General features: G+C 42.8%; 5 protein-coding genes and 2 non-coding genes across 8 annotated transcripts in view; 4 read left to right on the forward strand and 3 right to left on the reverse strand.

Annotated features, from left to right (window-relative positions):
- Positions 1–18,240: 18,240 nt before the first annotated feature.
- On the forward strand, positions 18,241–24,895 carry ufm1 (ubiquitin-fold modifier 1). Its single transcript, XM_068744681.1, has 6 exons — positions 18,241–18,287; positions 18,401–18,457; positions 19,265–19,322; positions 20,531–20,570; positions 22,134–22,166; positions 24,205–24,895. Coding segments are annotated over exons 1-6 (264 nt in total). The 5' UTR covers positions 18,241–18,285; the 3' UTR covers positions 24,279–24,895.
- Positions 24,896–32,394: 7,499 nt separating this feature from the next.
- LOC137900236 (FRAS1-related extracellular matrix protein 2-like) lies at positions 32,395–82,136 on the forward strand. Its single transcript, XM_068744297.1, has 24 exons — positions 32,395–37,366; positions 39,665–39,754; positions 49,578–49,724; positions 57,112–57,342; positions 60,558–60,683; positions 61,010–61,261; positions 68,951–69,100; positions 69,188–69,397; positions 70,253–70,450; positions 70,853–71,017; positions 71,160–71,342; positions 72,258–72,388; positions 72,710–72,868; positions 73,323–73,626; positions 74,496–74,627; positions 75,015–75,346; positions 79,138–79,330; positions 79,438–79,563; positions 79,643–79,767; positions 79,875–80,009; positions 80,130–80,256; positions 80,778–80,965; positions 81,072–81,218; positions 81,609–82,136. Exons 1-24 carry the CDS (start codon positions 32,395–32,397, stop codon positions 82,134–82,136), a joined length of 9,351 nt encoding a protein of 3,116 aa, XP_068600398.1.
- Positions 82,137–84,269: 2,133 nt separating this feature from the next.
- Positions 84,270–89,155, forward strand: trim47 (tripartite motif containing 47). Its single transcript, XM_068743996.1, has 8 exons — positions 84,270–84,452; positions 84,742–84,953; positions 85,578–85,623; positions 85,803–85,898; positions 86,135–86,359; positions 86,570–86,592; positions 86,786–86,907; positions 87,162–89,155. Exons 1-8 carry the CDS (start codon positions 84,270–84,272, stop codon positions 87,689–87,691), a joined length of 1,437 nt encoding a protein of 478 aa, XP_068600097.1. The 3' UTR covers positions 87,692–89,155.
- A 763-nt stretch (positions 89,156–89,918) lies between these two features.
- trim3b (tripartite motif containing 3b) lies at positions 89,919–101,853 on the reverse strand. Of its 2 annotated transcripts, XM_068745029.1 has the most exons (17): positions 101,647–101,853; positions 99,188–99,363; positions 97,585–97,714; positions 97,025–97,135; positions 96,746–96,897; positions 96,283–96,463; positions 95,958–96,059; positions 95,761–95,859; positions 95,373–95,525; positions 94,567–94,945; positions 94,296–94,399; positions 94,008–94,175; positions 93,681–93,849; positions 92,220–92,261; positions 91,488–91,558; positions 91,229–91,369; positions 89,919–91,014 (listed from the first exon to the last, which is right to left on the reverse strand). In XM_068745029.1, the coding sequence occupies exons 2-17, from the start codon at positions 99,331–99,333 to the stop codon at positions 90,862–90,864; spliced, it is 2,301 nt and encodes a 766-aa protein (XP_068601130.1). In that variant the 5' UTR covers positions 99,334–99,363; positions 101,647–101,853; the 3' UTR covers positions 89,919–90,861. The 2 variants fall into 2 exon arrangements, with proteins under 2 accessions (XP_068601130.1, XP_068601131.1); XM_068745030.1 differs by lacking the exon at positions 92,220–92,261.
- Positions 101,854–109,148: 7,295 nt separating this feature from the next.
- Positions 109,149–109,220, forward strand: trnaw-cca (transfer RNA tryptophan (anticodon CCA)). The gene has a single exon. It is a non-coding gene; the product is annotated as a tRNA-Trp (tRNA).
- A 1,844-nt stretch (positions 109,221–111,064) lies between these two features.
- On the reverse strand, positions 111,065–111,136 carry trnaw-cca (transfer RNA tryptophan (anticodon CCA)). The gene has a single exon. It is a non-coding gene; the product is annotated as a tRNA-Trp (tRNA).
- Positions 111,137–120,964: 9,828 nt separating this feature from the next.
- The window catches only part of arfip2b (ADP-ribosylation factor interacting protein 2b), a 7,686-nt gene continuing 1,294 nt past the window's right edge, over positions 120,965–127,356 (reverse strand). The window contains exons 2-9 of the mRNA XM_068744521.1: positions 126,213–126,269; positions 124,679–124,787; positions 124,285–124,341; positions 122,473–122,588; positions 122,159–122,380; positions 121,900–122,057; positions 121,199–121,373; positions 120,965–121,120 (exon numbers count right to left, since the gene is read on the reverse strand). Of these exons, the coding sequence (XP_068600622.1) occupies positions 120,965–121,120; positions 121,199–121,373; positions 121,900–122,057; positions 122,159–122,380; positions 122,473–122,588; positions 124,285–124,341; positions 124,679–124,787; positions 126,213–126,269 (1,050 nt within the window). The remainder of the gene's footprint in view (positions 121,121–121,198; positions 121,374–121,899; positions 122,058–122,158; positions 122,381–122,472; positions 122,589–124,284; positions 124,342–124,678; positions 124,788–126,212; positions 126,270–127,356) is intronic.

Consider the following 127,356-nt stretch of genomic DNA (forward strand, 5'->3'; position numbering starts at 1 on the left):
GTATGTTCTCAGCTAAGGTGCGCTTAGTTCATTCCATAACAAATCCTTTCCCTTTGGTAAATTACCGGTAATGTGTGAGACGCCGTGCCCCAAAGGAGCTGGTGGAGAGCCAGATGTTGGCGCCTTTCTGAACTCTCCATCACGGGGGGGGGAGCAGATGAGGAAGTTCAAGGTCTTTTTTTGATGATATCCTGGAGGCATCCAGACACAGAAACAGAAATGACAGCGTGAGGGTGTTGACATGGTTGATGTGAGTGTGAGACAGAAGAGGGATTCAAGTAAAATAAAATACTCTGTGTGATTCTTTATCTCCACATACATGCAATATTTAGAACAACAGTTATACAAGTACTTTCACGTGGGGATTTTGACTGATGTGCTGTCTTAACAGCCGCGCTTTTGCAACTTCTCACCCTCCGCCGACTAACACTGGAATGACTTATTTTTGTAACTGCACTTTCCCCACCTTCCTTGCCAACTCAGATTTTAAGACAAGATATTGATTTACGATCCCACCCTGAACACCAGTGCATCAATGTACTCCGTAAAATAGAGGAACGAGATGGAAAAACATCATTGTTACATACCCAAGAAACCGAATGGTAATTGGAATGCATTGCAAGCACACCGTGCATCCATTTTTAAATGGATTAAATGAATTAATGTTGCTAAAGAAGGCTTGTTCTCAAATAAATTGCAAGCATCAAAAGATTTTTCCAGGTAATCCTTCCTGTGCATTTGCACGATCACCTCCCCCTCCTTGCTTATTTGAAGTCTGCTTGTCTGCCTAGTTTGTTGGTTTGGTCATGTCAAGTCTGCATGTGTTGTGTTTCTAGCTGCTTTATGTTTTTGCTGCAAAAACAGAAGGTATCAAAGATGAAGGAAACAGCAGCAACTACAAAATTGGAGGGACCGAGCCTCCTTTGAAATCTTGGTGGGGGTGGGGGTGTAATTAATGCTGCTTACGCCTCAGCTTTTGTCATGTGTTGGACTGGATTATGCAAACATTCACAAAATTGTGGCACAGTTACAACCACATTGAATGAATAAAATTGCCTATTACAGCAGATGTTGCGTGACATATATGTTTTTGGAGCACAGATTCTAAATGAAGGCAATTTGGAGTATTAACAGTATAAATCCGTCATGGAGCCCAGACACGGGGGGAGGGTTACTGATGGCTTTTCTGAGACCGATGAGGCTCATGAAATGACAAAGTGAGTAAAATGGTGAAGAGGGGTTAGCGATGGTGGGAGAAAATCATTTTTCATGGACTGCAGCAAGATGATAGTCTAACAGCGTCGGTGTGTCCCGCGTGCTACAGAATAGACGTGAGCGGCTGATGAGAGAAGACTCGAGTTCAGATGAACGCTGCAACGCACTTCTGCTGCACATGGTCATGAAAAGGTTTGATCAAGAAGAAAAAAGACTGCCCTAGTTGCAGATGTACATACATTACTGTAAATTCTGGTCCATCTGATATCACTTTCCAGATTTTTCATGCAGGGAGGTGATTGGGGGGGGGGGGGGGATATAATAATAACGGCATATTCAGAGTGGCCTCCTTACTTGAAAGATATTTTAATGAAAGTGGAATCCTTTTCAACAGCGCTACCTAATGCGCACATCGCTGTTTGAGTCATGTGAAAATGGAAATATACTAAATGGAATTACAACCTTACAAACACGGTCACAGCGACTGCTGTGTTCATCACAGTTCACATTTGCCACATCTTCAATAAGATGAAATGTTAAGAAACATGAATAGAAAGAGTATTTTAATGTCTTTTGGGCTTCGCCTGCTTATGTGACCCTTTGGTCACGGGCCCCGCGTTCCATATTTTGAAAAGAAAAGCAATTATCTACTCCATCTCTTCCAGATGAAATGTTTTTCAGCCTGTTTCCTTTTAGTCATGCTTTTCCCTGTTCAAAAGATTGAATATTAGCTACATTCTGTCAGAGCCACTGTTGTGTCAGCCATACTAAGATCACCAAGAAGAGGCTGGCATTTAATTCAATGGAGCTTACCCACTCAAGTTCAAATCAATGCAGATCTCGACATTTGAGTCAAGGTAAGAGTCCTTGAAAGAACATCACTGCTTGGATATTATTCCTTCTCTGTTCCTGCCTCCTTTGCACACAAGCATTATTTGCATATTGTCTTGATTTGAATATAACCTTTATCATTTCGATGAGAACACCTGAGGAATAAAAGATTGAAGAAGTGATTTGTAAGAAACCAATGTGTTAAAGGTCAGGTTGGACATGTCTGTCCATCTGTTGTTCCTTTCTTGTCAACAGACTTGAGCTAAATCCACACAGATGTCTTTGAAACTTGCCAGGAGGAAGGCTCAAGATCCAGAAGCCTGCTCTTGTGTTAGTTTGAGATTTATAATTGAAAGTAATATCTTTATTAGCATCTAATCTATTAATGGTAGCTTTATGCACTAGTTTTAAGCAAGAGTATATAAAAACCATTTCCTTTTCTATTCTTGCGATTCCTCTGGTCCTTTAGCAGAAAATTGATTTCCACAGGATTAGGATTCATAAATATTCTCGTTTCCTCTTTTGCTCCATGCGCTTGGAAATTATGGCCACAATTAAATATAATTGCAATTCTCGCTCAAAGAATGGAGATGTCCGTTTGCCGCGATGCTTTGTAGGAACACTGATAGACATGTTGGCAATACTAAACTACAGTTCATTAAATCAAGAAAGAGCATCTATGCAGCAAAGTAAGAGTCTGTGGTGAGATATTTTATTTGTTATCATTTGTCATCATCATCATCATCATCAACAACAACAATAATTGTCATTGTCAGCTTTAGCTTTAAGAAGACATGTCACAGGAATTGTCTGGCCAAAAATAATAGCCTTCTGAGAGAATGTGAAAAACACATCACTATCAAAGCCTTGTCATCTAATCAAATAGACTGTCTCTATGCTGCAATGCTTCACTGATTCTGCACCTTTGATTATTCAACATTTGAACCAGTTGGGCAGTTATAGTCACCACATGTGAAGAATCTGCTGTGCCGTATTTACACATTACAATAAATCAAAAGCAGAAATGGGTCTTCAATGAGGACTAATGATGCATTCGTTATTACATGTGTTGGAAAACAGCATCAAAAAACACAATACACAAAAAATGTGTGTAAATATAGTAGCTCATTAGGACTGCCTGCTAAACATATGTATCAATATGAACAAAGGGTAAGGGAGAGAAGATACAGCTGAGGAGGAGGTGTGCATATCCACATACGATATAAAGACAAAAAGAGCACTTGGGGGAATTTAAATAAATGTGAGAATCATTAAATGAGAGAACACCTTTAGTCTACACATGGACATAACTGACCTGCACAACGAAGCTAAAAATATGTAAAGAAAATCCAATCAAAATAAGTTATCTTCTCTATAGACAGACATTTACCTCCTGAGTTAGGGAGGGCCGGTCACTGCCAAACTGGCAACAGCCGGAGCCGTCCACATTGAGCGTCATATAGAAGATGTACAGTCTAATTTTTGTCATAGGATGGGTATAATAATAATCTGCAATAATAACCTGCAATGATCTGAACAAGTAAAACAAATTAAATGGTACTGCTAGTTATTTTTATGCATCGCTGCCAGGTATGATTTCACCTCTGACGCTCGCTGACTGAACACATCTAGCAGATTTAGCTTCAGCTGCGTGCATTGTCTCGTCTCTGCACATGCAGCTCTTCAGAATTCCCATCTCCCGGATCTGCAGAAACAGCAGCGGCCGCTTCTTCTCGCTGCAGCTGTGGATTCAGCTCCTCTTTTCATTCCATTCTCTCACAGCTCAGCATGACTTTTTCCATCATGTGATTTTGTTTTTAACGCTCTCTTACAGATCAAACTTGAAAAGCAGCAAAACGCGCCCCAAAAATGTCCTTGAATACAAGTATTGTGGTTGTTTTGTATGCGTTTCCTCCAAATGCTCTGGCTTACCCTCTTTCTAACAGATCAATATTTGAAATGTGAGGCTAAAGGATGCATCTAACCAAGCAGATACAATGCTGTGTAATGCCTTAGCACTTCTTTTAAATAGGTCCATGGGAGCAATAAAGTCCAACTGCATTCAGATTACAGGGGCTGGCACTGTAGAATTGCAGTGCAATGGTCAAAGCTTTGGTTTCATGAGTTATTGATAAGTTTCACAGAGAACAAGCAAAATATAATGCAACAAAACCATTTTTGTGGGGCAGAAATATATTGATCTGCAGTCTACTGGTTGGCTGGTTACGTAAGCGCATATGGGGAGAAAAAGATAACTTAATTATAAATCAAGGAAGAGAACAGAGCATAGAAGATAGTCACGCGTTAAAGTCCTAAAATATGAACAGATGCCACACCTCCATGCTAATAATTCAGTCTTTCTGATTTCTATTTTTGTCACATGGAGACTCATAAAATATTTAACAATATCACACCTGCACACTGTGGTATGGTGATTTTTAAAAATTAAAGGAGTTCATCATGTAATTAACTTCTTTGCCAGCCATTCTCATGAGGACGGTCCCTCCTGGCTCAAGGTTGAGCGTCAAAAATATTAGCATGCTCTGCTGGTCATCCTGATTTCCTATTTAAACAACATGTTCTGCTGCCGCCTGTGTTTATTAAAATAACCACATAACTGATTTACTTTTCATCTCGCTTGTTTTCTCCTGTGTAATTAGGGTGCTGCAGATGGGTGAGGCACAATGTTCTAAAAGTGTAATCTAGCACCTTGGGAGGAGAGTGCTTTACAAAGATTCTCAGAGGACACCATTACCATGGAAATGACCAGTCTCCGACAATAACAGAAATGATCAGAGCACTGTCACTATGATTATAGGTGGATATGCACGATCACCATAATTTATTCATCACTTGTTTCCTTTTAAACGGTCTCTGTATTTATGAACAATGATTCAAAGAAAATATATAAATTAGGCATGTTTTATTTCTGAAGGATAAATCACAATGCGCTTTAATAGTGAATACAAGAAGAAGAAATATGAACATAAAGCCCTATCATTTTATCAGATAGCTGGTTGTGTTCGTACAACATTAACATTGTGCCTAGGGGGGGGGGGGGGGGGGGTGGGCGCCTCTTATTCATTATTGATGAGAAAGTAAACTGAGAGCAGTAACATCATAAAATAATCTCTATCTATCTATCAGAAAGGATGTATATTTATCTTTAAAAGGTAATGACCAACCATTCCTCCAGATAGAAACTGATTGGATGTGATAAATGGGACAAACCATTTTTAGATTATTAAACAACTCAAATGGAACATTCTTGTTCGTCATCCGTCATATTACTGCAACCGGCTGCACTGTTCTTGCTATCTCAGCTGATTTAAGGTGCTTTATAATGCTCTTTGTGCTCAATGGACCATACGCAACCATTTTTAAATGTAATGGCATTCAACAGATGAAGTGATGCATGAATACATAACATACATAAGCATAATGGATGTCAGACATAAAATGTTGAACAATATCAGAGTAATAGTCTTGTGCTCATAGAGGAAGTAATGTTTATACAGGCATAGAGCACACATCGTCTGTCTTATTCATGATAAAGAAAGGAATCTACAGACCATTGTCTGCTGAAAGTTGGAGATAAAGAGAAAAGCAATCAGCTGAGGGAGACTGAAATTAAGTTATTCGTTATGTTATCCTCTGTTTTAATTAAAATCACCACATTAAACAAAGTAATAACTTGAGGCCGCTATAAACAGAAAATAAAAGGTTTGGACTCTCATTGCAGACAGGAAAGGATGCTTTGCACCTCATATGAAAGGAGCCGCCCGAAGGTCATATGTAAACTGACAGAAGGCGGTTACAGAAACTGATTGATGTCTTCAACCAACTACAGTATATTTCTGTTATTTTAGTCGTATGTTGCAGAGGTTTAAACGACAGTCAAATCAGCTGGTGTACTGTCTACCAACAGTAAGGCCCACCCACGTTGCACGATGCATGTTTTTAATTGTTGACTCAATAAATTAGTGTCACGGTTACAGCAGCTCTGCTCTATTTTGTGTTTGTCTATGTATACTTTAATGGATTTTGCTAACCTACTTTTGGCGTTATGATTGGGGTGAAATAGTAAATTATTAAAACAAATGTTTCACTTTTTCAGTCTGTTTTTTCTGCAACACCAGGATTCAGGATTCATCCTCCTAGCAAATCCTACTTTAAGCCCTCGATAAATGTTTCTTTCTTTTCAAAATAACAGGTGGTAATCTTAGCTACCCTGAAGTGAACTGTTTATTACAATGCCCAAATGGAAGTGAGGTCAGAATAAATGCCTATGAGGCTTTTAATTCTGCAGCTTTAATAGGGAAAGAGAACTCCTGAGAACTTTAGATAGCGATAAAGACAGAGGCAATCTGGGAAGAGCGGCGTTAGTTGGAAACACATAAAAGAAAACAAAAGGCTTTCTTGTTGCCAACACAGACCCAGAGAAATGCTTGTGCATGTATGTCTAATTTAACATGGGGGGGGGGAAGACCGAGCGCTCACAGCTCCATTAAAGCTGAAGCCATTACGATTGAAGGGACTGAATGCAACGACACAGGGAAGCAGTTCTGAAGGCTGAGAGTGAGAGTATTTTCACTGTTTTTAATCTAAAAACTAAATGAAGAAAATGAAAAGCCCTTCAGTTAAGAATGTTTCCACCATTATATTTGAAATTACAAATTGAGTGGAAGGATCAAAGTATCTGATTATCTGATTCAAGCAAAAATGGCACCTTTGTTTTCTTCTCTCTTGAGGATTTTAATCCACCATGATTATGACCAGGGACTGTAACGTCCCTTTTTGAATGAATGCAATCAATCAATAAGGAAAATATATTCAATGATCAAACCTTATTATTTCCCAGAATGAGAATACCCCATTTGCTACTTCTTGGGAGTAGCAGCGGGTAGCGCTGTTGCCTCACAGGTTCCAGGTTAAATTTTTGTCTGTGTGGCAACATGTCCGGGGTGTACCCCGCCTCTCCCCCCAAGTCAGCTGGGAGGTTTGTTTTGTTTTCGTGTGGATGCAATTTTTTTCAAAACGCAGGGGGAAAGATATTCGGTTTAAAAAACAGCTATGTGTGTACAATGGCCTTAGTCACTCTGTGGCAAATGATATAGAAACATTAGCTGGCTCTTTTACAGTATCTAACTGTCAAAGCCATGCTTTAAATTGGCTTTTAAATTCAGCGTGCAAGCCTGCAGAGACACGCCATGACTCTAGTGTACTTTGTAGTCAGGCCAGTGCAGCAGAACAAGCTTTGGTTTTAATGGCGGTAAATATTACATTCAATCAATAAGAAGGATGTGTGCGAGAACATTCATCTTCATGGATCATGGAAAAAAATACAAGAAATAAAACTGCAGAGATGCAACTGATTAGATTTTAATATTATATAATATTTGGGCTAATGAAAATATTTATTAACAATAATTAATGCTCACTTTGTTCTCATACAGTAAAATGTTATTATGGTCATTGGATTTATAACTCAGCTAATGGAGGATATGGTGAAGTACGCATGATTTAGATACACCAATTTATTTATTGTTCTACCAGACTTTTATTACTGTCATTTAATTGGCTGAACTTGTGTCTTTTTGACCTTTCCCCATTTAACAGCAAGAAGTGCAGCCAATTCAGGGAACCATTTATCCAGGGATTCACGTCAGAGTGCCATCCATCATATTGCCCGATTAAATTAATCGTTGTTTTTACTTCCACCAACATCTAGCCAATGTTGGAACTCTCTTATTTATCATCCCCAGACTCCGAGGCCAGAGGGCTTTGTCAAAGCTGTCATAATTTCCTTCAAGTATTTCCTATTTGAATTCTATGTCATGAATCTGAAGTGCAGGATGACTTTCATTACAACAAGAATCAATAATGTGTGAATTGAATCAAGATTAGCATATTTGAAGCATGCTTTGGAATATTTGGAACTTTCCAGATTTTTCCTTGACCCTGCATCAGTAATATGAGGGGGGGGAGTCTAGCACTATTTGAACTCATTCCTGTTATCAAAGGCTACCTGTTCCAATGGTGCTAACCTCACCCAACCAGACAATAGAATTTAGTGCTTGGGTCACTGACATCCATCCAATACCCAATGAGTATCCCATAATGGATTGGATTGAGCCTAACTATAATTATTAATCAGAGATCTTTTCCTGTTAGAGAATGTGGCTGAATGTTTACAAATTACACTTAATAGAATGAGAAAGGAAATGCAGAATGAGAACCACACCGCAGTAAGCTTTTAAACGTGGTTCTTGTGGAAGGCTAAATGAGGGTATAAGTTACTCGCTGCACACATTTGATCTCCCCTCCTGTGCTTTTCCTAACATCATTAGGGCATTGCAGATGTATGACTGTGTGTAACTTGAGCCCAACCTCTTGGAAAACATCCCCTTTTGGGATGAAGAATAAAACCCTCCTGAGGAAGTAATGCTATGAATTAGATCTTTTGACTCAGCAGCACTAAGGCATGCTGCTCAAGACATCGGGGAGCCAATGCTGCCATTATGTTATGTGAAAGACCATTAGCATGTTGTGTGCTTTTGTGTTCTTGTGTGTTTGTGACAGTGAGTTGGTCGTGAGACATTAAACATCTCTTCACGGCCACACCGAGCTGCTATATTGTCTTTTCTCAGGAGTGGATGCAGTACAGCAGAAACCTTTGACAATATAGGAGATAAGACATTATGCATTTGAAGTATAACATTCGATATTTTTGCATTATCCTCACGGCTGCAGGTGCTTTTGAGAATGTACATCAAGTTCAACATACCCGGGGGGGGGGGGGGGGGGTTCCCTACAAAGAGGACAAACTCAGCATGAATGGGTGTGCTCCGATTCCATTCTGATCAGTTCCTTTTTACCAAGAAATAATTGATTGACAGTGAATGAATGAATGAATGAATATATTTATTAGATAGAATGTTAGAGTACAAGTACAGTCACACAGTATCATGTATTACAGTACATGTACAGTGGCAGTGTGAATCATAAACATAAGGTGTAATCCTTGGCTGACGGTTTTTATTGCTACACCTACACCTCTGTGTGTGCTAAATGTGACAACCCTACTTGAGACAAACATAAGAAAAATACTCCAGGTTGTGTTTGTAATTATGGAAGTACCGGTACTAAACATATCAGATTCCAGAAGGCGAAGTAGATAAATGCAGCAAGAAATATTATTTTAAACGGCGCCCACGCATTTGTAATGACATGTAAACATACCCAACAAAAATGTGAATGGAAATCAATGATTTTTGTTCACACTTTTCATGTCTGGAAGTAAAAGATCTCGCCCGTCTATATGCATTCCCCTCAGATTTTGTTTGCAGCTGTCAGAGAGCGTTTGCTCCTGATCAGGATAATCTAAGATGAACAACGCAAATATGTGCAAAGGGACTGTTACAATAAAGGGTTTCTGTAAATTGTGCACATTTTATGATCAGAATTTGGGGACATTAGTCTTTAATGGGCATTCAAATCCCAGATCTTTTACTTTAAGTGGAAAAGGGAAGCACAAACAAGATGTTGTGTTTACATTGTGTTTAATGTCTTCAACCAGAACTAATGCATTTAATTGCATGAATTTATGAAAAATGACTGTGCCTTGAGATGACATCAGCTCCAACTGTGACATCACACTGATAAAAATGACCTTTGATAAAGTGTTTTTATTAAACGTCAGCTGTCATCGCTGTAGAAGACTGATGCTTCTGGATGTTTTGCTTAAGAGAGGAAAAGAGTTTTTGAAATTACCCAAGTGAACAAATATTCAGCTGCTGACATTTCAGAGCAAATGCCAGGCACCCAGCAATCCATCATATTAGGAGTGCGACTCCAAATGGCCTTACAAAATCATTGTTCTGTCTGAAGGTGAGTTCATGTTGATTACCTAATGGGGAAAATTCTGCCAACAGCTGCACATTATTCATCTTAGAGAAATGGCTGGATTTTTCTGTTTTGCAAAAAAATATATATAATTATTTTTCTCCTGACGTGAGCAGGTGTTTCATTTTGAAGACAATCATTGAGCAGATGTGAGCTTTATTAATTCCGTCTATCTGAGGGGGGGAATTAAGCATTATCAGGTTCCCTTCTGCTGTCTGCCACCATTTGACCAAATCAAGGAGCCATTATGTCATTCCTTTAAGATTTTTCTCCTTCATTCCTGTTCACGACAAAATGGTTGTAATCTTGTTAAATGCAGTCAACCTCCGTTCCACATAAGTGTACTATATATAGCACATTTGGTCAAACTCTCAAGTGGTAGCTGTCAGAGATGCTAGCATTTGCAGATCCGTGCCGGTTGTAATTATCACACCACCATCTGGTCTGCTTATAGCCTTGCCCAGTTAGAATTCAAAGCGTGCACTCTATTACCAACAGGCATTTATCTAGATTATAGATGATTGGTTGTTGGCATGTGACTGATCAATTTCATTATCATCTCTGCCGAGGAAGGTTAAAACACTGCTTATCAGATAAAATGCCAACAAGTCAAACAAACTGTAACGCCATCTTAGGGAATAAGACTGTGTAAAATCTTATTTGAAATTATACCTTTTCACACCCTGCATTATGCAACCTAGACAGAAATACTGTCTTCTTGACCCTGTACCTATTAGCTTCTTTAAAAAAATGTTTATTAAGCTTTAAGTGGATGACATAGTGTTCTCTTTAGCCAGACGGGTATCTCTTATGGTTCGTGTGCAGCAGGTGTGATCCATCGCCATATGCAGACTTCAGGCAGTATTCCTGAAGAATCTTAACCCATTCCTCGTGAACAAAGGCCTCTGCTTCTCTAATAATCCTTGGTTTACTTGACATTGCCACTTTTTTTTGTATCCCACGAAATCCATTTTTAGTTTGAATGCATAAAAATAAACAAATTTCTCTCCATACATTTTGTCCAACCTCATGAGTTCTGATATAGACAGTCGTTCTGCAGACATGGTTTATAGTGAGCATTAATTTGGCTATCAGAAAGCTAATAAAAGGAAGTAGAAGCTTGTGATTGTCCATTATGTTTGTACCATCGGAGCTTTTGTGTGTTGGAAAAGCAAAAGGAGCTGAATTGAAGCACTCTGACAATATGAACAATACAAGTACGAACCCCCAGGGCAACTGGAATATTTAGGCTTTTTTAAATTGTCACAGCATGTGTGTGTGTGTGTTCCTCCTTAAATAATCCAGACACATTTAAATGGAATTATATATTTATTTAACGATCATTTGGATTAAATCCAATTTAAATAGATAAAGTAACAACAAAATGGAAATCATAACTATTTATTTAAATTATATATGCCAGTGGGATAGGAAAGTAAACTGTGTCTCCCAGCATTGTACGACACCACAGCGCTGAATTAGCTGAAGACGAGTTGAAGACAAGCTGATGATCAAAAAGGAGACAAGGAGGCAGTTGGACAGACAGAATAAATGTAAGAGACCTGACAGCTGAAATGGAGTCCCAGTATAAACAGCTCATTTATTTAATGGTTGATAAAGATAATAACCAAATCAAATAATTGTTTAACAAGTCAGCCTACCTTCATATTTATTAAGCAAAATAAGAATAGCTGTTTGTATTGAGGACACATTATTGTACTAATTGGCTGTAGACTTTTTAACTATGATGAACCAGCCAGGGGGAACCACAGGGCCCAGGTTCGGAGAATTGATTCATAATAATTAGTAGAGACGCATTTCCTTAGATTCTATGAGCTCTATTTGTGCATCACTGGAGTGAAACAGAGGATTTTGACACTTCTGTGGCAGTGGTGGGATTAGAAGGGATGTATTTTAGGTGCGTGTAGGATTTGCATCACGACCAGCAAATTGCCTATTTTCAAGAGGGAAGATCTGCCACAGAAGCTTTTTTCCCAAAGGGAAACCGATGCCCTCGTGTCAGATGAACAGAAAAAAAAAATACATCAGGCTGAAACATGGCATCTAAAACAAAAACTAATTTAAGGAGAAATAGGATAATTCATTTGCTTACAGAGTTACTCTGCTCCTGGGAGAACCGTTGCCAGCAGTCCGAAACGTTTCGTTTATCTTGGAACCAAAACAGATGCAGTGGCTGCGCCGCAACCGGAATAGCACCTCAGCCCTACGTCTCATTACAACTGCAGGGCGCCTTCATTATTGACACTTCATGCAATATTTAGAACATGAATCAAAACAGTAGTTGATGTTCATTCACACTGTCACATCTGGAGAGAGTGGATCATTTATAAATCTACTTGATGCTATGATGCACACAAGCAGCATCATATAGTGATCAGCATCAAGAGCTGGTGAGCTACATAAATGCTGTAGCCATAAAATGACACAGGGCTTCGCTGCTTTAATGTCAAGCTTTCATCAGTAGAAGAGAAAGAGGAAATTGTAGGCTGTCAGGCTGCCAAAAGAAATCCTACCACACCTTTGGGGGTATTTCTGCATTAGTCTGTGCTGTTGTGTGTGACACAGACGCATCCTGAGTCATAGACATCCATCGCTTCAGTATAACCCCTGCAGCTGCCCAGCCCACTCATCCATTACGCCTCCGATTGCTGAATCTGTGCTGATGCTGCGGTGCCAAAACCAGCCGCCTGATCTTCAGCAGCCTCGCATCCTGTGAACCGCTAACCGCATCGCTGTCATTCCAACGTAGTGTCAGCACAAATGTCTTATCATTGTATCACACCTTGATGCACGCACGGGGGCTCATAAAAACAGAAGCATCTACTATAGGAGTTATATATTATTCCGTTGTTATATTAGTGAGAAATAGAATTACTTTATCCAACAGTAATGATAAAATCCATTCAATTTTGTGGAGTCTGATCTGAAACGGTCTCAGTTTAACTAACAGTGTATTCGATGCGCTCTTCAGGCTACAGTGCTGCAGGCTTGACCCGGCCTCTCATCATCCACCCTCTACTTCAGCTGCAACAAAGGGGAGCTGCCGTTCATATCTGACTAATTGCCTTTCAACATTTCCCATAGAAATATTTGAACTGTCATTTGCATTGCCGAGGATGTCACCCCAATCACGCTATCTCTGACGGGGCTCTGATCCAAGTGTTCCTCGCCTGCGAAATCTGTATCTCTGCCTCGCTTCACAATGATTGATGTCAAGAGAGTTGACGACAACCTTTGAAGTGCCTCCCCTTCTCTAAAAATGTGGTTCATGGTTGTCCCCCAAGAGCAATTTCTATTAATATGTCAAACATAATAAATGTTGTAAATTGCCTCAGTTGCTTTGATGCAAAAACACTTCAGTTAACCCACATGACGATGCAGCACATACTGAAACAGAGGACAACGGCAAACAATACTCAATAATCAAAACATAATAGGCTGCATACATTTCATATGCATTCGGTATTCAATAACTATATGCATTCAAGTGTGACTGTGGAATGAGGCTGCAGCAGCTGAACAGCCAAGAGTAGCAGGCGGTCAACTGACTGGCATGCATGAAATTAATTACAAGCATATAACAGCAATGTAAAAGCGATTTCTCAAGATAATGAGTTTGAGGCATTTGGTTATGTGCCGTGTGGTTGTGAGTGAGAGATTTGAGTGTGTCAGACAGGAAATTGACCTTCTGTAATAACTGGCAAGTCTTAATTTCGCAGAGGATGGAGAGAAATCAGACAGATAATGATAAACACATAAAATGCCATTACCATCCACAAAACCAATAAAACTGATCAGAGGACATCTGACAGTGAGAAGATGGCAAATACAGAATCTCTTTGATAACATCTGTACAAACATTTTACTCCTTGCTGTGAATCTAGATCCAACAATACATGTTTTATAGTATTATGCCTGCACTTCCTGTTGAGATGAAACAATGTTTTCACCCATGTATGGTTTTACATTTATCATTCAGTTTGTCAACAGGTACAGGATTACCTAAAACCTATGCAAAAAACATAACAGTTGTTTGGAGGATAAGACTTAGGGCGGAATAGACCACATTAAAGTTTGTTACGAATCCATGTTTTGTTTTGTTTTAATAGGAAATATGGTTTGCTTGATCGATCTACTTTCACCTCCAGTGGCGGGGACTGCCCCGCCCTTTGATCATGATTGTAAGCTTAGTCATGTAATTAAAAGCTAGATTTTGTAACGCTTATTTGACAGTCTGTGCTGTGTTTACTGTGGCCAGTAAAGCATGTGAAAGTTGTTGTTGTTGTTTCAAATATATATGTACAGTATTTCTTTTTGATTAGACTGAATTTAGAACAGTTCATTGCAGCATAGCAAATGATAACTGTGGGCTACTATTGATTTCAGAAAGGCTAACAATTCTCAAATGAATGTGAGCCAGTGAGTCGTGTAGGGGACAAAAATGCATCGGTGGCGCAAAAATTGTAGCTCCCATTGATTTTCTTTTTTTAAACATAAAGTCAAATAGTTGTCTGCGTAGGTGAAACCCTCCAATCCTGTTGGTTCATGGATTCCTTTCAAACCCCAGTGAATAAACTGGAAACTTTGGTTTCAGAATACTTCTTCCTCTCTTCCTCCTCTTTTGGCTTGTCCCGTCAGGGGTCGCCACAGCAAATCAATCTTGCAAGATTGCATGCTTAATTCTGGCAAGGTTGCCATTCCTCCGCAACCCTCTGCATTTATCCGGGCTTGGGACCGGCTCAAGGGAGACCCGACCCGTCCTACCTCTGAGGCTGCATTTGCTTTCAGAATACTATAATATCTTCTTCAGTTTGTCAACGATGCCAACCATGTGCTCCCCAGCCTCATCGTGATCGACTGCTTTTTGATAGAAACTCTGATTTTGTATCTCTAAATATAGTCGCTCTCAAGAAGTGTGTGTGTGTGACTGCAGAATAAATTCTCTAATTAGGGTTTTGGGTCTTTGGTGGTATAGCCAGCGCTGCTCATGGTTACACAGACACAACTGAACAAATTGTCTAGTTCTGGTGGGGTTTTTATAGTTTAAAAGGTTGGTAATGATCAATTTGTGAGTGTCTTCTGCTTCTTGGAACCAAATAGATCCATCTGTCACATATAATTGTCGTATCTGTATTGATTCAGACATGGTTGAGGCTTCTGCTTGCCCTTTGGAAAAGAAGAGGAAGAAGACACCAGCAAAGCCATCTTAATTCCATTATGAGTTTACTGCAATGGGAGGCTGCTCCAATTGTTAGCAGCATATTCGATTCCGATCACAGAAAGGACGAGAGTGACAGAAAAGATGGCAAATGACAAATTGAATGCAGAATCATGAAGATGAAGAGAGACGGGAGAGAGCTGCTAAATGTCGGTGCATTGGTGATGAAACTTATACAACATAAAAGACATGTCAAAGCTGGAGGAGGAGGACAGGAGTAAGATGTGAAGACCGAGAGAAATCAAGTAGAATCCAGACATAAATCCCTTTTTAAAAATTGTATTTTACACATGTAAAATATAAACTACGGCCTTATTCTATTAAAAGAAATGGAATAATCAGTATGTGGATATTAACGTCACATGAAAGACTTTGTATGACAGCAATCATATGTGAAACAGTGCATTTGTAATTGGTATTTTTTACAATTTTGAACAATGTATATTATATTATATAAAAGTTAACACTTTTTTCCATAAAATAATGTGCTGTAGTGAAGCTGAAATAAGGGATGCTGCTAATTACCTCTCTAAGGTATGACTGGTTGCTAGCACCGTCCACACAAACAAACACATGCCACGAAACCTACCTTCCACTCTCTTCTCTTTTCTCTCTTCTCCAACAAAATCATGATTTCTGTAGTGCTGCTCGGTCATTTGATTGTTCTTCGTCTGTCTTCCTGTTACGTTTATGCATTTTAACAGTATTGATCCACGTGAATAAAGCGGACATTTGTCTGCTTGAGGCTATTGCCCTTTAATGTGCCTCTAACTTGACGTCCCATTGACAAAGTGTTTAGCCATCTGCTTCCTGACCATCAGACTGTCCATTGGCCTGAGATTATAGACATAGTGTGCATGCGAAGCAGGGTTCGTGCTGATGAGATTCATTACTTGGCTCCATAAATCACCAGGATAATGTCTTATCTCCTGCAGTATTAACAGGAGGATTAGGTCACTTTATAGATAGCATTACTATTAATAAGAGACTGTGGAGCAGTGCGGTATACTGAGTTCACACAGGCTCCCCTGAGTAGCATGTTAGCACATTTTGGAAAAGCAGCTTTGGTTATTTTCTCATCACGCCCTCACCTTGTTCACACAGTCTCCTCTGCTGAAATTGTATTTCATCTCATTATTCTGAGGATTATGCAAAATAAGTCAACATTAGAAGAGTTACACAGTGGTTGTCTCTCGAGGCCTCTAAGCAATCGGTTTCACAGGTGATCATAATAACCAAGCCAAGCATGGTTACCTCTCATATGAGTGGACATTATTCAGAAATGGTCTCTCGCTCATTATCGGTACTAACATCAGACTACAATGTACATATCGATCAAGATATTTCAGTAAAGCTGCGAGAGAACAGCGCAATCCACTGCGCCACCGTGCCACCCACACATAGGTCAAACTACTCAAAAGGATTAATTGGAGTATTTGTAGCAAAATAATTCTCTATATGTAAAGACAGAGTTTGTTTGTGAATCAGTAGGATAATTGAATTATATACCACACACTATTTATTTGGCTTTGGGTTTTTTGTTTTTTACTTGGTCACCTTGATGTCAAAGCAATTATTTCTGTTGATCCAATGAAAATAATTAACATCTTTTAACAATAAAGATTTCTGTCAGCAAAACCAAGATGAGAAAAACCTGTTATATTCACACAGGTGTATGTTTCACATGCACATCTTTTTTTTTTTGCATGTCTGTGCGTGTGCTTGTGTGCATTAGCATCAGTATTAGCATTAATTCTTGTTCTTATGCAGGTAATTGTTATTTTTCCTTCCCTTAGGACCTGCTTTTGTTATGTTAAAAGGTCTCGCTCTTTCAATTGTGGCTGCTCAGTATACTGAATGCATTCATTGTATTTTGCATTTTTTAATGCACTGCCAGACCTCCTCCAAGAAGATACTGGAGACCTGTAATGTTTTTTTTTTCCTGCTTCAAAGAAAATATTTCCTCTACATTGGACTACAATGATGTATTCAGACAGTTTTTTTAAAAATCTGTTTTTGCATATGGAAGCTTATCATGGTTATGCAAGTCTCTTTATGATCAAGGAGAGTGAGATGAGACAAGAAACTTCAATCTGACTACTTAATTAAAATGTTCTGCTGTGTCCTGAATATATTGAATTCAGGCAGCATTTTCATGCCAACTTAACATAAAATAAAAATATTCAAGGGGTCTTGTCTGCTTTTTATTTATTTTCCATGTCAGACCTAGTACCTTACCTTAATTTACAGAGGCGTTTTGGTATATGACACATCCCTTTTGATGCTACGTTTAAAGGCTGTCATCATTTGTTCTTTTTCCTACCCCATTAAATCTTCCGATTTATTTGTGTTTCTTTTGGAGGTCAACCACTGATATCAATGTCTCACTTTATTTCTTTCTCTCATCATATTTATTTAATAACGTAATGTCCAACTTTTACGTGTGTAACAAATTAATCAAAACTGAGTCTAGGAGTTACTTCATCTGATATCTGATTCCAGTGAAGAAAAGCACTAGCAGAAGGTTGACATTTTTCTATTTTTTTTTACTTTCAAACATAATGGAGTTGCAGATAGGGTGTATTTAAAAGACGATGGTATTTTGTATAAAACCATAACCTTATGATGTGGTTTGGCTTTTTGTTTAGCTTTGTTTGTTTAAGCATTGCCATTATTTTCTGTTTACATGCATACTCAGCATACCGTGCGTGCGTGTATGTGCTCAGCAATATTACCATGACGTTTCAAACATGCATGATACTGTTACGTTGACCAACTAATTAAAATATGCGCCCAAAAAAATGTCATGATATGTGCGTCTCTTTTTGTCATTTACGGTATTTGTTAGCCGTCTGATATGAATGCCTGTGCTTTTTTTATTTTATTTTTTTAGCATAAATGTTTATTTTTATCATGAAAATTATTTGTAGCGCAAAGGTCGTAATTTTACAAAAACGATGAAAAATTTGCGAAAACATAAAATATTGACCAACAAAAAAAGAAAAATCGAGCTGAAGGAATGACGTGTACGTAGGGGTCCTTCGAACTTCCGGGTGTGAGTAAACAGACAGAAGACGAAGCATCGTCGAAGTAAAATGTAAGATTATTGCCCTGTCCAGCGTTATTTCTCTGAATATATCCCAGAATATATCCCCCGTTCATCTGAAAACACCGAGACGCTGATAACGACGACTTTGTTCCCTTCATTAGGTCTAAAGTAACGTTTAAAATCACTCTGACGTCGGACCCCCGGCTGCCATTCAAAGTGTAAGTATAATAATGACAGCTCAGCAATACCTTTAACAGCATTCACATTTTTATTCAGTATTTTACATCACGGCTAATGTTGTAAATCGATCAGTGGAAGTCACGTCACGTTGTCTTTGAGCACAATCATCTGGTTTTTATGTAGCCTATATCTGATATTTTATCATTGGATGATAAAAAAAAAAAAAAAGAGAGAGAGATCAAAATAGTTCATATATTTTAGCTTCCTTCAGATAATTCTCTAACGAGTGGGTTTGAGTCCCGCCTCCAAAAATTATGCAATTTAGATTCATTGATTACTCTAAATTGTCCGTAGTGTATGTGTGTGTGAGAGAGAGAGAGAGAGAGAGATGAGACAATCAGCTCATCTACAAGTGGATGGATGGATGTTTCAAGTTTCCACGTCACTCTTGGCTTTTATACTAACTTGTTATAACGACACAAAATTGTGATCTCATAGCAATTATTTATCTCTGAAAAGCATTTTTCTTTCAGTATTTTTAATTAAAAACTGTCAAACTCTGGAGGGCTTGAATTAATCAATGTATTTAAACAATTCGATTAAGTCATTTTATTTTGAAGAGCACGAAAAGAGCTTGAATACGTATATTTGTATAGTCATTTTGTAAAATATCACTAAAAATAAAATGCGGCTCATCGTTTAAACCCAGAACAATCTCTGCCCTTATGAATCAACCCCGATGTCAGTTAGGCAATAGACAATATTTGTGTGGCTTTCCTGCTTTAATTGTAAAAAAGTAAATTGTGGTGAATGAACTAGGCTGGCTTTAACGGTGTCTGTTACAGACTAAGTGTCCCAGAGAGCACACCATTCACAGCAGTTTTGAAGTTTGCAGCTGAAGAGGTAAGCTAATGCTGCTCTACAAAGTATGTGTTCACCAGTGGGGAATGAGATTTAAGAACAAATTAAATTAAAATCCCTGTTCACCTGAATGCTTGTAATTTGATCAATGCAACAGTTTATGTAAAGCTATATGTGTCACGCAAACATAACTGTATGCCACATCCTCTGTTCTTAAGTTTTACGTCTCTCCCCCCCCCCCCCCCCCCCCCCACCCCATGTATTTAAATGTATATCAGTACTATGACTTTCCTCGTCCGAAAGGAAGACTGGAGCTGCTGATTTGAAATAGCTAGCTGACTCAGTGTTTCTCATTTATTAAAAGAGGGCGAAGTTTGAAATGGCAAAGAATTTCTCTGAGGATACTTGTATTTTCAAAACAGCTCACATCTGAAACGGATTTTTACAATCAAAAGTGACCAGTTAGTGTCAGTTTTCATCGACAGTCAAGCAGCGGCGGCATTTTTGTCTGCATGTGGATGTTGTGCTGCTTGGGGGGAAATCGCAACATCAGAATCAAAATCAGTGCAAGGGTGGAATTCGGATTTATACTCTATCACACTCCTATATAAACATTTACCGGCCCAATTTTATGCTACGTGAAACAAAGATCACTCAGTCGTGATCTAAAGTGGATTTCATGCTACCTGCGGCTGTAGCCTCGCTTTGCTAACCTTATCTCTCCGCTGGCAGACGCCCCCCCCCCCTCACTACAAATCTGTGCAAGTCCCCATCCTCCTGAGTTGAACCCTGAAGTAGGACACATATTGTGACCATACTGAGTGATTTTCTTACACAAATTCAAGCGTGGCTATCTTTCCCTCAGGCTCTCTCTCTAACGGCTAGTGTGAGTCTATGTGTGTGTTTGTGTAAACTCAGGCAGAATGTGCGTGAAACACGCAAACTATTGTGTGTCTGTCACCCGTGAAACTCACCAGACAAAAGATGAGAAAACAAAATGTCTTCTTTCTTTTTGTTTCTGAGGATTCATGACTGAGTGGATCTCTGAGTGGATGAATCTTTCTTTCTTGCTGACTTATTTATTCTCAGGCCGAGTGGCGTTGCGTTGCAAATGATCCCTGGTTATTTACAAAATAGCCTAGAATTATTTTGATTGTAATTTCCGATGTTAGAACGTTAACCTGTTTTTTGATTTCACAAAAATGGGATTTGGGAATGATCGTCTGTCTCTGCTTCATTTTCTTTGACAGTTCAAAGTACCGCCAGCAACCAGCGCAATTATAACAAACGGTGAGTCTGGCAGAAAGTACTGTATTTTCATGAATGATCCTTCCTTTTAGCCACCTGAGCTAACTGCATGTCAAAAGGGCAGGTTTACCAGTCAGGAAGAGCGATCACGCTTTAGAGAGTCTTATACCTGTCATGTGTTTTGACAGGAATGCTAAAAAAAACTATTTCAAACCCTCTACAAAGAGCTGCTCGAAGCGAAACTGATGAATGGAATACTGTCAAGTCTGATAATGAGACATTTTAATGATCAATGAAAGCTCTACCAGCAAACCTGCAAGTTACTGTCCTCTTCCTTTTTACGGTGCACGTTTGTACGACATTACAACTGAAACCCAAAGGGATCTACATTTAATGATACTGTATACTAATACACAATGTGAAAGCTCCAATTTATATATATTCAATTCAATTTTATTTCTATAGCACCAGATCATAACAGAAAGTTATATATGTATAAGTTAAAGATATATATATATATATTACAAAATTTAGATAAGAAATGAGGTGAAGAAAAATGAGTAATTTTTAATTAATCCCTCTTTTGTTAGATAGAGATTTGAAAACTATAAATGTCCTTTATGTCCCCATAGACGTCCAGACTGCAGTTGACTTAAGGGTTTTAATGGTTTAAATTCCGGTAATGCAGTCTCACAGACAGAGATAGGAGATATGATGTGGAAGTGGAAAACTGTTTGTTTCACGTTAAACTTCCGGAGGGTAAATCGGTTTTCCTAATCAGCCCGACCAATTCTGCCTCTTTATCGGCTGCCAGCAGGTGTTGCACAAACACCGATGCGACTTATCTCAGCCCCCGGGTTCGGCAGAAAATGGGTGTAAAATCGACACAAAGTTTTATTTTCACGTAACAGATAAGAATGTTATCTAATTTGAGCCAGTATGGAACAGAAAGGTTATTAGTGGTTATTGTTGCTTCAGACTGCAGTTGAACAGCGATTATTTGACAAGCGGCACAATTTAAGCTTAACATTACGGGTTCATTAGGACGAGCTGCACGTCTGGAATAGCCTGTAATATTTACCATTGTCATGCTGAACACTTGTAACCGCAGTTACCAGAACCACTAGAACAAATTAGCTTGTGTCTGAGAGAGTCTTGGATCAGTCCTTGTTTCCTGACAATTAAACTGTTCATTCCCTCACAACGGCCGATGATGCTTCTGTTTACTTCTGCTCTGCACTGACGGGGGTTGGGGAATTAAGAGGACGTTCACAAGCAGTGTGCCTAATGCGTTTCCCAACCTACTGCCAGGAATCACAACAAGAGGACATTTACAGGGCTCTGAGGGTATCCGAGGGACATACGAGTGTCGTTCTTATAGCACTCAGGTGGAAAACGTGGCAGCCAGGTTAAACCGTTTTAGTTTTATTAGTGCAGAATTTGACACCAAGCTTATTTCCCAAAGCCTGCTAAGTTCACATTTGTTGCCTCGTGCAACTCGAGCTAGTAATGTCGTAATCGTCTCTTTGATTTCTGAGGCATGCGTTATGCACGGCGATCTTTTTGATTCACAATCTTAACGCTGCTTCTTTGCTGTCCTTGCAGATGGAATAGGAATCAACCCCGCCCAGACAGCAGGTCAGTCTCTTCGGTCTTTTATAGATCATCTCTGAAGAGCTTCTCTTTTCATTTTTTATTTATTTTTTTATATTCTCACACCTTCACAAATGCTGCTTTTGATTGGGTAACGTGTCTTTCCTTCCATTCAAATTCTTGCTAGATGCCTGACAACAAACCTCAGAACTTCTTTTGAAGGACTTTGCCACTTGTCAGTATGCTTTCATCAAAGCTCTAATAACTTCAGGCATTAATACAGAATGTAAATAAATCATGTTTCATATTGCACTTTGATAACGCTGATGGCATCACGTTTATTATGAGATTTATTCAAAATCATCCCCTAAAATAGTGGCTTCTATGGATGGTTCCACGAAGAAGGCAGCAAATTGTCTGCTTGTTTGCGGGACTGCAGGCAACGCGGCTTCGGGTTCAAACAGTCACGTTAACTTTAGATTTGATGATGGAAAAATCTGATGAATGCAGAGGAACTAAGATGAAACGCACCAGGAGGGTTTTCAGCCAGCGCCTACTGCAGAGTGACTTCAGCCATTCCTGTCCCGGAATCAAAGATGACCTCTCAAAATCCAGGTCGTGCTAACTTTGGACATGTTGGAACATTTAGCAGCAATTCTATTGGTGTTTAACATCAATCCTTTTCATCTCGACCCTCAAAGGTCGCTGTATCAGTGTTAAATCTTTCCGAGACTGAAATAGACGGCTTGGTGTTCCCTGCTGTTTCGGTGTGGATGTAGAATACAAAGCAAACAATACGATTGGTCCCTGAGACGTTTGTCGCTGTTGTCTGATCCCTCTATCGGAGACAATCCAGGACAGTTATCCGTCCAGATCCCTGTGTTGGAATAGAATTTGGACATACCCGTACAGAAATGGTTTTAACCGACTCCTGAATACAGATGCAGCATCCTGAAAGGCGTGCCTTTAATGTTGCACTAAACGTAAAAAAAAAAAGATGTCTGACTGGAGGCAAACTGGAAGCACAGAGCCGTTGAGTCGGAATTCACTTGACTCTAGATTCCTACATTACTGCTGATCCACTTTTTCTCTGTGTCAGCCCCACTCATGTTTCCCTGAGGTCCGTCCTTTAGAATATGCAGCCCACCTCTCCTTATGCAAATCCTCATCCTGAACAAAGCCCAGTAGCAGAGGACTCGGCTCTCGGCGTAGAGAAGGACGAGGCGATGTCTACTTTGACCCAAGGCAAGATTAGCCTTTTTTTGGGGGGGGGGGGGGGTTCGACAGCAGCCTTTTTTTTTATTTTTTTAATCTGCGTAACGTTTTGTGCTGTGTGCTTCTAAGAATAGCCTCAGTTCAGACACCTCTGTCGAAGTGCCTCTTCTCCCCCCACTGCAGCAACTCTGCTCACAGAGCCGGAGTATTACATGCTGGAAGTTGATGTGATGTCATTTTTTACAATCTCCTTTTCTTCACGCGTCTTTTCCAAGGCCAATATCAAACTCTGCAGTGCACTCACACCGATGATCGAGGGAGGAGTCGTACAGATTTGTGTGAGAGTGATTGCTGGCTCAATGAACAAATAATTGAACGGATTTGCCATCATGATAAATAATTCAACTGAGCGTTCCGTCTGTCCGCGCTAAAATCCACCCGTTCTTCAAAAACATGTTGCTGCAGATGCACAAACGGGTGGAAAATTAGCTTTTAGAATTAAATCTAATTAGATTTTTTTTAAAAAATCAAATCCTTCAGTAATGAGAGAATTGAAAAGCGGTGGTCCCTCGACTTCTGTGCTGAATTCTATTCTTTTCTTCGCATTACGGGCGATGCTTATAGCTTGTAGTTATATTCACAAAATTAAGCAGATTTTGTTAAATTTAGGATTTATTTATTTTTCTTTTACATTGAGGATTTCACTGCTCTTTTAAGACATCAGAGGGACAGTCCAGGTTTCAGTCCAAAGCTGCTGATTTGACAAGTTGTTTGCAGCATTTCAGCTTCACAGAGGCAAAGCCGCTCATCAGAGAAAAGGCAGATCTTGAACTGTGAGCTTTCCTTTAATGTTCTTCTGTTTTTGCAGGCAATGTGTTTCTGAAACACGGCTCAGAGCTCCGCATCATTCCCAGAGACCGGGTGGGAGGACAAGGAGACTGATGCTGCTTTTTGTCGGCGACGGCGGAAGCATATATTACCTGAGACCCAGAAACACCTCTGTGTTTATCATATTTATACTGGCTATGACTATGTGTATGTATGTATGTATGTGTATGTGAGTGTGGGTGACACACATACACTACCTATATATATATATATACTATATATGTATATTTAAAATTGATGACAACGTACACACAAACCCAAACGCTCCCTGCTCCTCCATTCCCAGGCTTTTTTCCATCCGAGTGTGGTTGCATCAAACGACAGGAACGACATGGAGACTGAACAGAGTAAATAATGTACACAAACGCAGCAAGCTGCATCCTGGGAAACATTTCAGCTCAATTTAACAAGCTGAGTCAACAGCTTTTGTATCTTTGTACACAACAATAAACTATCAGTATGGCTAACAGCACATGCCAATTTTGGATGCTTACGTTTGCCTTCATTAGCGTTGTGAATATGATCGGGGGGAAACATTATATTTTTTATGTGTATGTTCGAAAAGCCTTTCAGGAGCATTCTTTATGATGTGTCAGCATGCAGCCTAATTGTCTCTGTTCACATTTGAAATTCCTGTATCAAGCGCCAGGTAAATAAACTTGCATCATGGATTTGTACTGAGCGTGTCATTGGCCGGCTCCCTCCATACATGCACACGTATAGAGCGTTTTGACTAACATGCAGGGACGTGGATCTTTGCTGCCCTCTGTCAGGTTTATACTCGCCCTTTCGCCTTGTTTCTGAATTCCAAGCCACACACTATGGCTTTTGCGCAGTACAAGGAGATAACATTGAGTATTGTGACTTGTTGCACTGCCAGCTTTGTGTAAAGTGTGTGTGTGCATAAAGCTGTGATTAAAATGCAGAGCTCTGCAGGGGTCCCATCAGTCATTACAGAGGTAGCTGAAATCAAGCGCTTAATTTCAGTTTTCTGAGGGATCTCTGGATAGAAATTATCTTCATTTTCAGGCTGCAGTTTATTCTCACCTAAATAAACTCAATTATGACAAATAGATTGATCAGTTGTTTCTTCTTAACTGTACTTTATTTTTTCCTCTGGCTGTGAAAGTGTCTCTAATTTCTAATCACAGCCACACGAATGCAATTTTGAAGGTCTGAATAATTTGCTTCTGAATGGGTTCCCTTCCTCTCTAAAACTAAACATGAAAGAAAGCGATCCATTGCGTCTCCCCGTCCATCAGAGTCAGATGATGGAGGCTGAAATTGATTTTCTCATTAATTTGAATCAAAGTTGCTCCTGAGTATATTAAGCTGAAAAGGGAAAAGACTTCAGTAAATTGGGTTTTTTACTGCAGCACATTTGACAATAATATGAATTGATAGCCCTGGTCAAAGTGTTCATTCTTAAACTGAAATCTTTTTTTTTTCTTATCAAAAAGTGAATATTTCCCAAGACCAGAAGAAATGTTTGAAATTCTATACGCTACGTAGAAGCAGAACGCTAACATAGATTTATTAACGATCAGAAAATATTCATTTAACACCCCCCACCCCGATTTTTCACTCCTTTAGGTGTGAAATTAAAACTTCACTGAGTACATTGGTTGAATTTCTATGAGCAATGGGCTAGAAATCCTCCAGATCATGATTCAGGTCGAGTTCTCAGTCATCAGCTGGAGGGAGATCTGGCCGGGGGTCACACCTGGATGGAGACCTGGCCGAGGTTAACACCTGGATGGAGACCTGTCCGAGGTTAACACCTGCATGGAGACCTGGCCAGGGTTCACACTGTATGGAGATCTGTCCGAGGTTCACACCTGGATGGAGACCTGGCCGGGGTTCACAGAGGAGTTCTGCTCCTCCACCACGTCGGCTGCAGCATCATTGCAGGCTTCAGCAATGAAGACTCCACGAAACACCAGCCTGTTGGCTCTGCAGAGCTTGGACCATCAGGCGGACACATGAATAAAACCTGAACTACCAACGCTTTCAGAACCCACAGCCCACCTGTCTCCGCTGCTTTCTACCTGACTTGTTGAACATGCTTCCTGACCTCCCATTAAAGGGCAGGTAATCTAAAATGAGATCTGCTGGTAGTCAGACGCAGTGCAGATAAGACGATGCCACAGGTCAGTGAGCCAGATAAGGAAATAGCAAAGCAGGCCCCCGGCCCCCCTCCGAGGGCCCATCAACCTCATTTACGCGTCATCCTCACGCATCCGTCACACAGACACATCTGCGTGTTTGTGTGTGTGTGTGTGTTTTACTCGTGTCAGTCATCATAAAGATGAGCTGAAACCTCGATCACCAGATGCCCACGTCACAAATTGATAAACGCTCAAAAAGCCACGTGCTGCTCCACGCTCGATGATCTTACACGAATGACCTAATTCTGCCCCCTCCTGTCGTGAAATTGAAATGGCAGCTGGAGAGTTTTCTGATGGAGCGTCACTTTAACCTGACAGAGTGCAGGCCTCTGGATCCACGCCATGTTCAGACTCTGCTCTGATTCAGCAATGCGGTGGAAATGATTGACACAGAATCTATTTTTACTGTTGTCAAAAGTAAAAGTGCATCAATGTGAAATGGGTTGAAATCGTGACGTCGTCCAAGGAATATGTTTTCAAGAATACGAACACTCTTCGAAGAGATCTCCATCTCCAGAAAGAGACTCGTGTTAGCTGCATCTCCCTTTTCAGATATGAATCATAGTGAGGGGGGGGGGGGTTGTTTTATCCTCTTCCAATTTTGGGGAAATCTGACCTTCAGTCTGCGACACCTCAGCTCTTTCTGGGGACGCCTACAGCTACAGCCAAATTTGCAATCCTTTCAGATTGGAGCTTATCCCAGCTTGCTATGGGTGAGAGTGCCCCGCCGCGCGTACACCCCGAAGACTTCGCCAGCGCGTAGCGAGGCCACACATAGACAGACAACCACTCACGCACACACTCATACTCTATGGACAATTTATACTATACATTTTATAGTATCCAATTAGGAGGGGAATGAGCTGCTTGGCGGAGGTCTGCGCTCTCTGCTCTCTGAGTGCTTTTCTAGTTATTATTTTCACTTGGTGGGAAGTGAAAGAACTACAATTGTTCTGCACTGATTTTACACATGAAGGGGAGTTTTCTCAGGAAGACCATAATTCAGACTGAAAATAGTGGTGCTTTAATGCGTTCTGTGTTGTTCTTGTTGCAGGCTCTCTCATCCTGGTGGTGTCTTTAACATTAGACTAGCGTGCACAGATGTATAACAGAGAGGTTGTATCACTAAATAGCAAAAAGAAATGCGTAGCCTCGTTTCGAAGGCAGAGAGTTTCGAGTGAAAGTCATGATTCCGCCTCATGTGGAAAATGTAGGATTGAGCTTTTTTGCCGCCTGACCCTTATGAAGATGAATAAGTCAGAATGGCTCGGGCTCTTCTGTGAACCGCTTGGACGTTGTTAGATTTTAATCTGTCTCTTGCGAGTCCCGCCAACTCCATGGAAGCACCGAATTAAATGCCTGGAGTAATCCTATTGAGTCTTGTCTTTTTCATCCGTGAAGTGGCCAAATCGTGCATGCCCGTCATCATCTCCTGAAGACTAGTCCTCCTGTGCACGGCCGACCTGCCTCTCAGCTCGTGTCTGATGTCGGCGATAGGGTGGCTTCGTTGCTGCCGGTTGGATGAGGCTCACCGTGTTGTCTCTGCTGCTTTCAGTGTAGACTGCTGCTAATTATATCTGGGCACATCTGAGTGAACTCAAACTTCAAATGTGTTTTTCACAACTTTCTTTCAAGCCATGTTTGTATTTCAATTTATTGGGGATTATATTTTTAACATATCTCATCGTTCATATCTTCAAGGCCAGTGTGTGTGTGTGTGTGTAGCAGGTGTTAGTGGACATGGATCAGCTCATCAGAGCAGCTGAAAGAACAGCGGTGTGTCACAGAAAGCATTGTTAAATTCTAAAATAGCTGCACTCTTTGTTCTAACGGCGAGTCGAGATCTGACAGCTGAAACGTAGACCTCTTTGCCTGCCTTTGTCCGTGCAGCTTTCACAAGGCTCCTGCATGTGATTTATCCCTACAGGGAGTCCATCTGTGCGGCGGCACTCTCTTAATGACTTACTGTAGATTCTGTGCCGTCGGAACTCAAGGAACCCTCTGATTGTGTCGGCCACTCTCGGGCTCCAGATGCATTGGTGGAAGTCATTTCCTGATGTTACTTTCCTTAACTAATTTATTTTTTAATAGTGAATGGCTTCCTGCATGAGTCCCATTAAGCTGTCAGTCCTGTCAGCGTCTTCTTCCCTGGAAAACTGCTGCCACTCTTCACCACTAGGGAGCAGTAGTCTATTAAAAGAATAGATATATATCTATGAATATATTTAATAATACAATTCCCTTTCTCTCATCATTTACATGGAAATCAAGGCTGCATTTGCATGATTGCTCAGTCTAACTGAAGGTATGGAGGTGTTTCTTTTGTCTCGCACTCCTGAAATCCTTTGGTGTAAGGCAGCAATTATTGAGCCGTGGTTGCCTCCAAGTTACTTTGTGGTAAGAAAGTTTCTCCTTTCTCTTTGGAATTAAATCTCAGGAATATAAACATCTTAATTATGTCTCTCTGTGGGATTTCTATTTTCATCTTCATTACACTCCAAAAGGTTTGTGTAAAAATACGATACAATTGAATTTGAAGAATTAAAAAAACAAAACATGTAGAAGCTCATAATTTTTCATCAATTTAAACCTCCTCTTCTCTTCGCTTCTCTTCTCTTCTCTTCTCCTCTCCTCTCAATAGCCATTTGACAGTTGCTGCAGGCTGAAGACTTTGTCTCATGGGTGAAGCTCTGGTCCCTTATTAGACACAACGAGTCTTTGAAATCACATGAGACAGAGAGCAAAAGCCGAGTAAGGAACAATGTCACAAACCAAACCAGCCAGAAACACAAGAGTTGTCAACAAGTCAGTAATTACTAAGAATTCAGAGGTTTTTCTGAATTAAAGTTAAATGTTCCACCAGTGAATATTAACCAGGGGAAAAATTAATTTGGGGAAGTTATTTTTACAACCAGGACAAATGAACAAAATGGTTGATTGAAAATCTGTCCTTACTCGCAATTTTCAGGGTATCTAAAAGCATATTCACAGAAACGACAGATATTTACCCAATTCCCTTCAAATCCACTAAAATGACAAGACAAAGGCCTGTGTCTTGTCATTTGTAAAAGAGCAAGACACAGGAACAAACTGGAAGTTTTCCCAGACAGTACATGTTTAGCAGAAAGCCCCTTTGATCAAACCGACACGGTCATTGGAGGAGGAGCTGAGGAGCCTGTTTGGAGAAAGACTTCCTGCTGCCTGTTCTGAATGCTGCTTTTTCATGACACCAAATATGGGAACAAAGACGGGCCAGATGTGAATCTGGATCAATTGTGCTTCCTTGTGTGAATGTATGTGTGCAGTGGAGGGGGGGGCTTTTCCACTGTTCTGGACCCAGACATGAAGTAATTACAGCTGTTACAGAAAGGTAAAGAAGATTATTGTTGGATGACCTAAAATGGCAGTAAGTGGTGTTAATGTATGCACATCAATGATAGGATACACCTGAGCAAATCTGAGCAGAGGACAGGGCAGATAACTGCTCCCTGAGGCACACCTTATATAAGCAGTGCCAGAAGACGTATAGTTGTATGTACTACAACGTGCACGATATTTGTGAATATTTATCACCCCTGTATTTAACAAGCAGGAGATATTTTTGCAGCACGAGTAATAATATATTCCATGGGTGCCTAAAACTCACACTGTCCCTAACCTTTCACCATCCCATCTATACGGGCTCAAACCCTAGAATCTCCATATGTGGCCTTATCACATCAGAGCAGCTGCTGTGTGGAAAGACTTCCCTACCCTGTATGAATATGTAAATCTGAGTGAGGACTTTTCTAACGGTTCAGAGTACTTGGTATGTGACAGAGATGGGCCTCAAGGATGAGCCAAAGATTCCAGGCTAATCAGTCAGATGGGAAATGACCAAAAGTTTGTGAAGGAGGCATCCAGGGAATAAAAATGACTGGAATCACTACTTGACAGTGGCTCATCATGCAGACATCATCCATGTTTTGCCCATTAATATATTTATTTATATGGGGCACAAATGTTATGGCTGATAAATGTTCTCTGCTCTTATTTAAAATTTGTGAATTTGACTCATGCCAACATCAGCCTTTATTCCTCATCACTCCTGCATGTCAGCGCAGATCTAACACACATGTAGCTGAACAGTCTTTCTCTCACTCTTTCTCTTACATGCTCCAGGACATACAGCATGTAACAGCTGGATAGCTGCAGGCACCATGTTCTTTAAAACAACTACGCACAAGAAGCCCTTTCATCAGCTGGCATTTTAAACGTGGGTGGTGGTGAGTCAGGAACAATTTGTAGTCACAGTAGTGAAAGCAAGGTCAAGGCTTCCATGTGAAGATTTTAAAGACTCAAGGTTTTCTTGCTTTGAACAAATAATTTGGAAATTTTTCAGCTTTGAAATGTGTAACCTCTCAATGAGAACAAAACAGAAAGATCCTTCCGCACGAGATGGACAACCTTTTTGAAATAGTCTCATAATGGCATGAGGGTGGATTGTTGTTTTAAAAAATGCTGTTTGCAGAGTTGGGGAAGGAAAGAAGGTTTATTCTGTCATGGGTTAGCCTTGACAGGTGTTCCAACTTGCTGCACAAATTTCCACTGAGGACCATCAAGGCCTTGCGGGATAGATTTCTTCATTTAAAAAAGAAAAAAAGCTATTTCGGTCCCTAACAGCAGACTGTATTTCACACACCAGTGTTCTTGCAAACGACAATGTATTTGGTTTGGATGTTGTTTCTGAATGATACTAAACTGTTGTTGACTAACAATGGCAGGGTCATTCTTTCACCGGCCTAATGGATGATGGGCGGTTTGTACAGCTTTTATTTTTCCTGCTTACTGGAAGGTCGACGTGTTTCAAGGGGCCACATTTATCTGCTTATTTGCCACAAAATAAGCAGAATAGATAAATAAGTGCATGAATAGAAAGTAAATAATCCAGTTTTTCCTCTGATGTTTTGACTTTTTTTGAAGCTTGTCTTGAGAGAGCAAATGAGGGCAAACACAGGAGAGGATGAATAAACCAAAACGGAGCAGTGGCAGACATAGTCCTGTGTTCCTTTATTTAGTTCATAAAGTGTGTCAAATTTTCTGAACCACACACTAAATATATTTAATCGCTATTTTGAGTTAGTTAGTTTGTTTCATTGAATAGTCAATATAAATACATTTAAATTTATGCTTGAGTCTCAACAGATTTCTTTTCTTAATTTGTTAAATAATGCCAGGAATTTCAGGAAAATTGTGTGCAAAATCATCTTTAATCACTAAATATGCATAAAACAGCTTTTATCCATGCACGGATCATCTATGATAATGTGCAAGAAAGTGATCTTAGTCATCTAATTCATTCTATTTTAGAATTTTAAAAAGGTAATCATTTATGTTTTTTTTTTTTTTACCCTATTCTAAGTTAAATGTGCCTTCAAAACATTGAAGTAACATTGCTAGTGGAGTTAATTCAGGTTTGTCTTCATATTATGGAACACAGCTGTCCTCTGGTTGAAAGAGTATATTATCTATACTACACGGCTGGATGATCTGTGTAAGAGAGAATTAGTGCTCGAACAAGCTCTTCTTCTTCAGGGAAACGTTATTTACAATCCATTCTCATATCTTGCAGAGCGCACCCCGGACACAAGAAGCTCAGTAATTGCAGGGACTGTAACGAATCGCATCAGTGTAACGCAGACCGTCTTCCAGTCCTCGCCTCCCCCCCCCCCCCCCCCCCCCCCCCCCCGTCACTCTCGGCTGAACTGTCCAATCGCTGCGAGGCTGGGACAACAAGCCCTCGCTGAGCCTCCAATACGGCGCGTCATGGGCGGCAGCGCCTTTTACGCAGGCTCGCAAGTGTCTGAAGTTAAAACTCCTGCGCGCTCTTCTCGCGGAGCATGTTGAGGGTCCGGTGGGATAGATGCGTGGGAGCCTTCGTGCAGACATCCAGCGGACTTTAATGATTCTTTTATTTTTTTTTATTTTTTACATCGCCTTCACAGGGCGGCTGATTTGCCAAGATGTTCCACAGACTTCTCCTGTGTTTGTCGGTGCCGTGCATTGTTTTCTCGCAGCCTGACAGCGCTGGATTATTTTACGCACTGAGATCCGAACTATCCGAAGACGCAATCTTAGTGGCCAACAACGGGATGCGCGTGCCTTTCGGGAGATCGGTCTTCATCGACCCCGTCAATGATTTAGTCATCCAGACGCAGCCGGGAGACCGATGCAGCGTCACCGTGCTGGATGACGCCCCGCCGTCACGGAGACCGGGGCATCTCTCTCCCAAAAAGTTTCCGTGTGATTTCGGCCCGCACGACGTGACGTACTCCCACTACGGGTCGAGGAGTCCGGCCACAGACAGAGTGCGGCTGCAGCTCAGGTATGACGCGCGATCCGAGACCGTTATCATCCCGTTCGTGGCGCAAGTTGAAGTAGTTTTTACGCAGCTGGAATTGCTCACCAAAAACTTGCCTCTCACCGTGGATCACCTGAAAGGGATCAGCGATCCCATCGACGGGAGGATTTTAGAGTTTACTTATGACAGAGACGCTCATAAATGCGAGGTGGCCTCGCTGTCCGGCGGCAGCGCGCCGCCCAGGTACGGGAGGCTGATCGATGGGGGGGCTCTTTCTCAGATGATGGACTGTGATGAATTCACACAAGCCGCTGTCCGCTACGAGCACACGTTTGACCTGAAGTCTCCAAACAGGGACTGCGTCCCCATGGTTGCGGAGCTGCATGACAAGGAAAGCAACCTGCTGAAACGGGAGTATTTCCATCTGATGGTTCGCATTAAAGAGGGGGAGGAGAACACCCCCCCCAAGCCCAGCTTTGTGTCCATGATGATGATGGAAGTTAGCCAGTTTGTCATGACCGCGCTCACCCCTGACATGCTGGCTGCTGAAGACGCAGAGTCGGATCCAGACGAGCTTATTTTCAACATCACCGCTCCCCTGGCTTACGAGGAGGGCTACATCGTCAGCACCGATGACAGGAACCTCCCCATCACGTCCTTCTACCAGAGAGACCTGCGCGATCTCAAAATAGCTTACAACGCCCCGGCCTTGGACTCGGACACCGAGCGGATTTTCCAGCTCGAGCTCGAGGTGGTGGACGCGGACGGGCTCGTCTCAGTCCCCTTCGCCTTCATGATAGTTGTGAAGCCAATGAACTCCCTGGCACCGGTTGTGACCCGAAACACGGGTCAGCTACTCTACGAGGGGCAGTCCCGTCCCCTCTTCAGCACCCACAACCTGGAGATCAGTGACGAAGACAACCTGGACTTCGTCGCCATCACCGTGGTGGATGGGCTGTTCCACGGGGACCTCACGGTGCTGGGCTCTCGCAGGAAATCCTTCACGCCCGCTGACCTTACCGCAGGAGTTGTCGTGTACCGGCACGACGGCAGCGACACGTACAGTGACAGCATTATCTTCAAGATGTCGGATGGAAAACATGAAGTCGAATTCCTTTTCCCCATTACAGTGGTTCCGACTGATGATGAGCCGCCCATTATAAATGCCAACACTGGCTTGGTGCTGTTCAAAACCCGCATGACGCTCATCTCTCCCCTCGCGCTCAGCGCTGCTGATATCGACTCTGAGGACTCGACCATTAGATTCACCGTTGCCCCCCCTGCTTCCACCGTTGGCGCGGTGCTCTTGAGGCAGGCGGATGCCCCGGAGGACCCCTCGACGTGGAAGTTCAACGCTGAGGATGAAGTGTACGAGAAGGAGGTGACGGAGTGGCTCCAGAGGGACATTACCGACGGGAAGCTGTTCTACAAGCACACGGGTCCTCACAACACGGAAGCCGTCACGGATCAGTTTGTTTTCACAGTTCAGGACGACAACGACCCCCCGAATGAGTCGGAAGAGAGTGCGTTTGTGATCCGGGTGTTACCCATAGATGATGTCGCCCCCGAGTTATTCCCAGGCACGACCTTGCATACGACTGTCCAGGAGTATAAACTCACTCACTTTAGCAAAGAGGTCCTGCGCTACACTGATTTGGACTCTGAGGACCGTGACCTCAAATATACAGTTATCCGGCCCCCGACAGATACAGATGAAAACAATCCGATCTCCTTTGGGTCTTTGGTTCTGACAGAGAGTCCAGAAACGGACGTGACTGAGTTTACGCAAGCTCAAATCAACCACCACAAGATCTCGTACAGCCCCCCAGATGTTGAGCTTGGAATCACAGCCCACGTTGTGCAGTTTCATTACACCGTCGAGGACACAGCTGGGAACAGTGCAGCGGGGGCTTTCACCATCTACTTCCAGCCTGTCAATAACAAACCCCCTCAGGTCACAAACACGGGCTTTACAGTGTTTGAACGCGGCATTCACGTCATAAGCATCGCTGAGCTCGACGCCACAGACCAAGACACTCCAAGCGAAAAGATCAGCTTCACTCTGAGCCAGCCCCCCAGACATGGCCGAGTCCAGGTTGCATTCACTGACCACGAGAAAACACGGGTTTTCAGTATCAAGGATATCTTTGAGGGGAAGATATCATACATTCATAGTGGGGAGGAGACGATGAGCGATGGATTTCAGCTGGATGTTAGTGACGGGATTCACATTGTGGCTGTGATGGTTAAAGTTAATGTGAAGCCCGTCGATGATGAAACGCCAACCCTCAGCCTGCCCCCGGGAACAATCGGCTCCCATTTGGATGTGCTGGAAAACGGAACCACAGAAATCACAACTGACGTGATTCGAGGCCGCGATGATGACACGGATGACCTTCGGCTGACCTTTATTGTGGAAGATCCTCCGGTTATGGGTGAAATATTGGTGAACGGCATCGCCGCCACGATGTTCACACAGGCTGATATCATTAACGGTGTGGTTGTGTATGCGCACACCAGTGGCGAGGTAGGGCTCACCTCTAAGCGGGACGGCTTCAATCTGACTCTCACAGACATGTCTGATGATTGGACAGTCGGCGGCAACAAGGTCACCGGAGTACGAGTTGGAGTCGCCATCCTTCCTGTTGACAGCCAGGCCCCTGAGGTCAGACTGGGGATTCGATTTAGAGTCGCTGAAGGGGAGAGACGCAGCATTGGCCCTCAGCATTTGAACGCCGGCGATAACGACACTCCAACAGATGATATCCTTTGCACAATCGTCGCCCAGCCTTCCGCGGGCTATGTGGAAAATGTATCACCTGCCCCGGGCTCGGAAAAGTCCAGATCAGGAACGGCTATCAGTGCTTTTACCCTCAGAGACATCAGAGCTGGGAATATCTTCTATGTGCAGAGCATTCACAGAGGGGTAGAGCCAGTGGAGGACAGGTTCACATTCAGGTGCTCTGATGGCATCAATTTAGCAGAGAACCATTTCTTCCCAATTGTTATCATCCCGTCGAATGATGAGAAGCCAGAGCTCTGTGTGAGGGAGATAGTCGTGATGGAGGGGATGAACGTCGCCATCGACACTACGATCCTGAACGGGGCAGATGCCGATATCCCGCCAGGGGAACTGCTACTCATCATTTCTGAGCCTCCCAAACACGGTGCCATTTTAAATCAGCTACCCACAGGCTCGGTTTTGGTGACTAATTTCACTTTGGAGCAGATACGGGAGGCATCAAGTATTATTTATGACCACGATGACTCAGATACAACTGAAGACAGCTTTGATGTCACGCTCACGGATGGAACGCACTCCGTGCACAAAACAGCCACGGTTTTGATTGTCGCTGTCGACGACGAGACCCCCAGGATGCTGATAAATGACGGTCTGGAGGTGGGAATTGGGGAGACCAAAGAGATCAACAGCAAAGTGCTCAAAGCTACAGATTTAGATTCAGACGACAGTTTGCTTACATATATCATCCGATTTGGTCCTGGTCAGGGCCTCCTGCAGAGGAAACTCCCATCCGGGTCCCTGGAGAACATCGCACCCGGAATGAATTTCACCCAACCTGAAGTCGACGCAGGGCTCATAAGTTACACGCACAATGGCCAGGAGGGCATCAGGGACTTAGTTAAATTTGACATCACAGATGGGATGAACCCACTTATTGATAGTTACTTCTACATTACTGTGGGCAGCATTGACCGAGTGTTTCCTGATGTGGTCAGTAAAGGCGTTTCTCTGAAGGAAGGTGGTCGAGTTACTTTGACCACAGACCTGCTCAGCACAACTGACCTCAACAGCCCCGATGAGAACTTGGCCTTCACCATCACCATGCCCCCCGTCCGAGGCCACTTGGAGTGTACAGACACTCCCGGGGTTCCCATTGCGTCTTTCACTCAGCTCCAACTGGCCGGCAGTAAGATTTTCTACATCCACACCTCTGATGACGAAGTGAAGCGGGACAGTTTTGAGTTTGAAGTCACGGATGGCTACAACCCTATTTTCCGAACGTTCAGGGTATCCATTGTCGATGTTGATAATAAGAAACCTGTAGTTACTATAAATAGTTTACTTGTCACGGAGGGGCAGATTAAGCTGATCACACCATTTGAGCTCACTGCGGAGGACCGGGACACGGCAGAGGAGCTGCTGAAGTTCACCGTCACCCGGCTGCCTGTCCACGGGAAGCTCCTGTACAACTGGTCCACGCCCATCACCAGCTTCACCAAACACGACCTCGACGAGAACCTCATCAGCTACAAACACGACGGAAGCGAATCCTCGCAGGACTCCTTCTCCTTTACCCTCAGCGATGGCACACACGCTGGGTTTTTTGTTTTCCCTGACACTCTTTTTGAAACGAGGCGGCCCCAAACCATGGAAATCACCATTGCGGCCATCGACAACGGTGTCCCCCAGATTGTGGTGAACAAAGGTGCCCCCACCTTGAAGATGTTGGCCGCAGGCCACCTGGGGTTCCCTATTAGCCCCAAAGTGCTGCGAGCAGAGGACAGGGACAGTAAGCCAGCCTCCCTGGTGTTCCACATCAGCGCTCAGCCCAAGTACGGCTACATCATTAACGTGGGGCGAGGAAACAACTCTGTCAACTCATTTAGTCAAGGTGAGCTCTGAAATAATGATTTTTATTAAGTGTTGTTCGGGGGTTGTGGTAAATAACTACACAGAGGTTATTCCACTGTCATATAATCTCATCGAATGACAGTTGCATTTTTGTCAAAATACATTACATCACTGACTCGTCTTTAAAGATTTCCAAAACTCGCATTATCACTTCATGACATTTTGCAAGAACCTAATTTGCAATCTGATTCTCTTTAACCTCAGACATGAATACCTGTATCAAGCATCCTCAAAAAGGGCAAGTGAGAATTATTTTCCACACTAGATACCTAATGTTTTAATTCATGGAGTAATTATGTGTGTATAATGTGTGGCGAATGCAGGTTTGGAGTCTGATTTTGATGTGCCTTGTTCATCAAATCCTAATTAGCAGACAGAAAAGTTAGAGGCTTGATGTTTCGCCAGTGTCTTGGAGATGTGAGGAATGAATAATGTATTATTTTTGCTGTCCCCGGGGCAAATTTTCACTTCTGATGCTTTCTACAGCGGTTTGTTAAATGAAGCAGGACAGGAGTAGAGGATTGTGTGAAAAGGTCAGTGCAGACCTTTTAGTGACAGGATGGCATTTGAGTTGCGGCGCACGGTGATGGTTTGACCAAGTCGGCCGTGTTCAAAACGATTTATTGCAACTTGCGCAGCCCTCGTAAAATGCCAAAACTTTACGTAACCCCAAGACGAGAGGCGAGAAATACCACCTGAAGGGTGAATTTACAAATCGTTTTGCAGGCGATAAAATCCCGCCGCTGATTTACGTTTAAAGCAGTGCAATCAGTGCAGCATTTCATTCCGTACTGGAGCAATTATGAGAGACAAGTAAGGAAATTCACCACAGCTTCTGCATAAAAGCACCAACAGGGCCTGAGAATACGGCGTGAGATAGGTGATCTTCAGGCGCCGAAGGAGACGGGACACTTCTGACAACCTCTGTGCCGCAGATGAGACAAGAGTGCGGTGAGAAAGAGAGCAAATAGGGGCATAAGGTGGGGGGGCAGATAGAGCAAGTAAAGTGGAAGAGTGCAAATGAGGCAGGGAAAAGGGGGGGAGGTTTGGGTGGCATGAGAGAAATAAAGAATGAGGGGAAAAGGGGCGTGAGAGAGTGACTGAGTGAAACGGGGTCGTCAGAGAAACCAGTCAGGTGAAAGAGACAATCCCTTGCTCTTTATTTACTCATTCCATTTCCAGGGCACATCCCATGAGGCGTTCCCTTTAAATATTTGATGACCGTTGCGCCCCTGCTTCACAACGTTGACTGATATTTGCGAGGTCCTTAGGTTCAAGGCTCTGCCACGCCATGTAGAGCATATATTGTTTTTGTGCTTTTCTCTTCTCTATGATTAGATTACCACCCGCTAATTGAAAACACGAACCCCAATTTGAGTAGCATCACGGTGCGGTGTATAAAATGTACAGTGGTTACGCTGTTACATTTTTATTTATTTTTTAATCCATGTCTCACTTTTGAAGGGAAGGAGGAGAGACAAGAAGCCACCTAAGAGGTTTCAGATGCGTCCCAGCCAGGAGTCAAGGGTTTACACTTTTATGAACCTCCTTCCGCAGCCATCTATTATTGAAGGCGATGGTTTGCAGAGGCCAAGCCCTTTCACAGCCTCGATGATTTCCCTGTAAGAAATGTCTGGAGAACGGTGGGGGGGGAAAAAACAAAATGCATGCGGTGGCCTATAATTCAGAGCAGGTAGAAAACAGCTGTTTAAGTGTCTGTGCCCATCGCAACCCTGTTTTTAACATTCTCAGCCTCCCTGTCATTGAAACATTTATTGTCACCTGATTTTCTGGGCTGGCGACACACAAAAAAAACCCATACGGTTCGGGATTAAAAATGTTTTTGGTGGGTTCAGCCAGGAGCTGCCTTGGATTTGAGGATGCAGCCTAATCGCCCTGGCTTACGGATGCATGACTTTCAGAACGCTCTCTGGTATAAAGTATTTCACGCTGTGCCGATAAGGAACAGGATCAGTAAAGGCCTGCTGTTGAAGCGTTGCTGAAGCCTTTGAACACTTCAACAGACGTGTTTGAACAAGCTAAATGACCACAATACAATGTGTTTTAGGCTTTTTGTGTGGCTCAGCATGATCATCAATGGCTAATTGATGCACAATATTTAATGAAGCCATCATCCAGCTTCAAGTCGGAGCAAAGGAGATTGCATAATATTTCATCACGCATCATCTCACACTGACGTTTGCACCTGCGTATAAGGCGTGAAAAATATTTGCTGTTGTCATTTTATTAAGTCAAAGTTACTGTTTTCTCGTGACAGCGGATATCGACGACGTGAACGTCTGCTACGTATTACGGAAGGAAGAAAATGCTACTTCCGATGCCTTCCATTTCTCCGTTGAGGATCACGGTAAGATTTCATCATTTTACCTTTTATATCTGTACTAGACTTCCCTGTTCTTATAGTTCAATAGTCTTATACAGTTGCACTGCTTGAGCAAAAAAAAAGGTCCTGAACATGTTGCTGAATGACATTTGCACCAAAATGTTAAAAGCTACCAAACTGACTGAGGTGAAGATCAAACGTGTCCCTTTGTGGGTCTGGTATTGCCTCTAACATTTAGACTCGGGCGATTGTGCGCCTCGTCATCTTGAGTTCCTGAACAGGTGTCAGGGTTCCGAGAATCTCTCTTTACTCACACAGAAACTCACAGCTCTTAACTGTGATGTCAAGAATCGCATTTCGGCTCCGAGTGAATTTTTGGATCGTTCCTGGCAGGTGATGCAGCTCTTGCTTTCATTCATAATCGCTGAACTATCCCACAGTCATCCCTCTGTCATCTTCAGATGACTGATGTTTGCAGCGTTTCCATTTATTCCAGCACATTGGGGTTTAGTGTCGGAGCAGGATAGTTCTGAATGCGCATGCACACGAAAGATGCCACATCACATACAAGCGATCGGACATGTCAGGTTCATCAGAGATAGGCGCCTTGTTTTTCAGATAAATGTGTGTTATTTTCATAGATTACTGATTGATGAGACTCCCTGTCTGCTATGTCAGTACGACTGCAGGAAGTGTCAAGTACAATTTGTATAATTATTTGCTGATTCAAGGCTGATTTCTCTAGATTATAATTGTTGTGACAGCTCAGACAAATAAAAACGTTCTCTTACTGCTGGAGTTAAAAGCTGCTACACCAGCTGATTGTTCATAAACGGCGCTGATTTTGGAATTTTAACTGGCTTTTCTTGGTTAAGGTTTTCATAGAGCCATTAACCAGTTTAGCTTGAAGAAAATGACAACCTGTTTTCATTTTTATGAGAAAAAAAAAAATCCTCCCACTTTTGAGCAGCACCGTCACCACTGTGACTTTGACGTCTTGGTTTATACACATGAAACGACTGCTTCAAATCCTCCACATAGCGTGGAAGCACGACGAGATGGTTCATGTTGCAAACAATAAGGCCACACGAAGGGATTGCTGTCGATGTTTTGTCAGCAACACACCCCAGGGGCTGAGATATAAATCACATATTAGTAGAAGGATTTGTAACGCAGTGCAGTACTTTAAGTGGAATGGTGGAATAATTAGACATCTAAATATCATATTGAAGAAAGAAAATGCTCTCAATGATCACTTTCATAAAACCTTCACGTTGGGTTTAAAGTGTCGCCACAATTCCCGCGCTGGTTGTCTGCTTATTCCTCGCTTCTCTTCTCTTTTTATTCTATTTATTTTGAATGAAGGGACAGGTGTTATTCCTTTGTCTGCTCCCAGTGAGGGAAAACAATGAATGTTCATTGTAATGTGTCTCCACGTACAAAACCTCGCTGTGTATGTTCACATTGGAAATGACATAATTGTGCAATTTATGCAGTTGTGACAATTAGTAGATGTACTTTACATTACAATAAGTTGTAAACAGGTGTGCACTTGTGTCTTGATTGGACACACGTTAAAGGTACAGGTTGCATTTGGAACAAATCTTCCTCCTGTGTGATCAGATGATGGAACTGCATTCATTAAACACTAAGCACTCATGGAGCAATTGATGTAGAGCCTCGTAAGCCTCCTATAATTGGGGTATGTAAATTTAATGGACTTCGTGGAGAAATTCTCTGACTTTAATAACATTCTGAATCAATCCCTGATCTATAAGGCTATGCATCATAAATTTGGAGATCACGGGTAGTTTTTCAAGGTTATTACTTGCATTGTCAGTGCAGTATTTAGTCTTCAGTTGTCGTAGGAATTGATATTTTTACAGTTAGATTTTCATTTGCTCCTCATTTTTCAAACTATTTTATGCCTTGATCGCTTGTGAAATGTTCCAATCACCCTATAGGTCATGTATAGCACTATTTGTTGTCTACAATGGTTTGTGAATTAGCCTTAGACCCAGGTTTTAAAATATATATATATATATTGTGCTGCTATTGCTCTCAGAAACACGTGCTGCTGCATAGATAAATAACATATTAACCAAATCAGGGCATCCTTCTCTACGAGCCTCGATTATCAGAAAGTGAGCTACGTGTTACTGCAAAGCATTAATGTACATGCAAGTAAGTACAGTGGCATGTGTATTATTAAGATGTGCTCAGACACTTACCCAGATGTGCGCTGGTGCACATACACTCACACTAACATCCCACACATGCACACACAGCAGAGCACCGAGGGGATAGCTGTAGGCTAAGGAGCGGATAAGCCTCCAGCACAAAGAGGTGTTTGATATTTAAGAGCCCAAGAAACATTGTGGCTAATGAGAGCCCTGGGCGTTTGAGCTGGGCAGAGCTCCAAGGCAGCCACTGGTAATTCCATGGCCCGATTACAGGCTCATCTGCAGGGGAAGAGTGGCAGGAAGCACCTCCTGTCTCGGTTTAAGACCAGCAGGATCACTGCAGCTAAGAATGATGGGCTGGAGCATCATTTGTTTCCCAGGCTTCCATTTGGCTGCGGGACGCTCAGTTATAAAGGAGCAACTATCTGTCTGCCATAAATCTCAAAAGGCATTCATAGATATTATTAAAATTGACTCTCCACAAGCATTTAGCAACAGTTTTACTGGATCCATTCTATTCTCATTTTTATTGCATGTGTTTTTTTTATGTAGATTTCATGTCTTCACAAATATCTCTTGAATATATATAAAAAAAGCTTTGTGTTCTTCACCATAGAAGACCAGTTGTCCCTACAGCCTGTTCTGCAGACGTGCTGTTTCTCCATCGTCGGTCTCCGTGACGCGTGCCGCTCTGTGGTGCTACTTTGATTTTCATCTCCTCGGTTTGAAAGGCTTTTGTTTCATGGAAACCAGTGGCAACACTTCAGATGCAACGGTCTCCTTGTGGTCTCCTCGTCTCTGTTAAATATCTCTGCATATGCTGCACATGAGAAACTTTATATACATTTTTTCAATTGGATGAAATAATCGGTCCCAAACAAAGGAAAAAAATCAGCTCATCTTAAAACGACTTCTTCTTTTTTTTATGTCACCAGTCCTCTCATCGCTCACCTTCAGTGGCTGAGTTTAAATGTGAAAGAACTCAAAAAACAAGCAATGATATGCTTTAACTGGCTGCATAAATGGCCACAAACCGAGCATGTTAATCCCTTTACCTTCTGGTTTGTTGTTGTTGTTCACACATCAGTGCAGCAAAGCAGGGCGATACACTTAGCCGGGACAAGCCGGCTGGTGCATCCCACGGGTTAAGGAGAGGATCCTATTCATCTGTCAGCATTCAGGAATTTACTGTCATTTACCTCTCCCAGGACCAAACTGTCATTCTCAGATCTCTTTGGATGTCTTTGATTAATTTTCCATTCTTTCATTCCGCACTCTGCATCCTCACTCATTACACGTTTGTTTTTTTTGGGCTATTTTCGTCTGTCTTACCTCCTATCACTGTGCCCTATTTTCCTGTCAAGGTACAGTCAACAGTTGTAATATTTTTGCCTCTCTATTCTTGTTTAATGTCAAATCACACCACAGTTTCTTTTGGGGTTTTTTTGCAGAGTGACTCTGACTCTGTTCCCGACATCAGCATCAGGTTTAACTGTCACACCCTCCCTGTATTGCATGCACAAAGACATCATGCAACTGTGAAACTGCAGAGATGCACACTTACACCTACCTTGGGCAAGACACCCTTTCTGCCTTCCAACCATCTCCCTTTAAGCAGTGCCCAAGGTCATATCTTTGAAGACATCAGTGGAAAAAACCTCATGATTATTAAGAATATTACAGGAACTTCAAAGGACAGAGGACCCACTGCCCCAAATGACAGTTTCTAATGGTTTCATGTGCGAGGTGGCTTGAGGTATTCATGTTGGCTCTTGAATAAAGCAGGGAAACAATGCATCATTCTCTCGCAATGCGACTTTTATCTTCATAGAGTGGGTGGGGAGACAAAGCACACGGACTTCACGTCCCCTGTTGCCCACAGGCCTACGTAGATACACATGTACTGCATATACAGTATGTACTGTAATACTTGCTAATGTAAACAGTAAATCCAGATTGATTGCTGCATCTTGTTTATCATCAATTGAAGTACGGTAACTGTTCAAACAGCAACTTAATAAATAACCTAATACACACACCGCTTCTGGAAATGAAAGAAAACACACATTTGCCATCCAGGAGGAAGCGCTAATCGTCGACCCTTTTCTGGTGTCATCGATTAGCATGCATTTATATTCTGGATATTGAAGTTTAATAGTTTTCTATTGTCTCTGTTCAAGTAGAGCTTGAATACTGCCTTGAAAGTATACAAATAAAAAAATGCCACCTTAACTATTTCGATTACAAGTTGGTTCCTGCTGTTCCCGTATTTTCTGGAACACTGGAGATTGAATGCACAACTGCAGGAAAAAATAAAGAGGTAAATGACACAATAAAATGGCACACACACTACATTTAGCATTACAAAGGCTAAAGGAAATCTTTCAGTAGAGTTGCATCTGCATCAGATTGCCCTTGAGCGGAACAACATTGTGCTTGACTTTGCCTAGAGCCACAGCTTCCTGGTCAGCTTACTGATATCCTCCCCACACCTCAAGAGGTGTCCGATACAGCGCTGTTCGCCTTGGAGTTAAGTGTAAGTGCTGTGACAGACACACAGTACAAAACACACAAACATAATGCTATTGCAGAAACACATGGAAAATGACCTGCTTTCACACACACACACACCCACGTGGGACAAAAAAAAACTGAGCGTGCAGAAGCCATCATGATCCTTTCCATAAGTTGCAAAGCCTCCCAGAACCTGCAATGCATCTGTCAAAATAAACTAACAGGTACTGAAACATCATGAGGGGGAGTGAGGTGTTTGTAGTTTGTCAACCGTCAGGATTCCTGTAGAGAGGCACTCTTGTCAGGAGGGTGGTGTGTGTGTGGGCTTCTCTCACCGCTGAACACGACGAGAAGTAAGTCTATTTTAGCAGAGTCACAGTGCTTCCTTCACATGTGTTGCAAAAAACTGAGTAAGCAGAGCAGATGTAGGGATTACTCGCTGGCTCAATGATTCTGAAAGATTTCATGGCAACAGACATCACTGCGTCTCCCAGTTGCATATAGCCATTTGCTCTGGGACTCGGGGACTCGCATACATCGGCGGTGAAGGAAGTGCGACGCCAGCAGCAGAGTTAGCTGTGCTGAGGAACGGATCACATTGTCTTTGCTATGAAACATTTCATCTGATTGATTTCGTTAGTTTTCTTTATGGCGACTATCAGATGTGTCGACAGCCTGGACTTTTTAAAGACTGAAACCAGTCTTGTACTTGTATTTTGAATTTACTATTGAATATATTATTGAGTAATCTGTATATATATATATATATTGGAATAAAGTGATGTTTCTGCCACAGTACATGCTTCGGCTGTCTGTGCCATCAAGAGCGGCAGGCTCTAGAGGTGACTGTGTAGTTCCATTCAGAAAAAGTGCCTTTGGTCAAGCCAGTTTTTCTGTTCGTGCATCTCATACTTGGAATTCTATCCCAACCACGATACGTGAACTCCTGACTCTGACCTCATTTTCCAAACAATTTAAAGCATGGCTATTGGAAGAGCAACATTGTAGCCACAACCATGCCTAAACTTATATTTTTTTTTACCGTTGGCTAATTGTTGGGGTACAATCCGATCATCCTCATTATTTTGTACTATTTAGTATAACTGTTCTATTTGTTATGACTGTTGTTTTATTGATCCTGTTGTTTTATGTTGTTGATGTAAAAGGGACTAAAGATGGAAATTAGCCATTGGCTACAATCTTACATATTTACGTGTAAACGTTCATGAATATGTATTGTCCCCGTTTAAATAAACTCAAACTCAAACCTTAAACTGCTGTAGGCGCTTGTGAGCGTGCGCCACGCAAACCTGGCTCGTGCTTATTGTAGAAGTACAAGACTCTACTGGGAAAGCATTTTTTTCAAGGAATCTGTCATGAAGATTTAATGTTGCAATTTTGAAATCGTATCTGCGGTCAGGTTGCAGGATGAGAGCCCTGTGTCTATATTTGCCGTGGCTGTGAGTATTTCAGTCTGAAGATTTCAGTCCAATTCTGTTCTTTTCCCAAGAGGGAAATTAATGGTATTGTTCAGCTATATATAGCATACAGTGCACAACATAACATGAGCAGTGGTGTGAGGATTATGAGGTTGGGCTACTCGGCATGCTTTATATATAATAAACGTGTACTACATGCAGGATATCGGGGCAGGATCAGACAGTATTATGTTTCTACACGTCACCATAGGTTCTCTTTGAGTGCTCCGAAAGTTATAAAAGTGTCTAAAATGTCTGACCCACCCGCCATTCATTAGTTATTTGTTTGTTTTAATTAGTAATAGCAATAATACTACTACTAATAGAATTATTGGTTAAATGTTCATTTCATATACTATTTGTACTTTACTCAACAGCAATTGATCATATTCTTAAAAGATCACAAAATGTTTGTGCCGCCACTCTTCTGTCATCTCTGAAAAGTCAGCTTTTCAGAAAACTAACAAACCCTGATTTATTCTCTGGGGCAGAAAATTTCTATCTAATCCAAGTTGTTGTTTTTTTCTCAATCCTGAATCACTGCACTCTTCACTGAAAAGAATTCTATGACGAATGCTTATCTAAAAATCTCTAGCTGAAGATGTCAGATGTGAAAAAGCATAAAACAAACGACAGCCTTTGAGATGCAGTAAAGAAAAATGTTAATTTCTTAGATTCAGTACAAATATCTGAAATATATTTGTACTGAATGTACCACAGTGAAAATTTATTTTATTAACTGCTAAAGTGTAAACGCGGTTGCCTGTGGGACTCCGTGGTGTCGTTACTGTTCCAGAAATGCTCTTCATTCCTCTTTCATATCAAATGTCTCGTTTTTTCTTTAGCTCCATTAAACATGGCAGCCTTGTAGACTCAAATAAATATAACTCACTCTGAATCATATAATGATTCTGCTTCTTCTTTGAACTCTTTTTTGTTTCACCACTAAAGTCTCTTGACATTACATACAATAGATGCTTCTGTCTGGTGCCTGGAAGCGTTTGCAGCAGTGGTGCAGATATTCAGGCCAGTGTCAGGATCAGAAACACTTTTTGTTTTTTGCTTTTAAAATTCGGATTGTAGAAAGTTTCTTTCGCAGGCTAACGATCAACCCGACAGCACATGTCTGTAGAAAAGCAGGTTTGGAGAGAAGAGAGAGGAGTTACTTTGTTTTAGTTACTTCTGTTACTTATTGTATAAAGATATGTTATCTACTAGAAAATATAAATATTGCTTCCTTTCTCTGGAAAACAACCCGCATCCTTTTATTGATGTCACAGCTACTCTGGAAAACATGTAGAAAAGTTTTATGGGACTTTTTAATCATCATTTTCCAAAATAAACTGAAGGAGTTAATTAGTTAATATTCTCACAAGTAATAAACATCCATCTCCATATGACAGGTAGGCAGAATAAAAGCCTTCAATTAGAAACATTGCTGGGCTCCTGGGGAATAATTCCATCTTAGCTTCCTATATAACTCTACTTGTGCCTCCTACTTACCACACACACACACACACACAAACAAAGATCATAGGCAGCTTGTGTGTTTAGAGCGGTCTTGGCTGACAGGCTTTCTGTATGATGCGTGAGCTCTGATTATTAAATGAGCCGTTTCATCACCTCTACATGCCGTCATGCAGAGGTGATGAGTCTGCCAAAGCAGAATGTGCTGAAATGAACACCTCCACTGCTTTTAACAGCATCGATGCCGCCGCAGAGCCGCACCTGTGAGCGTATCATCTTCTCTCTGGACAACATTATTCAGGATATTTAATTGCTCTTCAGTAGAACTAATGTTATTAGACTGTTTTAGTGTAGGATGAGTCACTGTGTAGCGCTGCCTTTTTTTTTGGGAGGGCGGGGGATGACTAAAAGCACATCGGCTGCCGTTTGTGACCTCTTTCATATGGAGTTCTGTGCTGCTTGTGCTTTTAACAAACCGCATGACTCCATCATTTAGGATAAATAAGAGCCTTATAAAGCAAAGAGCTTTCAAACTCTCCTCGATGAGCAGCAGACACCGACAGTCTACCTGTGCATCCGACTCTAAGAGCCAAACACGCAGATGTTTGGTGCAGCATTTACATAAATACCACTCAGTCAGGCATTGTTCGGCACGACACAAAAGCAGACAAAGGAAAGCAATTGCTCTTCTGTTCTTTCTTTTCAGTTCTACATTGTTCCCACTTTACTTATGCAGGAGCTCCACCTTCTGTGTCTTTCTGTCCACTTGTGGCGGCGGCGGCTGTTGAGTGCTTGTGTCAGCATTGCACTAACAAGAGTGTTCACTCTGCATACCCTTTAGAAGTCACACCGGTTGGCTTGCATTTGCAGGATAATGTGCTATTTTAGAAGAAACCACAAAAAACTTGCATTATTTAATTATGGAGTACAAAGAAATGTGAGATAAAACAACCTGCTCTCTAGATCCCCCCCCCCCCTGCAGGAATCTGTAAATACTAAGCAGCATATCTGTTTTGAACTTGTGGACTGTGCATTGGAAGTAATTAAAACACTTTTTCTTCATTACAGTTTTACAGTAATTGGGCCCTTTGGTCACAGAAATTACCCCCTCAGTCTCTCCAGGTGTTATAGAACACTGAACTCAGCAAATGGTCTTTAAATCAAATAAATAGATCCACCTCAGTGCTTGCCAACTTTCCACAGAGATAGTCAACGGCACGTCTACCTGTTTACATGGCTGTTAAAGCGGCAACTCGATCAGCCAGTTCAGGTGTATAAGCTAAGTTCTAAGCTGCTTTAAAAAAAAAGAAAAAATCTAAATACAGTGGTACCTCGACTTACGAATGTCCCTACATCCGAAATTTTCAGGTTACGAAGTTTCTGAATGGGAAAATATTGCCTCTTGTTACGGAAGCATTTCAGGATACCAGGTGAACTCTGGGAGCGGCGAATAGCGCTATTCGCCGCTCCCAGAGTTCACCGAACGTAAACAAACTTGTAGCTGCTCTGCCATCTGCCTGGCAACCCGTTGCGTATGCGTATCTCAGCATGCTATTCGTGTCCCCCTCGTGTCACCCGGAAAAAGTGTTGACAAGTCGGGCTATTGCTCATTATGATGACGTCTGCCTCGCACATTTCCGACGGATTGTCAAAAGCCGGCAAAAGCAGACGTCATCGGATCAGTTTTTCAAGAAACGCGAGGCAGAAAACACCGCAAAGGACCAGTAAACAAAGAGGACAAAAAGTAACAGCTAACAGATAGATTAACATTTAAAAAAAATATCATAATGTAGCGTCCGTCGGACGCTGGAATAAGCACACGACGGGTAACTCTCTGTGTGTGTGGGTGCCGCGGGGAGGAGGAGGAGAACGGGAGAGCTGCGGGAGCTACGCAGCTCTCCCGTTCCCCTCCTCCTCCCCGCGGCACCCACACACACACACACCGCCCCTCCTCCCTGGATGCCTTTGCGGACTCTCTGCAGCGTAGGAATAATGAACACTCCTAAAACATGAACCGTTACAATACTTTTGCGGGGCTTGGAACGGATTAGTGCATTTACATTCAAAATGCGTCTCTACTTACGAAGTTTTCACGTTACGAGGTTAGTCCCGGAACGGATTAAATTCGTAAGCTGAGGTACCACTGTACATATATGTATATGTATGAGTGTCAGCATACATGATGCGTTTGTGTATTTTGCTCAGGTGGGAACAACCTCAAGGGGCAGCAGTTCCGTCTGGACTGGGCCTGGATCTCCCTGGAGAAGGAGTACTACGTGGTGGATGAAGAGGACGCGTTTCTGGAGGTGGTGCTGAGACGAAGAGGCTACCTGGGAGAGACGTCTTTCATCGGTCAGTGTGTTTCTCTCTTTTGTTACGTCCTCTGTGTTTTTGCCGTGCTGATGGGAATTCTGTGTGGATGGTTGGTAATTGTTATCACTAGTAGTAGTAACAGTATTTGTACTACGTCTGAGATTGGACATCGTGCTATTTGCTTCACTGCAGTTGTATGTGTCTCCCATTCATTTTAATCTCTAAGGGCAATGAGAGCAATCAAAACATTTCCTTTCAATGAGCACTTTATCACGATAGCTCTTCTCTTCTACACCAACCTGATTTTGTTTGGCCTTTAGCCATTCCAGGGATGTTGATGAGTCGGAGGAGGCTTCATGAGATGCCGGTAATGTCATTATGATGCCCTGCACCCATTCTCTGCAGGAGGAAGAATTACAAGGAGAGAAGCATATTCTCGCTACAAGATAGCCTGGCTTTATTTCTCTGTGGTTTGTCTCACTGTGACTCTGAAACACTTAAAAATGCATTGCTGTGACCAGGAGAACCCAAACATAGAGTCCAACATGGCGTTCATTCTCAGCTCTATCAGCTCATAACCATCTTATAGCTCTGATAGGTGATTCTCTCCCGCTCATTCCATTGACAGATTTTGCACAGCGCGTTATTGAATCTGTTTTAGCCAGTTTCTACTTTCCCTGCAAGCTGTCTGGCAACCACATTCCTCTTTTCATATTTTGTCTGACTCAATTATGTCTTTGTCATCACTGATGTTGGTTTCCCCATGATGGTTCACAGAAGGGCAGGAATAGAATAGAATTAAGACACTTAAAATCATTGCATCCTTTTACATGCATCCCAGTGCATCGTATCTCAGTAGACGGGAGGTGAGCTGATGGTGGGTTGATGTGACAGTCATAAACTGGTGTGCCAAAGAAAGAATTAGGTGAGGATTTGTAGTTATTATTTGATAATTAATTCAGCATCTTGTTAATGCTGTGCTCAATACATTCTTGTTCTGCGGTTGAATTTAATTTCACATCCAATCTGGTTTCCTCTCATTTATCATTGATCTTAAGCAATCCACCTGGTCAAGGTAGCATACAGTGTGAAATAATCCTTACTTAGCGTATTAAGCATTTTAAGCTCCTTGAATCCAGCCAGCTACACAAATGTCAATAGAGCCCCTTAAGGAGATTTTGTTTGGGAGATAAAAATCCTGCATGGTTCCGTCCTAATGTCTGATCATTTGCGCGGGTCTGAAGGTTGAAAGGATGACGATACGATAGTGTCGCCGAATGCTCCGCTCTGTCGTGCCTGAGCTTATTGGCTCCAGGATAAGCAGCAGTTATAAGCAGCTTTTACTCTTTCCCACCTCTCATCATCACTCTGATCACAGGTAATCTTTGGGTCAGGTATTAGCATCACACTCAAGCAGTGAGCCATCTACCTGTGTGTGTATGTGTGCTTATTAGTGCTTATTACATTGGGGAAGGTTTTAAGTGTGTCACACATGAAAGCTTACTATTTGACACTTATCTTCCGTGCGTACGTGAGCACCCGGTTATCTCCGACACACACACACACGTACAGCCCCCCCCCCCCCCCCCCCCTTTTTTTTTTTTAAGAAAAACACATTTTCCAGACTGCCAGCATTTTGTATCATAACCCAAATAAGATTTCTAAATATGCTTGCTTGTACTGTATATATTTCTATGTACTTGTGCCTCCATGCCCAGTATGTATTTTTCCAGGAGATGATGACAAAAGATACTCAACTTTAGGGGAATACAGAACGAAACTGATAAAAGTCATTAAATAACTTCCATAGAGTTCAATTTTCTGGGCTGGTGAACAGAAAAATGGTGCAAGTGAACCAATAATGGAGTTGCAACAAACTCTAGGTGAACAAAATAGCAAAAACACTGCGCAGCCCCAATGTGATCAATACCTCCACAGTAATAGAATCCTTGATGGATATTTGAACTCATTGTAAAGCTGTACTTCGTGTGACAGTTTTAAAGAAATAATCTAATTTGAGGTTGTTTTATTGATAGAATTTTTATTTAGAAGGTTCCTCTTGTAATGTGTGTTCCTTTGTTCTGTGCTTTAAAAATGCATGCAAAGATGGTTTGTCCTTGATTTAGGCTCTCGTACAATCAAATTATGCAAAGTAAATAATGTAGTCCATCTGCATCTGCAAAATGTAGAGCCTCCCCAGATGCCTCAAATACCTTAATATTGGTAATTGTCAGGTTTATAGCTGTCTCACACAGCGAATCTAGTCACATCGTTTGAAATTCGGTGGTGAGATAGAGATCCCCACTGTGCATGACTGTGTCAAATTCCATAAACATCGGTCAATACTCAACCGATATATTGAGGAACAAATTTGAAGCTCCATTGACTGCAATGTTAAAAAAATGATCTCTTTTTGGATTACCTCCCTGCTGCTCCATAAAGGTGTGTAAAGGGCTGCAAGTGACTTCATCTAAAGATGCATAAAAAAAAACAATGCAGCACCTCCCTGCAAGCGATGTGTGGAGGTATGGGTGTTTTAATGTGTGCTTTAAAACGTCACAACTTTTAACCAATCAGATCATAATGTTTCATAAACTCTACTCCCTTTCTTCATTCACCATCTAGCTCGCTCGCCCCTGTAATGGGTTCTGTCTTGGTGCATGCTGCACTCCTCCGACAAGTTTATAAAAGTCATGTCACAGGATTTTTTTTGTTTGTGTGTGTAGGCAAGAGACAAACAACCAGGTGACAAAGATGAGCTTGTAAATGGAGATAATGATGCTTTTTCAACTCTGTGTTCATATTTGCGCGTGGGGAGTGCTAATGGAGGAGGGTATGGAAGGGTAGCAACAAAGAGCACAGCAAGACCAGAGCTGTAAATTGAATGGTCGATGGTGGGAAAGAAACGAGCTGGCAGGCAAAAAGTAAGCTATTATGGTGTGAGAAGCTCGTGGCCGTCGCGAGGGCTAGCTGATGAAAGCTGCTGTAGTATCTGGCAACAGTTACAGGTGCTCCATCGCAACAGGACATACAGGTAGAAAGAGGTGGTGGCGTGGGAAGGCAGAGGCGAGATCAAGGCCCAAAGATGCCCTGCAAAGAAAAGCTCAGGCGGAACAAGACCGGAGCGCGCTGGGATCAGATGGGATGCCTCTCCCCGTTGTTTCAGGATTATACCTCTCTTTTAAACTTGTGATAAAAATGACTGTGATATCAACCTTTATTTTAAGTCTTTGTGGGGTGGGTGAAGTCGCCTACAAAGTCTCATCACGTCGTTTTACTCCTTCAGGCGTGACACTGTCCCGGTGGCTTGTCAGCTCGCTTAACCTATCGCACCTTTTTCCCTTTTCATCTATAATCTCTCCTCAGCTCATTTCACTGTACAGACCATTTGGCGCCTTTGCTTCGAGCCTGCTCTTCCTCATTAAAGGCACCACCTCTCTTCTGCTGCATTACAGCCCAGGGTCTTTGCCGTAGACTGAGTTTAATGTCTTTTCTTCACCCACTACCCATTTGTCATTAGTATTACATCTACATGCTTCTCTCCTCGCTGTACCACTTCAGTGCAGCGCTCCTTTGCCGCTTGTCCTTGCCCTGTCATCTATTCTCTCAGGTGGGCGTCCTTTATTTGGTTGTAGCCATTTGTGGTGCCGTTCTCTCTCCAACTTTGTTTTTGTCAAATTGTCTCCTCTTCATTAAAATCTCCACCCAAACGTCCTTGTGCTTTGCACATTGTTTCCTCTGCTTTCCAATTCTGTCATCTCTTCATTCTACCTTCTTTGCTGAATGAGGAAATCGAGGAACCCCACAGGGGGAAAAAGGACCGACTTCTCATTCGTCTACTCTCCTCTCGTCACTGTCCCTTTCTGTTCTGTCTTTTCTGGCAAGAGAGTAATCTCAGGATTGCTAACAAGATGTGCATTCACCAGGCCGCTCATCTCCAGTGGGATGCAAACCTCTTTATTGTTGCCATACAGAATGTACATATATGTATCAGTTCACCAGCGGATAATATCTACTTTTGTTGCCATGAACCTTTCGTCGACAGCCCTCCACCTCAGCTGGTCTAACGTGTCATGCCATTTATGATAATATAAGCCAAAAGCTTCCTGCAATCACAGAAGTTACGATGAACCCGATAGTTTACATTCAGTCAAACTCTGCAAAAATACAACCAGGAGCCGAAGAAAAGGTGCAACTATAAAAAGCATTCCTGTTCGTTTGTATGCAGCCTTTTGTAGCTAAAAGTGTGCGTGCGTGTGAGACAGTGACTGTTGCTCTGAGGAACAGCAGCACAGTGATCAAAAGCCCTGATGTGATGTATCTCTACCTGCTGAGACGGAACCCCATTGTGACCCCCCCAGGCAAAGCATGTTCCTCCTCCCCAGGGAGTCCTGCAAGGGTCTCCATTCACTGAAGATCAGCACTTTTTCTGTCTATTATTTACTTGAAGTGGATCATTTGAAGCTTATGGGTGTATTTGCGACAGAGCGCAGCATGTTGAATGAAATCCCGGGATCAATGTTACGCTGTGAATCTCACCTGTAAGTCCAGATGTCGCCAAACAACCAGGGCCGAAACCACGATGCCTAATTTTCATGCAGTTAACAGGTTAACGGTAAAAATTATTGCGGTGTATTTCTCATTAGCATGTATATGGTCCAGACCTGATACAATAAGTCCTATATTTTTGAATGTGATGGCAGTGTTTCTTGGTTAATACGAGATGTCTAAATTGCCATGCTCTTTTCCATCCACGGTCTCGTTCTCCATCTGTTTTGTAGGTGGCCGTGACATTTTTCCCAGCGCAACACTCCAATCCAATAGAAGATGGCCATGGAATCGACTAATCACGTGTCTGCTTTGAAGCGCGGCTTCTTTGAACAAGAGCTGGATGTGAACCAAGCAGTGTTTCTTGGTTAATACGAGATGTCTAAATTGCCATGCTCTTTTCCATCCACGGTCTCGTTCTCCATCTGTTTTGTAGGTGGCCGTGACATTTTTCCCAGCGCAACACTCCAATCCAATAGAAGATGGCCATGGAATCGACTAATCACGTGTCTGCTTTGAAGCGCGGCTTCTTTGAACAAGAGCTGGATGTGAACCAAGCAGTGTTAATTAATTAATTTCATTTTCACTGAACCACCTGATGTTTTCATCAGAATCAGAATACTTTATTAATCCCAGAGGGGAATTCTATCAGCAACAGTGCTCCACTCAACAAGACAGAGCAAATTGACAGCATGCACATAGTGCATTAATAGAAATAGTGGATTATATGTATATTTGAATTGCCACAGGAAGGAAAGACCTTCTATGGCATTGGGTTTTTGAGGGGGTGGTCTCGGTCTCATTGTCCGTGCGCTCCTTTGTTCTCTCCTGTAAAATCCTTTTTGATTAAGAATACAGTTACTTTATGATGAGTTGTTCTAATTCACATTTGTGTGCCAACCTGTGTTCTCCTCCTATGCAGTGGGATCAGAGTTTTAGTTTTGGCATTGCTTCACTTTTGACTGTGAGAGGGTTAAAGCTGGTTCACTGAACTGGAAAATGGTCCAGCTAGTCTATAGAGACAGGTCGAGCCTTCGGTGTTCAGACCCCAGCAGGAAGTCGAGGATAAGATCCTTCCCTTATGAAGACAACTTCCACACTGGATCCTAGACACTGGTGGTGCTGAGGAGGGGAGCTCTGTTTTAGGATGGCTTAATGACAGAGACTGCTTATGGGAAGATCTGTTTGGAGGTGACCCGGTCTCACGGGTGGAAGTGGGTTGCAGAACCTGCTGGACTGAAATGACAGCTGAATGATAGCAGCGAAAGAGAGCATATTAAAATGTTGACAACTTGCAGATGATTTGCTAACAAGAGGACAGGTTGTGATTGGATAAGAGGAGAATGAGGTATTAGAGTCTAGAATAACAGGGTAGTGTTGGTGATGTACAGGGCATGCACAAAAGAGCTAGTGTATTCTATCTGAACTTTTCCCAACTTCATTTGTGCACTCCAGGTTATTCTTGGCAAAGCCAAAACAGAACATTCCTAACAATCTTGAGTCTTCTAATCACATTTCTTTCACCATTGTGTTGAGGTTTGTGACTGGATGCAAACACTGAAGGTCCTTGCAGGTGCACTGCCAGAAATGAGCGTGACTGTGTAAAAGGCTGCATTATTTTCAGCTCAAAATTTTGCACCCAATACACAAGTCTTAGATCGTACTGTGTTTATAATATAATACATCCAGGCTCATCTGCATATGTTTTTCACCCTGTTATTTTTTTTTCTGTTTGTTCAGGCTTGTGTGTATATGAGAGGGAGGAAACAAATCCTTTTTTTATTCACATGCACATGCATCGGCCCGGCATGGCTGCACTCAGCGTGTTCTCATGAGACACGGGGATCGTAGACAAAGGAATATGAACAGCATATTTCTAAATATAATACATTATTGTATGGCTCATGCCATCTCGGTTTCCTTAATGCGTGTTTGATGTGAGACCCAGTGGCGCGATGTGAGCCCTCCTACTTTGAAGGAGGTGTATCGATGAGCATTAAAGTTAGATGAATTGTAGAAAACGTGAATTCACATGAAAGATCTGTCATTAATGAAAGAGACGGTTGAAGAGAAACGGAGGTGTGACATACACACACACGCACACGCACATGCACACGCACGAGCATGTCTCGCCCTTGGGAAATTATCACGGTAGCTAATCCATCTCAGTAAGGTGGAATATGCTTATTTAAATACTTCAGACACAAATTCATTTCACACATTCCTGAAGCACTGTAATTGATCAGTGAGGAGAAATAGACCCAATCCTCTTTTTCACACTACTTTCAAAGAGCGTGAATATCTAATCTGTTTTCTAATCTGTTTCTGTCTCCTGTCTTTCACTCTGTCATGGTTGCTTTCTTTATTTTGTGTCTTCTTCTACCGCTCTGTCTTATTTCTCAGCTTCACAAAGGAGGTTATGTTTTTGCCATGCTGCACTGTTTTTTTTAGATTATTCCAAGTTAGGAATAATATAATAATAGTAATCATAATTACGATAAAAAAAGATTTTGATTGATTTGTTTTGGAGAAAAACAACAGGTTAATTTTTCTTAAGGGTTTCTCTCTCCTTTGTGAGAAAGGAACTGTTTCAAGATATTTGCTTCTCGTCTGAAAATGATTAATGCTTGGTCAAAAATTGTATATTAACTCCACCACCATATTTGAGATACAACCATACCTGATCTGGATCCAAGTAATATTCTGGATTTTTTATTTATTTACTTCAACTAAGCCCCACACCCATATACTGTGCTCAATTTAATGGTCAAGGAGTCGCTTGAGTTGAGTGAAACTATCACAGGACGATTGTTTTAAGGTGCGATTAAATGAAAATAAATAATCCTGTCCTTTTTACTCATGCCTTTGAATGTTTCAGGCATCCGCACCGAGGATGGCGGCGCGAAGAAGGATGAGGACTTCAAGGTGAAGTCCCAGAGGCAGGTCCAGTTCAACCCGGGTCAAACCAGAGCCACATGGCGGGTTCGGATACTGTCTGATGGGAAGTACGAGCAGGCGGAGACCTTTCAGATTCTGCTTTCAGAGCCGGTGATGGGAGTGATGGAGTTTCCTGTCATGGCAACCGTTGAGATCCTGGATCCAATTGATGGTCAGTCCTGCCATTGTGTCCTGTACCCACACACAGATACGTTCAGCATTAGACTATTGACTATTCATTTATCTGAGAAACAAACTACATTTAGTTTGTTTAAAATTTTAAATGCATGACTTTTATGAGAATTTGACAACATAAGAAGAAGAATATCATCCTGGTCTTTTCAGACGACCGTGTCTTGTCTTATCTTGTCAGTTACCTTTCAGCACATTATAAATGCTGTCTACTTCTTTCCGGCCCACTTCTGCCCAGTCAGTAGAATAATTACAATAAAGCTGGAAATAACTTTTTTTTTTTTTTTTTTTTAATTCAGGAAAAATATTCTGCACACTTATGGTTCATACAAGAAAATCCATTTGCATCTATGTGTCGATGAAATTCAAACACCAGGCCGGATGAAGGATGGAAAACTCAATTATCAGAACATATTCCGCGATGTGGAGTTTCCTTTGTCCATCTGACAGGCAGGATACAGTTTGTCTGCAGCTGCAGGGACGTTTCTGACGTCTGTAGTTCACATCACACAAACTGATTTCCACTCAACCACTCTTGTTGCAAAGCAGTGAAAACAACACAAGTCTTTGTCACATTTTGTGTGTGTGTGTGTGTGTGTGTGTGTGCAGCATCAGACATTGTGGTGCTCAGGTGCTTGAGGATTGTCAATATGAACGCCTCTGTAGATACAGTCATGTCAGATCTACTGCCAGCCAGAGGAGGAATGCAGTCCTGACATGAAGCCCAGGAAATTTATTATAGGGATGAGACCAGCTTTGTATTTTCACTATCAGTTGCCGACAATGCTTATTTCATAAAAACCTTAAAATGAAAGCCGAAGCAGTTTGATTAGAGTTCCAGGTCTTTTTTTGTCTTTATATGTTCTCGATGGAACGAGTCACACAGTAGTCGTGGGTAGAAAGTCTCCTTTTTAAATACTTTACATATTCCTCCTCCCAGTTCTTTGTGTCTTTGTCTGCTCATTATTGAAGCGTTAGTGGCTATTAAGTAGTTTAAAAATCTGGCTGCGCTGCTACATCAAGGTTATATCTTTGCTCTCGTGCAGCAAACGCATTATGCTTTCTGTATACATTACTCTGTCGTCAGCGTAACCTTTGTGCAATTATAGATGTGCAACAAAGCTGGAAAGACTAAGGCATTCACAGTGACATGCAATAGTTGCTCTCCACTTCACTAGGACTTTGTGTCTTTGTCTTTTTCACATTCCAGCTCCGAGATCTCTCTTCCCCTGTGTGTTCATTATGGTTTGGGTGGAGGGCAGGGGCTGTTTTGTTTCCTGTTACCTCTGGGGATTGTCTAACGTGACAGATATGTGCCACTCTCTACTTTAATGGGCTCTAGCTATGATTGTGGAGTTGGCTGTACCCGAGCTTCGATGTCTAATGATGAAAACTGGCTTTGTCTGGTCTTCTGGTTGGTTGGGAGACCAACCCGTGTAACTTCCTGTCATATATAATCCCTGAACGCTACTGCTGACTAAAGATTAAGGTGGCCGACAGCCACCTGGCTCTTGAAGACGAGTCTACCATATTGCCAGTGTCTGATATTTTTCCTTTTTTCCTCTGCAGCAAGGACATTAGCACAGCTCTTACTTTACTGCATTTTGCTCCAAGGCCATTCCCCTAAATGATGAATTGTTTTCTCTCTCTTGTAATTTTTAGTATGTGAAGTCGCGGGACCAGCTGCAGCCGCACACTCTCCTTTATGAATATCACATCTTGGTCTCAGGATGTAGAATCTCCTGGCTAAAGAAGGGCTGCATCCGGTGAGGTGGATGTTGTAAGGAGAGGCATTGCACCGTGTATAGTTACTGTAGATGTTGTCATCAATTGGGTTCTTTTTTTGCAGTGGGGGGGGGTGCATTTTTTTTACTTTTATAGTTAGTTTTTAGCCACTTACTGATGGGTGTCGCCATATTTACAAACTGGTGATGAGTAAAATTCAACCACAAGGACGATAACCAGAAAGAAGACTCATGAAATATTCATGAAATCCTATCAATATTAGATAAGCATACTTGTAAAAAAAATGTTTCTTATTCTTTATGCAAAGATCAGATGCAAGTATTCACTAGTTCAACAGCCTTCTGTAAAGGAATGTGTTTTTCTGTTCCCCCACGAATGGTTTCAGACGACTGTGTTTTCCTCCAGGGCGTGAACTTGGCCCACTTGGCTGAAAAGTCACTTTGCTAAATGTAGGATGAAATTAGAGGCACTAGAAATGAGCAAAATAGTACAAGTGTGAGAGTACTGTGAGCAGGTGTGTGATGAGAGTGTGGGGAGCGAGATGAAAATCAGGGTACAGTGGCGTGTCTGTGTAATAGGTAATTCCGTGCTCCGAATATTTGTATTCCCCTGCAGAGAGACAGATTGTTGGCAGCAAAAGATGGGGGGGGGGGGGAGTAAACAGGTTAGAAAGACCTGACAAATACTTGAGCCCCTGTGCTGCCTCAGGTAGTTTAACGATGATGTCATTACACCTTTCAAGTCCGATTCTTTTTCCATTGTAATGTGAGTTCATGTTGAAGACTCAAAGCCAACAAGTGTCTTGTTCATCATTTATTCATTCTAAAAGTAAGAGTGAGCGGGGCGGCAAAGTGCCCAGAAGATCTGGAACGAGCCGAAGCCCAGTCTACTCCGTTAGTGTTTTTATTGGTCCCCGTGCGACTGTGGAAAACAGTTCCAAACATTTATTGTTTCTACAATGACAGTAAGTTCTTCGCCTTGATAGACGATGCTTTCACTGGTTCACAGTTGCTCTCTCAATCGCCAACTCCTCTTAAGAGACTGAAAAATGAAAGAGAAATAAGAGAGATGGTGTTGCTGACCCTTTTGTTCGCAAAGGAGTCGATCTGAAATGCTCCCAGCTGATTCAGTCAGAGAGGCGTGTGCGCACGTGATTGAGCGCCATCGACACACCAGGCAGCAAGAAGAACTTCGGGAGTGGTCTCTTTGAAGAGCACCCCTGGTTGCAGCAAACTGAGAACTGTGTTACTTTCCCCACATTTTGTTATTTGTGCGAGTGACTAAGCGCACCGCAGGGCCACCACTTCACTGGCATCATCAGGTGTGAGTGCCTAATGCAGAGCCAGAACAAAAAGCCTGTCTAAATCCTTAATGGCCTAAAGTACTGTGGATTTTTGGAGATTGTTATACATATCATTTACCTTTGATTTGTGTTCCACCCCCCTTTAGAATCGACCGTGTTCTTCCCAGAACAGACCCACTCAGTAGAGGAGGATGTGGGAGAGCTTCATATCCCTGTGCACCGGAGTGGGGACACCAGCCAGGAGCTCATGGTGGTCTGCTACACGCAGCAGGGTAAAGATTAGCTTCTCTCTTTCCTCTTTAACCCAGTCTAAAAGCTAACCTGCTCCACAGGTTTGACTTGAAACCTCCAGGGCTTGTCTGTCCCTCCTGTATTCTGACGTTAAACTAATCCACTGACTCATGATAGGCTTTTGCTTTAATTAAAGGTTGAGCCTTCACAAACTGTCACAATTCCATTAAATTAGAAGAGAACAATGTACCGGAAGCTGAAATAAGTTAGTCAGGTTTTCTGATGCCGATTACAAATGGGCCACTTTAATGTGTTTTAAATGTGGGATGCTGTTTGTTTTCTCCGTCTCCTCCTGCTCTCTCTCCAGGCTCTGCCACAGGGACGATTCCCACCACCGTACTCTCCTACTCAGACTACATCTCCCGTCCGGACGAGCACGGCAGCGTCCTCCGCTTTGGCACAGGCGAGCGAGAGAAGCCCTGTCGCGTGGTGATCATCGACGATTCTCTGTACGAGGTAGAAGAGAGCTTCAACGTCACCCTGTCGCTGCCCATCGGGGGGCGTCTGGGAATGCACTACCCCACTACCAAAATCAACATCTTGGAAGACTCGGATGACGGTGAGGCATGCTGATGCTGATGCTGCGCCGCTAGTGTGAATGAACCGTGTTTTGGGTCTGCTGCCAAACTGCTGTGGGAGTGAGTGACCCGACTGTTGCATTTGTTTGCCAGTGTGTGACTGTCTGTGATAATTATATTAACCACAACGTGACTTATATTGATGATGTGATGGGCGGCGTCCCATTTCTGAGATGTATGATTTCAGCCACTTCCTCCTCGTTAGTCTGTTTAGAGGGGATCATAGGACGACCCTCTCAACCACTGCGCCACCGTCGCCCCCATATGGACACAAGCAGGCACATGAATCCAGTGTGCCGAATCGTTCTGAGACCTTCGACACTCGTCATTGAACTTGTTTGCCAGCAGCCGGGATAATCGACTCAGACTTGGACCCTGCAACCACAGCAGACAGATGGAAATGAATCCCTCTCGCCGTCATTCAAACGGGTTTTAATTACAGTCAGGATTCACATGGGACTCCAGTGGAACTACATTATCAGGCATGTTCCTGGGCTGCTTTCATCCCACGGACAAAGTAGATTACATCCTCTGAAAGGCAGAGCCTTCATCAGGGGAGAGACGAGCCTGATGGGAAATGCCTTTTCCAATTTACCAGCCTTCCAGTCTGTAATTGTTGACTTTTTTTAGACTTTGTGAGATTTAATGTCTCAGCTCAAGGGTTTTTTTTGTGCTAATTCTGTGCTATGGATTGCTCCAATAAAAGTCACGTCTTTCCTGAAGACGAGGGAGCACAAGAGCATTAACTTGAGTCAGATGCATCATAACTTTACGTCTGAGTTGGGTTGATGTTGAAATGCATTGCCTAGTTTAGTTTAGTGAGACCAATATGCTACACTTTAAGGAGGTTTGCCACAAACATTCCTGATTTTTCCAAATGAAGCACGTTAATCAAAACGGTCGGCAAACACAAAGTTAATACTCATCATCAGCAAGTGACATAAATGTGCTGTTTACTATCAGTTTACCAAGAATGGTAATGGTAAATGGCACGAAACTAGAACTGAACTAGAAAAGCACTCAGAGAGGGCAGACCTCCGCCAAGCAGGTCATTTCCCTCCAAATTAGATTTACACCATCCACATGATCATCACCAACACCAACCATGAAAAGTAAAAGTGAATCAGAGTTGATTCCATAAATGGGGTTTTCAATGTTAATATTTCATATTTTTCCTGACCTCATTCTGGATCAGATCCAGAAGACATTTTGCATGATAGTGCATATCGGACCCCTTTATGACTGTAATTTTTAGTCAGTAAATTGAATGCATATTTTACAAGATATTCTTTTTTTAAAGCCTCTATTATAAGTAAATGGTTAAAATCCAGATATTTGTATCCAAACGGTTATCCGGATCACTCTCAAACTTTAATTGGATCTAAATTAGATTAAGACACGTCTTCAGATTTTTTTTTTCATCAAGATTCATCCAAAAATATTCCATAATCCTGCTAACAAACAAACACAGACAAACGACGTCTTACTTTCTGTCTGTCTGTTTGATCTCCTTGGTAAAAATCAAAACATTTTACAGCTCAGTTTAAAGTTGGGCCCAAAAACAGACTCAGATAGCAGGCCGGAGATTAAAAACAAGAGGGATTCACTGAAGTCAGGAGCAGAGGTCTGGTGTCCGGCCGGATTGACGGAAAGCAGAGCAGGGTGAAACGCAGGCATCACAGGTCGGCTCTTGCTGGCTGGTGCTGAATTCCTGAACACGGGGAGACTGCAGATTAACAAGAAGCAAAACACAAGGAAGTCAAAATGTGAGACAAAGCCTATCTGCTGCTGAGGCTGATCAATAATCCGGTGATGCGTGCTTGAGGAGCTGCGGTTCTTGCACTGCATGATGATGAGGTGATGAGGGGCATTTGGCTCGACTTACCAGCAATCAGGTGCGTGTGGCCACACCCACAGCCACGCATACACAAACACAAGTGGGAACAGAAAAGGTGGACTGTGATTTAAGTGGGGCAAAGGTGTAAAAGTGGTGTCACCGGTTGCCACTTTGCCCCCTCAATCAATCAGAAACAACCTTTTATTCCTCTCGGATTAATTCCAGGATTGTCACTAATAGCCGTCTCTCTCTCTCTGTCTCTTCATTTAATTCTGAGCTTGCTCGCCCACTTCTGCTGCCTTGAGCTCGAGCGGCCAACCCATGACTCAATCCTACTCAATGAAACGATATGGATCTATTTGAAAACGTATTGGAATGAAGCCTATAGTCATAGATATGGTAGATGAATTAAGCAGATGTGCTTCACCACATTTTAATGGGGGATGTCGTACTATTTATATTCTTCATTGTTTAGTGCTGCATACAGATTCACACTAATCCATAAATGAGTGACATTGCCATGGCCTTGGATTTACACCACAGATTAGTGAGTTTCATTTAATACATAAAAAACCTATTGAGCTTAGTCGGCATGATTTACTTATTTTGTAGTTTATCGGCCAGTCAGTCTGACTCGTTAATATTACGTTTAAAAAAAAATGAAGAATTAATTCACATTTGACTGTTTTCCTCTTGGACGATACTACACAACTTCCTTTTTAGGAGCTCTTTCATTTCATTGTAAATTGTTTATAAGAGGGGAAATGTGTTGCGAGGCTCCTTTGTCATCCGAGGATTGTGAGGAATTAAACAATGAAGACTCGTTTAGGGATACAGACGATTGGAAGAACTGAATGTGTGTGCAGCGTAGGACTCCAGGCGTTTGTTAGAAAACAAACATGACACAGCATCTGATCATTAGTAAACTGTCACAATACGTCAGGCATATTGACTTCAAAGGCATCGAAATGTATTTATGAAAGCCCAACTCCAATGAGAGAAACTGTGTCGTTGTACGGCTCCCGGAGGACAACACACACTCAAACAGAGCTCTGGTACCTGCACCAAGGCAGTCAAACCGCTGCCTCCTTCACTCCAACGCCAGTTCAGCACACCAAGGAAATAACAAAAGCATCCGTTGAGCATTCAAAATGTAAGTGGAGAGCAAAGCAGTTGTGAAAGTCCAGTGCTCACTCTCCTTTTTTTTTTCTCAAGTTCAGTCTGCTGTTGTCCGTCTGTCTGTCTGTCTGCTTTCCAGCTACTTCTGCATTACCACCAGTCTGTCTCACACAACACAACACTGCAGCACACTTTCTCTCACTTTATCTGTGAAACCCACCCAGGGGCGTCAGCTAGATTTAGTGCTTTATCAGATTAGACTCTACAGCACCTGTCTCCCTGAGTGTTACGCTCTGCATGGCTGCACTCTTTGGCTCAGAATGTTGTCAGCTCCTTGTGCCCCGCTAGGCGGGGAGGACACTCAGGGGGGGGGTGCATTTGGCTACAGTTGAGTTTGTAGAATTGTAATGACGCTCATGGCATTTATTAGAAACCCAGTTCCTTCTTGTCAGTACGATGGCACAGCTCTTCTAAATTAATTTAACTGTAAATGTTCTCTCTCTCTCCTCTCCTCGCATACTGACCACAGAGGAAAAGCACACCTAATTCAATGCTTAAATTACTTAAAAGTGCCTCTTTTGTCATATTGAGAAGTTAGTCTAAGTCAAATGCTTTGGCCCAATGAGTGCTTTTGCATGCATAGTCCCCGGTCCCTGATCTGTTATGTGTGACGTTAATTTATCCCCTATACAACATGATTTACTTAATGGCATTAGGAAAAGTGGAATACAATCATTACAAACCTCTCAGAAGAAAATGAAATGATTGCAGAGGAGCGCTGCAGTTAATAGTGCTGGCAACACGGTTTCGGTTCATGCATTGTAATGCATCTGGTTTAAGAAACAAATCATATGATTGCACTGTTCCATTTGCACTGCGTGATTACGCTAGTTTACTGCTGCTAATATACATCTGTGTATCCACTCCTGATGCTGCTGTTCTGTGATGTGTCTGTACTTGTATGGTTTTTGTATATTTTGTCATTACTGTTACATGTAGCACGACTTCACCGAGAAACATTCCTAGTCTGTGAACCCTCATTGACAATGGCAATAAACTACTTCTGATTCAGATTCTGATTCTGAAAGTTAAATAAAAAAAATAATTAAAATCTGTCATAGAAATTTCATCAACACTTCACTTCAACACTTCACCGGGTGAAGACGTAAGTGTTCTCCAATTCTAAAAGCAAGTCACTTCATGTTAGCACTTAGGGAAGAAGAGGAAATGCCTGGAGAAGCGTTCCAGCCACTCATTCAGGACTGTTTTCACATACTCCTACTTGCTCTTCATCTTTTTAAGGGTTACTGGTAGGTAGCCCAAAAAAAGAGCCAAATACATTTGTGACACCAACCGTTTTATACTCCCACACAGTCGTTCCATTTGAAATGCAAAATAACAAATGTTGTTGAGCAAAGTTTTGTTGTGGTTTTAAATATTGTGGTTGTGTTTTTGGTGACATCATTGGAAAACACATAAAGAGAACCCAGGCTCGGGTTGATGGGTTAGCTCAAGGATTAGCCTCTCCAAATATGAGTCTGCAAAAGCTACCCAAACATATTTTGTTAAGACTGTAAAACAAATGGAAATGTGTTTAATTTATGCAAAATTGTTGCATTTCCTGCTTAGTATTGTGCGTTTTGTGGCCCATTTGACTGACCATTTGAATGATGCTTATCACTCTCTGGCCGGCCAATCCAGCTGCAAGTTGATGCAAGTAATGCTGTAGCCGGTGCAGTCTAGTTTCAAACGGGTGAAAGGGGAGTGGTTGGCTACTTCTCTAAGTTCAAAGGCTACCAAAGGCATAACTCAGTCTTGAAGCCAAGTCAAAGGAAGCCGATGCTCCAATGTGAGCCTTTCAACATTTTGGTGTCTGAGTTGCATCAGGTTCTTTGGGGCTATTTGTTACCTGTAATTTCTTACCCCCCCCCTCACTTTAAAGTCTAAATCAGAGGTTGATGCAATCGGCTGCATGCTTGTTACCATTTGGACATCTGTCACAGGAGAAGAAAACGTTATAGTTTCACATTCATTGTCTCTTTCTTTTTTTTTTTCTTTTTTTTTTTTTTACCTTTTCATAGATTACGATGGTAAACGTGCCTGTCATTCCTTTTTATTCCAGCTGCTATCCCAGTTCTGATGGGTTCTTTTTCCAGGTCCGAGGTGGGTTTGGTTATGAGGACTGAGGGAGAGCTATTGGAAGTTGATTGCTATGTTTTTGTGCTACTAAGAGGCTGTTGATGTGATGAACAGATCTCATGGCTCCCTGCGCCTCAAGACCTACTTCCTGCTTGGTTGCTAGGATGTGGAGAGTGGCTCATTAGGAGTGATGGCTGACAGCGGGGACGGCGTGACCTCTCGGTGCATCGGTGTTTAAGCAGCCAGTCTGCTCTGGGTGAAATATTCTCAGTTTTCTTGCACCTGTACATACTCTCACACATCCACACACTACACACTGATACTGATGAACTGACTGCATAATCAATTTAGTTTCTTGAATAAATGTATTTACCCAAGTCCTGCCTTTAAGCCAGGTCATGATGATATTGGAGTAGCAAATTGTGGCCTTTTTCTTGCTATTCTACCAAATTTTGCACTAAGAAAAGGAAAACTCAATAATATAAATAGAATAATTAGCAATTAGTACTTTTTTTACCTTACAGCATGTACATAAGGGATGTCACCAACAAAGAATGGTGTAAAAAAAAAAAGAAAGTTAAATGTGTAAATTTCACCTTCTTTTTAAAGGCTCCTTAGCACATCTTAGATTGCTTGACTTGTGATTCTATAAAGCAAAGTGTGTCAGAGGGAAAAGCAATCAACTCGAGCAATAAATAGCAAATGTACAACATAAAGAAAAGCCACTCATGTTCCAAGGTGCTATTTGCACATGTTTTCTGCAGACCTTTCTGTCGCCACCTTCTAAATACAGGGGCCGTCGGTAGACAGCTGAGAATGCTCTGTAAACTGTAGTTAAAAGTGCAGTGGCATACAAAGGTCTGCAGAAACCCACACATAGTAATTATCACAACTTTGCACCTTCGCTGGACCTCACACACGCTTCAGAGTGCTAAACCACATGCATGACCTCAAAGGCAAGAGAGGACGCTGTTGTCTCTCATCGGTCATCACTCAACTTTTTCTCGTGCTGCCAGAATTTGTAGTCCTTGGGCTCAGTCAGGACGTGAGAATGTAGACGTTTTGTCACTGTTCATAATGGGAATGTGTTCCACGGTAAGTGATCCAGAATCCAGGATCGTCACCAAAATGTAATAATCTGTTCCTGGTAACATTCCCAATTCACTAAAAATGTCATCCAGATCCATCCAGAGCGTATTGAGTTACCTCGCTAATGGACAGACAGACAGACAAACGCTGGCGATGACATAATCTCCGCCTCGCCTCGGCGGAGGTAATACTTGTCCACTAAAATAGGTTAATCTGTAATTGTCCTTTCACTCTTCCATTATGCAAATAATTGAATTGTATTTACACAACAAGCGGCTGTGTGTGGAAAATACAAAGGACAGATAGGTTCGCTGAGAGGAAATGAAATGAAGGCTGCACCAGATTTTGTGCAGTCATTTTGTGAAATGTACAAACAAAATGCACTTAATTTCCCCCTTTCCTCCAGTTAAATAGGCCTGCTCTATTCTTGCCTTCCGTTATCGGGGGCCCAGAAAAGTGTCTAAATTAAATCTGAAAGCAAACACTTCAGAAAGTAATATTCAGGAAAAATATTTCTGGACTACGAAAGTGTTTGAGCCTGACAGAAAAAGAAAATCTGATAGTATGTCATCTATTTTTGGATTAAATGCCAGAATATAAGAAAGGAGTCGAGTGATCAGGACTGACACTTTAAAGCAGAAACAGAACATTTTATATAGTGCTACTATTTTAGTGGGGGGGGGGGTGCGATGAAACTGTCAAACACACATTGGACTCCTTTTACTTTGCTGCCTCAGGAAGCAATGCCAGTTCAAACAAACCTTTGAGCAGTCTGGGGGGGCTCTCTCTCTCTCTCTCTCTCTCTCACTGAGCCCCACACACACACACACAGGTTCCTTGTTTTTCCACTGCTAACTGCATCTTTTTTTTTATATATACGTGCTTAGTGGATTCTGTCAGAAGACTGGTAACAATGATGTGGGATGAAAGGCCAGCGGAGGTTGAAAGGTCACGCCTCCCTGCAGTGTAACTTCACACTAATAAGCTGTCTCTGTTTGACCTCTGAATCCAGCCGCTGGCATTACAAATGATCCTGTCAGACTGCAAGTTGGCTGCAGACAGGTGTATTGCTACCGCAGGTGCGCATGTAAGGTGGGAAGACGGGCTACATCAATACTAATTAAAGTAGAAAAGGAACAAAGCTGTAAATGCGATTCCTGCTACGTCACGTTGTGTTGAGGATAAACAGAATTTGTCAAGCACAAAAAAAAAGCAACATGAGACGAGCAACAACCCTATAAAAAGCAACATGTTCCCAAATGTGAAGCAATCAATAAAAACTCCGAAAGGTTTGTGCATGGAATTCATGGAAGGATGTCAAACACAGTATAAATGCATCAACAAGCCAGCACGGGGGTCACTTGATGAAACGACCGGTAATTATACAGTGTAGAGCAGACCAGATGTTAAAGAATAAATAGAAGATTGTTAATTTACTGTCATTATTTCCCCCTTTTTTCCCCCCTTCTCTTTGTTTCCTCTCTAGCTCCAGTTTTCTACTTCGGAGAGAAACATTATCACGTAGATGAGAGTGACGGGTATGTGGAGGTCAAAGTGTGGAGGACAGGAACTGATCTGTCCAAGACCGGCACCGTCACGGTTCGCTCTCGCAAAGCCGAGCCCGTGTCAGCAGAAGGCGAGCTCCAAGTCGTATTTGCATTATTTACAACTGCTCAGCATCTTATCATATTTTCAACCCGTGGTCTGGCTCTGCTTCCTGCAGCTGGTATTGACTATGTGGGCATCAGTCGCAGCCTGGACTTTGCCCCAGGAGTCAGCATGCAGACGTTCAGGGTCACCATTCTGGATGACCTGGGACAGCCAGAGGTGGAGGGGACAGAGAGGTTCTGGCTCGTCCTGCGCATGCCGGTGAATGGCATCCTGGGAGATCCTGTGGGAGCTACCGTCTTCATCAATGACTCTGTGTCTGACTGTAAGTAATTCCATTCCATTTTACTTGGAATCATTTACCATATATTTTCCTTAACCTTGGCACTTTTTAGTAATGCTTTGAGGGTGGCATTTAAATCTGGAGGGTCAATCATGGCCCCCAGAGAATGACGCCTGTTAGACGAGATCACATTTAGACTTCTCTTTGACAATTATTGGAGGAATTGCAGAGAAAAAGGAGCGGCGCAGATTTATTCTAATGAGTGTCATCACCCTCACATTCTTATTCTGGCGCCACCAGCAGGTTTCATTTATTTTGTCAAATATATCGACATCTATTCAAAACGTTAAGTCAAAGTTCTGCGCATATTTTCCCCTCATAAAAGGTGTAGTTTATGACTTTTCATACAATCCGAAGCTGTATTTTATATTTAGTGCTAATTGGATGCTTTTATCGCATAACAATGAGGTACAGATTTTTGTGGTTATAGCTTTAATGTGTTAGCATCAAGACGGACTTAACAGAGATGTCTGAATGTATGTAAATTGTTGTTTTCATTTATGTCAATATATAATTTGAATGTTTAATTGCATCTTTGTAATTTAATTCTTTCTGATTCCCGAACTTAATAACTTGTTATTAATGAATATGACTGACATCCGTAGAAACGGTTTGAAAGCCTTGTAAATCATACCTTTTTGCTCTTTCCGCTAAATTCGAATCTATCAATTCATTTGTCTCCAAGGAGAGCAAGAGGAAGGAGAATCATCCGGACTTGTTAAAGTTTGGTTGATATATTATTTGATTTCCTTTTTATATGAGCTCAAACAGCATCGAAGACTATTAATCCTTTCCTCAAGTTGTATGTGATGCTCGAACTCTCCTCTCGACTGACAGTGCCAAAGGTCCAGTTCCGTGCGCCGGTGTACACTGGGGAGGAGAGCGACGGTCAGATCACAACCGTGCTGCACCGCAGCGGTGACGTCAGACACAAATCCACCGTTCGCTGCTACAGCCGTCAGGCCTCTGCAGAGGTCGCCTCAGACTTTGATGAGCGACCCAACACAGACGCATCCATCATCACCTTCTTACCAGGTACCTCAGTAATCATAGAAGTGCACAATGCATCATAAAGTATTCTCCACATGTTCTACATTTATCTTGCGTTTCGAGACAGTACACAATTTCTGTGGTCACTTTTTTTTTCTTATTATTATAACAATGCCTTGCAGACATTACAGGGGCTTGCAAATAAATTTGAATATATTCAACTCATCACCCACTGTTCTTTTTAGCATTTTATTTTGCACAATATGTAAATGAACATAATGTGCAAACAGCTCCAAAATAACTCTGAAGGAAGTGAGAAATGGTGTAATGAATGTGAAAAAAAGATGTGTGCGTAAGAAAAGAAAAGACTGGAATATCTTCTATCCTTTCTTCCACGTAAACTTTATTGACACATCGCCGTCATCGCCATCTCCTTGTGCTTCCCAGGCGAGGCAGAGAAGCCGTGTACTCTGTCACTGGTTGATGACACGCTGTATGAGGAAGAGGAAGAGCTGCGATTGGTCTTGGGGAGCCCAAAGAGTGGCTCTCAGTTCGGTGCATCAGTGGGAGCTCAGAATGAGACCCGAGTGAAAATCAAGGACACAGCTGACAGTAAGTGGGAGGAGGAGGCGGGGAGGCTGGGGAGAGTGAGGAATTAAATGTTTGGCAAAAAAAAATTTCTTGACTGTCATTATCAGTGCTAATTAAGTTGCAAAGTGTTAAATACGCATCTCTTCCTCTCTGCGCACCTCAGAACCCATCATTCGTTTTTCTGAAACGAAGTACAGCGTCAGCGAACCAAAGGAAGTCGGCGAAGTGACGACGGTGAGGATCCCCGTGGTACGAGCGGGTGACACGTCCAAGGTGTCAGTCACCCGTGTTCACACCAAAGACGGGTCAGCTATCTCCGGAGAGGACTACCACCCATTGTCTCAAGGTATAATAAGAGGGCATGCGTGTCCTATTTTAGCCTTCAGGGCTAAATCTACGCCATGGCAAGAAATCAATTAAGACTATTTGGTGCACATTGAAAACCACTCTTGCAGTCCTTCCGCTTATTAAATACATGCCCTTGCACATAAAACCTTTACAGCACCACCCGTGGTCAAGCACTCCACATGATACATTAGTTTTATTCTTACTGGCCTCCAGATATCTCTCTGATAGAATTCTGTTAAGCATTTTCGTAGCAGCTAATGAGCCATTTAGGAGCAAGGCTTCCCATAGCAATGTTAAATAAGTTAAAGGGATTTATTTGGATGAGGGTCATTGATTTCTAATTTCATTCCAAATGAGGAAAGGTAATTTCTGCAATAGTCCAGTGGAGGGTCATGCAATATTAAATTGAATTGCAGTATATTTCATGCTTTGTTCGCAGGGTGAATCTTCCTCTCTATTCACTCGGACACAGTGAACCTTCCTTAGCTGAATCAGTGTTTGAAACATCCGTACGGATGCTCTCAGTCCATTCAAATCATTCCTTCGACCTCGAATTCAAATGGTGCAAATCTTCCAGCTGGTTTTAATCATCAACCGCCCGATTTCTCTTTTTTTGCTTCGTATTATTTCAGGGCAACACATTTAAAAAGCAAAAGCTCCATTACTGTGTCCACCTTTAACATTGTGCAAATAGAAACCTGTACTACTTTATGGCATCAAATGCATTCCCCTGCAACAATAAAACAGGATTTAGGCAAACCTGTGAAATTAAATTCAGGTAAAAATAGAGAATCGTGGCCTTGATGTGACCAGACTTCATATTACCCAAGACAACATACTCAACCATGTTGAATGTTGAAGCTGTGCTGTGTTTTCTATACATGTTTAATGTGCTGTTTCTGTGTGTGTCCAGACATCAAGTTCAACGAGGGGGATAAGGAGCATGTGGTGGAGGTGGAGGTGCTCTTTGATGGAGTCAGAGAGATGAGGGAAGCCTTTACTCTTCACCTGAAGCCTGATGAAAACATGGTGGCTGAAACTCAGGTCAGGAAGGTCTAACCATCAGACAGGAATCTCAGAATATCCACATATAGAATTTCCGCTTGATGAAAAACTGCAGAGATGAAAATAGTTTTTCCCTTTCATTCCCTGCTTTGTCCAACGTTTTGCCAAGTCGATCCCGCTGGGATCAGGGATCCCCGTTCCAGGGGATCCCAGCAACGCGACGAAAACATTTTGTGATAACTAATAGATTTTCGATGAAAACGAAAAAGCAAAGAGAGCATGAGAGAAAGAAGTCAAATGTTGCAAATCACAAAAGGTGCCATGTGTGTGTTTCTCACTAACTGGCTCCACCTGGCGCAGGTGACCAAAGTGGTCGTTTACATCGAGGAGACCGCCGGCGTGGCTGACGTTACCTTCCCCTCCCTGCCTCGTGTGGCGTCGCTGATCCATTACGACGATGTCGCGAGAGCGGCAGACAACATCCACCCGCCTGCCGGCTACCCCGTCATCTGTGTCACGGTGAGTCAAACAGAAAATGATATCCAGGCACTCGAAAAGCTTTAAAGATGTGTTTGAATTAAATTGCTTGTTGTACAAATGCAGCGCAGATTGATGGACTGCAGTTAAAGTTCTCTAATGAGATAGGGGACCTAACGAGGACCCAGGTGTGTGTGTGTGTGTGTGTGTGCACGCATCACAGACAGTGTCCACAGATTTTAAAGAACATCCACAGAAACACGTTAGATGCTCAGTTTTTCCTGATTATATAAATAGGATTCTAAGAGCTTAAATGCAGAAACAAAAAAAGATAAAAATAACATGAAAACATTTCCTGGATTTCCTTTGCAAGTCTCTTACTTGTTTTTTAATCCATGTCTCTCTCTCTCTCTCTTTTTTTTTGTCCTCTGGCTGCTGTATCCTTCCCTCCCCATCTTCCCGCCCACTCTCCCTATCATCCTCATCCATCCTGCAGGCTTGCAACACAAAATACCCGGACTATGACAAAACGGGCTCTATTTGTGTCAGCGAACATATCAACAATACCATGAGCCGCTACCGCTGGCTCATCAGTGCCCCGGCTAGCCCCAATGGCGTCACCAGCCCCATGAGAGAGGTGGACTTTGACACCTTTTTCACATCGTCCAAGATGATCACATTAGACTCAGTCTACTTCCAGGCGGGCTCCAGGGTCCAGTGTGCTGCGAGGGCTGTTAATTCTAATGGGGAGGAGGGTTTAGAGCTGAGCAGCCCCATTGTCACCATCAGCCGGGAGGAAGGTGAGAACAGAACAACCAACAGCCATTTCTGTAACTTCTGTTGTTTTCCAGTCGAGGAATTATTCACAGCTTTAACCTCATGTTGCAGCAAGAAGCAACACGGCTTTGTTTTCCAAGCAGCGTTCAAGAACAGCGCTTTCAAACAAGCCGTGTCGACTGCACAGCTGTACAGATTCACCACAGCACGATAAAAGACAAATACAAATACAAAGCAACATTTTTGTTCTCATTTGCTTGGATATTTCAGCTACATATTCTTTTACTGCTGCATTTGGTCAGGATGGAGCTAATTTTAATGCTTTTAATATACAGCTATACAGATTTTTAAGAGATCATCATAATGTTCTGTATGAAAAACGCTAATCTGGAACGCACAAGATCACTATAACTATGCAAAGTTGAGAATATTGTCTTTTAGCACTCGATTGTAAATGTAGAGGAATAGATGACACAAAGCAGACACATATCATGTTTGGAAAATCAGAGCAAATGATAACGATTATAAGCAGAAGAGCAACAGGCAGCACTTCCTCAACCCAATAAAATGACATTTCAAATACGTGCTCTGAGGAAAGGTCAGAGCACTCATTCTTTTCACAAAGGAAAAAAAATAAGAAGTCATTCCAGTTCTCCTTCTATGTTATTGATTTTGCTGCCTTCATTACAACTACACTCCCTGAATGCAACATACTGGGGGACACGCTCGCACGGAGGTCACAATAAAGCTATACTGTGGAAATGACTGCAGTATCTGACTCAATCATGAGAAAAATACCCTATGACTGGATAAATACCCTGAGTTGCATTGATCTTTAGGTTATTATTAGCTTTACCGTTAAGTTTGTCTTTTTTTATTCTGCCGTACAAAGGAATGTGCCAACCTCGTAAAATGGGGACTGTTGGCGCCGAGCCTTTCTCCGCCAAGCTACGCTACACTGGAGCGGAAGACCCTCAACACCCAAACCTCATCAAAGTGACTGTCACCATGCCTCATATAGATGGTAGGTGGGCGCTGCAGGCAGGACACATACCAGAGATGAAGTGAAGTGTAATGTAGTGTAATATTTACGTCTGGGGATCCTCACAGACGGCCTGACAGCCAAAATATAGATCTTGCTGGCTTGTATCTAACCCTGCTGGAGAAACCCTCCAGCTCACCCGAATCCAAACATTTCTTTCTTGATTTTTAATCAGTTTCCTACTTCCTCGTCTCCCAGGTTTCTTTCTTCCTTTTTTTTTTCTTTTGCTCCCCTGCTCTCTTTTTTTCATCTCTTCTCCCCTCTTCACTTGACCATTTCTTTCCACCGAGTTTTTTGAAATTGTAATTTTTCTCTGGATATCAAAGGTAAGTCGAGCACAGTCGGAATCACATCGTCTGTATCTTGCAGGCATGCTTCCTGTAATCTCCACTCGGCCTCTCAGGAACTTTGAACTAACGCTCAGCCCGGACGGAACGCGGGTCGGAAACCACCGCTGCTCCAACCTGCTCGACTACAAGGAGGTGTCGACTGGTCGCAGCTTCATCACCGCCTCCACACGCGGCACTGAGAGCATGGGCGACGCGGCGCCCTATCAGTTCAGCAGCTCCCTGCGGGGGGGCGGCACGTTGCGCTTCTACAGGAATCTCAACCTGGAAGCCTGTCTCTGGGCGTTCACCACTTACTACCACATGTCTGAGCTGCTCACTGACTGCGGAGGCACCGTAGGGACTGATGGACAGGTATGTGTGTGTTTCGGTGTTCCTGTGTACGTATACATTTCAATCTAGGGTTTTTGTGTACATTTGTTCGGCTGTTAGCCTTTGTGTGTTTGTTTCTGGCTGTTCCCTGGCAGTTCCATCCTCAGCATCCTTCTACCGATATAGTCCCCATCTCTCCTCTGGACATGTCCAAACCATCGAAGTCTGGTCTCTCTGTCCTTGTCTCCAAAACGTCTAAGTTTTACTGTTCCTCTTATTGTGTCATTTCTAATCTGATCCAACCTGGTCACTCCCAAGGAGAACCTCAGCATCATCATCTCCACCTCTTCTAGCTCCGCCTCCTGTCTTTTCCTCAGAGCCGCTGTCTCTAAGCCGTCCATCAGGGCTGTCCTCACCACTGTCTTGTAGACCTTCCCCTTCATCCTCGCTGACACTCTGCTATCACAGAGCACACCTGATACTTTCCTCCAGCCTGCCTGCACACGATTCTTCACTTCCTTCCCACATTCTCCATCACTCTGCACCGTTGACCCGAGGTCCTTGAAGTCCTCAACCTTCTCTACATCTGGGGTTTCCTGTTTCTGGCTGTATGCTCATTGTCTATTTACAGCCTTCTGAATGAGAGGGCTCGGCAGATAGAATGACTCTGTATTTGTTTGCCTGCATCACATCTCATTCGCTGCCTGTGTGTGTTTGCCACCTCTGTGCCTCAATGTGTGATTGACACTTTTTAAATGCGCGTGCTTACTTACGCGGCAAAACATGCCCGCTGACAAAAGCGTTTTCCCGCCAATCAGAGCTCAGCTCATTCATGTGGCACATTAAATCCTGGATTAAGACGTGAAAGCCTTTGATTCTTTTGACATCTTGAACACACCTCCACCTGAGGATTCCAGCAGAAATCAAACCGCTTTGCTAATGTTGGCCTTTACTGGCTGCGCTATGATCACTGAGCTCGCCTCAGAGGTCAGGCGGGTCAGGCTGCCCGTTAGATGCAAACTTCTAGTAGTTGCATCATACTCTGCAGAGCTGCAGCATCCTCGGGGTGCTTATTGTTGTGGTATATGAGAAGGCAGACCATTTACTCGTGCCCTGCTGTTCTTTTGTGTTCCTCCGCCCTTTGATCTGTGAGCTTCTCGTTGCTGATCAGACTGCCGACTGCAGGTGTTTTTCTGTGTGTGTGTGTGTGTGTGAAAGAGATGAAGATGAAATAGGACATTAATTTCAAGAGATTGCTAAATGACCAACCAAAGAGCATACACAAAGAATTCTATAATTTAGCTACTTCAGAAGAACTTTTCAGATCAGATTATAATATTAAACCTTTTGGCTGTAACATCAAAATGATTTGTGTTTTCTTTGTCGTTTTTTTGACTGTATAACTGCCATTCTCTGTCGTCTAGGGAGTAAATTGGAGGTTTATCTTACTACAAAACAAAAGGGCAAGACATTATACAGTTATAATCTTAAATCTGTTAATATTTTCTAAATCTTGTGCGGTTCCACTCAGCATAAAATTATTTTATGTGGTTGCTGTAATAAAATGATGGCTTTGTACACGCCGAGGGCCGTGTTTGTCACTCCGCTAGCAGTCATTTAATTCCTCATATGGTTTCCGAGTCACCGATTTCACAACTCTGCTGAGATGTCAGGCGCACTGAGATGGATCAGACTCTTAATGCAGCGAGGGCTACTTTGTGTCCAAATTATATTTTAGAAATCAGATTGGAATTTGCCATTTATGTGGTCACACAATAAAGATTTTGTTGATCCCAAAAAAGAGCAAAAAATAAATTTAAATGTATCTTGCCATTTATTCTCCTCCCCAGGACTTATTCAGATATCGGCTGTAAGTCCACTGATGTGTGTCTGTTTTGTCTTTTGTAAGACAAACGTTACTGTACATACTGTAGTTCAGGTCCTCAACGTAGCTGTTGTAATGTTAGAAAACAGAGACACCCAGTGGCTGCTGCAGCAGAAATATATTTAAGGATTCATATTCAGTTTTTAGTTACTGTCAGCTCTATATAGCAGCTTTACCTTTTCATGAAATTTCACTCAGTAAATAATATTTCTTCCAAAATACACTTCATTCATATTTTCAACTTCATACACTTTTATCCAAAAGTTAACTTAATTCTTCTAACAGCGGTAACGGTTTCTCACTCACTACAGTTCAGAGCTTTATTGTCCCTCAAGGGGAAATTTGGTTTGCAGCAGAGGTCAACAACAACGGTAACACAATCACAAAGTACAGGACGACATGGAACATGAATCAAAAACAGTAAAAAGAGCGTTAAAAAAGATACGTCTGTCCTATCTCTCGGATGGAGGCCCTAATAAATAAAGTGCTGCTTAGCAGTGCAGACAAGTGAGATTAGCGCAGGTTAAGAACATTTATTGCACTTGGGACGAATGAAAAGTAAAAATCTGTTGCTCTTTATTCTGGGGAGTTTGTATCTCCGCCCAGAGCGTAGAAGAGCAAAAACAGAATCGACCGTGCCTTCCGCAACACCTGCCGGTCAAAGGTCTCAGCCAAGGAAAGCTGCTGTGAGCCAATGATTTTACTCGCTACCTTTACAATGCTGTTTTTGTTTTGCACTGAGAGATTTCCGTACTACTGACTTTAAGCTTTATTTATTTACTTATTTGGGGGTTTTTGGACTTGGAAGCCCACTTCATTCTGTGGATTGTTGGCATCTCACAAATGAAAGTGTGATTGAAGCTGCAATTTGCTTCAATTTCTTTCTTTTTTTTTTTTTTACATTTTTGAAAAAGAATATTTGAAAAAAAAATCCCAGGGCACAAAATTATAGTTACTGTAAGTGATTTCAGTTATACAATTCAAATGTTTACATATTTGCTCTTGTGATGGCAAATTTTGAAGGCTTTGCCATCATCAGTCACATTGTCATCTTTCAGTCATTTTTTTGTAGCCTCGATACGTCCATGTTGCGCAATGCTTTGTTCAAGCTGGCATAGTTTGTCCGCCACTGTTGGACAATCAACAAGAAGATTCTGTACGATTCTGTACCTTCGAAGCTTCAAATAAAAGATTTCAATGACCATTCTGTGATAGGTTGATCCATTCCAGGATGCTGGCTCTGAATCAATCTGGAATTTATTGCATCCAGTCAGGGCATCTGATCATCTGGCTGCTGGTGATCATAAACGTTCTGCTTCTTTGGTTAAAATAATTCCTTCTCTGACGTTAAGTGCAGGAGAGGGAGGTGCAAAGAGAAGTGGTGCAATCATGGGGTCGTTTCCATCTTTTTCATTGTCTCAGTCTCTAATTGAGCTCAAGTTAAGAATGCATCCATTTATTTATAAATGCAAATACAACCAACATGATTTCTGTTTAGGAAGAGGGTTCACAGTTTTGACAGTCGTTCACGCAAAGCATTTTTTTTTTTCAGGTTGTTGACTTTATTTTGCAGTGGAGTTGGAAATCAGATGCAGCATAATACATTTTGAAAGATGTATGTTATGTACAATTGTGGTATCAATAGATAACATGTATGTGTGTCAATGAAGGTTTATTCAAATAGCCAGAAGCTCGCTAAACCAAAATAGAAAAGCACAATGCAAGCCCACATCGCTGCCCACTGTGAAGCCTTATGCACTACACATGAAGACGTTTCTGCATCTCTTACGCCGAGTAGGAGTGAAAGGAGTTGAAGCCTCTCGTGGAGGAGATCAATGTGTTCGTATCTTACTTCTCAGCGCTTATGATATCTTATCACCCGTCTGCTTAAGAGGACAGTGCGGCTGAGCAGTGTGAACCGATGCATTTAACTCTTTCTGTCCTTCAGGTGCGTAACCTGGTCCAGTCCTTTGTGACCCTGCGTGTGCCCCTTTATGTGTCATATGTGTTCCACTCCCCTGTGGGAACCGGCGGCTGGCAGCACTTTGACCTGCAGTCCGAGATGCGCCTCACCTTTGTGTACGACACAGCCATTCTCTGGAAGGATGGCATCGGCAGCCCCCCAAGGGCCCAGCTGCAGGGTGAGTTCCTAAAGCAGCACGAATATCACAGCGCTAGTGGCTGGCACTCAATGAGTTAAAAAAGAACCATTTGCATAGAATGTGATGGGTTTGTGTGTTTTGGCCAGGTTCGTTGTATCCGACCAGCATGAGCATAAATGAGCAGGGGCGATTGGTGGTTAACTTCCGCACCAAGGCTCGTTTCAGGGGCCTGTTTGTGAAGTCTCATCATGGAGGCGGAACAAAAACTGCTGGTGAGACTAATAACCATTATTTGATGCCACACATTCATGGCGTCAGTGATTCATTTGAACAACTTCCTTTACCAAGTAGCCTCCATGCCGTCTATGGTGATGAGTGTGGACCACCCTAGCCTGACCTTCAACCTCACCTTAGTGAGAAGTGAGCCCAGCTACAACCAGCCAGTCCAGCGGTGGAGCTTCATCTCTGACTTTGCGGTGAGCACATCCTGAATCATCCACTGTGTACATCTCTGTGCTCAAGCAAATCAAAGAGGACAGACACAGAATGACCCTTGAGCATCTGTCCCATCTGCTCGTGGCAGGTGCGAGATTACTCTGGGACCTACACAGTGAAGTTGATCCCCTGCACCACAACCCGGAATATGGAATATGCCATTCCACCTGTCTGTAGCCCCAGAGAAAGAGTTACCTTCGATTTGGACATCAGATTCCAGCAAGTAAGATGGTCTTATATTTTGAACCTTAAATCCAAAAACAATTTACATTCTTTATTTTAAAGAATATTGTCTCTCTTTCTGTGTCATTCAATCCCTCTCTTTTCGTTCATCCTTGTGTAGGTGAGTGACCCAGTTGCGGTGGAGTTCAGTCTGAATACTCAGATGTTCTTGCTGTCCAAAAGAAGCTTGTGGCTCTCCGATGGTTCTATGGGTTTTGGTCAGGAGAGCGATGTAGCCTTCTCTGAGGGTAAGTATCTTCTTACTATATTAAAAGGTCCAATATTATACTCTTATTAATAATTTAATATACGGCCCTAAAGTCCACAAAATATGTCTTTGTGTCTTTGACTCGGATTCCGGTATACCGCTCTATTTCAGCCCTGTGATCAAACACTGTGTGAGTGTGTGTGTGTGCTATTTTTATTTTTAATCTATTCAAAACTTTTGCTTAAACCTACAACCAGCAGTGTGGTCTGTTAAGTTAAGAATAGATATATATATAAGTATATTCTTACTTATACTGTATAAATATATAAACTAGTGATGTTTTTGGGGTTGAAACTGTGATGGAGAGAGGGAAAGCATCTTGAACACCACCACCCACCCCCTCCATCAGCTCCTGGTACAACACAGGAGCACATCAGACAAACAACCTGAGAAGAAGTTTTGTGGAGTGGAGCACTGTTGCAAACAGAATTTCCCTCTGGGATCAATAAAAGTATTCTGATTCCGAAGTCAGAATGTGCTGGTTCTTTCCTTTTATTTCAGGTGATGCCATCTACGGCCGTGTGATGGTGGACCCTGTGCAGAACCTTGGAGACTCTTTCTTTTGCAGCATAGAGAAGGTGTTCCTCTGCACCGGTGCCGACGGATACGTGCCTAAGTACAACCCAACCGAGTTTGAATTCGGCTGCCTAGCTGACTCCCCCTCGCTGCTCTATAGATTCAAAATTCTTGTAAGTTCATCTTTGATATTCTAATATTGACTGGAATTTCAGTCTAAGGAGAGAGATGAATCAAATTTTCACCAAAAAAAAATCCATTTTGAACACACCTCACCAGGACAAGGAGCGGCCAGAGACTCGGGCCCGTGTGTTTGGTGATGTCAGCTTCAACGCTGTGCTGGCTGTGGATGATCCATCAGCCACGGCCCTCGTCAGGCAGCCAGGGTCGGACGGCTTCAGGCTGGACGCCACGGCTATGTTCCAGGTATTCCTCGTCTCCTTCTTAGTTTATTATCAACTACCATCATTCCAAGTACAAAAACCTGAAAAGGTTTGACAGCACTATTATGGGATGCAGTTGTAAAGCCAGATGTAACCCCTCCATTTTTATTATTCTTTTCTTTTTATTTCTTCTACATTTGATGCTTTGATGATTGCCATTTACTGTATTGTTATTATTAATCCTCATCTAATTTCAATCAATTCATGATTGGAAAATTGTACCCTAATTACGTATTAACTAATTTTACAATCCCCAAAATGAGTGTAGAGAATTATTGTAATGTATTTCTTGTGCAATTTTCTTTCCTTGACTCATTATTTTGTTCACTGTGCATAAGAGGTGAATTATTTAAGTGTATTACATTTTCCTCAGGTTGCTGCAGGACGCGAGTGGTACATTCATGCCATTTATACTGTCCGCTCCATAGAGAGTGCAAACAGGGGCATTGGGAAACGCAGCCTAGAGTATCACTCTTTGGTTTCATCAACCAATGAGCTCACCCTTCCTCGCCCCAGGAGGTCAGCCAGCGGTGAGGTTCCCGATGTAGTTGAGGATATCGAGGAAGACGACAAGCGTGGCACAAATATCATGCACATCTCTTTGGACCGCACCAAACGACGGGCGGGGGTGTCCAATGAGTTCTTTGCCAATGGGCTGGACCCCAGTCGGCTGAACGCAGAGGAGGAAGAGGAGGATCTGGTGACGGCCGCGGGGGCATTTGTGGGGCTGCTGCTGACTGTTCTGATCATTGTCACCATTATCCTGGTACTGAGATCCAGACAGAAGGATGGGAAGGAGGGATGGAGGGAGGGCGTGCAGAAGGTGATTAAAGGGTCTGTCAGCACGGAGCCCATGTTGGTGGTGAGGATGCAAGACTGTCACAACAGCTCGGAGGTCTGAGCAGATGGAGAGAGGACTCTAAGATGCGTGCGGTTTTTGTAAGATTCTAGATTTGTGTGTTTTTTTTACTTTCATTGAATTACTTTCATAACCAAAAGTCAGATGCGTTTTCGTGGGTGAGCTTTTTCTACAGTGTGTGATCACTGCAGCAGAAAACATGCACCTTCTTCAGTCAACATTACTACATGTTTGACCAGTGGCATTTTATGTCCTTTGTCTCTACAGGCTTTAGGGTGTTTAAGTGCCTGCAGAAGCCGTATCCCTTCAGGACAGTCCCATTCATGCTGAGCCATTTTCTCCTTAAGTTCTATTTATACAAGCCAAACCAGACTTTTAGAGCTGTAGTTTTATTGAAGGTTTAAGGGAACATTTTCATGTTGAAATGAATAGATCACCTAAAAGAGGAAACTATTCATCCAATGTCAGGATTATATCCTTTAAGAATATATGTTATATTGTGCTTATGAAAACTGAGCGCACAGCTTTTTGCCCACAAAACATTTAACACTGTGCTGCTGTGGGTACATTAATATTTATTCTGAGGCTTACAATTTCAGCCTCAAATATTTTCTGGGTCATTCTGGATTACTCAATGTGTAATAAAAAAAATTAAAAAGGAAAAGATTAGATCCTGCAGAGCTCGCATCAGACTAGAAGGTCAATACCACAACCATCAACTTGCTAATTTATGATTTTGTTACTGTCTTTATTTTTTATTGAGTTTATTGAAAAATATGTTTTCCTTTGTAGTGTGTTACTGCCCCCCCCCCCCCCCCCCCCCCCCCCCATCCCACCCTTGCAGGGTTGTCACTCCACTGTATATTATGTGTGTTATTGCCATTATGACTTATTAACACTTGGGTTAAAAAAAAGAAAGAACGAGAAATGTTTGTATGAAGAAGCTCATCTCAGGAGTTATTTATTTTACAGGGAGTGTTTGAACATAATTTACTACTGTTGGATCTCTTTTAAAGACACCTTTAAACCTCTGTGTTACACTGCTAATAAATGTAGTGCTGTGAACATGCAAATATGTCCTATGATTTAACCCTGATTCTTCTCACATTAAGTTCCTGTAAGCTTGTCGCAGCTGCTGTGTGGGATTACAAGTGTTCTGACTCATGATGATGAAATCAATATAGCTCTTGACAAATCAGTATTACATAAGGAAAAAGGTCATGTTTGATACAACCATTGTCATTATTCTGTTATTAACACTGGTGCAATTTATTGTGTTGTCGATCCTGTGTTTTCCTCTCCTATGGGTTTACAACATGCTGAGACTTCCTAAATATTTCTCTTATTCATGTCATAATTGTACAATTGCTTCCAAAGTTTATCTTTTTTTTTGACTCTGACAAATTTGGAGGCAACACACTATTTGACATCAATTGCACTTTTTGAGTCACGTCCCTCACATGCCAGTCCAAGCTATGCAATGTAATGTACACCCCACAGCCGGTTATCTTCATGCATATGACAATTTTAGCACAAACAATCAAACTTGATATTCAGTTTGCATCTTTATATGAATGGGTTTTTGTGTATATGTATGTAAGAATAAATATTGTTCTGTAATTATTCTTGTGAATTTACTATTTACACAGAGCTGAGATGTGAGATGCAAAAAAGCTAAAGACTGTATATAGCCTTGACACGAGAGTAGAAAGAAAAATCATCACGCTTTGAACTTTTAAATTGAAAAATCAAAATCAATCAAAATCTTTATTTGCAGACACAATGGTCCAATTAAAATGAAAAATAAATAATGCACAGTCATGAAACGGGCAAGCTTTGCATAGCAAAACAAATACATTTTAATAATTGATTAGTTTATCTGTTGAAAACATGAAATACAGCACGGCAGTGCTGGGAAGATATGACTGGATGAAAGGACTCTCCTCTTGGCTAATATCTTCAATGAAGAAGAGTAAAAAGAAAAGAAAAACATATTCCAGACGAAAAGATATCACTCTGATGAGTTTGAATTGAAACCAGGAAATAGGGGGTGGGGAGAGATTCGATTGGTTAAAACAGCCCGTGACGCAGCACAAATGAGCGTCCCTTCCGCCTTCCCTTCTTCCTTCACTTCCTGCAGAGGGAGTGTTGTTGCTGCTTTACGTTATAAGAAAAATGGCAACCGCCGCGGCGACCGGAGAGGAGCTGAAGAAGGAGCTCACGTGTGCCATTTGTTTGGACTATTTCAAAGACCCCGTCATACTGAAATGTGGACATAATTTCTGTCGCTTTTGCATCTGCATGCACTGGGACGAAAATGGCGGAGACTACGGCTACCAGTGTCCCCAGTGCCGCACGGTAAGTTCACATATGCCTGTGTGTTTTTACGGGTGTTTCTTTCCTTTATTTTCTTCTCTCAACATATTTTAGTAAAGCTGTTACGACAATGACTCCGTCGGTAGCTGGCTGAGGGTAGACTTTCGCCACGTAATGCGTGTTTTTATTTTGTTATCTGTCGTCGTTGCCATGATAACTGGTGACATCACGAGGTTAGCGTCTCCAAGCTAACTCCCGCGGAGTAACTTCCGGGTCCCGTTTTACGCCGCGTGATTTCAGCGCCTCTCTCGTTTGTCTCCGCCGGCCCCAGGTGTTCAGTAAGAGGAGCTTCACGAAGAATTACCTGGTGCAAAATCTGGTGGCCAAGCTGGACGACTTGGCGCGTTTGGGGCCGTTCTCCCCGCCGCCGGCGCCCGTTCACGCGGACGGGAAGTGTGACCTCCACGGAGAAGAGCTGAAGCTCTACTGCCAGACGGACAAGAGGTCCATCTGCGTCGTCTGCAGAGAGTCCAGGGCGCACAGGTTGGTCGTGCGCTCGCCTCTGTTCCCGTTAGGAAATAGCAGACATGCTTTTGGGCCCCATCCCCATGGAAACGGCATTGTTTTTTTATGTTGTTGTTATTTTTGCTGTAGTTGCATTCATTATGAACTTCGATGCCAAGTAGCCAAACGCATCCTGACCAATTCAAATGCGAGACTTCATCAGGAAGAAGTTTGTTTTTTTTTACCAGAACTGGGCATAAGTCAAATCTTATTGGTTTGTGTGCCAATTCCAGTGGTTTGTGCGCCGGATCGCCTTTTAAGATGAAACAAAAGGACTTTAGTGCGGTTGAATTTCGGATCTGTGACGTTTCGAACGAGTGGATCTCGACTCCATTTTTCTAACGCATCATTGTTGAGCGCTGATCTGGTCGTTTTGAAACGAACAGGAATGTTACTGCGTTCAAATTTAGCAAGAATGACTTTTGCTCTTGAAGTGTTAATATCTATTTTGTGGCACGAGCGAGGCATTTTTGGTCGTGTGGGTGTTGTTGTTGGCGTCGGGCTGGAAATGACTCAACCGTTATTGTCTAAATCATCAGCAGGCCTTTTTTAGGAACACGGTGAGCTACCAGCCCCCGACCATTTCTACACGTTTCATTTCAGACACCACGATGTAGCGCCGGTTCCAGAAGTTGTGAGCGATATGAAGGTTAGTAAATTCATCCTCGCGATGACCTCGATCTTTCGGTCATCGTCTGTGCGTTTGGTCGATGGGTTGAGGATTCTAAATGTCACTTATGCTGTTCACAATGTGGAATAAACCGTATTCCTGGTCCGTGATGTCGTGTCCTCGTCTTCACGGCCCTTCCTGTCCACACTTTGTTACAGATGGAGTTTGAACTGAGGCTAATTCAGCTCAACTGGCAGAAGGCTCAGTGTGTAAAAGTTGTAAAAGCTGACCGGCTCACCAAAAGTGAAGTGAGGGTCAGTACATTTCCAGACTCCTTTTTGTTTCCATGGAAACCGTTTACTCTCGGTGACTTTGAATGGTGGTCTTTTTTTTTTTTTTTTTGCGGAGTATCCAGAGTTTTCATCTTTTATTTGTTGCTTAAATTTGGCCAGTGTTTGTCCACCTTCCGGGCTTTGACTCTTTTTCTCTCTGCTCCTGATCTCTCATCAATCCTAGCCTTTGCCTTGACCCTTTGAACTTTGCTCCCCAGTTGAAGAAGATGAGACTGAAGGAGAAGATTGAGTCGGATGTCGGCGCTCTGGTCCAGTTCCTGCTGGACGAGCGAGACTCCCTGCTGGACAGCCTCGACGCCGACGAGGTGGCCACCATGGCCGTCATAGACGACAACTTGGAGACCGTGGAGGCCGAGATGGAAGCTTTCGAGAAAGCGACAGACGACATCCACAACCACCTCAGCAGTACAAGTAGCATTGAGGTCAGTCTGGCGTGTCGGTCCATCACCACGACGACATACGGGCGGCATTTCTGCCAATGGAAGGAAATGATCTCAAGCAAAAGTAGTGAGATTGTATATTTCATTAAAAGTATTCTGGAATGGTAAACGGGAACATGCAGGAAAACCATCATGGATAATAGTGTGAGAAATAATACGTCGATAATCGAAATGCTTTTCTTCTTCCAACAGAGCATGTCCAAGACGTTGAGCGAGTAAGTGATGAGTTTTTGTTTGTTCCTTTTCTTCGAGGTTAGGGATGTGTTTTTGAATATAACCACTGAAAACTAAACATGAACCTGGTGAGATGAGACATGAGGTTTAAGTTGATTCATTTCATTCCATCTTGACTTTTACTCTCCAGAACTACACAAGCGCATTCATTTAAACCATTTTCTCTGTGTTCAGAATCATCCACTGCAAGACGTTCACGCCTCCGGAGCGGGTCAATTGTCAGCCTGAATTTACGGACTTCTCGGGACCGTTCCAGCTCATCATGTGGAAGAAGATGATGCATGTGCTGCACACCAGTGAGTTCACGCACTCACAAGAGTCTGGGTTTTCTGCTTGAAGGAAAGTTTCATCAGCGAAGGGCGGATCTTTTTTTTCTAACTGTCGGTTACTAAGACTTCCTGTTCGGAGTTTCCAAAGACGGGCAGATTATTTGCTCTCTGAATATTTACAGTATCTTTTCTTTTTTTTATCATGTACATACTTTTACATGCATCATCACTTGCAGACTGCCGTAAAAGAGAGTGATGATTTACTCTTCCCCTCTCTCTAGTGCCTCAGAACCTCACCTTGGACCCAGACACCGCTCACGGGAACCTGCTCATCTCAGACTTTGACACGAAGGTGGAGGAGGGCCGTGTTCGGGGCCAGGAGCCGGACCTGCCGTCCCGCTTCAACCGGTTCTGCGGCGTCCTCGCCACCGCCCAATACGCCAGCGGCCAGCACTACTGGGAAGTGGACGTGAAGGACAAAGGTGTCTGGTACCTGGGAGTCACCACCGAGGGCAGCAACAGGAAGGGCTTTGTCTGCCTCACCCCATCCTCGGGGTACTGGAGCCTGTGCTTGCAGGACCGGCTGTATGCCAACGGGGAGCACGGGCGCATCCCGGTCGCAGACTACTGGAACTCTCCTCGGGTCGGCGTGTACCTGGACTACGACAACGGTCGTCTTTGTTTCTACGACGCAGTTACGATGAAAAGCCTGTACACGTTCGACACCTGCTTTGAAGAGCCCGTCTACCCGTTCTTCAGCCCGGGGAAGTATGATCCAGGCAGCAGGCTGCAGATATGCCACTATTACTGAGCTGTGTTCAGTCAGTGATTCAGGCAACCCGTGTACTCCAGTGATTTTTATGCGTTTTTTTGGGGGGGGGGGTGTATTTTATCGGTCTATTCTGGAGAGCGAGGGTAATGTCAGCCCTCGCTGTATGTGTCTCTGCTCTAAAGTTTCAAGTTTCTCACTGATTTTACCCTTTAGTTTTGAGGAGGCTCTCATTCCATTTTTAAATATTTTTGGTGGCCGTGCGCTCTAGTATTATACCCACCACCCCTAATGCTGGGGGGGGGGGGGGGGGCGGCAAGGAGAGGTGTTGACTGTCTCACTGTCTGCTGGGATTCAGATCCTCTTATTGATCGGAGGGGATGTAGAGCTGTTCTCTCAGCAGCCATACTTGTGTATGTGTGTGAATGTATATATGAGCGGCTTTGGCCTGGTAGGGGCGGCGCTGCTGCCTTGTTGGGTTGAATGTGATGGGGGGGGGGGAGACAAGAACAGGTGACTCCAAATTTTCAATATGTACTGTGGCTTCAGAAACATGTCAGCAGTTTACTGGGGTTATTTTGTGGACGTCCTGAACCCTTGTGTCTTTTTTTTTTATTGGCTACATTCCTGAGTCACATTTAGTGTGTGTAGAAGGTATGAAGTCAGGGGTAGTTTGTTTTGTTGGGGGAATTTTGAAAAAGAAAAGTGGAAACATTTTCTATGTCTGAAAAGACAATATTCCAAAACTGATGGGTGACACGGCGGCTTTATGGAAATCTGTTCTCTTCACAACCAATAGCCTCAAATGTAATCCGATTACAACATGCAGAGACAGGCCGGTCAAATAGATGTCTGAATGTTCGTACTTGGCTGTCCCGGCGTCTCGCTGACTTGAGACGTCCCACAGGTTGAAGGCTGCATTGAACTCCTTGGAGAAAAACTGTGAACATCAAATTCTGACAAAAAAATTTTTGGGTTTTTTTGCTCCTCAACAAATGTCGAACTCTGTAGGGAATGTTTCTATTGAAGAGTCTATGCTTTTAAGCTGTAATATCGGACTTTATTGGTAAAGCGTTCTTCATTCAGATTCGGTAGAAACTTCCTGTTTTCAAGTTGCATTAGCAAAATCCTTAAATTCAGAGTTTGCCGTGAAACTTGCTTTATTCATTCCTCGCTATCCTACTGGTTTCAGTGCTGCAGGTTGATCCCGATTCATTTTACTGTCCCGTGTTTTTGTTTTGTTTTTAAATCGCTTTTATTGTTGGCATTTCTGAATGTACATGATTTATTCTCCTCCTATAAACACGTGGCTCAACCATCTTAAATATTTCCTTTTCTTTTATTTGCTTGTGGGAGTGATGGATGGAATGTTGAGCATTTTACAGTCATGGATTAACTTTCAATATTGTGTAGCACTGTAAACAAATATGACATTTGATAAAAAAAAATGTGTGCATACAACCAGTCTCATCGACACGCTTGAGTTTTATTTTTTTGTACTTTTAAGGTGTCCATTGGTCAGTGTCATAACTTTCATCCCTTTGAAGAGGTTTCCCTGCATGGCTGTTGCTGCCTGATGGATATTCTTGTTGCTGATGTGAGAAAACGGGTCTTGTCTTGAGTCGGCTGTAGAGATCTGCGTTTAATGAATGGCTGCTTGAATGGTTGGCCGTGCGGTGTGGTAGAGATACACAAACATGAATAATCTGCTTGATAATACTCATTAAATCTCAACGCAACAGTTCAACATACGGCAATGTGACGTCATGCAACGGATTCTGAATGTCCAAATAATTCACTCGGTCAAGCTGTCCGTTACGTGTGGAGTGGCTGCAATGTAGTACTCCTACCGGAAGAGGGCGCCATATATTAGGAGGGTGAGCTGCACAGATCGGGGAGCAGCTTTTCGGTGGAGGTTTTCGCTCTGTCTAGATTTAGAATAGTGTTTAATGTTTTTATAAATACAAAGACTTACAGAAATGCTGATAATCTATCACTGCTGGATAGACGTGGAATAAAAGTTGGAGAACTAAGTTTTGAGAAGTAACTTTTAAATACCATAAGGCGATCAAGTTCAAATTACTTTTCCATTTCACTGACCATGTTGTAGACCTAATTTGTCCACAAACAGCCACTGGAAGGAATACGTCTTTTGCTCATTGCTGGTCAGGATGGGCTCCAAGTAGCTCGTTGCTCTCACGTATCCGTAACATGGAGCCGTATTATCGATGTAATGGATGTAACACAAAACGGACCATCTGGACAAGAGTTCATTGGTTCATTCTTTTATATTTACAATCATACTTTTGCCATGATTACATAAATGTGTAGATTACGTCTTGTAAGACTGTATACAGTAGGTTATTGATGCGGTATGTGCTTTATTTCAAAGTCATGGGTGGGTCAGTTACAAAAAAAAGAAATCGGGCTCAAATTAAGTTTTCCATTCGATGGGAAATGTTCAAATATCGAGGACAGACAGTCAATTTATAAAACACAGACCAAAAAGTTTGTAATTTCATGTTAGCTGGTGTCGAGTTTCTTCAGGGGCCGCACAGGAAACCTTAAAACGTTGAACTACTGACTCAATGAATAAAAATAAAAACGCCACGGCAACAGTGGTTGTCAGCAAGAAGAATATGATTGTAATACACAGTTCATTTCTGATCATGTAAATCATAAATATACACAGCCATATATTACTCTCGCAAACTATATAACTCTTAAATTGTGGGGTCAGAATAAAAACATTCTATTTTGTGCAATTTTCAATGACGACTTCCAACCACACATCTTGGTAGCAGGGGAAGTTACTGTTTGACTGAATGTGAGCTCTCGGCAGAGAAGATTATGTACAAAGATGTTTGGTGAGGCTGCTCAAAGGTTCCAATGAGAACAAAAAACTGTTTTAGAACAAATTATGTAGAAAATATCAATGAAGTTTCTCAAAAAAATTTAATTAAACTGCAAATAAGGTGTACACAACTTTGTTCCACTGATGTTGGCATGTCGTTTGGTTGACCCTCTAGTATGGGTACATGCTCCACTACTGAAATACTTAATTGCTGGAGTGAGTATATAGTGAAACAACATGGACACCAAATCCATATATACACTAAATATGCATATGTACAACTACATTAGATAGTAGATGTGAATACACAAAAGTGCAAGAATTCCTGGGGATAGATATTAGAAAGCCTTCCCTCAGCCTACTGAAGGTATCTGTAAACCTTAAAGCAGTGGTTGCCGGAGTCAGCAACGGCCACGTGTCCGTCTGAGGTGAGGGCGAGGCCCTGGGGGCCGTATAGGGGTTCTGCCGAAGTGTTAATGTAAGATAGAAAGGAGCCTGTGCTGTCAAACACCTGAAACAGAAGACACAGGTTAAGGTTAAGCTAGCTGCTAGACCCAGTCAAAGTCCAAAGTTTCCAAGTTGCTGTCTAATTGCACAGCTTTGTATAAATTAAAGATCTTAATTTATTTTAAAGTACAATTTCCCATAATTTCATGACGTAATGTAATTTTCTCTTTGTCGCCTGTGAATTTCAAGCCCTAAAGCTGCGCCGTCGCCTGCCTCACCTGTATCCTGCTGTTGCCCCAGTCGGCTACGATGATGTTTCCATTGGCATCCACAGCCACGCCAGTGGGCGCATTGAACTGGCCGTTGCCTTCACCGTGAGAGCCAAATTTGAACAGGAACTCTCCGTCTGCACTGTAAACCTTGGGGAGGAAGTTGACAATCACGTTTAGTCTACATCTTCGCCACCACGATGCGAGCGTGTCTTCATGGACGCCGCACCACTGCTATATTCAGCTGTTGTATACAGAGCAGCCTTACCTTCACAGAGTGATTGTGAAAATCGGTCACAATAATTTCATTCTTGTTGTTCACCGCAACAAAGTGTGGACCTATGTGGGGAGAGAGAGGGAGGTGAGAGTGGAACTCGCTTTAGCCATTCCTGAATTTTACATCATTCCTTTGTTCCTATTGGCTGCCACAGGTTCTAATTAATCGTGCCAAAAGCTGCATTGGCAAGACCTACTTGTATTTTCACGTTAGCTGCTCTGATGTGCTTTAGAGCCGTTTGATGGCATTCTCTTCATGCAGTTTAGCAGTAACACAACTGTTATTTCAGAATGTCAAAAAAAAAGTGCTGAAACCGTCAGATTTTGTGAAAGCTAATGTTTCCCTTTGTTTTGTGTCAGTTACAGAACGTTTTTAAAATGCCTAATGGGTGGCTATCTCTGTGAAATGAAAGCCCATTGGCTGAGTGACCCATTAAAGATCCCTCCCCACACTGATCATCTTGGTTAGTCTCGTGGAACCGGAATCAGAACAGTGAAAATCATTCACATCAACACAAAAGACAATGCAAGTGACAAAGCGTCCATTATTGTAATAGTGGTTATTACAACGGCGTGTGCACTCGCTGATCTCTGATTATTATTGTGCAGCCACAGCTTGATCCAACAATCTCAGGACGTCAGAGGCATGATCAGGGAGCCGGGTTAGACAGAGGGCACTGCACTGTGGGATTAAGGTTGCAGCAAGGCCACATTTAGTACTTACTGAACACTGAGCCAGATTTATTTAAGTTTGGACCAAGTTTTTCTGGATTGACAAACAGGAAGGAAGAAGAAGAATAGCTTGTCAGATAAAACGACTCTCAGCTGGAATCTCCAATGGCTCCAGGTCAGGTCCCTTTAATGTCGGTGCAGGCGTACTACAAGGGTCAAGTCTTGGTCTTTTTTTTTTTTTAAACCATACACGCAGTACGTAGATACAACAATATAATCTCAGCCATTCTGAAATATAATGTCTTTGTATTGCGCCACCTCTCAATCGACCTTTGAGAAATTTCTCAGCCATAAGCTTGAAGTAAAAATCTGGCAAAACGAAATGAATGGAAAATCATTAATAATTTACCTCGTGCTGGATGACTGAGAAGCTACACGGACGTACTGTAGATGAATTGTAGCATCCAGGTCATTATGGAAATGTACCTCAACCGCTAGTTCATCGTTATGGAAACAAGAGTCACCAACGTGGAACAACTCTGGTATACGCTAATAATAATGGTATAAACTGCTTACACATGCTCATCTGTGTTAGTGGCTTGACTAACTTGATCACTGGTGATTCCAAAACTCATGACTACAGAAAAAGATGAGATGGTGTTCTTTAATAAGCAGAATAATAATAATGTTAATAATAATAATAATAATGTCCTACTGCAGAAACTACTGGGTTACCTCTGCTCTTTGCTTCAACTACAATGCAGTACTAATCACCAGATTAGCAGTATTAGTCAGAGCGAGATCATAATTTGATGAGTTTGTAGTTTTCGTGGGGATGTCATGTCATTTTTGTCCAAGCATTGCAGGAACTATCCATGAAGTTCTCCTAAATGCCCCCCCAAAATATATCTGGATCAGGCCATCAAAACCTGTTGATAACCTTTTGAGTAATCCTGCTAATAGACAGAAACACAACAACACCAGCAGAAACGAGACCTCCTGGGCAAAGACAACAAAAGAAGAAACTACAGTAGGGCGGTTCCTTTTGGGGGGGGAGGATGTAATAAGGGCTTACTGCACCACCAGGGGCTTTGCAGAGCAGTTAAACACCTGCAAAAGTAAATAGAATGTCATATCTAATATAATGTTGTATATTCAGAAATACTGATGTATTTACTTGTGTTTGTTCAGACACAGAGAAAACTGCCATTAAAAGTGTCAACAAAAGAGTGGACAAATTCTAATAGTGTATTGGACATAAAGCCGCTTCCACTGCTTATCTTTATGCAGTTCCACAATGCACTTTGATTGTTATTATTCTGTTAGTTGTTGCTGTACAGTACGTATGACACAAATTAAAATGCAGTGACGGCGCTGAAAAAATCGTTCTCTTACATCAATTTTGTACAACGCAGAAATGAGAGCCAATAGGGATGCTCAGGTGAAATAGGTGACATCACTTCCTGCCTGTAGTTAATGAGGCCTGCAGTCACATTTTAAGCCTCGTTCTCACCTGCAAACTGTCTGTCTGATGTCCCCCTGCCTCCAAACTTAGTCACCAACTTCCCGTTGGATTGAAAAATGAAGACGCAGCAGGCCTTGTTGTCCACAGTGATGATGTGTCCATTCTTATCCACCGCCACACCCTTGGGACCCATGAGCCGACCTGCACCGATCTTATTCTGTGAGGGAGGAAGATGAAGAGGATGTCAGCAGAAAGGGAATACTTTTAACAACCTGTTTCTATTTTTGAGTTCTACATATTGCCGAAGCTAATTCTAGAGCGGTAACCGAGTCATAAATGAATTAAGTACAGATGCATATTGTTTTAAGGCCTCACCTTAAATTTGCCATCAGCGGAAAAGATGCTGACCCATCGATTGTCATAGTCAGCCACCACAATGTCACCGTTCATGTCCACCGTGACGCCCGTCGGTCTCTGCAGCTGGCCCGGAGACCGACCTCTGACCCCAAATCGCAGCTTGAACTGGCCGTCGTTGGAGAATATCTGTAATGGGTTCCATCAAAGGGCTGCTCTCGAGTGAAAAGCTCGTACAGCAGCATTTCCCTTTTCTATGCCACCACACGAGGCTGCACTTCCATGCATTTTTCTTTGCGTCCACCTCACCTGTATGCACTGGTTGTTGCTGTCGGCAACCACCACTCTGCCATTACTGGAGGCCGAGATTCCCTGCAGATTTGTGAACTCTCCTTTTTCTCTGCCACGGGAACCTTGAAATGAAACAGAAACGCCCCGTACTCGCTGAAAATTCTGCATTATGCTGCTGGGAAAGCAGAACGTCTTCTTCAAATCGTTTATTCGGATAAAGCGTGCAAAGCAAAAACAAAATAACACTTTCCCAGCTATGATGCCGGTGTGGATGGAGCATCCGTCTTACCTACTCTGTAGATGAGTTCATCCTCAATGGGGTTCTCCTTTTTCTTGGTTGTGCTGTACATGCTCGAAGGCCGTCGCACTGCTTTCTGCCGGATGTGGCCCCCTGTTCCGCTGGGCGACTTCACCCTCCTCTTCACGTCATCCGGAGATTGTGGCACGTCCGAAGCCTTGACTGCCCGCAAGCGGAAGGGGCTACCTCGAATCGGCTGGCCATACAGCAGGAGGGAGAAAGAGTACTCTCCCTCGGAGCGTAAGGTGTAGCCCACCTCGTATGTCCCATTTTTATTGTCCACTATCTCCGTGTCTGCAGCCCGGCTCCCATCAGCAGACGTTATCGCTGCCTTTAAAATAGCGTTCCCTGTCCGCACCAACTCTCCGTCCTGCAAACACAGGTGCCGATTTCATTTCCGAGCAAAGCAAATATCAAATTATTTATTGTGCTCGTGGTTGCAACGTGTATATATAGTAGCACTTTCTCGTCATATGCAAGACAATCGCTGACAAAAGAAAAATTAAACGGCATGAAAAGTGAATCTGAATTTTTACAATGTGGCTGAAGTAAACGGAGCATAGCGTTAGTTCATGGAGGCTGCGTAAGTCAAGCTTTGAGATCTCAAATGATGTCAAAGTCAGCCCCCCAGCAGCTGAGGGCTCAGCTGATTCCCGTCTTCTGCTGCGCCGCTCCAAGCTTATTTAGAACTTACGCTACGTCTGTTTCAATCAGTATCACTCTTGTTTTCTCGATATTATCCAGGGCTCCCTTGAAGCATGCTGCAAACAGCATGCGAGATAGTTCAAAGGCCATACTTTGTCCTTTGTTGTCACGGTGATGGTGTGATGCTGTCCGGTCGCAGCATGGCGGAGCCCCTCTCCGGTAGCGACCGAGGTGTGAGCGACAGCGGCTGTGGTGAGGAGGACGCCCAGATTCTGGATGGAGCGTCGTAAGCCTTCAGTCTCCACCTGGAACAGACGGCACGTCCATGAATTAAGCGGCGTCCGCTCTCTAAAGCGCAAAGTGCTGAATCGGAAGGACATCGCGTGACTTAAAATGAAATAGCTAACTTCCTGTTGCTTATGGAGCACTGAGGCTGTATTATCGAATATAGCTTTGGAATGAATAAAGACTAAAAACGCACATTTTTACAAGCACAAACCTTCATTTGAGGGTATCAGTCAGAGCAACAGCGGTTGTTACCTGACAGTCCAGGTGTGCGTTCTGATGCGGCCTTTCTGGGAAGTCATGCCTTGCCAACGCCGTTACCCGCTCACTCATCTGCTTCTGAACGAGCAGCACCTACGACAGACGCACACAGTACGATGTTTGAGTGCGTACGCCGCACATCCATGAGGTGATTCAGACGCGTGTTGCAGCGTGCCGCTCTGCTCGCCCACCTCAGTAGCGCTCCCGTGGCTGAGCGCCTGCTCCGTGAAGCTGCAGCTGCTCTGGATGTGCTCCTTCCCCTGAAGGAGAGATGAAAGCTGAGCCTGCAGGACCTGCATTCAGGTGGGAAGAAGACCAGAGGAGGAGGAGGAGAGCAAAAGAGGAAGAGTCAAAACATTTAAGTCGACAGGCCGAAGTGTGCTGACAGGAATGTAAGACATGTGGCAGGTGATTTCTAAACGCCTGTTTGTAAAGTGTCTGTACGCATCTGGCCATCTGACAGATGTGTGTGTGTGTGTGTGTGTGCGTGTGCGTGTGCGTGTGCGAACAACTAACCTTCTGCTTGACGCTGCAGATGTTTTCCAGGTCTGTAATGAGGGCCGTCTTGCGCTGATGCAGAGCTCGTTCCAGCTCTTCAAACGTACTGGTGATCTCCGCCACCGCCTCGATTTCCCTCTCGCTCAGCTGGTGAGAAATCTCACCGACCAGCTCGATGGCTGCCGTTAGCTGGGGGAGCCTGCAATGAAACAATGCAAAGCGTTCCATCAGCGATCGTAGGATTGAAATTCAAAATAAAACCGCATCCGTGATCGAATGGTGAATCCTAAATACGCCGATTCGCAAGACGTTTAGCGACAGAAGCCATGTTATGCTTGAATAAAAGAGGGCCTTTGTCACTGTGCTGTACTCTAACATGACAGGCGCAGCATAACCAAAGCGATTGTTGATGGCAGATGCTGAATCTGGGCCCAAACATAAAAGCGCCTGAACGCGTGAAATCAAAGGATCCAGCCCCCACCTGCTGTGTATGGCGTCCAGCTGAGTCCTCAGAACAGCCTTGTGCTGCTCAACGACATCCCGCAGTGGAACAGTCACGTGCTCCCGGTGTTCGCCCTCCGTGCAGTCCAGACACATGGCCGTCTCACAGGACTCGCAGTAGAACTCCATCACCTGCAGGGGGAGACAAGCAAACTTAGCCCTCCACAGTTTGGCGGGCTTCTCTCGCAATAATCATTGTGAGAAACCAGAACAGATAGGAAGGCTTTGGTGAGGCAATCCAAAAGAAAGTGACGTTCACCTTTCCCTCGTGATTCGGGCAGCAGAGCGGCTTCCCTGCAGCCGCAGCGCTGACTGACTCCAGAACGCTGCAGGCCTCTGGCCGAGAGCACTCCGGGTCTCGTTGAAGAACCTTGTAAAAAAAAAATGACTGCCGTTTAAACAATAGTGTGCAGTTTGTTTGTTTTTTATTGAGCAAATTTTAATATTTACATATTTTTTTTTGATATGTTAAAATAAAGGAGTCGGAGAAAAGGGAGGAGAGGAAGCCAGGCAACGTCAAGGTAGTTAACCCCCCCCCCTCCCCATTCAAGATATTTATTCCATATTTCACCCATACATGTCTGATGGAAAACACAACCCTAAGAGCTCCTTGATGAGGAACAGACTGTCCACACTGACCTCATTCACCCGAAATATCCTCCTTCTCCTTCACCAGTGAGTGACCCACACAAAAACAGCAGCGCAGGTCACACACATCCCATCCCATGTCTGCCAAGGCTTTACTCGCTCGGTGATTTTCCATCTGCGTTTGTGTTTATCTCTTACTCATTTAAATCTGAACGTAAGCAAGAGTCACACCTCCATTAGATTAGTGATGAAGAAATTGTTTTGCAGAGCACAAACTCCTTTCTCCGGTAGGATGGACGTCTGCCGACACACCGGGCAGGAGAGCGTCAGAGACTCGGGGGGGATGTAGTTGTGGAGGCAGCTGGAGAAGGAGAGAGTTAGAAAACAATCACTATTAAAAGAGGAACATTTCCCTTTGGGCAGTGAATTTCTGGAAAACTAATCAACTTAAAGCAAAAACAGACGGCTTCATCTCCCGGTGGGTGATTGTCTGACGGCATGCGTTTGCTTTTTCACGTGCGTGCGCATGCTGAGGAGTTTGGGATTCTGGCCAAGCATCATCCTGCAGCATGTAGATTACGCCGCTCCTGGCCAGGCTTCTGGCTGCCATCCCGCTTGGCTTCTGTTATTACCAAAGTGGTCGTTACTGCTGCTGGAAACGTCAGCGCCGACGGTACATCTCCGCTGCTGCCATACACAGAGGTGTCTGGCAGCTGTGTGGGCCCCCCGTGCTAACGCCGCTAACGCCAGGCCTGCATCAACTCAGCCTCGGCGAACTGCCGTCAGGAGGTTTTGGTTGTAACGAAGTCTCTTTGACAGGTGGCCTCAGACAAGTGAAAATTATTATTTTTATTGTCGGTCAATCGGTCCATTTTTGATTTATAAATAGTGGAAAATAGTGAAAATGCCTGGCGGTATTTCGACTGGAGGGTCACTGTCCAGAGGAACATTAATACACCCCCAGGTTTGACCTGCCGTCCGTTTGGTTTTACAGCAACCCACGTGCTTTTCTGGGCTGCTGCATTATCCTAATGGAACGCCATGCAGGCAGATGTTTATTCTTTTTGCTTTCCTTTATTTCATTGAAGTGTAACGTTGCTTTCTTGCTTTGTGGTTTGTACACAGCTCTTTGGTCTGTTGCCCTTAAATGCACATTTTCTACTGTTTTTATTGGCCACTTTCCTCACTCTTGTATCCAGTATCAGAAATAATCCGGTCATCAGCCCACAGCTGTGGGCAACAACAAACTTCGCCTTTAGAAAATAATTGCTATAATCTGAAACAGCAGTAGAGTGACAGCAGTGAACCCAAGATCCTGATCCCTTAACGTCATACTTTATATAGCCAATAACTGATAATCACAGGAGGAGTAAAAACACACACAGGGGTGAGGATTCACCAGCTCAGCCCTAAAATGTCTAAAACTATGTCACTGCACCACGTTTTAAAACACGTCTGGAATAATTATGCCTAACCCGGACAAAAATCTGTGAACCTCAGCATGACTCCACATCACATTCCATCCAGCTAATCCGAGGATTACATCTCCAGCAGCCAAATGCCCCTTATACCGCAGGGATGAAGGATTTAGCTCCGCGAGGCCGTTGAAAACGATTCCATAAATATTTGTTTGATTATAGGTTAAGTAAAGCAGTCTGAAACATAATCCCACTCCCACACTGACCGGCCCACTGGCTTTCCAACCAGCCTCCACCGCTTCCTTCTTTGCGAGGCCAGAAAGAAGCGGCGTGCAGCATCGCGAGCGTTCGCCGGCGTGGGTTTGAGCGGAATGTTGCCGTTTGACATGGGAGTGGAGCGCTCGGGAGATAGTTACCGTTCACAGAAGGTGTGCAGGCAAGGCAGCACTTTGGGGTTGTGGTAGTGATCCAGGCAAATGCTGCAGACCAGGAACTGCTTGTCTATCTGGCGCACCACAGGGCTGGTGCTCCCGGCCTCGTGCTTCGCCATGGCCGATGACATTTACAGCCACGGACGATGACAGCAAACGGCCTGCAGGGAGACAAAAGGCAGCATTTAAGATTTTTGTCTGTGCCTTTCGGTGGGCTAAGGCTCAGCCACCACAGGAAACAGAGTTCGATGCCTTGATTAGTCCTGGAAGGCGTCTTTATTATCGTGTAATCTCTACACGATGCTTGCTGAGAGACGGTACTAAGAGCAAAACCAAAACTAGCAAACACATAATCACGCGTTAAAACAAGCTCCCCTGCCGTCACACGCCGTCAGACTGAACCTGTCGAGGAAGCCGTTTCACTGCGGACCATCGATTTGACTCCAATCTGCCACGTCTCTATTGAATCTGAAGAGAAATCAAGAACGCGCTTGTCCAACCGGGCACGCATACGCGTCGAGTTATTGTGATTAATGAGGAATATAAACACGTTGCTGATGCAGAACTACAATTAATTGTTCACATTAAAAGGACCTGTCTATCAATCCTATCCGGAATGCATGCATGCATTCTAGATGACACACAAAAGCAATAGCATCGCATGCCAACGATGCTACTAGAAGTGTGTGCCGTCACTGATACGTCCTTGTACGCAAATGAATGGGGACAAAATGTTCATTATGGAAGACAAACCGTCTCAGTTCGAAGACGATGAGAGAGACAAAAGGCCACGCCGACGTGTATTTGATGGTCGCCTCCCTGCAGGCAATTTATTTTATCTGCGTGTTGCTAACCAGCTCCAGCCGCCTTTTCTCAGTAGGTCAATCCGTGTATTATTCATGCATCAGACACAGACGTGCACGAGCTCATACATACACGCATACGACAGCGCCCCCCCCGAACAAAGAGACCCCGCGTTGAGACGTTCATGTCTTAAAAGCAGGCACATTTGTGAATAAAAATACTGTTAATCATCATCTGCACCAGACTCTAACCCCGTCTGCACATCTGTCACATCTGGATCTAATACCGCTCTCAGTCCCCCCCCCCCCCATGTCCCATATCTGGGAGTGGGAGGATTCAGGTTGCTTCTTTAAGCCGTCGACCATGAGAGCGATGACAGTAGCGATGACATTTTTAGAAAGCTAAAAATGCAGTTCTTTTAGAACTACGAATCATGTCCTTAAAACCGGGCCTACAAGGGTCATCCAGGAGTCTCTGCAGAAGTCCGTCTCTCAATAGAATGCAGAAATAAAAATGTCCGTCGTCCTCTTCCTGCAGACACACGCCGACGCTAATATCATCTGCGATGACGGTCCGTCTAAATTTAGACACAAGCATTAGTGGGAAAGCGAGGATGCAAATGACAGCGTAGCTAAAATAAGACCAGGGGCCTCAGGACGGTGATGCGGCTGGATTTAATTTGCTTACGTCAAAAAGGAACTTTTGCTTTTCTTACTGTGTGGATCGCAGTTAAAAAGAACAAGAAATCCAATAAGTGAAAGTTTAACATTTCCTTTCGATGCTTGAAATAATGCAGCAAGTCTTAAGAAAATATACACGCAGGTGATACAGAAGACATATGCAAATGAGCTGCATCGTGCTCACCTGCATGTTTATATGCATTCACAACAGACACGGGTTTTGGCATGGCGCCTTCACTCGTGCGTTCTTAAACTCTGAAGTTGGCCGTGACACCTGGATGTGATGCTAACAACTAATCAGACCTGTTCATAAAAAAAACCAGGCATGAGTCAGAAGTCAGAAATGTAGGCTCTGCAGGAAGGCAGCAGGAAGGCAGCAGGGCGATCAGGGATAAGAGACAGGCTGGAAGAAGCTTCAAAGCACATCCTGAACATGAAACATACGAAGTCCTGGATGTGCAGCGATAGCCGCAGTGTTGTTGTTGTTGTTGTTGTTGTTGTTGTTGACCTCAGCCTGACTAATTCTCTCAACTCGAAGGATTACGGCTTTTGCATGTTTGTGTAACTGATTGTGTGTGTGTGTGTGTGTTCAAATGCACGTGTGCAAAGTGTTATTGTGTGACAACAAGCTGACACACAATGGCTCTACTGAGCAGAGTCTACTCAAAGGTGGCTTTAATATAAGCTTTGCTGTGCGGCGGCTCGTATTTATCTGCTGGAGCACACATGTGGGAATAAAGTGATTAAAAAATAAAATATAAAAAAATAACACGAACTGAAATGAGTCTTCATTTCAGAAGAGAACAGAATCGGGATAGAGAGGAGAGTTCGGGAGGGAAAGGAGTGAAGAGAGAAAGAGCACGAAGCCCTCCTATGATCTCTCTCTCTCTCTCTCTATCTATCTATCTATACACACACACACATGTATTTCCATGAGGGCTTGGCAGAAAGACTACCTACTGTCAGAAGTGTGGGGTCGACAATTCTCGAAGGCTCCATGGCGGCTCTGCGTCCAGACACTCCGAACACGCCCCGACTCACACATTAAACTCCCCCCCTCTCTCTTCCCTCCCCTCGGCCCCGCGGACCACTCTTCCTTTTCCTCTCCTTCTCTCACTCTTTCCTTCGCAGCGTGTCTCTCCCAGCGCTGAAAAAGGCTGAACAGGCCAGGGGTGACAGCAGAGGGCGGGGCCTACCGTCAGCGCTGTTTACATGAGCGGCCGTGAGTGCCCGCCCACTGCTGCGCTCTGATTGGCTGGAAAGTATAAACGAGCAGGAATGGGGGATTGCGTCATGATCCAACAATTCCGTGCTTGGCCAGAGGGAGGGAGACGTAAAGAGACTGAAACAGGCCAGAGGGAGCCTTGAAGCCACGAATATGCTGAAAGTAAAGTCTTATTCCGGTATTATTGTCGTACCCGCTCAAAACTACGCTGATAATCTCCTAGTAATGGCCTGAAGCAGCGCTGGGCGCCTGGGCATCAATCATCTCAGCACCTTACCTGGCTTCCAGTTACATTTGCTTTACCGGTATATGTTTGCTTTGAAATGACTGTAAACCCTTTTTTATACATCTGTTAAACAAGTCAGGCTTGTTGATCTTTGTACTTTTCAAACTCCAATAATCCTAAAGCACAGTCGAGCAGGAGGCGTTGTTTTCCTGCTCCACAGTACACCCATTGACTGTCGATAATCAGAAAATGAAATAACAAAGGCCAAGTTCTAAAAAAAAAAAAAAAAGTGCAGTCCTTTGATTCTAAATAACAAGAAGGCGAAGCACCGGTTAACTCTGTATATTGAGCAACATCATTTTGCCCCAGGATCAGAAACAGGCTCAACAACGGCCGTGATCTTTGTAATGACAGTGATGTTTTTCAGGAAATTCAACCAGAACACCCCAACCCCCACTTTAGGATGGCGATGCGCCAACAAGAAGCATCGAGGGTTGAAGTCGCTGCTGTGCTTGCTTGCAGTCGGTAATGTGCCGACACCTGATGTTATGTATACGCAGTCCTCCCTACGTGATGCAGCATCCTCCTGCTTCTGCCTGCTGTGCTCTGAATCCTCATATTGGCATGTGCAAATAAATGAGGTGACTGGGGGGAGGGGTGAAGTGGATGACAAGTGGACAAGGATAAAATAAACTAAGCTAAAACGAATCTAAGTTCTGTGTGTGATATCCTACAGTCAGTCATTGCGCCAACAATTCAAAAATGTATCGCATGACATGCCATACATAGATAAAAAAAACACATTGCAAAGCTCAAGTCAAAGATTCCATTCAGCTGCCCAGCTTGACGATGTTGCACAACTGCCCACAAACCAGAATTGAACACACACTCTCACCCACACGCACCAGGAAACACACATATCTCTAACTGTTTGTTAGAGATATGTGAAACAAAGGCAAACCTGTACTTATTCACCCTACGGTTTGGTAACCTGAAATGTCTGCCTGAGGGCATCAGCTCTTTCTCTTTGTGACTGTATGTTGGGTAACGGAGGATTTTAAGGCCCTGCCTCCTCCTCACTGTCTCCTCAAACATGTATTTTTAACTGATTTTTGAATCCATAAATGGGGTTTTAACAATGTTAAAATGGAATATTTCTTCCTGACGTCAATCTGAATCAGATCCAGATGAAATTCGGTGGTAAGAGCTCTCTCTCTCTCTCGCTCTCTGCCCCTATGACTGTGTCAAATTCCATAAACATCGGTCAATAATCAACCGAGACATTGAGGAACAAAATTTGAAGCTCCATTGACTGCAATGTTACTGAACATTTCAAAGTGATCCATAATCCAGGATCTCTTCTGGATCATCACCAAAATCTAATAATCCTTTCCTGGTAACATTCCCAACATTTCCTAAAAATGTCATCAAGATCCTTCCTTAACCTTTTGCGTTATCTTGCTAACAGACAGACAAACAAACCTCCGCCCTGGAGGAGGTGATAATTGTCTTTGTGGCCTAAAAAGCCTGGAGCAACAAAAACCCTGTTTGTTTTAGCACATGGTGCAAAATTAGTCCAAAGGTGTTCAGATTACATTACAATTTAATGGAGCTGGTGCTGAATTACTAACCCAATATTCACAAACACACGTTTAATTTGGTCCTCATATCCTAGCATATGCACCAGAATAGACACCCAGAGCAGGCGCGTGTGGTACAGCCTGTACAATCCTTGTTAGCAAGCTCGACAAGCCTCCTTTCTCCCGCGCGGGCCGGTCTTAAGCCTCATACATATACTTCTATATATAGAGCCGTCAGTTCTCATACACTTCACAACATTGGCTGGCACGTGATCCAAGCTGCTCACACACGGCAAGGAAAAAGTGCAGGGAACCTCGGATGAAGAGGGGTTGGTTGACGTCATTGTGCATCACTATTCAGGATTACTGATACAAACTGTGTTCTACGCTGTAATTACAACCATGCCTGTAGTATTCTCTATATCAATATATGAATACTTCACGGATGCAGGTGTGAGAGCGTAAAATGGCGTGTCAACGGCTCCACAAAACGAAAAATGCTTCATTCTCCACACTCCAATCGTTATCCATTAATAGTTAATCCCTTTCGCCTCTAAAATAAACAGATTAAAAGTGTTGCAGCTAAAGCCATTTGGCCTCCCCAAACTTTTTTCCTGTAGCAAACGGAACTTCATCAAGAGATTCCAGACATGAAACGCATGAAGTCACACAACAGAGCAGCAGCATAGCTCCCGAGGTTTGAAGCACAGACAGAGCAGCAGCTCAGGGAAGGATATTCAAGTTTGCTCTCAGGTCTCAGATGCGAAGTCGGCGTGTGAACCGTCGCAAACTCTTGACGCGAAACAATATTTGAAGGTTTCATCCTGCTCTCATTTGAAAATCAAACGTTTAACATTAGCATTTGTTATTCTCGAATGAATTTCATCAGCAGAATATGCACGGGCGGTAACAAGCCTGCAGACAACAGCATGAGCGTCACTGATACGCAGCATATAATCCTTTCAAAGTACACGTACAATGGAATATGCACAGATTCTTCACCCTCTTCCTCATCATAGCCAACCCTCACCCTCTCCCTTTCCCATGCAGCGAGAAGGACGTCATTGGACGATGAGCATGTGCCACGGGGCGGAGACGCTGATCCTGAAATAATTTGTTTCCTTAAATAACTGCGAGAATAGATGCCTACAGCTAAACATATATTAGCATGAAGACTTTCATGTCACAGTCTAATGAGCCACTTTCTGAGACCTCCCAAATTTTTTGTGCGGCCGTTTATTTACGCAGGAAATGATCACAAATAAAAAGCCTTTATTGCCCTCTCATGTCACAGAAGCTACAAACGTCGTTACTCTCTGGCCATTAAGGAGAAAATTGCCTGCCTCAATTTAATGAGACAAAAAAAACCTCCTTGTTGAGTTGTGAATGTGCGCCACGCTCAGAGTCCTAAACGGGTTCAAGTTAATTACAGTAGTTAAGGGATTAGAAACACAATTGTGTTGTTGTTGTTTTCTATCATGCTGAAAGGTGTGCAGATTTAGGTTTTACACATATGTCAACATCTACGCACGAACCAGAACCAGTAAACCATATAGCCTACCCTGGGTTGTCAAAATAATGCATGTTCCTTCCAACACGACACAATCCAGTCCAATAGCACACAGCAGATTTTATAGAAAGCGCTCCTTCTATTTTTAAAACATTCAAAATTCTGTATTTTTGCTTCTTGTGTGTTTTAAACATCAGATTGCTGCCGCTGCAAGTGAAACAAAAAAGAACCTCTAGAGAGGTCAGTGTGCTGGTTGATACACAATAAATAGAGGCGTTGCATCCTGCATCCGCCCTCCACATGATACTGACTGACATAAACGTAGCTAAAATTATCGGCTTGCCTAATCTGAGCCGAGCCGACGGGAATGTGCCTCAGGAATCGCCTGGATCAACATATTAGCACACAGCTCACGCTCCACGACACAAGGACACATGAATAAATGAGCACACGCAGACACACGGGTGCATCCGACACAGCGCAAAGGCTTTCCAGTGGAAAACAGAACACACAGACAATGAATTAGGATTATCCTGATACACAAATGTTTAGTTTTTCCTCTTTGGTCCATCTACACAGATGCTGACTGCTTATTTTAAGCTTTCTTTCAGTTTTAATTTGATCACATGTTCTCTAATATCTTGGTGGCATGAGATCAAAGTGCATTTTGATTTAAGCTTGTGCAAATATTTGACTAGTGCATTCATAGGAGTTTGAAATATTTCCATAAGACAAGAAACTACTCACTTCATATATGCTGGTGTCGAATAATGAGAAAAAGTTCTACACAGTTTCACCACCAAAATGTCATGTATATATTCACACTACTGGAATTATGTGTATTTTCTCACTGCTTTTAAAGGATCATGTGCATTCTTAATAAAAGAAATGAGTCGTAACACTATATAAGATGGAGTGACTGCTGCTCGCCACCCGTGCTTGACCCTGAGGTCACCTGAGTGGGATCCTGCCCTCCTTTTTGAGTCTACTAGAGACTCTTGCCGGCCGTTAACCCTCAGCCATGGCTCAGGCGTTGATCTTTGTAACCAAATATGTCAGGGAAATTCGTCCCTGTCTAATGTTGAGAGTTACTAATTCGCCAGACTCAGAGTGATGACTCAGATCTTTTTAATACATGCAGCATGGACAGAAGACTCGCAGAGTTCGCCAACAACTGTAAGATTTCTATAACCTCTAACATCGATTGCCATTTTCTGGAATTTCCTCTGGGGTCAGTGAAGTGCCCCCACCCCCGTTACCCTTCTGCAGTGAATTGCACCCAATCCATGCTGTTTTATAAATACCCTGAACATTTCTCAGAGACAAACTCTCACACAGAAATCTCACGCACACATCCACTAATGAAAGGAACGTTTTGAGGAAAACACGCATACAGCCACAAATCATCCTTCCCAGTGCCCCGCCCCCAGTCTTTCCATCACCCCATTACCTACCCTCCCGAAGGTAAATGCACCCCAAGCTGTCCACTCGTCTACAATCACTGTCAGGCCAGTGTCGCATACACAAGCAGAAAGCATTCATGCTGCACGATACAAACCCATCACAGGGCAGCAACCTGCCCACAGCTTCAGATTGCACACAGACAGCATGGGGTGCGTCTATCAGTGGGAGGGGGAGGGGGGCGGGAGACAGGAATGAAGTAGGAGGAGATGTTTGTACCGAATGACAAGGAGACGAGGGTGTGTGACGGCAACACTGGAGGACGAAGGAATGAGTGTTGGCACACAATGTGGTTTGCATGAAAGAGCTATGATGGAGAAAGATGTACTTACAGGGAGGTTTCAGCGGGCTCTCCTCCACAGGGAGCGATATCTGCATACCAATCCCAACATCGCCAAAGCAACAACAACAAAAACACCTCGCCAAGAGAATCCAGAGATGGAGGTAGAACTGTGTGTGTGTGTGTGTGTGATCTGGCTTCAACACATGCATGTGTGTGTTGAAGAAGGGGAGAGAGAGAGAGAGAAAGTGGCAAGAGATACAGATACGTATATTGTACAAGCTGACTGGTTGGTGTGGAAATGGGAGGGTACTGAATTGACCAATAGTGTAAGACATGAGGGGAGGTGGCAACAAAAAGGCAGCTTTTTTTTAACACCGCTGGCCTCTCTCACTTTCTTTTCCCTCCTGACTCCATTTGTAAAAGAAAAGGTTAAACTCTAAAAAACAGAAAAAAGAACAGTGGGGATACCGCTAACATCTCTCCTCCTCCTCCTCAGGTGCAGAGCAACTGATAAGAAGAACAAGAGAGACAAAATGACCAAAGCCTGTTGGGAATTGTTGTAAACAACGACTGGAGGACGTGAAAAATGTGGACCTTAAAAGGGGCCAAGCAATGGTTGATGGAGAGATCTATAAAGAGGAAGGGAGGGAACAACATAACATGGTGTCTGTGTATGTGTGTGTGTGTGTGTGTGTGTGTGTGTGTGAGGACAGCAAAGGTGTGAGCACCATCCTCTTCGTAAGTGCCCCTGTGAATGTGCATGGCGGTGGGGACAGATCCATCTTCCCGGCATTCTGCTGCTGGAGCACCACGTTGCCATGGAGACTGCATCCAGTGCAGCAGAACATGCAGATGGCTGCTCTCTATCTCTCTCTCTCTCTCTCTCTGAAGCAGTCCTGTTTTCTTCTCATCCCTGACCAGCAAATAATAAAAGCTCATCTAGAACAGCTGGTTTAAAAAAAAAAAAAAAACTTCCAGTTAGAGACACACATTTGAGTCACGCAGACACATTTTTAGTGTATATTTAACAAAATGTTCCACGACAATTCACACAAAAGAGCAAATATATTGTGTGCACATACTATATATGCTGAATGTATATATGTGTGTGTGGGTTTTTTTTTTTTGGTAGTGTGTCCAGCGGCGTATGCATTTTGCAAGTGAGCTAAGTGAAGCCAAATGGATGGCTGGAAGCAGTGTGACATTTACCCAGCTAATCAATACGCTCTGTGATGCTTCCATTATGTTTAAGCGCCTCTCGTGTATGTATGAATGTATGTAGAGAAAACAGCATGCATCCCGACCACAGCGTCGACAGCTGGGCCAGGAGCAACAATCATGTCAGCCTTGAGCAAATCTTTTTGCAACAAACAAATGTTCAGGAAAGCACTTTCTCAGGTTGGCGGTGTTAGAGTCTAGACAAAGTCCAGCGAAAAGCAAAGTGTGTGGAAAAAGACAGAAAGGAGCACTCACCCATCCATTCTGCTCCAGACAGGTTGGTCACTTGTGAAGGCAGCAGGTAAACTGAGTAAGAGTATGGACGTCAATAATAATCCTGCAAAGAAAATAATTTGTATTATACAAATAAATAAACAAACATTGACGTTTAATTTTGTTAAATCGTCACTGGTCAATTTATATATGATTAATTTATTGTTATAGCTCAGTGAAGGATGGAAACCAGCTTCTTGCACATGTGTCAAAGTTACGGCCCAGCAGAATCACCAATAAAAAAAAAAAAAAGGAGTTGCAGTCTTTTTAAATGTATTTTTTCAGGTCAAAATATTGCAGGTCCTGTTTGTTGGACGCAGGTGAACCAGATTGACGGATGTTGGAATCCATCATCGGTTGAACTGCGCCATCTAGTGTCTGTGCAAAGATTCAGTGTTGCTCCGGACAGTTTGCTGGATGGTCAGCATCATGGCACATATTTCAAAATGAAGGGATACGTAATAAGGCCACGCACCAAAGACGAATTGGAGTAAAAATGCACCTTCCATCGACAACGTCCGACACATAGTCAGGATGTTCGGTCAGTCAGAGGAGCCCATTCACGGTGTAGGTTATTTTCAAATATACAGACAAACAAACAAAAACATCACATCTGCAATGGATATGACAAAATCACAATACTGCCTGCAGAATCCGGACACGCGTAGAAGCAGCACTGATGTGAAGGCCTCGTGGCGCAACGGTAGCGCGTCTGACTCCAGATCAGAAGGTTGCGTGTTCAAATCACGTCGAGGTCACGAAGGATTGATAATAACTTCAACTTTTCTTCTGCGCCGAAGAAATTATGTAAACCTTGTATAGAAATACCTCTCATTCTCTTTATATTGTGATTTACACGAAAAAGAATGGCCCAACATGTATATTATGTATATTTGTAGATTTCTTAGGGCATGTACACGTGTATTCTTCCAAAAATTAAGATATTTTTCCACGGTTTGGCCTATCACTCACACGAAACCTCATATTTATGTCACTAAAAATGATGTTTTTTTTGAAAACTCCGTTTACGCGTCTTCGCCTGTTTCGTAACGTCACTGCCGCGACGAAAGCTGCTGTGACATCATATGTGTGCGACCCGTGTTTACATTCAGAAACAGCGCGGATGCCTTCAAAACGTATCGCTTACTTGTTGGCTTTGTATTCCAAAAGTATGTTTAGGAGCAATTCTGACGCCATTCATGTTTGATGAAAGTGACGACGGCAGACGGAGCGTTCTGATTGGATAGGATTTGGGGAACGACGCCGCCGATTCGTTTTTTTCTTTTTTAACTTTATTAACATAACTCACAGTGACAGTACAGATTTCACCCTTCGACATTACACAAAACATCTTCAGAGAACAAAATAGAAGGAAATCTAACAGCGAGGAATATAAAATCACTAATACAATTATATGTGCAAAAGAAATAAAAGAATGAGAAGAAAAATACAAAAATACACCGTTTTTGGCATGCGTTTTTAACAACGCGTTTATGCGGTGACGTGAGGATGGATTAATGGATGTTATTTTTTTTCGATGCGGAGGAGGAAAAATATTTGGTAAAAAAATAAAAATAAACAGCTACGTGTACATGGCCTCAATCATGAAAATATACCTTCAACAATTAGATTCATATTGATATCATTATTAGTTTAGAAGTTATTCACAAAAAGCACATTTTCAGGAATGGTGGATTCTTCTGGATCTAGATCTATAGCTTTTGAAGATACAACAAAACAGTTTGTCCAACTTCCAAAGTGTCTTGGTAAAGGCCAGCAAAAACAGAGCATCCTTTGTGGAGAGAGATATTATTGAAAGTGTCCAAAAACAAAATTGTTTTGTTGTAAAACATTTACCTCCATTTCAACCAGATTTGTTTCCTCAGGTATTTAAGGGGACATATTGTGAAAAAATAACTTTCCCCATGTTTCTACCCAAATATTTTGGTGGTTTCGGGTCATGACCAACGCAAAAACTGCAAAATTAAACCATCCAGAGGCGTTTCTGACAGAGCTGATTGAGACAGAAAAGAGGGACGCTGTCCTACAGCATCTGTTTCTAATTTTGACCAAAGATTTCATATACAGAAAGTGTTTGGGGAACTTAGTTAAATTGTGGAATAATTTCTAGCTGTTAGTTATATTTATGGTCTGTGCTATTTCATTTCTTTGTGAAAGAAAGCACGAAGCTGTTTTCAGCCATTAATAACTGTTAAAGAGCTAAAGATTTGACCTTGACGTGATTTGAACACGCAACCTTCTGATCTGGAGTCAGACGTGCTACCTTCGTGCCACAAGGTCTGCTCGCTCTGACATTTGGCACAACACAAAATGTTTCCATAATTTCTTTGGGAGGGAAGACTGAAGCTACTGTCAGTCCTTTATAACTAAAGATTTAACCTCAACATGATTTGAAGAGACCATTTTCTGATCTGGAGTCAGACACATGGCCTTTGTGCCATAACTCCTGGAAGTGTTTGCTTCTTGGACTACTGGTTTGCTTTTCATGATTTTTTATATGTTTCTGTAAAATGTTTCCACAGATGTTTTCCCGGTGGGAAGATCGACGGCATCATCAGTCCCTCTTAACTGTTACAGGAGCTGACCTCGATGTGATTTGAACACACAGCCTTCTGATCTGGAGTCAGACGCGCTACCCTTGCGCCACGGGGTCAGGTTGGCTTCCGATTTGGTGATGATCCACAGGAGATGCTGGATTATGAATCACTTTGAAATTTCCCGCAACATTTCCATCAATGAAGCTTCAAAACGTGTTCCTCAGTATCTCTCCTTGAATGACCAGCAGCTGCCACCGCCATATATATTAGAGTCCTGATCGGGAGGTAACTTCCGATTCCGATCGAGTCTGCAAGCAGGTTCTAAAAGCAGTCAGGGTCCAAGTGTTTATCACACACTAAAACATTTTTGCCAGAACATTACCACCAAAAATAAACTTTATCCACTCTGATCATCTGTCCTCGAGCCGGTAGCTGTTGCAGCGAACAACATAACAGCGTTTGTGTATCCCTGACGCTCTCATTTTACAGAAAATAGAGCAGTTATTTCTGATGTAGCACTCTGCTTAAAGAGCTAGAGTCTACTCTAGACTGTAATCTCCACCTGTGTGCTTGGCCCAACATTGAGTCTGTCTTTTAAGAACCTCAACCAAAAGAAAAGCAAATTTCTCATTGGCCCAGAACTCCTTAAACTGCATTCCCAGACTGCCTATTTAATTCTAATCATTGTGCCAGTTGATTTGAAATGCCAGGAGAATGAAAAGCGCTTCTTTCTTTTCACTCAGTTGGGAGGGATGGGAATTTGGACATGGGAAGACGACACAAAAACCGGTGTAGAGCTGGGATTTGTCGGTTTGCTACAGTTTAGTGTCCTAGTTTAATAGATTAGTGGAATTTGTGATCACCTATGATTTTGTGTTTTGAGAGGCACTACCAAATTTATCAAACTGATTGCTTTACTCTTTAATGGCAGTCTAATTGCATGTTTTAGACATAAAGAAGGTCGAGGACTTCAAGCACACAGGGTCAACATTACAGAGCGATGTTGAATGTGGAGCGGAAGTGGGTGGAGGAAAATATCAGGTGTGCTCTGTGATAGGAGAGTGTCAGCGAGGATTAAATTAAAGGTCTCCAAGACAGTGGTGAGGACAGCCATGATGGACGGCTTAGAGACAGCGGCTCTGAGGAAAAGACAGGAGGCGGAGCTAGAAGTGGAGGAGATGATGATGCTGAGGTTCTCCTTGGGAGTGACCAGGTTGGACAGGATTAGAATTGAGACAATAAGAGGGACAGTGAAGGTTAGATATTGACTTTGATGGTTTGGACATGTCCAGAGGAGAGACAGGGACTATATCGGTAGAAGGATGCTGAGGATGGAACTGCCAGGGAACAGGGCTAGAGGTCGACCCAGGAGAAGATACATGGACGTAGTGAGGGAGGACATGAGAGTGGATGCTGTTGGGGGGGAGGACGATGTAAAGGACAGGGTGATGTGGAGAAAAATGATTTGCCATGGCGTCCCCTCACGGGACTAGCTGATAGAAGAAGAAGTGGCTTAATTACATGTTTACTACATATGCCAAATCCTTAAAATTACAGCCAAGTCTCTCTTGCTATTGAAACAACTGAAAAGGTAAGAACTGTCAAAAGAGCAGAAATCATTCAGGAGGCAGTAACACCCGCCAAACCATTAGTAACAGTAAACGTGGTTGAGCATACAAGCCAAAAAAATTAAAGTTAGAATATTACTCTTTATTGGGCACAAAAAGACAAAAAAAGAAGATAGGATTTAGTAGTAAGACCCTCACGGATCAAAGCAAGTCCTCATTTGCCTTGGTTCCACTGGAGAGTAAACCATTAAAAACACAGAAACACATTTTAAAAATACATAAAAAAGGCAAAGTATTCTCCAAATCTGAATGAAAATTCTAATTAAGTGTTAAGTCCTTTGTTCTCTTCTTCCACACTGCCAGGTTTATTCCTACCTCCAATGCGTCTGAAGAAGGATATGATCCCAGACGAGCCCATCTGCCCCTCAGCCTTGCCAACAAACACTGAAGAGGCTAATGCTTCTTTTCCTCCTCTGGTTTCCGTCCTTGATCCAGAAGAGTATGACCGTTGAGGTTTGTGTTTCTGGAACAAGTCTTCCACCCAGAAGCAAGATGCTGGAGATTGTCTCGGCTCATCCACGGAAACGGACCTGTGGATTGGACCATCTGACACAGTTCTTTGAATAGATGAAGAAGCCCCAGATAGGGATGGTAGACAGTCTTGATTGGATGAATTGGGAAGATGATCGTCTATGTTACCCACCCAGACTCCATCTTCAGGGTCATCATTGGTCAATGGAAAGGATAGTCTCTGTGGGCGTGTTGGACTATTCTGCTGGACTGGGTTTCTCTGGGGGCAAGTGAAAGGGCTCAGGATCGTCCACGGAGAACCCAAGTCCCCATTGTTGACAAAGAAGTAGTCCCTGGTCCTGGGCTGAGGGGTTGTTGGTGTAGCCGGTGTGTCTTGCGCTCTCTCCAGCTTATTAGATGTGCCTGAAACTCTGTCTCCATCTTGGCAGCAATTTTGTTGTCGAAGCACCCTCTGAGTCACCTCACGCATCTTTTCAGCTTCTCCTTCGTTGTCCAGTTGCTCGTCCTCTCTTTGCAGCTGGGGTTGTATGTTTTCAGGCCTCTCTTGTCCAGCAGAAGGCACAGCATCAGTTTTTTCAACTGACTGAACCATCTGAGAACCATGCTCATTGGCGGATCTTTCAGAAGGGGGAGGCATGGCTTTCCTGTTTCTAGTTGATCCGTCCGGAATGCTGGATAGGAAGCTATGCAAGGCCGACTCCAAGGAGGAATCCAGGTCAGGATCACCTCCTTGACAAGACACCGTGAAGAGTCGTTTCGCTGCAGTACGCAAGCTCTGCTTTTGTTTGCTCCTCTTCTCCACTGCCTCTCGAGTCTGGTTCTCCTACAGTCATGTAAAAAGAGGAAGTCTTAGATGAGAAAATGCACAAAGTAATAACAGAACACGAGGAACACTTACCTGCACAGCTGTGTGAAACCGCTTGCAAAAGGAATGGAAGATGGAGCAGCATTCCTCTAATTTGAAGGTAGCTGGGTCTTCACAGAAGAACTCAGCCACAGCATCGCTCAGAGAATTCAGCTCATGCAGAGACGATGCAACATCGGCAAGCTTGGCCTCAGCACTCTGAGAAATGAAGACGTATAAAAAGGGAATAAAGACAAAACTGCATAAACTATTGTTATCATGGTGCTCCTGCATAATTAAGGTAAAACAACAAAGGTTCAACTTTACCACGAGGAAAGTCTCCATTTGTATTAAGAGGTCGGGCTGTCTGCTTGTGTACAACTTCACTTCCTTGATCTTCTTAGCTTCCTTCTCAAAATCTGCAATTACCTCCCCTTTGCCAATTCTGTTAGCGAGGAGCATTAGGTTGGTAAAAAAAAAAAAAAGGTTGGTAACGTGCTTACCAACGACATTCAGTGCAAGAGTGAAATAGTTTAACCGTTTTGACCAACAAGATCATCCGAGTAGTGGCTACACCACCTTGATGCCATCCCGATGTGTTCGAGCTGACTGGGAAAAGTCAGCAACTCTGCATCAATGTCCTCTGCTTGCTGGGAAGGGAAGTTCAACCAGGAAGAGAGTAAAGTGAAATGGAATAGAAATGTTTAGTGATTTATCCACAATTTCACAAATCTTCAAAGAGCAACTGTTCACCTTGGCGACATAGTGCATGAGGTTCATGCCAGGCCTGTTGGCCTTGGTGTCTGCCAGCTTGAGAAGAGAGGCCATCCTGAAGCCGATGGCATTTTCACTGAAACCACCCTGAATTAAAAAAGCATTTTAATGGTCATTTTATTTGTAGTGTAAATGTTCAAATTCTCAAAAAACAGCTGAAATGCTTTAATGTACAAGGAAAAAATAAATAGATACACATAAAAAACGAATCTCAAAGCAAAATACTAACAGCATTCATGTAATTTCCAGCTTTTAATACAAGACGAATGACTGAGTGGAGGTCATCGCAGTTCAACAGGTCTGCAGGTGAGAAGAAAGACGCTTTGTATAAATATATAATGTCAGTATTCAGATTATATAAAAAGGCTCCAGTTGTTACCGTTAGCTGCTTTGGTCATTACAGCAACAGAACTCTTCACCTCTTCCATGAGAGGAAAGAATTCCTCTCTCAGTACCATCATTTTCAGGCGTTCCTCGTAGCTGAATGTGAGACAAATCAGCAAAACTACCAACTATCAGCTATTTGCCATTATTATTATTGAACGGAGAGATGAGGGACAATCCTCAAACCATGCCAATAACAGCTCATATTTCCTCAAAGAATGATCTTATACAGCTTTTCCCAACTTGCACACTTTAGTTATTAATCGGTATATTATTGCTACCAATTATATTGGTACGACGAACAAAAGGAAAACTCACCCTGGTACTTTGACGAGTTGCACCATAAACTGGTCAGCCTCAGGTAACACAGAGAGATTTCCACTGAACGACAGCAGCTGCTTCACCTGTGAACCCAAACATTCAAATTAAATTTGATTGATTAATTTTTGTTATAATTTCCTAATCATAGATTATTTTTATACCCGGTAAAATATTAAATAGACTTTAAGCAAATTGGACAAAAGTGTGAAAAATAGGAATATGGATTCGTTACCTCACTTTCTTCTGGCAGCAGTTTACAAAGATCTTTCAGCTTGCCCGTTTCAAATCTGAGCCCGTTCCCATCACAAATGTCCCGAACCATTTCTTTCACTGGCCTGCAGGGGGAGACAAAACCCGGTTTTATAAGATCCTTTGTGTTTGGGTGACTTCCCTCCATAACCAGCCTGAACATTTCAAGCTGCAACATTTAACATTTGCTTAACTGCAGATTTCTATTCCACAGAATATGATCGACTGAACTAAAACGTCTGCTGCTCAGGTGATGGCAAACACACGAGAAGTGAATGAAGATCACTGTTCCTCCATGTCCTGAACGGAGGGTTCATCGTGTTGCCATTCCTCCACCAGTTGCTCTGATCTGCATCCTTTCATCAAATCACACCACTGTCCTTCTTTGAAACACTTCTTACCTCTTGAATTGTCTCAGGAAGATCCCGATATTCATACTCTTTTTGCAGTCGAGTATTGTGACCTAAAGAAAAAAGGAACAAAAGCTGTTGACGCCAATCCACTGAGCATCCTTATTCAAATGAGGAAGATGAGTCTCCACCCAAAATTATGACAGAGGAAGCAAAAACATCCTCAAAACCCAGTTCCTGATCGATTGTGTGATTGTTATTTTAAAGAAAGCAGCTCCTATTTGTGTTTATTACTTCCCAAACACCGGCCTGTCTGTAAACACTGGCTGCCGTCTGTTCCACCAAACAGTGTCTGCAACATTCCGATTATCTACCCGAGGCTCCTGTGCAAAGGGATCCATGCCATCACCCTTCTTCAGACCAATGGAGCTTGGATTTCGAAGTGAGGCCCCTCTGTCCTTCTGACTGAACAACTCCTCCATGCTCTGGGTATCCAGCACAAGATTCCTCTGCGGACGTGTCGACGTCCAGACGTTCAATTTTCCCAGCACATGCCGGCTGGGGATGGTGTCCCAGTTCAGCTTTTTCATGCAACGTCGCTGGATCTTACAAGACCCAAAAGCAAGGGGAGGAAGGAGAGGAGCAGGAGGAGGAGGAGGAGGGGGAGGGGGTGGTGGTGGAGGAGGAGGGGGTGGCGGTGGTTGTGCATTGGTAACGCACAGGATGGGAGGTAGAGGAGAAGATGACAGGAGGTTTGAATCTTCCTGAGCATCCGGGGAAAGTGGAGGAGAGTCTTGAGAGGAACGGTCCGGAAGGGAAACAGATTTTAGAAGCAGCACTCCCTCCATCTGGAGCTCAAATCCAAATGATGGGAGGGAGGATCCCACTCTTGGCCAGGTCAGGTCTGAGGAGAAGCAGAAACAGAATTGTGGCAATACCTCTAATAACGGTGCTTCCAAAATCAGATTGATCAATTGATAAAACTTTTTTTTTCTTTTTTCCACAAACATGCATATGTAACCCCCTTGAGTGTTTAATGCCCATCTAACTGCTGCTTGGGCCACAAAACCCGCAACATTATCAGAATCAGTTTAATTTCTTGATGAAAAACCAAACATATTTAATGAGCAGCCAAAGCATCGTCTCCATAAGTTAAAGCAGTGGTCCCCAAACTACGGCCCCCTGAACAATCCCAGATTTAAAAAATTAAATGAAAAAAATAATTTATTTTCTTTTCCATTATTATTTTCCTTTCCATACAACACCAGTAGCCGGTGGGGGATCAATAATGGTATGGGGTGCATTTAAGCGGGGTCATTAATTCAATCTTTTGTTTCCTAAAAATAATATTGATAGTGAAGAATATATTAATATTCTGAAGAAACGCCTCCTTCCTTTTGTTTGGGACAATTTTAATGATGATCACATACGACCAGAAAGGTAATGTTCCATGGACTTTTTTTCTGTGACGAACCCAGAATGGGTTATTGGGTTAATATTTATTTTATTAATAGTGTTATTATTTATTTCCCGACTTTTTTTTCTGTGAAGAAAGGGTTATTTGGTGGCTGTCTGGAAAACAATAAATGTTTAGGCACCCCTGCCATCGTCACACTTTTCCTGTACAAACTGACCCCGGCCCTCCATCAGAGAAGGGAAAAGTTATGTGGGCCTCAGGAAAAAAGTTTGGGGACCTCTGAGTTAAAGGGATGACTTTATTTATATTTAGTGACTGTTGAAACGACTTGTCAACAAACAGGGAAGTCGGTCCTTCCCCCACAGAAGGGTTCCTATTCCTGATCATTGTTACATGCGAAACGGGCCACGCAATAAACACAAATGAAACGTCCTCGCAGACGCAGAAGCTAAGAGACTCCCGTCTGTGAGTTCAACGTCAGAGCTCAAAGGATAAAAAACAACGCGGAAAAATGTACGGCTGCGTGTCAAAAACAAAAACACCGTCATCGATCCGCTTCACTCACCGAGTTTGTAGCTGTCAAATCGTCCCACGCCTGATCTCGCCTCGTGCTGCCGAACACTCCAACAGGTCACAGGTGCAGGACACGCCCCCACCAATCAAACACAGGTGCGTCCTTCCGGCGTGACGCACGGCGTGAGAAGGAGCGTCAGATAATTCTAATTTAATTGTATATTGACAATATACATTATTATTTACAGCATAGCATAACTTACACACACGTTGAATTGTGACAAAATATAATTTTCGAGTTAAACTTTGTTCCAGTTGTCTGAATAAACAAGACAATATAGTAAACGAGTAGAAATATTTGATGGGTTATCAATAGACTTGTGTGAGTTTTTAGTGAATATCACAATATTCAAGTTTTATTTGATTGGAATTTAGGCGCCAGCGCTTACATGTAGCAGAAAGAAAACACGACACTGAATTCAAAGACAGCAAACGAACATTTGAAAATGTGGACTTTTATTTTGTTGGCCTTGGGGGTATGGTGGGATCTTTCACGTCTGAGTGAGGAATGAAGGCAAAGTATCACATCAATGAAAACTTCATTTATAACCTTCACATTTCATCATGTGCCATCAGTCATACAGAACAATACACCAGCACAGCCTAGAAAACATTGATTGTACACAAATAATAGGTCTAATTTTAGAAATCTTTGCTTTCTCTCCCTCTGCAACAACATCAAGACTGCTGGTAGGAGTGCTTGTCACTTCTTTTATTTTCCAATTTACTTATTGGCTCTTACCAAAATAAAACCCTTTTGGCATTGATCTTTGTAAACTTCAGAGGAGCAGGGCTGGACAAGAAGTCAAATGTAGTTTATATTGCTGTGCGGTGATCAAACAGACCAGGAGGAGTCCAGGGAAACTGGAATTTTAGCAACAAGTGAGGCCAAAGTCTTACAGATTGCCAATTTTCAAATTTGAAAACACATCCATAAAGCATCGGCACGATAATTTATTACAACTGAACCCATCGTGCTCATCAAGTCCACCTTTTCATAAATACCCTGAAGCGTGCAGCCAGTTTGAAAATTGAAATGGAGAAGCTGACTTTAGGCCGCCCAACACTAGCTGTCAGACATTCACTGGATTCTCTGCATTTATCAGCAAAGGAAATGAAAGCAACTTGCATTATTATTTTGAGGGCGGATCATTTACACATACGGTAACCCTGTGTCACGCTTTTTGTTATTATGTGTCACTTATATAAAACGTAATTCTAATTTCTCACAGAACAGAGATGTCAAAGATTAAGATTTCAACAGAATACATACAATTAACGTAAATACAGTGATGATGAACAATCCATTGTTACAAATATCTGCATAAAACTACACGTGTATTTCTTGTAATTGTCAAAGAATGATCGTTTACCACCATGATTAAAGTAACACAAAACCACCTCATTGAAATGATTCACGGTGTTCCACTCCTCCATAAACATTTGATAAGATTTTAAGTCAAGATATCAGGATTAGTATTCGACTGCTAAAACAATCTTCAGTGTGAAGACAGGAAACCCTCGTCAAATGTATTCTGTTTAAGGAAGGAAGTAAAATGCAACTCCGGTGTCCATTATCGGTCCTTTTAAACTCTAAGAACCACACGCTAATACATCATCACCTAAATGTGGTTCCATTCTGATTAACTCCATCAAACACCTGAATAAAGAATTAAATCTTAGCTGGCTGATAAAGCATCATCGGCCCTTTGAAGCCCGTGCAGGCCGCAGTGAGACCGAGCCGACCGACCGACGGACGGTCCCTGAACCCCACCTGGAAATGTTACAAAGGTCATCCAATAAACATCTGTTCAACTACCTTTGGGTAAACATGATGAATTCTTTAAGACCCGGATCAGTAATCAGTATAACTTTGGGAAGCAGTGGCAGCTCCCTTAATATTATAGTTGCAGAGTGTTACAGTCAATGCTTGACCAGTTTGCCTGGTCCGGAACCTGTTGAAGTTCTAAACTAGAAAAGAATTTGGAGCGAGCAAACCTCCACCAATCTCTCTCTCTAACATTAAACGCACAGTAGGCCGAAACACAAGTGTACCCCCATTTTTAAAATAATTTTGATAATAACCGCAATCTGGATCCAATCCGGATTGCGTGTCAAAACCCATAAACATCGGTTATCAACCGACATATCGAGGAACAAATTTTGAAGCTCCATTGACTGCAATGCAACCAAAAATGTCAAAGTGATCCAGAATCCAGGATCTCTTCGGGATCATCCCTGAAATGTAAGCATCGATTCCAAACATTTCCTAAAAAATGTCATCAAGATCCGTTACAGACAGTTAAACAGTAAAACCCAAACCTGCCCTTCACTCTGAAACAAAGAACCACCGGCTAGAACTAAAGTAATAAAATAAATACAAAAATGAACAGAAAGTCAACCGAATAAAAAATGTGTTTTATAAATGAGTCATATTTACTTACTTGAAACTTACATTGATATGAAATGAATGTACCATAAATATTTCCTTCATGTGGAGTCTGAACTTTTCTTCTTCTCGTCCTGGCTGCACGCTCTGGGAATATTAGCTCATATGTGAGGAGGTACGAAGGGAGAGTCCTAATGCCTGTTAGTTTTGATTTGTGTTTGGTCACCACAAGAAATAATGCCCGGGATTAACACAGGCTCACACGCAGAATAATAGATTAAGACAACTAGAGGAGAAGGAAGGCGAAGAGGATCGGCTTCTCTAGGAACAAAGCACAAAGTGAAGGTAGGATCGAGAAAAAGAAATCTGGCGAGAGGCACCGAGGAGCGCCCCCTCCCCAGACTGTTCAAGAAACGAGGTTTCCTGCATTTAACCCATTCGTCATCAACAACCACACGTTCCTCTCGCGTCTTCATCCTAGTGATCTATAACGGTCCTCTGTACGCAGGCGGAGGTGTTCAAGAAAGCGGCTCCGGCAGAACGCTCACTGCTCCTCCAACCAAGAGGGCTTGTCGGCTCCCGGCGGCCTCAACTTCAGGTTGAACTGCTTCAGCGTTTGCTCCAGCTGCTGCTGGTTGCCGGCAAAGTATGCCGAGATGGCGTTGTGGAAGAGAAGGAGCTGCTTGTGCATTACCTTCACCTGGAGGACAAAAAAACAAGGGAGATGAGGTAGAAACGGAAGCTGGTTTTACATTCGATGGCCTGCCCCGCCCATCACCTTGTTCTCCTCCAGGAACTTGAGCTTGATGGTAACATCTGAACGTAGGCGTTCAAACTTGTCCTTCTGGATCTGGTATTGCTGTTGGGCAGCATCTATGCGAGCCATGGCGACGGCGTCCCGCGGACCCATACTGAGCTCCTCCAAGTCTGACCGATAAGCATCGAACTCCAGTCTGCTCAGAAGAGGCAAGCAGAAGCGCTTTTGAGGCCCCGTGTGAACCTTACAATTAATGGAACCCAAATTAACCAGTTTTCAGCAAAACATATTACAACAGTTCGGTCGTTTCCAATAAGACAGCAGTTGTAGCGTGTGTTTCTGTGCATGAATCATGAATAGATATATAAATGTGATGAAGCTGGGTGTTTGATAAAAAGAAAATCAGTTAAAAATACACAAACTCTGATTCATTTTACTTTTCATGTTTGTTGTACAAAGACACCAAGACCAATTTAGAACCTTTTGATGATGATGATCCAGAGCACCATGTGGAATGTGTACGGTCAATCCAATCCGGAGGGAAATGAGCTGCTCGGCGGAGGTCTGTGCTTTCCTAATTATATTTTTTTATTAAAGCAATTGTTTCAGATCTAAATCAAACATTAATTTACGTTACAATCCAAATGTTTCATAGGATCTATTACGAGAAGATATGAATGTAATGTTGAGATTCAGTGTTTCGTGTTTTTGAGGGCCCTCACCTGGCGTTTTCATACAGTCTGATGGTCATCAGGGTGTCCGCCATGGTCTTATTGACCAGCGTGTTGATGCTGGACACAAAGAAGTTAATGGCACCGAGTAGAGTCTCCCCATTCTTACACAGCAACTTCTGGGTCTCTGCATTGTAGCCAAACTCATCCTTTAAAAGACAAAAAGCATAAATAATTCAGATCTGTGAACCGAACCAGTTGACTGAGCAACATAAAAGCTACGTGAAATGGGGGGGGGGTTCGGTCTCACCCGGAGCTCTGGAGATTTCTGACTGAGGTCAGCAAAGGTGTCGCCCAGCGCATGCTGCGTCTGCACCATGTTGTAGAAGTGGTTGGTCAGCGCTCTGGCCAATCGCAGCACAGTCTCGTATTTTCTTTTCGTGTCTCTCAGCACCTCTATCTGGGCCTCTAACTCCAGGTCCACAGTCCGGGAGCCTCGGCCGAAACGCTCAGAGATCATTTGCTTTGTACACTGAAACATTTCAGGAAGAAGCAGAGACGTTCACAACCAGCCCCGTTTCTGTGACCGTCTAAGGACACGGGATCGACCTCGTCGTTCGATACCTTGTAAGTGTTGATTCCCCACTTCTTCACCGTTTCTAGTTTCTCCACAGCCACGCCATGTGTGGCTTCCTCTGCCGTCACTGATGAGCCGCTGCTGCTGTGGTGCATGTTAGAACCTGAGCGATAGGACACAAATGTTGAAACGTGAAAATGTTTGAAATATTAAACACACACACACACACACACACACACACACACACACTCAGTGGACTAAATAGAGACCATGTCCTTTACATTAACGATGTAAAGGACAGTGAATCAAGGCCGTTTCCACAATATTCAACCACTGTAAACAGGAAAATCAGTGAGACAGAATGACCAAGTGGTCAAATAGCAGGAAAATGCAGAGATAATAATTAACTGTTTCAGTGCCAGCCATTTTCAGCTCAGCTATAAGCTGAGAGGAACAGTTTTCACTCATTTTGCCAAATGTTCCAAGCCCCACAGAATAATTTGTACTATGCGAACTCTGAACCTACCAAATGACAGATTAAAGTCTCCTCTTTCATCAGTGTGTTCCTACCCTTTTTCGTCCTGGAGTTATTGGGCATTGAAGAGGCAGAATTCAATGTCGGGGTGAATGTTTGGGTTTCAATTGACGTCAATGGCATTGAAAGAGTTAAACAGGACTTTTTTCTTAAAAAAAAGTTGAGCATCTCTACATGAAAGTACTGCAAGAAGAAGTTTATATTTTGGGTCGCTGCTATAATGCACATTAGGCTCACCAACAGAGCCTGTGGGAGCATTACATTACAGCCCCCCCCCCCCCCCCCCCCTCCTTATTACCTTTGTATTCATTTGATTGGCTTGCTAAGTAGAAGAGGAAAGAACTGCTCGGGGGAACGCTACCTCGGCGGGGCTTCGGACGCAGGTCTGTGACAGTCGATGGGTGGTCAAATAAGGATGAAGGAATGGTTCGGGGGGGGGGGGGGGGGTTGGTGCAGGAAAAGGGATTTGTAATATTTGTAGTTGTTTGGGTAGAACGATTTAAAATCATAATTGAATATCTCAGGTTAAAACAGGAATTACAGTATCAAGGTTGAACAAGCATGCCCAAAAAAATTTAATGTTAACGTAGGAAGACGATAGTTGGAAAGTGCAGGGAAATACAGAAAAAAGGAGGATGAGGAGCATGTGGGAGGCCATGAAGAAAAGGAGGACAAAGACAGACAAGATGACAACTTTTAGACAATGCAGACAAATGAGTGGTGAAGATGAGTCAGCTAGAAAGGCAGCAGTACGAAACACTCTGATGATAAATTGGACCTTTTATTTAATATTTAAATAAAATGTACATTATTAAACTGAGGAATTACAATTGCTAAAATCCAAATTTGACAAAAAATATTCTCAAGCAAACAATTTGTGGCAAAATTGAAGAAATCAGTTTCGTGAGAATTTATCTTGCACAAACAAAAAAAACTATTTTGCTCTCGGATCAATAAAAGTATTCCGATTCCATAAAAAAGAAATACGCAGAAAGTAGAGTACAAATATGTACTTTGATAGAAAGAACCATAATTAGCCCAAGATGAAGAGCAGAGGGCAGAAAGTAATGCACTGCCCATCACACCACTAAACGGAAGAAGATCAGTCGGAGAAGCATCTTTCCAAAATGAGACATCCTTCATGTGAGAATTATTCATTTAAAACAGAAAAAAAGAAATTGCATTGGCGTTAAATAAATGTATATTCTGTAAATACAACAGTATCTACAGACCGGGTCTTCATGTTTAGCCTCAGCCCCAAACGCTGTCACATTTTGGAATTAAGCTCTCAATTATCAAAAGATAGTTAGGACTAAAGAGCCACCTAATCCTGTAACTCGGATCCTTTTGTTAAACTCTGCATTGTAGTGAACAGCAGGGCCTGAGAGAGAGAGAGAGAGAAAGAAAGATGCAGAAATATTAACCTCCGATAAGTCAGAAAGAGAGCGTTGTTGTCCTCTGACAGCGTTAGCAAGGAAAGAAGTCGATGCCATCAACAAGAAGTGTGTTCTTAGTGGATCCCCAACATCAACACGAGGAGATAATGATCGACCCATCACCCCAAACGACACAATTTTTTACCACCATAGCTGAGAGTATGATCTCACTGTGGGAATTATCAGAGGCCACAGTAACCAAACACCCCAGAGTCACCAAACATGTCAGAGGGCCCAGCAGGACAGCGGAGGAGAGACTGCAAAGAACTCGCAGGACTATACCTTTGATTGAACCTGTGGAGATGATACCTTCTGCCGTTCCTCCATAACCTCCAGACACAATGCTAGTCTCATTGAGATTGGGACCCGACACCATCACCTGCTGCAGGTCCTGCAGCGTGAGGATAAAAAGAAAAACCCAGGGGGGAGGATAGAGGGTTTGGGGTAGGGTAGGGGAGTGTACAACAGACAGGAGGTTAGCGCAATAGTGTTAATGAAGACAATGCAGGTTAGAGGATTATTCACTAGAGGGAGACAAACACCACTATGTTAGGAACGTCAGTCAGCGCACACGCGTTTCTGTTCAGGGCCGATCAATGAAGCGAGACTCAAATATTCTGGATTATGACTGTTAATCTCAATCTCACATACTGTAATTTATCCTGAGACACAAACCTGGTCGATGGCAGGCTAATTGTAAACCTAAACCTCCGCTAATTCATATTAATCCTACGTGGAAAAACGTAAAAGCTTTTGTAATTGATATATTCCATTATAACAGAAATGTATATTTCTAATAACCAACAGATTGTAGTTTCAGAATGCACTTTCTCCAATAATTTTATCAGATCAAATATGCTTTTTAATATATTAACTATTTAATTAGACATATTATAATATATACAGTATACATATATATATATACACATTTCTTTATATATATAATACCGATCGTAGCACCATTTATGCAGCAGGCTCTCGGAAGCCCAGCGTAGAAAACAGTGCAACAGACACGAAACACACCACAGAAGGTCCTAGTCAATAATCAGCCCGACTCATGACTTGAACTCAGCCAGAGGACTGCAACAGCACAGCTGTGTTGGGACTTAAACTCAAGCCCGACTCAAGTGACTCGATGATCCACGTCGCAGGAGACGCCCAAGTAAACCATCTTCTCCTTCCAAAATAATCAAAGGCTTCAAGTGAAGCCCAACAACCCTTCTTATGTATGGTTTCCTTAATTAAGCTCGCCATTTTCTGCTGTTTGTCTTTCTGCTCAAGTATCAGCTTGCAAGGAAAAAAGAAACAAAAACATATTTGTAAAGGGATTTATGGAAAAAGGATATCTGGACTGAGCAGGTCTCGTAAACGGTGTGAACCGTAGCTCCTGCAACAAACGGACTTAAATTTAACTTTACCCTGCAGTGAGCCACCCTCCTGCTTCATTCTCTTCAAGCATTGCTTGTTGACTGAACCACAGGCAAAGATCCATATCATCCGCCGTAAAAATGCAAACTGGAGACACAAAGGAGACTTCCTGAAAGCTTGGCCTGAGACGTATTGGTACGTCTGTGACAAGGAAATCCTCGGCTCTTAAAGGGAGGCTGTTTGCCTTCAGTAAATCAGCACAAGGAGAGCGTTTGATGCTATTAAAAATCAAGAATAGAACCGCTGCTGGGTTTGCTTCATCTTGTGGCCCAACCCCGGTACCCCTCCCTCGATTGCCCCAACTGTTGTTATGTTATGTCATGCCACACAAAGTCAGACCACTGAGCAGCACTACACACCGACACAAACACACACATGGCCTGCTCACCCTGCCGCCTCTGGAGCTCCCTAACTTCTCATCTAAGCTCCACTGCAGAGTTGCAGCCTGCACAGAGATGGAGGGAGGGAAAAATCGACAAAAAACAAATACGAAACAAAGATCATGACAGAAATAATGAAACAAAATAGAATACTGTAAAATAAATAATTAATAATAATTGTGGGACAGCAGGACTGTAGGATGGAGCGCAGCGATGACTGATCTGGCTACAGATTGGGAATTGTCATTTTGCTTGTTAATGTCTAAGTTGCTCATTGCTTGGTGTGTTGTAGTTTATCTTCTTCCATCCGTTACCCCATTCTTGCCATAGCAAATAATCCCCTAATACATTACGTGCAATAAAAAAAAGCCTTGGCTTTTTCTTTATGAGGAAGCCTTGCCACAGCTTTTGTCTAAAAGGTCCTGCTACACAAATAAAACTGTGGCTACGACTGTTAAGAAGATAACTTTGAGCAAGGCATCACACGGCTGTGCTTTTGCATTATTGCGGTTATCGACACAGCCCTAGAACCATAAACCCGTCGTCAGTCTTTAGCATTTAGCTGGATAGAGGGATATTTGAACCGCGAAGCTGGAGCCAACAACAGAAACCCTGGTTGAACGAAGGACAACTTTTACCGCTGCATTTTCTTCCTCGCGCACGGCTTGTCTTCCTTAAGAGTTCTACGACCTCATGGCGTGCCGTCTCTCCGGTAAAGAAGCGACGGTCACGGATGATTTCACGCGAGCAGCACGGGTGACGACCTCAAGAGAACTTGTAAATAACAGCAGAATGCTTTGGAACTGCTGTTGATTCTCTGCGTTGCTGCTGGCGGTCGAACCCTCTCCTCCACTCGCCATTCCTTTTCTGACTCAAATGCAATGTCAAGAGACTATTTTTTTTTCCTAATCACAGTTCAATTGATTGTTAAATGGTTTTATGAGGTGATTAATGATACATAATGTATTCTGTAACTGCCGTAGGTGGCAGTCATCACAGCCCGTTTGGAGAGAAATAGCACTCCTCCCCTATTTTCCAAGCAATGTTCAGCTGTGGATGGAGTCGTTAGAGCACCGTGGAGCTACGAAAAGTACAAACTCTATTTAAAGAGCTCTATATTTAGAGTATTTTCAGCCAATCATCACGCCAGTA

Source organism: Brachionichthys hirsutus, chromosome 10 (assembly GCF_040956055.1).
Source record: "Brachionichthys hirsutus isolate HB-005 chromosome 10, CSIRO-AGI_Bhir_v1, whole genome shotgun sequence".
Lineage (NCBI taxonomy): Eukaryota > Metazoa > Chordata > Actinopteri > Lophiiformes > Brachionichthyidae > Brachionichthys > Brachionichthys hirsutus.

Bases quoted from the DNA above. Each gene is read 5' to 3' on its own strand.
- ufm1 (XM_068744681.1), top strand. The intron at 18,458-19,264 runs GTAAGTATAATA...TGTCTGTTACAG, and splicing joins CCCCGGCTGCCATTCAAAGT to ACTAAGTGTCCCAGAGAGCA. The intron at 19,323-20,530 runs GTAAGCTAATGC...TTTCTTTGACAG, and splicing joins TGAAGTTTGCAGCTGAAGAG to TTCAAAGTACCGCCAGCAAC.
- LOC137900236 (XM_068744297.1), top strand. From the start codon at position 32,395: ATGTTCCACAGACTTCTCCTGTGTTTGTCGGTGCCGTGCATTGTTTTC. The intron at 79,768-79,874 runs GTGAGCACATCC...TGCTCGTGGCAG, and splicing joins GCTTCATCTCTGACTTTGCG to GTGCGAGATTACTCTGGGAC. The intron at 81,219-81,608 runs GTATTCCTCGTC...CATTTTCCTCAG, and splicing joins ACGCCACGGCTATGTTCCAG to GTTGCTGCAGGACGCGAGTG.
- trim47 (XM_068743996.1), top strand. From the start codon at position 84,270: ATGGCAACCGCCGCGGCGACCGGAGAGGAGCTGAAGAAGGAGCTCACG. The intron at 84,954-85,577 runs GTTGGTCGTGCG...GTTTCATTTCAG, and splicing joins AGAGAGTCCAGGGCGCACAG to ACACCACGATGTAGCGCCGG. The intron at 85,624-85,802 runs GTTAGTAAATTC...ACTTTGTTACAG, and splicing joins AAGTTGTGAGCGATATGAAG to ATGGAGTTTGAACTGAGGCT.
- trim3b (XM_068745029.1), bottom strand. From the start codon at position 99,333: ATGTCATCGGCCATGGCGAAGCACGAGGCCGGGAGCACCAGCCCTGTG. The intron at 93,850-94,007 runs GTGAGGCCTTAA...CCTCCCTCACAG, and splicing joins CCGCTGATGGCAAATTTAAG to AATAAGATCGGTGCAGGTCG. The intron at 91,559-92,219 runs GTAAGTACTAAA...CTCCCCACATAG, and splicing joins TAAATCTGGCTCAGTGTTCA to GTCCACACTTTGTTGCGGTG.